Source organism: Rhipicephalus microplus, chromosome X (genome assembly GCF_043290135.1).
Source record: "Rhipicephalus microplus isolate Deutch F79 chromosome X, USDA_Rmic, whole genome shotgun sequence".
Classification (NCBI taxonomy): domain Eukaryota; kingdom Metazoa; phylum Arthropoda; class Arachnida; order Ixodida; family Ixodidae; genus Rhipicephalus; species Rhipicephalus microplus.
This window is the reverse complement of record NC_134710.1, coordinates 248,832,484-248,963,149: the sequence shown is the minus strand read 5'-3', so window position 1 is coordinate 248,963,149 and position 130,666 is coordinate 248,832,484. Positions and strand designations below refer to the sequence as shown.

At 43.6% G+C, this 130,666-nt stretch overlaps 2 protein-coding genes across 2 annotated transcripts; both read right to left on the bottom strand.

Moving 5' to 3' along the window:
- Positions 1-33,359: 33,359 nt before the first annotated feature.
- LOC119187404 (uncharacterized) lies at positions 33,360-77,862 on the bottom strand. Its single transcript, XM_037435549.2, has 5 exons — positions 77,762-77,862; positions 67,422-67,606; positions 66,145-66,312; positions 55,247-55,330; positions 33,360-33,574 (listed from the first exon to the last, which is right to left on the bottom strand). The coding sequence occupies exons 2-5, from the start codon at positions 67,485-67,487 to the stop codon at positions 33,506-33,508; spliced, it is 387 nt and encodes a 128-aa protein (XP_037291446.1). The 5' UTR covers positions 67,488-67,606; positions 77,762-77,862; the 3' UTR covers positions 33,360-33,505.
- Positions 77,863-96,480: 18,618 nt separating this feature from the next.
- On the bottom strand, positions 96,481-126,290 carry LOC142777137 (uncharacterized). Its single transcript, XM_075881469.1, has 5 exons — positions 126,201-126,290; positions 115,175-115,335; positions 113,890-114,057; positions 100,138-100,221; positions 96,481-96,723 (listed from the first exon to the last, which is right to left on the bottom strand). The coding sequence occupies exons 2-5, from the start codon at positions 115,238-115,240 to the stop codon at positions 96,658-96,660; spliced, it is 384 nt and encodes a 127-aa protein (XP_075737584.1). The 5' UTR covers positions 115,241-115,335; positions 126,201-126,290; the 3' UTR covers positions 96,481-96,657.
- Positions 126,291-130,666: the final 4,376 nt, after the last annotated feature.

Here is a 130,666-nt window from a genome sequence, read left to right as displayed (position 1 = left end):
TTAATGCTTTTAGGTAGTGTTGGAGGGCTTATTGTCAGCTACCTACACGTAAAAAGATCACGTGCTACGGGCCGTGCCGACTAACACTCCGAGGTTTACGTGCTCGGAAACACTCGATAACGTAGACAAGAGGACAGCAGCTACTTTAGCTCAATTGATAAGAGCATCGAATCCATTATCCGAAGGTTGTACGTTCAGCCTTTGCCAGTGGAAAGTTGTGTCTTTGTCCACCCTAATTTCTTAAATTTTTTATCGTAATTGCTGTACTACAGTCAAAAAAGTACTAATAACATCTCCTATATTTTTCAAGGGCTGATTGTCTGTTCTCATTGAAGGACTGTATATACATCTGTACTGCTTTGTTATAAATTTCAGTTGGAAGAAGGTGCTGCACCTTTCCATCTTTGGTCCCTTCTCTTGCATTGGCTTGGAGCAACCTTCGCAGGTGAGTTAACTTATGGGATAGATGTGTGGGGACACGCTTGTTGTCTACAAAACATCAACAAATCATATATGCTGGAACATGCTTAAAATGAACTGTACAGTGCTTGTCATACCATTATAGGAAGGACACCCATTTGATTTCCGTCTAAACAACCTACTACCTTCTACGTCATAAGTTTGTGTTAGCTTCGACAACCCTTGCAAGTGCTTTGCTTGCAGACTTCTTCAAATGAAGGAGGGGCAGACTTGCATGGAAGCACGAAGGCTGATGTCATTGCTTTGGCTGTGCATTTTTATGGGTCATGCATATTTACACTGCAGAGGCAATTATTGTGGCACCCAGGAAGCCTTTATTGAAGAAAGTTGACTGTGCGGTAACCACGTGCAAGCAGTTTTGTGTTCATGTAGCCAGCTATGTTTGGATGAAAACCGCTTTAAATTCACCTCACTTGGCGCTCTCTAAAACCGAAGTCGTGACTGAGCACAGTAAAACATTTTTTAAGTAACTGACCATTCCATTCACTACCAGTGTGTCCTGGATAGTGAGTGAGTCGTGGATGAGTGTGTCGTGGATAGAAATGGGCCGAAAGTTTATTTTTCACACAAAGTTCTTACTCCCTAATTTTGTCCTTTATGCACCGGCACATTTGCCTGCACATCGTGGGTCCTGCAAGTGTGAGGCTAGGTTTTCCAGGGTATCCGTCCTTGAAAGAGTAATGCTACCTTGGCACGTAAAATTAGGAAGCATACTACATTAAAAAGAATAGAGATACACATGTTAGTGATACATCTGTTGCTCTGAGTGGTAGAAAATTGATTTTTTTAGAATCTTTGTGCATTTAGTGGCTTTTGTCATCATTCTTTTGTTGTCAATCTTATCGCGTGTTTTTTTACTAGCACTTGAGGCAATGTACGCGCGCATTGTTGCTACGCTTATATATTTTGCTGGTTTTCCGAGAATAAAGTTAGTTGCGAGTGACGCCCTTTCTGTTCTGTCCTCAATTTTCTTCTTCGATGGTATGCATCTTTTTAGAATTAAGTAAGCGTGCACCAACTAGCCCAACAAAATAATTTATCAAGGTGGCGGTCCCACTCTGGCTGCACCAGCGCTGCATTTTAGTCATTGTTTGCTGACATTTTACACTCAGCCTATTGATGTGAAATGCATTGCATTAGAAAGCTTACATTCTCCACTTTCTAACGACTGCTAGTATTATCACCTAGTCTGAAGCAGTATTGCATAGCAATCAAAACAGTGTGAGCAAAGACCAGTGCTTTTGCTGTATAAGCCTCCGTTGCGCTGGCAGTGTGGCAAAACTGTTCAACATAACCAAATAATTTTTTTAGCCTCTTCGTGAAGCATTATGCAAGCTTTCTATGAAAAAATATAGCCGGTAAAGCAATCAGAAAGTCATGCAGGCTTGGATTAAAAAGGGCAGAACAATGTAATTTTATGAGTGAATAACTTTTTTCTTTTTTGTGTAGAACAGCAATATTTCCGGTTTCCAGGCTACAATGTACCTAATGTCTATGCGAAGTTTTGCGTTCTGAAGACTAGTTCATGAATTATAACAACTTGGGTTCACAAATTTACGGATCCACTTGTTCAGGCACTACCGACGAGGTGAAAAAACTGTCCAAGATGAAAATATGAAATTTTCTACGAAGAGAGCCTTTCTACGAAGAGAAAATTGTCGTAAGGTAATTAGAAGAATGCATGACAGCAGTGAATTTAGCTCATTCTTCCTTTTCGTCAGGTTTGTGCAAATTCATTATGTTTCTTTTATTGCTAATTTCCAACATTTCATGCACATTAGCAGGACCGTCTGTGAAAAGAACCATGGAGTTGTCTCGTGTCAGTTCCCACGTTTGTCAAAGGTGACGCCGCTAAACATGACTATGCCGCAGAAACACTTATGGGTTATTTCTCCAGATTCCAGACTTCAGCGTCTAGCCCTGTGGGTAAATCTAGTCGCTACGTCTTCAATACAAAACGCAACCCGAAGAGGCAGCTAAAAAAAAGAAAGAAAAGAAGAGAGGAAGTGAGAGAAGGAAAGAAGGAAAGAAAGCGTGCCACAATGCTGACCAGGTGGTTTGGCAATTGTACCTAGGATTCCAGGACCTGCTTGGTTGCTTGCCTTTGTAGCAAGGGGACTAAAAAAGAGTTTCTGAAGTACACAAAGAACTTGACTTTGCCTTCTCCTATTTTCGAGAGTCGTAGGGCATTACATATGGTGGTCTTTCCTTCGCGGTGAGGTGAGGAATGTTTGGCAGTGTGAGTTCGGCGTGACACTGGTAGAAGTGTAGTGTAACATTGGACCTTTTGTACATGTTTATTTTTTGCCGCGCCGCGGTGGTCTAGTGGCTACGGTACTCGGCTGCTGACCCGCAGGGCGTGGGTTTGAATCCCGGCTGTGGCGGCTGCATTTCCGATGGAGGCGGAAATGTTGTAGGCCCGTGTGCTCAGATTTGGGTGCACGTTAAAGAACCCCAGGTGGTCTAAATTTCCGGAGCCCTCCACTACGGCGTCTCTCATAATCATATAGTGGTTTTGGGACGTTAAACCCCACATATCAATGAATCAATCACATGTTTATTTATTTATTTATTTATTTATTTAGTGTACCTCAAAGGCCCCAGTCGGGGTATTACATGAGGGATGCGCATAGTTAGCAACATATTAGCGATTCAATCACGGTCTTGAATACATGTGGGTTTGAGTGGTGCATGGCGAAGGCAGGCAAGTTGTTCCAGTCCCGGGTGGTTGCAACAAAAAAGGAGCGAAGGAGGGCAGTAGTTTGTGCTGACGGTGGATAAACGGCTAGGGGATGGTTTGTACGTCTGGATAATCGATGAGCAGGCAAGATGACTGGAACGTTGAAAGGAGCGTGATAAAATTTGTGAAAAAGACAGAGCCGAGATATATGACGACGTGATTCTAGGTTGTTGAGGGGGCCACGAGTTTTAAGTTCGGAAACGCTGGAATGATAAGAGTACACGGAGTAGATGAAACGGGCTGCGCGATTTTGTACAGATTCGAGAAGGTTAGATAGATTAGATTGATGAGGGTCCCAAACCGAGCATGCGTACTCCAATTTAGGGTGAACAAATGTGGTGTAAGCTAACAACTTCACTGATGAGGGAGCAAGTTTTAAATTCCTACGAAGAAAACCCAGCGCACGATTAGCGGAGGATGCTACGTTGTTAACGTGAGGGGACCAGGTGAGGTTGCTTGAGAATGTTACGCCGAGGTATTTATAGGATTCTGCTGTTAAAATTGTAGAGCCCGAAATGGTGTAAGTTGCTTGCTGATAATGTTGCTTATGGTGAAATGATATTAGCGATGTCTTATTTACGTTTAAAGACATTAGCCAGTCGTTACACCAGGATTCAATAAGGTTAAGGTCGTTTTGAAGTATAGCAATATCGGTAGGGTTTTTTATTGGATGGTACACGACGCAATCATCTGCAAACAGGCGAATATTTGATGAAATGTTAGCTGGGAGGTCATTTATATAAATTAGGAAAAGTAGGGGTCCGAGTACTGTGCCCTGTGGGACGCCAGAGATTACGGGAAGATGGTTAGATGAATGGTTGTTAGCGTACACAAATTGTTGCCGATTAGTCAGAAAACTACGAATCCAGTTGAACGATGTATTAATGTTTAAGCAAGAAAGCTTGAGGAGTAGCCGTTGATGCGGAACTTTGTCAAATGCTTTTTCAAAGTCTAAAAAGAGGGCATCGGTGGGTATATTTAGGTCAACGCTAGAACTGATGTCATTGTAGAATGAAGCAAGTTGTGTGTCGCAGGATAATCCTGAGCGAAATCTATGTTGACTATGATGAAAGAAGTTGTGGTGGTTTAAGAACTTGACGGTGTTAGAGTAGATCACATGTTCCATTAGTTTAGAGCAAATGCTAGTGAGAAAGATGGGACGATAGCTGCTAGGCTGGGATGGAGGGCCCTTTTTAGGGACTGGTACAATCTTACCCACTTTCCAGTCTTCCGACACCACTCCTGAAGACCGTGATTGCTGAAAAATATGGCATAATATCACACTGACAATGGGTTTTGTGTTTTTTAACATTTTAGCGTTGATGCCATCGGCGCCACAAGAAGATGTAAGCTTTAATCAGTCGATTAATTTAGCAATGCCCTGTTGAGAAAACGTGATGTCCGGCATCATGTCGTAATCACGAGGATGGAATGAAGGTAAGTTGCCGTTAGGTTCGATAGTGAACATGGAAGAGAAAAAATGATTAAGTTGTTCGGCGGCTTCATTGTCGGGGATGGGAAGGTTATGATTATCAAACAGTGCCAGTGGTTGGTAATTTTGAGGGTTTGATAACACTCCAAAATTTCTTCGGGTTATTGGTCAGCATGGCCGGCAAAGTCTGTGAGTAAAAAGAACGTTTTTCTTTCATAGCATGCGTGCTGAATGCTTTTTCTGCAGCGTAGTAGTTGTTCCTTGCAGAAATGTTACTAGATCGATTTGCTGATCTAAAAAGTCTTTTCTTTTTATTATTGAGTCGTTTTAGTGTAGCTGCGAACCATGGGGACGTCTTTTTTTCGGTGACGGTAATGGTGGGCATGTATTTTATGAACAGGTCATGGATTCTATTTTTGAAGAGCAACCAATTAGTCTCGACAGAGCGCTGCGAAAAATCGGCTAGCAGGCAAGTAGCGAATTCTGCAAATTCATTGTTTAGGGCGGAATAGTTTCCTGTGTTATACAATGTTATCGTTTTTGTTATTTTAGACGAGCGGGTTAGTTGGCAGAGGTAGGTACCATGAATCACTGAATGGTCACTTAAGCCAGGCAAGAACGTCATCTTGGAAACCTTGTCAGGCTCAGAAGTGAGGATAAGATCTAGAGTGTTGGAGGAGGTAGAACTTTGACGTGTGGGTTCAGTGTCGAGTTGAGTTAGTCCAAACGTTAGGCATGAGTTCACGAAATCGCTTTCAGGACCGTGTTTGGCGGCTGTGCTTGTCAGATTATTCCACAAAATTGCTGGAAAATTAAAATCACCGAAGAGAAGTATCGGATAATGACGGAAAGTTTTAGTTACAGAGTGAATAGCCACGTGGAAATTCGGTACAAAAAGGGGGTCAAGACCGGGAGGGCGGTAACAAACTCCAATTATCGTGGGGGGATAAGAAGCATTGCAGAGGATGAACGTGATTTCTAAGCATTTCTAACATGTGAAGGGGTAGCGACATGACGCGCATAATGTGGTGTTTTTTTTTGTTGGGAGGGGAGGGGGGAGGGTCACAAAGCTAAGCAGCTTCTATAAACGCTGCACAGGGCGGTTAAAGGTGCTGAGAGGTTATTCATTTGTCCGCAAATCATTTCTACAAAATACCAAGCCCCCGAAATTTTTTTACCGGTACGTGGCGGATAACTTCAGAGGCCACGGACCACCAGTTATGATTATGGTAACCTCCATTGAGGCGCTTTTTAGACTTTAAAAAAGGACTATTGACAAGTTTGTGGATTGTTTGCGGGCAAGTTTGTGGAAAACAACTTGCATATGTGCAGTAACTATATTGTGAACTGTGAGTTAATGAGCCATATTTACCTGTATGCAGCAAAAAAAGTGTGGATGCCTGCGTGAGCTCTACAGCGTCCCTAGCCACGTGCAGCAAAACAAACATCAAGTCTCTCGACGCCTTCTGAAGTTTGGAAACAATGCCCCACCGCGGTGGTCTAGTGGCTAAGGTACTCGGCTGCTGACCCGCAGGTCACGGTTTTGAGTCCCAGCTGTGGCGACTGCGTTTCCAATGGAGGCGGAAATGTTGTAGGTCTGTGTGCTCACATTTCGTTGCACGTTAAAGAACCCCAGGTGGTCGAAATTTCCGGAGCCCTCCACTACGGTGTCTCTCATAATCACATGGTGGTTTTAGGACGTTAAACCCACTAATAAATCAATCAACCACACCTAAACATGGACACCGGGTTGGTATTGCGCGAAGTGTCGTTGAAGATTGTAACGGCGGCTGTCGATCATTTGTTGGTTCTTCATGCAGAGGCGGCCAATTTGTCGTGCTTCTTCAGCGCACTGAAAGTACAAAGTCACGTGGATGTTTTTTTTGTCAGAGACCTTGGGGAGCATGGCGTCAAGCGTCATGGGCGGATTTCCTGCGTAGATGAACTTGTATGGCGACATCTGCATCTTCTCCTGCACCGCGGTGTTGTATGCTAAGGTAACGTACGGAAAGATGGCACCCCACGTCTTGTATTAAACGTCGCCGTACAGACTAGTATGTCGGCGATTGTCTTGTTTAGCCGCTTGGTGAGTTCATTGTTCTGTGGGTGGTGTGCAGTCACCTGGTAATGGCTTGTTTGGTTGTGTGCCGAGATTGCTTGAGTTATTTCCGCAAAGAAGGCCATACTTATGTCGGTAATGAGGACTTCTGTGGCAGCATGACGCAGGACGATGTTCTCGGCGAAGAATTTCGTGGTCTCAGTGGCACTGCCTTTTTACAGTGCCTTTGTCTTGGCGTAGCAGGTGAGGCAGAAAGTAGCTATGACGATTAATTTGTTTCCAGAATTCGACGTGGAGAGTGGTCCAAGTAGGTCCTTGCCGATTTGCTGGAACGGCCGGCGAGGTGGCTCGATTGACTGCAGAAGTCGATGGGCTTAGTTGGCGGCTTCTTCCGTTGCTGACAATTTCAGCAGGTTTTTACGTATTATGTGACGTCGGCAGTGAGGTGGGATCAGTAATACTTTTTCTGTATCCTCGCAAGCGTGTGAGGAAATTGAAGGTGAACAGCCTTTGGGTTGTCATGCAGAACATCTATAACTTCTGGGCATAACGCCGAATGTACTACGAGTAGTTAGTTGGACAGATGTAGCGAGAAATTTTCCTGGATGAGGATACCATTACAAAGGAAAAGCGACACTAGTCTTCACTTGAATACCTTTGAACACATGGCAGCATTGCCCTCAAGTACTCCACGAGGCCTTTGATTTTTGGGTTGGCTCATTGTCGTTCTGAAAAACCATCGACGCCTAAAGTTCCAAAGAAGCAGTCGCCATTATCTTTGTTCTGCGGCGGTGGTCAATGGGGGCGTGGGACAGGCAGTGGGTGTCAGAGTGTCTTCGCCCCGACTTGTAAATGACGCTGATGTCGAATTTCTGAAGACGCAGACTCCACCATGCGAGGCCACCTGAAGGATCTTTCAAGTTAGCTAGGCAACAGAGGGCGTGGTGGTCACTCACAAGTTTGAAATGTCTGCCGTGAAGGTAGAGGCGAAATGTGAAGGTAGCCCAGATGATAGCAAGACACTCATTTTCTGTTGTGGAATAGTTTGCTTCTGTCTTAGAAAACAGCCGGCTGGCATAACTGATGACCTTTTCAAGACCGTCGATCTTCTGCACCGGGACGGCTCCGATCTCTCCACTGCTTGCGGTGTAGAATTCAGTGCTGGAGTTTTCGTCAAAATGCGCAAGTATGGGCGGTGCCTGTAGGCATCGTTCTAGTTCTTGAAATGGTTCCCCCTGCAGCGTTTCCCACTTGAATTCAAGAAGGCCAGTCTTTGTAATGTTAGTGAGTGGTTCGGTGATGCGGGAAAATGTTTTGACAAAGCACGTGTAGTGGGCGCACAGGCCGAGAAATCAACGCACGGCCTTCTTGTCGGCGGGTGGGTGGAATGAAGCGATGGCGGTTGTCTTCTGCGGATCGGGGCGTACTTCAGACTTGCTTATCACGTGCCCCAAGAACAAGAGTTTCCGTATGCCAAGTGGCACTTTTCTGGATTCAGAGTGAATCTTGAGTTCTTGGCTGCTTGAAATAAAGCTTCAAGGCGCCGGAGCTGTTTGTAGAAGCTTGAGCAAAATACGATGACATTGCCTAAGTACACGAAGAACGTCTGCCACTTCAATCCAGCCATCACGGTGTCTATAACATGCTCGAATGTCGCAGGCGCTGAGCTAAAACCAAAGGGAATGACCTTGAACTCGAAGAGGCCGTCTGATGAAAGAAGCATTTTCTCGGTCACGCTCGTCTACTTCCTATTGCCAATAGCCTGTCTTGAGTTCCATCGATAAAAAGTATTTCGCGTTGTGGAGTCAAAGGGCGTGTTCTATTAGGGGAAGAGGACATACGTCCGTCTTCGTGATCTTGTACAGGCGCCAATAGTCAGCGCACAAGCATAGTGTTCCATCCTTTTTCTTTACTAACACCACCGGTGGCGCCCATGGACTCATTGAAGGCCGGATAATGTCGTCGCGTAGAATGTCATTGGCTTAATTTTTATGTCATCCTGTTTTCGCACCTAAAGTCTGTTTCGCACCTAAGCTCAGTGGCTAGGTTACTTGGCTTCTGACCCGTAGGTCGTGGAATCAAATCCCGGTTGTATTTCTGGTGGAAGCGGAAATGTTGTAGGTCCGTGTGCTCAGATTGGGGTACACGGTAAAGAATCGCATAGGGCTAAAATTTCCGGAGTCCTCGACTATGGCGTCTCTCATAATTATATGGTGGTTTTGGGACGTTAAACCTTACATATTAATCAACAGGTCTGTAGAATTCTTGTCGACGACGAAACGAAGTTCTTGTATTTCGGGAACATGTTTCTGAGCTGTTCATGCTTATGGGCCGGAAGGCTTGAATTAACGTCGAAAGCTGGTTTAAGGGTTTGAGTCATCGGAGTAGCTCCGGTAGAAACGGTGAGGGCGACAGCGTTGCTGGCTTCCAGTATTTGTTCGATGAAGGGAACCGTTGTGTGTTTGCTAATGTGCTTGTACTCACTGCTGAAGTTGATTGATTGATATGTAGGGTTTAACATCTCAAAACCACCATATGATTATGAGAGACGCCGTAGTGGAGGCCTCCGGAAATTTCGACCACCAGGGATTCCTTAACGTAGACTCAAATATGAGCACACGGGCCTACAACATCTACGCCTCCATCGGAAATGCAGCCGCCGCAGCCAGGATTGCTGAAGTTTGTGAGCCCCCGTGTTGCTTCTCGTCTACGCAGCTTGGTGATTCTTCTGACGACGCAAATATCGCAGTTCACCAACAGGTGCTGATTGCCTTCTACGACGTCTTCGAAGTCTTCTGGTTTCGGAGTACCGACGAAAATGATGACGCTTGAGCAAAGCGAAATGGTGACTTGTTTTTCTAGCACATTCAAGGCTTGGCTTGCAGGCAGCGTGTGCGGTGGTAGTGAATTTTTAGTGGATAGTGTTATCGACTTTCTGCTCTGGTCGATGACGGCACCATGAAGGCTTAAGGAGTTATACGAAGGATGACATCTGTAGAGCAATGCTGCACTACGACAAAGCTTGCTGGGTAAATCTGGCTGTTAATGGCGACTCCGGTTGTGCAGATTCCTGCTGGCGTAGCTACGTGACCTCCAGCAGTACAGATTTTAGGGCCTTTCGAGACCAAAAAATAACTTTCTTCAACTTGGCGGCGAACGTTCCACTGATGACGGAATAGTCGGCTTCGGTGTCGATGAGAGCTGTGACGCTGTGGCTCTTTGATGAGGACTTCGTGATCGCTAGTTTGTCGCCTAGCGTTGCAGTTGCGTCGTGGCATCGGATTACTGCTACGACGGTATGTACCGCTGCTTCGACGTCACGTCGACGGGTCTTCTGGTGGCCGCAAAGTATCAGTGTCGGAGCAGCGGTCGGGGTGCGGAAGGTCCTTGAGGCTTCATCGCATCGTCGTCGTTGGTGGCGGCGGAGGATCTTCTGTAGTTTGTCATACTGCAAGCACACCTCCATTGGTTGCTGCCCTTAGTTTTCCTGATATGAACTAGGTGACCAGCTCCGGTTGGGTCCAATGCGCTTTCGACGATGTGGTGACGTGTTGCGGTCGGGTGAGGGTGAACAAGAAAATTCCCGGGGTGTCCTCTGCACTCCGGCGAGATAGTCGCCGTTGTCACTTGGTTTTTCACAGCCCTCTGTGGACGCAGCGCATCGATGGCTAAATTGCGTAGTCTCCTCTGGCAGTATACTGGCAGCTCTGGTACGCGTGCCCGGCTTCACCACAGTGGTAGCATCAAAGTCCTTCAATAGCTTTACTGGTCATGAAGCTTCGGTGAAGGTTTCATATAGAGACATGATATGTGGGGTTTAGCGTCCAAAACCACCATATGATTATGAGAGACGACGGCTTCGGAAAATTCGTCCACCTGGGGTTCTTTAACGTGCAGCTAAATCTGAGCACACGGGCCTACAATATTTCCGCCTCCATCGGAAATGCAGCCGCCGCAGCTGGGATACGAACCCGCGACCCGCGGGTCAGCAGCCCAGTACTTTAGCCACTAGACCACCGCCGCGGAGCTTGATATAGAGACAGGAGCAATCGCAAGCGGCGCCGGGCGAAGCATCGGAGCGGCCACGGCACTGCGATTTCATGGCACGCGCCACAGCTGTGAAATGTTGATGATGGTATGTGGTGTTTAATGGTGCAAGGGCCATGTGATGGCCAAAGAGCGCCATGAACTATGATGAGCAAAAGACAATGATCTGTTATAGAAGTGATGTGAACAGAATATGATCCATAATTATGTTGCACGGCTGTAAAGGGGCCTAAGGGACAAGCAAAGAAGCAAGCAGGATCTCGAACAGGCTATTCAACAATCGACCACATTCATACCATCAATCAGGTAATATAGAAATGCTCAAAATATAACCAACCACTATACGTAGCCTTCATAGACTACTACAAGGCGTTTGATTCATTAGAAATATCAGCCGTCATGCAGACACTGCGAAACCAGGGCGTCGATGAAATATATATAAACATTCTGGAAGAAATCTACAGGGGCTCAACTGCTACCATAGTGCTTCATAAAGAAAGCAACAGAATGCAAATCAAGAAGGGTGTAAGGCAGGGGGACACAATCTGCCCAATGCTATTTACCGCGTGCTTACAGGATGTTTTCAGAAGCCTAGAATGGGAACAGTTAGGGATAAGAGTTAATGGAGAGTACCTTAGTAACCTGCGCTTCGCCGGTGACATTACATTGCCGAGTAACTTAGGCGACGAATTGCAACTCGTGATTGCGAAGTGGACAAGGGGAGCAGACAGGTGGGTCTTTCCTGAGCCGGGCTCACACTCACAAAAATTTTCTTCATACGGATACACTCAGACTGAAACTTACCCAATTTTTACTCACCCAGATTCTCCTAGACGCACACTCACGGTTGGATTTAAGTCTGAGTGAATCAAACGCAGTGAATCAACCGCAGTTCATCTGCAGAAAACGAAAGTAATGTACAAAAATCTCGGAAAAGAGCAGCGCTTCGAGATAGGTAATAGTTCCCTTCAAGTTGTAAAAGACTATGTCTGCTTAGGGCAGCTAATAGCCGCGGAGCCGAACCACGAGATTGAAGTAACTAGAAGAATAAGAATGGGGTGGAGCACGTTTGGCAAGCACTCTCAAATTATGACAGGTAGATTGCCACTATCCCTCAAGAGGAAGGTATATAGCAGCTGTATCATGCCGGTACTTACCTACGGAGCAGAAACGTTGAGGCTTACAAAGAGAGTTCAGCTTAAATTGAGGACGAAAAGGCTAGCAATGGAAAGAAAAATGGTAGCTGTAACCTTAAAAGACAAGAAGAGAGCAGAGTGGATTAGGGAACAAACTGGGGTTAAGAATATCATATTTGAAATCAAGAAGAGGAAATGGACATAGACCGGGCATGTAGCGCGTAGACAGAATAATCGCTGGTCATTAAGGGTACCTTACTGGATTCCCAGAGAAGGCAAGCGGGTTAGGGGGAGACAGAAGGTTAGGTGGGTAGATGAGATTAAGAAGTTTGCGGGTATAAAATGGCAGCAGCAAGCACAGGGCCGGGTTAACTGCCGGAACATGGGAGAGGGTTTTGTCCTGCAGTGGACGTAGCCAGGCTGATGAAGAAGATGATGAAAAAGGCCTGAAATTCTGCGCCAGGAGGTGGGCTAAAGCAAAAAAATATAAAATGAGCGGTGAAACGTTATTAAACGTAGTTCCGAAGGTTGAGAACGTCTTCAAAGTGATGTTACTTGAAGGAAGTTTGGTAGAGCTCAAATATAGTAAAATTTGGTGTCGATAGAAGCCTTGAAGCTAGAAATTGGACGGAATACTGATTGCACTGTATGATATGCTATCGCTACAAGAGCATGCTTATTTTTTTCTCCTAGGAATCTAGTGGACTTTGTGTACGATCCAGAGTTCTTCAACGACTCTGGTCGTTCCTAACGCGTCGCGGAAGTGCAGTGGCTGCTACTTTTGACAGCGCATATCCAAACTTCGAGGCTATATATACATTCGGTCTTTTTATATGCGAAGATATGTATTTTACAATTGTCTCGCACTTATTAAACCAACCGCCAAATTGAATGTATCAGTGCTTTTAATTTAGCAAGTGATGAGGAACAAGAAATACTTGGTATGACCTTTGCCTCGTTTTAATGCTTTGTTTTGCCTTAATTTATCACTGCGGTGCCGTGGCGCGTTTATGTTTGGTTGGCCATGCAAGGTAATTTCTTGGTCCTTTGTTTTTTTGTGTAGCTTACTCATGCTGTGTTTTCTCGCCTTTCTTTATTGTTTTTACTGCAAAGCCTAAAGCCCTAAATGCGTCCACAGATGTGAAAAGTCAGCGACTGTGTTTCGCTCTGGAGGCATCAACACGTGACGCTAATTGTGATTTTGTCGTGCTCATGACGCATTGACATCGAAAATAATTTTTTCACGCTTTTTCAGTTTGCGCAAGTTTTGTAGAGCATTGTGGTCAATCCTCCCTTGCGCCGTCACCCTAGCAAACTTCTATTGGAAGCACTGAAGCCTATGCTGCATGCAACAAATGTGTGGTTTGATTTTTCCAAGCTGTGAGAAGCTGCATGTAGCTCCACCTGTTCAATATATCACCTCTAGGCTTTTGGTCCTCTCAGCGCCTGTATAAAGAAAAACGGTGAGTATTTTACTCATCGGGCTTCCGAGTTACTTACTGGCATGGAACGATGAAGAGGCAGCTGGTGTGCTCACCTTCATTAAGTGGGTCGTTGTGCATTTGCGCCATGTCAAGAAGGCTCATGCACAGTCCAATGCAGCCTCAACAGTATCCAGCTCGCTGACGGTTCCCTTCGACGCTTGTAGCCGGGCGAGATCTGCATTTTTTTACACTGTACCAATATGCCGTGAGACAATGAAAAATTCGCGGCACAGTATCAGCAAAAGTTTCAGAACGTCGCGTGGTGCCTTCACAACACCACCTCCGATTAGGCACTGGTCCATTTGAAGAATCTCACTCTCATCGAAGTGCTTTTCACACATGCGTACATTTCGGGAAAAATGTGAAACCACCAGTTTCTTGTCACGGCATGGCACGCTTATACTTCTGCTGATTACTGTAGGCAGAGAGAATTCGGAGACTTTTACGTCATGTATTTTGTAACCAGATCGACAACCACGTACCCAGCAGGTATACGGTATCATTCCCGATCTTCAGGCACAATACACTAGGCACAATAGTAATCACATGGTGAAAAACTACGCGATGGCACACCACGATATTATGCATTGACACCATAGTGGCATCAGAAGCCAGCTCCCCACCAGTTTTCCCCATGCCCCACGCGGTGATGCAGCATCACTCCGCGGCATTCGCTCACAGCGCTCAATGCTCTCCCATAGAGTTACGGCGAAGCTTCACTACCACTAAAAGTATTAAAGGACTCTGGTAACTCTGTGGGCGCTGGTCAGGAGCGCGCCAGACGTCAGTATTCAGCGCTGGCCAGCAGGTGGGTGGTATGGCGTCGGTGGTGGAAGCGGTGGTGCCTGGAGGTTGAACTGTGGTGGTGCAGTGTTCTGGTGCGGGCATGGATGAGTGTTGCGGTGCTCTGCAGTGGCGTAGTTCATACCTTCCGGTTCCGGCTGTGGTGCTTCGCATCTTCGCTGTGTCTTATAGGCAGAAGTAGGCGCGCCGTAATTTTCCATCAGGGGCTCAGTAGTTTAAGATGGCGGCTCGGTGGTATATCTCGATCCAGCTTTCCGGGTCTTCGACTGACGATCCACGGAACGTTGGCGACTCTTTAGGATGCCGGAGAACGATTGCGGCAGGCAGGATGGGTGCTGTCCTCGTTTATGCTGTCGATGTCGGGATCTGAGGCTGTTTTGTTGTTTCAGCAAAGGGCCCGTAGTATCTCTGGTTGCAGTCCCCTCTGCATGCGGCTTGTACGCTTCTCGGCGTTGGCTTTGGTGCCTTTGCCACTTGGGCAGGGTTCGTGGCTTGACGGGGTAGTCCGGAACATGAAAGAAGCAACTCCTCCACCAGGTGTCACGGGGTCGTGACGTGGACGAAGGGAGCCCACTCGATGTTCATATGAAAACTGTTTATTCGGTCGAACTTGGGGTCAGGAAACTGAAAGTCAGATTACAGCAACACATGGGCACTGATAGCGGCGTACAAAGAGTCGATCAGCCGGTGAAAATCCGACAAGTGGTGAAGCGTGGTGACATTTATACATGTGTCATTGAATATACCAGCCTTATCACTAGTCTTCGCGCAAGCTCTAGAATAATCTCGAGTATTCGCATCTAGCGGACGCTCTCAACAGACCGGTCTACAATAATCGCGAACGTTCTTGAATCATAATGCGAAGTTTTCGTGGAGCATTCATGACCCAGGCTTTGTAGACGAACACCAAATCAAACAAAAGTGAAAATAAGAAACGCACGTAGCAATATCTACCCCTTACCGCTGGAAATGGTGATCTAGAAGGAACTATCGCGTTTTCAGCATAACCAGTCAAGTGGTGAGATGAGCGCAAGTGGCCAGATCGTCGCGACGTGGCGAAGCGCGTTGATGCGTTTATCTTCCACGCGTACTTTGCTCCACAGAGAGGAGGGGGGAGAAGATTGACGCTCACGCGTGCGCACGCTTATTTCGCGGTGGGTGGAATCGTAGCCTTGGGCTTTCAGCGAAACGTTTCTGTTGTAGTTGACGAGTGCACAAACGTCACTGTACTCGCTGCACAGTCTCCGTTTGCGAAAAGGGCGCACTTTTCAGACACAGCGAAGTATCATCTGAGACACTTATTCACGTTCATCTGTACTTGTGAGTAAGCTTCATGCGTCATTTGTAAGTGAGCAACGTGGGGCACGTTTCGATATAATTGCCGCTCTTTGCGTGACATTTCATATTGTTGGTATCGCATTCATTGATCCGCCTTTGGAGGAAAGCTGTGACTTTCGTAGGGTATACACGGGATGAACGTGAAATGACACAGTTGTTACTTTGCTTTGCTTGAAAAGTGTGCTGCTTTCGCGAGCCAGTGAAGTGATCTTTGTGCACTATGCAATCACAACTGTGGAGGTGCTGACACCTCCTGTAAAGCCGTTCGCGCCGCGTTGCGCACGTGTCTGGTGCATAGGCCGCATTTCGGGTACACAGCTACCAAGCGGTAGGTGGCGTGGTTCTCGCGAGCGTTTATCACCACCATCATCATCATGGTGTATGCAAGCGCCGGCAGTGATGCCTGGCGGCGGACCTGGGTGGCGGTGGCCGAGATGTGAGCGGTCCCCTTTGGCGGGTGGTGGTTGGCGCGAATGGTTGTCTCTCGTGTGGGTCCCCGGTGCACGGCATCACGGGTTACACGCCAAGGGGCCTCTTAGTAAGTCAGGCGTTGGTGAAGCCGCCTTGTGTATGTTGTTCTGTTAGTTGTTTTAGTATATTATGTAAAGTTGTTTAGCGTGTTCATCACAATTTCTGTGTATGAACTCAGCTGGTGATATCGTCGTTCTAAAAGTAATTTATAAAGGTGTGTTGTTGGTTTGTTTCGACTGCGTCCGCTGTGTACGTTCACTCCGACAGCGTGGCGCTATCTACATCGAGACCCCCCATTGGCTGCCCAATGTGGAGCTTTTGGAGCATCAGACGTCAGCACTCACGGTTCAGTATAACATTTTGTTTGAGTCGAGGTAGAGTCAGCCTGTGAGGGACCTTCAGTAATAGTGTCAGCGGTGTGCTTTGTTGAGAGCGAGGAGATCAGATTTTATGACCTGTTTGAACTTGTTGGCCCGTTGAGTTTTTTTCTGCTAGCCAGCGTTTTTATTATTGTTGGTTGGTTTTCAAAAACGTTGTTAGTTAGGACGAGAGCCATGCGGTCTGCATCCTGGGATGAGCAAAGCTTAGAGCACGTGGATTGCAGGTCAAGCCCGAAGCGAGTGAGTATAAAAGCCTCGTGGGTGGTCAGATTTTTTGTAAATAGCTTCTTCTATCTCTTTTGAACTGAGGAGTCGGGCGTCGTTGCTATCTTGTCTTGCGGCTCGATGTCGTGGTGTCTTCACACCGTCCGCGACACTGGGCGCCGATCGCTCGGTAAGCTTCTATGTGCGGCGAGCAAGTACGGCCACCTTACAGAGTGGATGTCTCCTAACGGATGCCTCTGCTGCGCCTAGGCTGGGTGCTGGGTGGATACCGGTTGTTGTCAAGCGACTCATTAGGCCTAGGGCTCTGCGAAGCTGCCTGTCGCACGTGGCGAAACTATGTGGATCGTGGCGTAGAGGTGTTGCACTCTCCTTCCCTTACTTTGTTTTATCTTGCGATGCACGAGTTGAAAAAAGCGACATTTGTTTTATTTTAGCTGGGCGTCTCAGTCCGCTCTGATGTATTAGCTAGCAGTACTTACCATCGTAGCACGTGCACGAGGAACCCAAAGCTCTATTCCTTTTGCCATAATGCATTGTTCTTTCGAGTGTTTTGAATGTATGCAGCGGGAGTGATGTAACCCACGGCTGGCTGTTTTCTGCACATCGTCCGTGCCACTGGCCAGGAATGTGGTTGAGGAGGTGGGTGATCGACATGCCTGGGACTTGCGAAACTGCCGGCAGTCCGGCGCCCTCGTGAGTGCTGGTCGCAACCAGAAGACGTGTCGGTCCGAGTGACGGTTCCTGGCGCCGACGGCAACGTTGCCATCATAGAACTGGCTTTGAGGTGAATTTGTAGAGCCGGACATTGCAGCAGTGTCGACAGGTGGCGGTGTTGGGGTGCGCGGACGTTCTTTAGGGACATTTGTTATCCTTCGTTTGGCATTGAGTAGATGATTGTTTTTTCGTGTTTTTATTTTACGGATATTGTTTGAATTCAGGTTGGAATGATGTGGTAGTGCTGACACACCCGGTGAAGTTGTTTGTGCCGCGTTGAATTTGTGTCTCGCACGTAGGCCGCACTTCAGGCTCACAGATACCGAGCGGTAGGTAACGTAGTGCTCGCGAGCGTTTATCACCACCACCATCATCATGTTTAGTGCGTCCCACCGGCAGTGACGCCTGGCGTAGGCCAGGGTGACGGCGCCCGAAATATGACCGGTACTCTTTGGCGGCTGGTGGTTGGGACGAATGGTTGTCACTCGCGTGAGTCCCCAGTGCGCGGCATTGAGGGTTGCGCGCCAGGGGCCCTCGTGGTATGTCAGGCGTTGGCGATGCCGCCTTGTGTGTGTTCATGTATTTGTAATGTCTTTGAATGTTGTGTAATATTGTGTAGGTTGTTTAGTGTCTTGATCACAATTTGGGTATATTAATTTGGCTTGTCATATCGTCGTTCTGAAAGTAACTAAATGAAGATGTGTTGTTGGCTCGTTCGAACCGCGTCTTCTGTGTCCGTTCACTCCAAGAGCGTGGCGCTTTCCACATCGACACCCCGCGCGACGCTATTGTTCCGGTGAAAGCCCAAGACGTATGACTCTTCCTCATCGCGACTCTTCCACATTGAACGTGGCGGCATGCCATACATCGGAGAAATGCAAATAGCCTTTAGGATTTGTTTCAATTATCACAGAGCCCGCGCAAGAGCAGCCCCCAATCTACCTCTATCATAACACTCTAAACTTCCCGGCCCCTCATTCGACAAATAGTCAGTCGCACTTTTAGAAACAGAATTTAAATAAAACTTGCAACGTGAAGAACGTGAGTCATACGCATACACCGATTTAACACCCTCGAAAAAGGCATAATATATATATATATATATATATATATATATATATATATATATATTTATATATATATATGTGTGTGTGTGTGTGTATAAATAAAATCATGACATTCCAAGATTTCGCGCCACTGTGACGCTGACGAGGACTCAACAATTGCAAATAAGTTTTCGTATTTCAGTATAGCTACCCGTATTAATGTACTACAGTCGTACATTTATATCTCTCCTACTATAACCACTCAGTGGTGGTACACCCGACATGTCGAACAGCCACCTCATACACAATTTCATATCCAGCTTTTCTGGACACATAACAGCCAACGCCCCTAGCAGTCCCAGCTCGAAGCTAGTGCGTTTTCCACGGAATTAGTGAGGTTTCTCGAATAATTAATTGTAGAGGGTGAATTTTGAGAAACGCTGACAACAGAGGGCGTCTGGGAACATAAACCAACGAGAAGGCTGCAGTGATCATGTTAGGGTAACCTTAAATTTTGATCCCAGAGCACTTAAAGATCATACAATGAGAGTCCATGGGAACGCCAAAAAGTGGCCTCTTTTTCGAGACAAAAATGTTCACTGCAGTAAAACTAAGCTGGTTCTATTAATGCTCAGTGCACTGTATATAGTCCTGACACTGAGATTTTGATTGAAAATCTCTCAACGTGCCGCTATTTGCCTAGCATTGTTCCCTAGTGCATTTTTTGCGACTCACTCCTTCAAATGCTTGTGGCATATCGATAAACTTTTGCTTATCGCAAGCGGCTCAGTGGCATTCGTGGCCAAGTGTGTTAATCGCGCAGTTGCGTGGCGCAACGTCAGTGCGCCGTCGTAGGTTGGATGCCACGCGTCGGAGCATTTTTTTTTTCGGCCCGTAAGTTAATTTCACAGAATCCCAAAAGATGTCACCACCAAAACAAACCACCATGTTTCTGTTTCAGTTTCGATTTGTCACTGTGATCTTGAGGAATCTTGTTTTTCTTCATTTTCATTACTTTTTAGTGCATTTTTAAATATTTGACGCCTATCACAGTCCTAAGATGTAGATGTCTAAGTCTTACTTTAGTCTTTTACACATCCTAAGAAAAACAACGCTCGATCAAGTTAGGTCAACAAAGCTCCTTCTTTTTTTAATACGCTTATTGTAATGTACAAGTTAGGTGAACAAAGCTACTTCGTTTTTTCGTACGCGTATTATAATGTAAACTTCCTTTCCATTTTCATGATTTTATTATGTTCTTGTAAGGTCCCTACAATTCACCGATGCAAAGAACACGAACTATGAGTAGAGAAGCAAGGCATAGTATATGTGAAATTATATGTTTTGTCGTTGCTTTTTAAATGCGAAGCGCTTCTTTGCGTAGTATCTATCTATCTATCTATCTATCTATCTATCTATCTATCTATCTATCTATCTATCTATCTATCTATCTATCTATCTATCTATCTATCTATCTATCTATCTATCTATCTATCTATCTATCTATCTATCTATCTATCTATCTATCTATCTATCTATCTATCTATCTATCTATCTATCTATCTATCTATCTATCTATCTATCTATCTATCTATCTATCTATCTATCTATCTATCTATCTATCTATCTATCTATCTATCTATCTATCTATCTATCTATCTTTCTATCTATCTATCTATCTATCTATCTATCTATCTATCTATCTATCTATCTATCTATCTATCTATCTATCTATCTATCTATCTATCTATCTATCGATACAGCCATCCACGTGTGTATATATCACTATGTATCCCATACTAATATTTTCTGCTAGGTTAAGAGGCGATATAAGGAGTATATATCGCCGTATATCATGTAGGGCATTATATACTACGTGTATCACCTTCATATCTTGGGTTAAAGCAGCATTTGTATTCAGGGGTAACAAAGCTTCTCGAATAAGTTTGATGGGTGAAGACATTACTAACTTGCAAATCCCGTTGCGTACGTACGTCGAGAAATTGTTTCCTCCACACATTTGTGGCACATGCCCACATGTTCCATGTGGTGGTATGCTGGTATACGACATAGGGGACTGACAGTTTATTGACTCTGGAGCGGTGGGAACAGACATTTGTAATTTAAGTATAATAGTGCCAAGAAAAACTGAAACGAGGAGAGCCGATAAATGCTAAAGTTAAATTTTAGGGTACCAGCAGGAATTTAAACCTAGAATTCTGCTTGGCAATGAAGTACAGTACCACAGCGGTATGTTAGGTCTCAAAAATGCTTTGGAAAAACGCCATATTGCTTTGATTGATTGATTGATTGATATGTGGAAGCTTAACGTCCCAAAACCACCATAAGAATATGAGAGACGCCGTAGTGTAGGGCTCTGGAAATGTTTGCCACCTGGGGTTCTTTAACGTGCACCCAAATCTGAGCCCATGGGCCTACAGCGCTTTCGCCTATAACGAAAATGCAGCCGCCGCCGCCGGGATTCGATCCCTCATGTAGCAGGTCAGCAGCAGAGTACTTCAGCCTCTAGACCACCGTGGTGGGGCAACGTCACATTGCTGGCGAAACGGCAATTGTGGTTGTGTCGCTGGCCAATAAAATGTAAAAACATCACATATGTGCTCCTGTGACACAGGATTCACGTTGGCTCAGCGTCAGTTATACACTTTACCGACATCCGCTGAATTTGGTCTACGCACCACTAACCAGAGTTACCATCCTCGCAAGCACAAGCGCTACTTATCTGCTTACCTCTTCTGTGTTGGTAACAACCATGTTACTGTTGGCATTGTTGCACAACTGTAAACATCTGGTTATGTGAAGTATATACACGACTGTTCAACAAAAGTCTGAGCGGATTAAGAAATTTGCAGGTCTAAAGTGGCAGCAGCAAGCACAGGACCGAGTGTTGACTGGCGGAACACGGGAGATTCCTTTATGCTGCAGTGGACGTAGTCAGGCGATTAATGATGATCATGATAACTTGATTGTAACGCAGAATGCTTAGGACTTGTTACTGCTAAGGCCCTGATATTTATTCTTCGAATTTTTTGGATCAGTCCTGCCGACGTGAGTTTTTCTTAACGCCATCTCGTTTAAATATTCCAATGTCTGTTCTCGCCGTTCCTGGTTACATACAAACTGTCAATCACCTGTAGCTGATGCCCGCATACCACAGCCCGTATATATACGTTCATGTGCCACACGTGTCTGGAGGAAAGAGCATGGTACATATGCGACAGGATTTTAAAGTTATTCATATGATAACCAGCCATATATATCGTCACACCCTCTTACCATATCAATTTTTGTGTAGACAAAGTTAAGAAGAAGATCACAAAAACACCAAGACGTATACACGGCTAGATAGATTTGTTTGAATAGAATAGAACGCAGGCCTTTGCGTGGCGAGCAGGTGCTCCACCAGAAAGCCACGCTGCGGCTTGAAAATGCTCCCGAAAAAAAATTGCGCAGCTTTCGCTTGTGGCGTAAGGCTGAAACCATCAGTGGAAGTAGTTTTCGACGGGACAAAGCTTGGCTTGATACAGATCAGGAGTTTTTACTATAGACGGTGTCGAAGTTGTAATTGCCGTACTCCAAAAGACTTCCGGTCACCTCATTTACCAGCTCCTAACAAGGAAACGGAAATCACGTCTTCAAGTTCATTTCGAAGATTAGCAAAGTCTTTCTTTTGTTTGTTTTTTACATAGAAGCAACGTGCGTGAAGCACAAGAGATTGTTTCTTTATTTTTATGTAGCTCAAAAGGACATTTATTTGAATATATTCTGGCAATTAAGGGAAGAAGGCTAGAAAATAAGCTAGCTATTTTTTGAAGCTCCTGTTGTCCACCGATGCTATCAAGGCACATCAGTTAACAAATTCGGAAGTCATCGAGCGCCCGTGTTTGCAAACCTTCATAGGGTCTCTAGCAGTACTAAGTATGACTAGACTTCGCTAGACATGTCACGGGACTACCGGTAACGTGGTGTTGTAATTTTAGTTGCGGGACTAGCTGTCACATGGTTTATAGAGCAAATTTGTCACGCGAGTAGCTGTTACGCAATTTCTTATGAGAACAAATTACGTGGTGAGCTATTTGGCAATATTGTGTGATTATATTAAGGTGACTCAATGTTATGTGGTTGTTCGTCACGTGACTAGATGTGGCCGGACATTACAGTTTTGTCGGACATTACAGACTCCCATGACTGGATGTTGCCGGACATTACATAACACGTGATACTTAGCAACGTAAAATTTACACGATTTTAATCACATGACTAGTTGTTACGTTATGTTTCGTCTTTACGTATACGTGAATAGCCGTAATATATTGTTACGTCATTTGTACAGCGTAAGCTGCAATAAGATCACTACAAGGGTCGCGCGCACTGTAGTTGTCCGCCTCCGCCGGTGCCCGTAACCACAATCGCATGCAATAAGAAAATAAACTTAGTGAATAAAATACGCCTAGTACAGAATGAAATTTGAACCCGGGTCTCTTGCGTGCCAGCCCAGCAGTCTACCAATGAGCCACGCTCGTGATTCAAGCTGCGTTGCAAAGTGGACTTAGGCAGGCTTGATGTAGGGAAAGGAATTGCGGTAATATAAGTAATGAAGGGTTTTAGAACGACAAAGGCCCAACTGGGCGTTACACAATGTGAATAGCGTTATGAGAGGGTGCTCGAATGCTCGAACCCTTTACAAAAGCTTAAGGCATAATTCTTCATAATCGTCATCCAACTTGAGCATAAAAAAATGCAAAATATTCCTTGCAAGTGTGTAGCGGGTATCACGCTTCTCCAAAGAATGATGAAGGATGGCCTAGTGTATTCCCCCCTACAGCACAAAAATTACAATTTATGGGGTAGTGGGTACCCTGCAAGTGTTCTTGAAGCAGTTACCCGAAGAATGTTTAGAAAGGCTCTGAAAGGTCACTCTTTCAGCTTTCGCTGTGACTGCCCTGCACGTTCCGCGCATGCAGGTCTGGCGGGTTTTTAGTTCAATGCCTCGTTGTTACGCGATGTTACGTAATTTGTAGTCACGTAACACACTCACCAGAGAAAATAGCAGTGGAAATAGCAGAGGAAATATCAAAGGAAATAGCAGTAGATGAATTCGCTGGAGTAGTGGAATATATATGAAGATTATTACGGCCATTTCAAGAATAAAATCTTGCATCAAGAAGTTAAGAGTCACTGAGCATGATGGACAACCATCTAAGGAAATAACAAGAACAGAAGCAACAGTGTCCAAAAACCAGAATACTGAGTGTTATGCGAAACTGCCAAAAATAGACATGTTCAGGTTGGACGGCAACAAGCTTACGTGGCAAACATTTTGGACGCAGTTTTAAAGCGCGATACATCTTCGACAGAACTTATCAGAAAGTCAGAAGTTTCTACTACCTTACATCTGTCCTTGACGGGAAAACAGCAGATTTTATTGAAGGAGAGCAATACTGCGATAAAAATTACGAGATAGCTGTTAAGCTTTTGAAGGAGGAGTTTGGCAATGAAGAACATTTGAAAGAAATTCACATTAATGCATTGACTAAGTTAGAACCAGTTAGACATCCAAAAGATGTCAAAGGTTTACGCGAATTTTGCCAGACAGTGCAAGTGCACACGAACACATTGGAAGCACCTGGAGTTGCAGTGGGTTCTACACTACTATGCTTATGTCGATCTTAAAGCGTTCTACACCACAAGAACTCTTCTCTGAACACCAATTTTACGAGGAGGCAAACTACGCAAAAGAGAACGGAAACTTCGGAAGGAGAAAGCAACATCGGTATTAGTAAAGATACACTAAAGGGATTGATAACATTTTTGCAAGAACAAGTAATGTGCAGAGAGTCACTAGAAAGTTTCGAAGACGAGGAAGACAGACGTCGAAAAAAATGGACTAACAGATCAAGCTTAACAAGCAAGACTTCCGCATTTAAGCTGCACCACAAAAAGATGTTACTTCTATAAGTTAACCAATCACAGCTCTGAAGACAGTAGGAGGTCACTAAAGTATGGCGACAAAAAGGAAAAGCTTAGAGGAGAAAACAGGTGCTTTAGGCGCACGAGACCAAATCAAAACGCAAGAGTTTGTAAAGCCATGGTTGTTTGTAAACGTTGCAGAGCAAGACACGCAACTTTCATGTGCAGGACAGAGGGAAATGAAGGCAGCAAGCGTAATAACAAAAGTGAGGAACGAAACGACGATATGGCTGCTAACAAATCGTGCAATCGGCTAGCATTGTCTAAACTGCAAGAAAAGCGCCATCTTGTTCTATTGCAGACGGCCATAACGTGGACAGAAGGTGAATATAAATCAGAGTTCGCAAGACTTTTATTCGACAGCGAAAGCCAAATATGATTCATACAAACCTGTCTATCACAAAGAATTGGTTGCAAGGTACTCTACAAAAAAAACTGACAGTTGGATGATTTGGAGAAAAAGAAAGTTAAAGTTTTATGAAAGTTGTCGAAGTTGCACTGAAAGAAAATCCAAGTGGGGAATCAGTAATAATGAAGGCTATTGAAATAGACTTAGTATCAAGGACGAGGCTTCCTAGCCCAAACGACCACTCAAAGTCCTATATGAAGAAAATAGGATTGAAAATAGATGATGACAAGCATAGAAAACGTACAACTCAGGAAACTAGTTTACTCATAGGGCCTGATTTCTACTGGGAGGCAATAACTGGACGCGTGAAAAGACTAAATGAAGACACGATGCTAGTAGAAAGCATTCTAGGTTGGATTGTAAATGAACCATGTGGTGTTGAATAATACGTCACTAAAGCAAAATCCATCATGGTTCTACACGCTGCAGAAAGAAAGGATGAGATAATGAATGCAATTCAAAGATTTTGGGAGCTAGAAACAACTGGAACAACGGAAACGAAAAACAGGCTGCATAGAGTTGACCACCTTTTTGCATTTTGAAAAGACGGTGGTGAGGGATGGAGATAGATACGAAGTAAGACTATCATTAAAGAAACAGTGAACATGAAAGATAACAAAGAAGTAGCAATTAGAAGATAGATGCAAGTATCTAGAAGACTTCAAAAGACTCGGCGCTAAGAGAAAAATAAAACAGCACTATGAAAGAATAATTTACGTCGGCAGTGGAAGAGCTAACAACTGGGGATCAATATGAGCACGTTACATACTACATGCTACATCAAGAAGTCATCAGAGAAGATCGACTGAGAATAAAGGTAAGGATAGTGTTTGACGCTTCCTCGTCAATGACACCAGGAATGTTGTTGAACGAAAACCTAGAAGCTGGAGGAAACTTGAATCTGGACATGCTGACACTGATAATTAACTTTCACAAACACTTGTTGCAATGACGGCAGACATAGAAAAGGCATTCCTGCTGATCAGTATTCACGAAGAAGGTTGAGACGCCCTTCGTTTTTTGGGGCGACAGATTGAGCACTGCGACTTTACTAAAGAAAGCATTGTTGCATAGAGGATGACGAGGGTGCGTTTGGTACAACGCCAAGCAGTTTCTTGCTGGCAGCAACAATACAACATCACCTGAATCAGGAACAGGAAAACTTTCCTGAAACGATGACTAAACTTCGAAATTCAATTTGCGTCGATGATGTCATGATTGGAGCAATGCACTGGAGTCAAGCGAAACGTTTATACTGGGACGCAAAGTAAATTTTTTGGAGAGCAGGAATGAATCTAAGCAAATGGTCATCGAACAGTGAAAAGGAGAGGAAACATTTTTCCGAGAATCAAGATGCCGCTCCTACATCATCAAGTGAAACCAATGTTCTCGAAATGACATGGAGTACGGATGACAATACTTTGTGCTATCCTGTAGAAAAATGGGTGACAGCAAAAGTGAGTGGAAAGCTGACCAAGCGAACAGTGCTTCAAGAAAGTGCTAAGATATTCGATGCATTAGAATTTTTAACGCCTGTCACAATAAGATTAAAGAAAGCGATACAAAGGCTCTGGATATCTGGAATTTTTTGGGACGATCATTTAGCAGAGCAAGATGAGAAGATATGGAGAAACTGGTAGGAGAAAATTTAATCAATCGAAAGTATAAAAGTACCATGGCAGTTCGTGTCAAATAAGAAGTGGCATTTGAACAGCGAATCACACATTTTCTCCGATGAAAGCCCTGCGGCATATGGATGTGCAGCCTACATGGTACTGTCCTACAAAAACGAAGTCAAAGAGACAGTGATTACTATCGCAAAAAGTAAAGTGTCTCCAATGAAGACAATTGGCCTTCCAAATCAGAACTTCTAGGAGCAACACTATCTGTGAGAATTTGGAATCACAATAAAAGTAACCCGAAACGAAAAATTGACCTGGTGAAGTTTTGGATGGATCCTACAATCGTGTTAAACTGTATAAGAAAAGAAAGAAGGCATGAAGCATTTGTTGAACATAGACAACAAAAAAATAAGAAAATTGTGAGCATAGACTCTGTGGGCATACGTGAGCAGTAATGAAAATCCAGCGGAGCTTCTAACCAGAGTGGTGAACGCAGAACAATTTTCATAAGCAGAAATTTGGTTGAAAGAATGGGAGTGGTTACAGAACAAAGCCTATCCAAGATACAAAGAGCCAGGTGGTAATGAAGAAACAAGGGAGATTGAAATACTTGTTGCATATAAGATGGTACAAGACGCAGAATGAGAAATTGGAGTTTAAAAGCTTGGCACTTACTCGAAGATGTTGAGGGTAAGAGCTTGGATCTTTTGCTTCTACAGCAATGTTCAACGCGACAAACTATATGCTCTTCTAACAGCTGAAGAGAACTATCGGTGCGGAGAGCCATATTATTTGGCAAAAACAAAATGTAGAACTTACCAAAAAACTGAATAAAGTCGGAGCACATGAGACAATATGAGGATGTCAAGTATTCACAGACAAACAAGGCATACTGAGACTAAAAGAACGTGTTCAAGAGACAAGTATGACATTTAACAAAACGAATCCGATAGTGATACCTGGAAACAAATCATTTTACAAGGGTATTGATTAGACATGTGCATGAAGAAACATTTCACGGCGGAGTGCGAGACACGCTAGCCCGTTTAAGAACCAAGTTTTGGATACTCAGTGGACGACAGGAAGTATAAGATGTCATTAGAACATGCATTATATGCAGAAGGTATATATACAGACCATTGCGACAAGAAATACCTCCTCTGCCTGCCAACTGAGTAACAATAACTGCACCTTTTAAAATAGTTGGAATAGACTCCACAGGCCCTATGCAAGGAGCTAAAACGAAGGAGAGATAATAAAGGTTTACATAATAATCTTTACATGCACAGTTACGAAAGCTATGCACTTGGAAACAGTTAAAGGCACTTCAGCTGAAAGTTTTCTGCAAGCTTTTCGACGCTTTATTTCAAGAAGAGGAATGTGCTCAGTCATTTACAGCGATAATGCGAAGGCTTTCAAGAAAGCTAAGAAAAAATTGAACATAATTTCGACGTTACAACGTGAGTCAACAAGAAATTTATCGCCAATCATCGTATCAAGCGGAAATTCATTCCCGAAAACGCACCATGGTGGAGTGGATTTTATGAACGCCTAATACGCCGCTTCAAGTCATGTATGCGAAAAGTGATTGGTCGATGTTTACTACATATAAATGAGATGCATAGCTTACTCTATGAAGTTGAAGGCTTCATGAACAACCGACCACTTACGTACATTTATGAGGATCCGGACGAGTCCACTCCTTTGACCCCATAAGATCTGGTTGGCGGAAAGCGAAAGCTTGGAGCAGACGTAAATAAAAAATGGGACCACAACCTCCAACAGGTGTGGAGATTTCGCGAAGAAGGTACTGAAGTATGGTGGCAACGATGAAACTCTGAGTAAATGGAAGAAATGAAGAGTGCATTATTGAAACCCGCAATGAGAATTAATAACGAGAAACAAAAGAATCGCAGCATATCCACGGAGCAAAGATGATGAGTGGGGCGAAGCGTCCGTCAGCCTGTCCACGCTTCCGTCCGTCATCCGTTCGTTTTTGCTTCTGTCCATCCGCGCAACCATCCGTTGAGGCCCCGGGGAGATGTAAAAACAGGAAGATAAAAGAGAAAATGACGAACAGTTAGAAGAGAAAAAAAGACATATCATCATTTTGTTCACATTCAAATAATCTAAATAAACAGTTCTTACCGTCGTGGCTCTTCGGTCTGTTTGTTCACAATAGTGAAGAAGTGAAGAACTACGTTAATTGACTCGAGAACAGTGCTAATCATTGTAGCCTTTTGCATCGCTTCATTACCGCTAACTCTTACGTAATCTCTTGCGTCATAGACATCTTTTCACTCTCGTGCAAATGTCTTCATCAATCTTGGCAACGAATAATTGAGTTGCCGTAATTAGTCTAACTTGCCCTCACAGCGACACAGCGAGAATTTTCGAGGTGACATGTGTAATTTCCACACTCTGTTGCCTAACAGTAGTATGAAGGCTGAAAGAAACATTGAAACGTTTAAACGGAATTGATGCATATCATTTTTTCTGGCTTTGTATCTAGCGAAATGTGAGACTATAAGCTGCATCTTTTTCGTTTGCGTTAGTGGTTTCACCAATCTTGCATCATGCCGGTGCCGGAATTCCCAACTATTGGCTTGTTTTCGGTGCATTTTCTGTTAGAGCTGTTTCAGTGGTGCAATGCTTTGCATCGTGGTAAGGATGCATGATCCATGCCAGCCTTTCCAAAACTTCACGCACAGAGGGATCTATCCCTCAAAACAGGCAATACAATACAGAGAACGTCCAAATGACGCACCACTGCTTGCGTGCATGACCGGCATGGGCATGTCATGTGAATGTAACGTTGTGTGCGCCTGACCTGCTTATGCGTCTGCGTCACGAGATCTTCTGGCTCCAAGTTGCGCCAATACCAACGATGACAGGGACGTAATTTGGCTGGTGAAATGTACACCGAACAAAAGCCAAAGGTTTCTAGCCTACCTCCTCTTGCTTTTGTGGCTTGTAATGAAGCAATGAAAATTCTAGTGATGCGAAGCTTCTCATTAGATATGGAACAACTTCCAGTATCTGGTTAAAATTTTTCATGCGACCCAATAAAGCGCCCTGTAATAAGTGTGTTACAAACAAAACTTATTTTTAATCTACAGTCTACTTTTCCCGCACGACACTCCACAGTTTTGCATTCGTTCTTCGTCGCCCAGCAGCTGCACCGAAGCACCTGAGTTTTATGCATGCGAAAAGACTTCGGAGAGATGCCGAGCAGACGATGTGACACGGATCAACGCATGTGTAGACGGTAATCAGCCTTTGTGTTGGCTAAGAGGCCTTGTAGCTTTGACAGAGCGGAAAGGAACTTATAAGGTGGAGTATAGGTAGCACCCCAGTGAGTTTAGCAAGCTAAATTCCTCCCGGTAGCATGAATACTGGTCTTACTCTCCACTTGAATGCAACATTTGAGGTAAATGGCATTGATATAGGCACTGATTTGGAAAATTAGAATTTTGAGGCACTTATGGAAATTTAGGCACTAACATGAAAATAGGCATTTATAGACACTGTAAAACACTGTGAAAGCCTTTCTTCACCTCTACATCATACTAATATATTGAAGTGGCATGACAGGGACGTAAGAAACACAATGGGCATTTTCCTATGATCCGGTTTCTAGTTATTATATTCCACGCCGGGTATAACGGCACTTGTATTGTGGGAGTGAAGGAGAAGTCGAAGAGGACAAAGCGAACGCGAACGAATTTATGATGATAATAATACTTGCTTGAAACGAGAAGCTGAATGTTACGTTATTGTTGTTCATGCTCTTAAAAATACCTCCGCTAAAAGACTTCGGAGAGATGCCGAGCAGACGATGTGACACGGATCAACGCATGTGTAGACGGTAATCAGCCTTTGTGTTGGCTAAGAGGCCTTGTAGCTTTGACAGAGCTGAAAGGAACTTATAAGGTGGAGTACAGGTAGCACCCCAGTGAGTTTAGCAAGCTAAATTCCTCCCGGTAACATGAATATCGGTCTTACTCTCCACTTGAATGCAAAATTTGAGGTAAATGGCATTGATATAGGCACTGATTTGGAAAATTAGAATTTTGAGGCATTTATGGAAATTTAGGCACTAACATAAAAATAGGCATTTATAGACACTGTAAAACACTGTAAAAGCCTTTTTTCACCTCTACATCATACTAATATATTGAAGTGGCATGACAGGGAGGTAAGAAACACAATGGGCATTTTCCTATGATCCGGTTTCTAGTTATTATATTCCACGTCGGGTATAACGGCACTTGTATTGTGGGAGTGAAGCAGAAGTCGAAGAGGACAAAGCGAACGCGTACGAATTTATGATGATGATAATACTTGCTTGAAACGAGAAGCTGAATGTTACGTTATTGTTGTCATGCTCTTAAAGATACCTCTATTCTCAAAAACATGTGCAGATGTCATGCAGCGAATAGTATCCCTAACTAATGTGACATTGCCCGGCAGAAAAGTAAATTGCTCCACGCGTGAAAATAAGTAGGATTGCCTGACGAGTGGGTGGTTCATAGAGCCACACATCACACTGAGCTCAGACATAAATGACCACGAGTGCTCCTTTCCTTGCAGTGCTGTCCATGTGCCCACCAAAATCGAAGCCAGGGCAGCGTTTGAGATGATGATGTACGTGGTGCCTTATTGCGCTATCGCATTCCATACTCTTGAAGGTGAAGCTCAAGCGTCCTCCAAGTTTTCAAAAAGTATTCGCTGAGAAATCCTGTACACGTGTAATCTTGTTATTGCTGCACTCGTTTATCCCACTACGCCGTACGTTCCTATGCGCACTCTTGCAAACTGGTTGCAGCAGGATGGAAGCTATAGTATAAAAGGTGTAGGCAAGCGATATGCTTGCGCATGCGAGATATGGTTGTAAGTTCATTGTGACTTACGAGGCAAATACAATTGTTTTTACGTAATTAGCACATGCTGCTTATCACAGTACTATTTTATTAGATTTTACAGATTTGTTCAGCGAAAAACTATGACCAATATACGCCCAGTATACCGCAAATTTTATGTGTAATTGTAATCTTAACGGTATACCATGAACTGTTAACCAATAGAGGCGCACTTGTGCCACATAAACCTATTTATCCTTCAAAAACATGAATGAAGTGGTCGCATTGCATTCACCCCTCTCCCCTTATGGCCTCAACGGACGTTATGGGCTCTTGCTGCAAGTCACAGTGCAGTCACTTTGCACCTACCTTTACGATACCCTTTCATCATTATTCTTTCATACCCTTAAGTGTTCTTTCTCGTTTGCACTATTGCTTGTTTGTAGTTACTGTTAAATGATCTTGTATTTCTCCTCCAGGCCCTCAATTTAGTCACCATTGAAAATTGGCTGCCACATTTCGCTTTTATCATTATTCTACAAAGTTATCCACACCAGCATGATGCCATCTGTTCACCTTAATCTAGCTCATCGAATTTCAAGTAGACTACATTGCTGGTTGCTACATCTGTTCAGCTTAATATAGCTCATCGAACTTTTATCAGACTATTGTTAGTTTCTATTTACTGTCAAATTATTTTTGTATTTCTCCTTTACGCCTTCAATAAGGTCACCACCGAAAATATGCCACCGCATTTCTCTTTTAACGTTATTCCACAAAGTTATCCACACTAGCATGACGCCAGCTGTTCAGCGTAATCTATCTCATCAAACTTCGAGCAGACTACATAACAGCTTTAGTTTATCCCGAATGTGCGGCGGTACTAACGCTTTCAACAAATGGGCTCTTCCACGAGCTTTCGTTTGTGGAATGATTTACCAGATGGCCTTGCGTCCGAGCAAGACCACACAAAGTTCTGATTTGATATGTGGGGTTTAACGTCCCAAAACCAGCATATGATTATGAGAGATGCCGTAGTGGAGAGCTCCGAAAATTTCGACCACCTGGGGTTCTTTAACGTGCACCCAAATCTGAGCACACGGGCCTACAACATTTCCGCCTCCATCGGAAATGCAGCACACAAAGTTCTGTCATACCCTTAAAAAGTACTTGTGCACAGATTAATAGATTTTATTGATATGTGGGATTTAACGTCCCAAAACCACCCTATGATTATGAGAGACGCCGTAGTGGAGGGCTCCGGAAATTTTGACCACCTTGGGTACTTCAACGTGCACCCAAATCTGAGCACAGGGGCCTACAACATTTCCGGCTCCATCGGAAATGCAGCCGCCGCAGCCGGGATTTGATCCCGCGACCTGTGGGTCAGCAGCTGAGTACCTTAGCCACTAAACCACCGCGGTGGGGCGTCGCATATTGTAACCTACCTTTCTTGTATGTATTGTGCGGATATTTTCATTAGTTAAATTGTATTTCCTATAATAATAAATATTTACTTATATATATATAATGTTCTCGCTTATCATCTGTATCGCCCCCCTTACACAATGCTCGCGAGGGCTCCATAAGGTACTGTAAATAAAAAATCTACTTTTCATGTACATGTTCCCTAGTTAAACAGCTTTTCAGTTGCTGATAGTCATACGAGTGGAAATTATGTACATAAGCATTTTCTTACGTCATGACGTACAAATTTTCAATTTTACTGTTTCCAGAACTAGGGATTTCTGTGCATTAGATCCGTTAGGTAACAGAGGTGTTTCTCAAACATTTGGGATTGATTAAATAAGGAGGTACGGCTGTTCGAATGCCCTTTGGGCCGTGTGTGAAAGCAATGCATTATGTGAAAAGCATGCAAGCAAACTAAAAAATAAAAAAAACATAGGTCCCTAATTATTTAGCCCGACTAATGCACCGAATCCCTGCTTAGGTTTCCATCTTTGCATAAACCGCCAGAATGAAAAAAATACGTATTTTTACACATACGCAAAGCAGTGATACCTGTAAGAACCACAGTGTTCAATGGTATGTAAAATGCATTGCAATGACTGAACGAAAGCAGAAAATGATCATAGGCCACCATTTGTGTAATATTTTTCGGCTGCGCCTCAAAGCATGTAGAAAATTTTGTGATCGCTGCGTTAGGCCCCTGCTTGGTATGTGCCCAGTTTGATTTTGTCGTAACTCCGGTAGCATAACATCACAGAAGGCCTCATCTTGCGCAGGCGACCAGCTTTCCACCTGTCACCAGTTCTTGATCAGCGAGTAGATGAATTGAGCCAAATGTAGTACTCCGCAGACTATCGCGACAATCTGCGAGAACAGAAAAGGAAGAGATCAGTTAAAAGTGCGACATTTTGATCGTGCAGTGCCAAACGGGGACCTACAGTTCCCAAACAGAGAGCTACTATTTATACAAATGCGCCAAATTTCAGTGCACCTGTGGTCACTTTTTAGTTTTAATAATTTCGCAATACTATTGTCAATTCAGAAAGCAATGGTACGGGTAAGGTAAGGAATTAAATGGTAAAAAGCGTAACCACAAGCTCAGAGAGCACAAAAGCATTGATAATGTAATTGGGGGGAGGGGGGTTACAGGCCAAAACTGCGTGATGAAGCCAACCCTGCTAGGGACTACGGATTATTTTGAGCCCGTTTGCTATGTGCCTCTAAATCTAAGTACCCAAGCTGTTTTCTTTCTTATGTTTTTTGCATTTTGCCATTATCGAAAGGTATTACTTTGGCCTGGAACTGAACCAGTTGTGTTCCCGCTTAGCAGTGCAGTGCCATAGCCATCAAGCCACCATGGTGGCAAACTTTAAATGCAGTGCATTTTTAAGTCGCACGATGTCGCGCTTTGGCGTCGGTGGTGGCACCGTCCGCACGAACACTGCGCATGCTCGCGTCTCGCTGCTTGCGCCACGTGCTAGCGCCTCGTGCCGAAACCCGCATGTTGGCGATCATGTCTATTTCACCTCTCTTGCCTCACAAAGCTGATGCAGACAGCGTCTGCTAGTAAAAAAAACGACTTCTTGCGCTGCACAACCATTCACTGGCCATTCCGTATATGTAGGAAAAACAAAATCGCGCGTCCAGAATTCAGACAAGGGGGCCTTTACTTGGCTTACGCTTGACATTGAAGGCAATCGCTTCTCTTTCAATAGATAAATAGGAATAATAAAGACAAAATAACAATTCAGAATTCCCAATTTTTACCCAACTACACTCTAAACCACTCTACATAGCCTTCATAGATTACGAGAAGGCGTTTGATTGAGTAGAAATATTAGCCGCCATGCAGACACTGCAGAATCAGCGCGTCGATAAAGTATATATAAACATTCTGTAAGAAATCTACAGGGGATCAACTGCTACCATAGTGCTTCATAAAGAAAGCAACAGAATACCAATCGAGAAGGGTGTAAGGCTGGGGAACACAATCTCCCAATGCTGTTTTCCACGTGCTTAAAGGAGGTTTTCAGAAGCCTAGAATGGGAACAGTTAGGGATGAGTTAATGGAGAGTACCTTAGTAACCTGCGCTTCGCCGATGACATTTCATTACTGAGTAACTCAGGGGAAGAATTGCAACTCATGATTATGGAGTTAGACAAGGAGAGCAGAAAAGTAGGTTTTAAATTTATTCTGCAGAAAACGAACGTAATGTACAACAGCCTTGGAAGAGAGCAGCGCTTCGAGAAAGGTAATAGTGCACTTCAAGTTGTGAAAAACTATGTCTACTGATGACAGGTAATAACCGTGGAGCCGAACCACAAGACTGAAGTAACTAGAAGAATAAGAATGGGGTGGAGCACATTTGGCAAGCACTCTCAAATTATGACAGGTAGATTACAACTATACCTCAAGATGAAGGCATATAACAGCTGTATTTTGCCAGTACTTAGCTACGGAGCAGAAACCTGGAGACTTACAAACAGGGTTCAGCTTAAATTGAGGACGACAAGTTGAGAAATGAAAAGAAAAACGGTAGGTGTAACTTTAAGAGACAAGAAGAGAGAAGAGTGGATTAGGGAACAAACGGGGGTTAAGGATATCATAGTTGAAATCAAGAAGAGAAAATGGACGTGGGCCGGGCATGTAGCGCGCAGATAGGATAACCGCTGGTCATTAAGGGTAACTAACTGGATTCCCAGAGAAGGCAAGCGAGTTAGGGGGAGACAGAAGGTTAGGTGGGCAGATGAGATTAAGAAGTTTGCGGGTATAAATTGGCAGCAGCACTCATAGGACTGGGTTAACTGGCGGAACATGGGAGAGGTCTTTGTTCTGCAGTGGACGTAGTGAGGCTGATGATGATGATGACACTCTAAACAACAACAAAAAAAGAACCCAAATGGTACTTTTTGGCTTGTCCTCTTGATCACTCCCATCTGTACATGTTTTTACGTCCTCGAAATGGGAGTAAAGAAAAGCGCCCTTGTGGTAGGGCATATAAAGGGCGTACATTGGGCAAAAACTTTACTCCTTTTGTGGCTCAGTGAAAACGAATTCGAAGTTTTATGGTTCTTACTTTGAAGTATTTTCGGCGTAGTTAGGGCATTATTTTACCCCCTTGTTGGCGTTTGCAAGAGGCAGAGCGGGAGCATTTGAGTAACGTGACCACGCTGTTTTTGTCTTCTTTTTATTCTATTTCAGTGTAAATAGGTAGAATCTAGGGCGTTTTAGCTCGCCTCTCTTGGGAGTACTTTTGGTATTGAATGGGAGTAACCACTGGAGTCGGAATTCCCTCTGAGCAAGAATTCTTGCAAGGCTGCAGGCTGCATTCTAAAAAAAATTAGACGCGAAAAAAGAAAAGCCTATTTACAGCCTAAACATCAAAGCAAAATACGGATTATTTCAGAGTTCATGTTTATGCCCTACGAGAGCACATAGGCTGAAGACTTGTACATTTATTATTATGGAGGTTAAATTACACACAAAGTACAACTATTCTGTTCATTTTCCAGGAGTAAGCATGATTATTGATCACAGAATTTGTACAACATGAGCACAACAATTACCACCACATAAAGCACTAAAGTACAAACACTACAAATACAAAATGTTCACATATTTGTAGTATAAAGTAGAAAAGTAAAAAAAAATAATGAAATACAGATATTCAAATTTTGCCAATCATATTACAGCATCTGACTAGAAATCTGCAAAACTTCGATTAGAAGACCACCTGATGTAGTAAAAAGTGCATTTCTGGAGCTCTGGTGCTGTAGATGAATATGCCCAAGAACATATATGTAGAACTTAATTACAATGTGTCAAAAAATGAACTTGCAGCACTTGTTTGAATTAAATTATATACCAGTGACTAAAGTTTCCTTAGAGATTTCTGGACATTTTTTTGGTAGCACACATCTAACATATAGAATAAATGGGCAATACTCAAATGCATTAAATGGATGCACCTATATTCTTGTCTAAGAAAATGAAAAAACCTCAAGGCACTACTGGATCAGCTTTCAAGTATCAGCAAAGCCAATTTCACCAGACTATGTCAAATTAGCTTCAACTCACAACAGTACAAGAGAGGTTGAAACGTGTACTACAATAACTTTGTTGCTTTGGTACTGTTGGCGACCATATCGATCAAGCTCAAAGATAGCATCCATGAACATATAAAACAACGCACATGCCACAGAAATGGGTAATGCATTAAAAGTACTAACACAACATACATTAGATAACTGGACAGAACAAGCAAACAGCTTTTTCTGTCTCATTTTTTTTATGTATGTTCAGCTAATGCTTTCTAATGAATACACTAAAAATTTTCTAAGCTTCAACTTCTCTAGCGTATTCCATTTAAATAGACAATGGTGCGAAGCGGCACACACCCAACAAAATTTAAAAAATGCAGGATTACAACACCAGATCTTACACTACACACTAATAAATCCTCACTGACGTCACCTAGCACGCTTGCGCGCTGTTGGGTCATTTCAAATCATCCAGCGTGTTTCCGACCACCACAACTATAGCAGAAATAATTTTCACGTGTTTTTTGAAGTTCGAAAGTTGTCCTGCTCGTTTGTTTTCGTTGCCAAAAACTTTCCTGCGTATTTATAAGGATATGTAGTTTTTCGCTGACTGAGTCGGAGGGCGTTAAAACATTTTTTTCCAAAGATGGTTTTGGAATATACCTAATAAAAATGGTATTTACGGCAACGTAGTAAATTGATGCAACTGTAAAAATAATGACTCATTTATGTATGTATATTTTTGAGGGCTTTTGACACGAGAAAAATGCATGAATTTGTTGAAGGATATTTTTTCCAGGATCGTGGCTAACTGAAAGCGCACACATAGAATATGTGCAATCAGCCTGATTGACATGCTACAAACTAAAAGGAATTTAGGTGCTCAAGGTGCAGCAGATCATCTGAAAAAAATCAAATTTCTCTTTTTTTAAAAAAACTCTGTTACAGCAGCAAAAAACCTACCTTGATATAGTACTAAAAATATGCACGGTAGCTCCCTTGAAAGTGTTATAAATGAGCTAAAAATAGATGACGTTACTAGACAGTTACTTGTTAACTTGAGAAATATTTTTTTTTGAAATCAAGTATTCCTTACAGCATCTTTCCTATGCAACCCACGCAGCATGACCCTTTCACAAAGGCAATCCTCAAGTCAAGGCGACTGGCGTAGGATGCAGACGGCAAAAGTCGTGCTATCTACAAGGGAATGGATTTATAATCTGCATTCTATTGCTAACAGAAATGCATAACAGTGAATGTGGTGAATGAACCATCCAGCATTAGAGATTTACAGTCACAAATGGTACTTTCCTCTGAACTACTGCAAATGCAGAATGTGTATTTTACACACTTAATAAATAAAGTTTATTCATAATCACTACGTAAGTACCATTCACGAAATACACTGATTAACGCTGTCTTAATACAAATTCTTAATTTTTTTCTAGCTTTCAGGAAACTACCTTGCTCCTTGAGACCAAAAACCTGTCATATGACTACACACAAATGAAGAGCTTTATAGTAAGAACTCAAAGGCTAGCCTACTCTATTCTCTCGCTTATGTTGGTGGGTAATGTAGTGTTATTGCGTATTGTATACTTTTTAGCAGCTTGATGTCTCATCTCTGAGTCATCACTGGAAAAGGAGAGAGAGAGCTGCACCCCCCTTCCTTTGCTGTTCGTTCAGATATTTTCAAGTTTCAGTTATTCATAAGCATATATACCTGTAGAGATACAAATGCACACCCGAATGTACATAAAGTGTGGCTGACATCACTTTGCCTTCACACAAACCCACCCAAAATATTTCTTTTGCTATGCTACTTGTGACCACACTCTAGCCACATTTCTTGTAGTGCACCTCTGTTCCGATTCCTTTACGGTTGCTTTATAGATGGCACTAAGATTGCTACCTACATTTCTATAAGTGGGTTTGGGCTGAAGATTGCCTTTGCAGATGTAATATGCTGCAGAGTTACGTAGGTCAAAAGCTATAAAAGAAACACTAACTTTAATAAAATATTTCTTAGTATAAAAATAATACTCCCTCGTAACTGCACCTACGTTCAGCTAATACATACCGTTTTCAAGTGAGATATGCATACTTTTTTGCCCAAGCACCATGGTGACTTTTGACGCTGAATACAAAGCTTTCCCCCCCCCCCCCCCAAAACGGGCAAATAGGAATTTTTTCCTCAGACACTGTGCTATTCTTTCAGCACCTAAATTATTTTTATTTTTAGCCTGTTAAACAGGCCAGCTACAAATAATCTATTTGTGCTTTTTGAGCTTGCCATGTTTCCTGAAAAAAATACCGAATTTGGCAACCATTCAGTTTTACTGGTGTGAGAACCCCTCAAAGAATTGATATGCATAATTGGTCATTATTTTTACAGTTACGTTGCTTCATTACCTTGCAACAAATACCATTGTATTGAGTTAATCACAAAACATTTTATGAAAAAATATTGTTTTTTGATGCCCTCTAGCTCAATCGGCACAGAACTACAGAATTACAATAAGCACGAAAAGTTATGGCAACCAAAATAAACAACCAGGACGAGTTCTTTGAGAAATATGAAATTGTTTCGGCCATATTTGTGATGATCTGAAAAAGGCTGGTTGGCTCGGCATGTCATGACCAAGTTATAACGGGCTAGCTGAATGCAAATTAACAAAAAAGGATCGTTTTCGATCAGCTTATTTTTTTTGTTAGACACGGCAACAGTAATTCAATCAGCAATTAGGCCAGGAAAAAACATTGTGAAAAATAACTATAGTGTATTAATTATGGTGTCAATTACAGAGGTCATGGCAGGTGAAAAATCAATGCTGCACTGAATGTAACACCAACCAACCCGTTACATTTAGCAAAATATTGCATTGAGCTTCCTTGTGCTGTTTTGCAAGGCACAATATACTAAACATGTATGCATTGGTCAATGACCTATCTGTGCCCAGTGACAAAGCCAGTAGAGTATTCAGGAACCATGACTCCATAAAAATAACATTAAGTCAGCATTCATACAACACATATGTGGTGGTTTAAATACCCTGGCACCACTCTTAAGGCAAAGGTAGTGTCAATGAAAATGTTACCATTAACAGCAATAAAACTTATCAGGATAGTACCAGCAGAGAAGCACGTTTGAGAAAAAAAAAGAGCAGCAGTGCAAAATATTAACCACTAATTTTTTAATTGATGTCAAGAGCATCAAAATAAAGCTGTTGGTATAAAAGTTAAACAAGGAACGCTCTGTGAACAATTCTCTGTGAGCTTTTTATGTCTATTTCACATCAGGCGTAAGAAGGTAGGCTATTCCAGAAAATGGTGATTACACTTGAAAAACGATTTGTCCATCATAGTGAAGCGCAAAGACAACATGTTTTTCTGTCCCAGATAAGGCCGGAAGAGCGCTCGTACCTACGATAGAAGACAGAAAGCAACACTTTAAAAAAAGTTGGTTATTGGACTACTTCGTGTTTAGACATAAAAGCCATTGCGAATAGCACAAGTAGTTAGGACTGATATCAGATAGGAAGTATCTAGCACAGGTGCAACACTATTGCAACACTAAACAAAATTGAGCAAAGTTATGGCATACAGTGTCGATGCTGTTGAACCAATAGAAAAATATACTTTACCCACGCATGATCTGTTCAATTTAGTAAGGTTGACAAGGCATGTTTCACAACCATGTCTTATTTTGGTGGTTTCACGGACAATTATCTCTGTGTTGCATGAACAACATGTTAAGTGCTTGGTGAACCGAAATTGCATAGAATGGGGCACACCAGAATTTTAAAAGAACCGGCATTTGAAAGAGGGATTGTATTCTGAAAAAGTTTTTTCGAGTGGTTCATTAATGACTTTTGCGCTAATTCAAATGACTGTGATGATGTAAGGTAAGGTAAAAGGCTAGTTTCGAAAACGAAAAGAAGCTTTTTAAAAAACTTGAAGCTTCTAGCCAAAGCGCCCAACCAAAAAGGTGGAAGTATTGCCTTACCATAACGTCGCAGAATTTGAAAATAGGGTAGACAGAGGTGAATGGACTCGCTGTTTTCTCAACTCCTCCTAATATTTATGCCTTAACTTGGTGGGTGAAGCCTGAGTGCCCTTGAGAATATTTATGATAGACTTTTGTTTCGTGCAAAGTGCTCACCATCAATGAACCCCTTCATAGTATGTAATGAATGAAAAAGTGGGGAATGTTGAGCTCATTTTCCAACGTTAACAAAATGTTAATAATAAAAAAAACCAATGAAATTATAGGGGGTGTTATTTCAAGTAATTATAGTGTAATTGTGAGAAAGGTGCACGAAAAGATAGGTTTTCTTTGGCAGAAATTAAACCTGCCAACTTAGAATACGTCCGCTGCTCCACCAACTTGTATATAGTTCTAACGTACCTAAAGCAGGTGCACAAGCCCTTATTCTGTTCATTCGTAGTAAGGCTTTCATTCTGTCAGACTGGATTCCCTCAGGTAGTATGTAAAGATTATTAGTCAGCTTCAAACTCGTGAAATATTACGTACTTTACGATTCCAGCAAGTAGGAAAAGTGTTTCATACTCGCAGTTACGGTTACTAGCAGTGTTAACACTTCTAGGACATACATAGGTCGTGCAGCCATATATTTCTTGCAACCTGTACTTCTGTGTGTCTGTGTATTCTTTCCCTGAAAATTCGAGCTTACCTTGATAAGCCTTTTCTATATGAAAAGGCTCTAGAAAAACAAATTTATTCAAGACGCTGCTTAGTCATTCGAAAGCCTTAGAAGTTTTGAACACCGACACAGTTTTGCCAATGGCTGCTTCAGTACTAAAATGCATCCTTGTAGACGAATTCCGATAGGTTTTTAAACGACCCTTAACATCAAATTTGGAAACTCGAAATGCTTGTGTTGTCTGACAGTCCAGCATACGGATGCACTTATGACCAATTATTATTGAAGAGCGCTGCCTGTACAATATTTTAATTTGGTTTTAAAGTAAGGGTGAGTGCTTATCCAAGTTATTAGCACCAATAGTCTTCTCTGATTTGATGCAAACAGGGAAGTATTGTCAACAACAGAGAACATTTGTGGGGTGCGCACTATACCCCAACTGGAACCCGGTGGGGAGTACCATCTCACCCCTCTCCCCTTTCACTCTGTTGCCAGGCTGCTCTCACAGTGGTTCAGGCTGCTTACGGCACTAGTTGTCCTCTTTCTATCTCAGTGGAATACGATAAGGCCTCACATTGTTTATTCGTTCTTCGCCACCAACAGGTCTCCCGATTTTTGAGACTGAATGCGCTGAAGCATCCACCTCTTGACCGATGCTTCAGCGAATGCACTCTCAGGCAATTTCACGCTGTGTGGTGCTTGTCGCTTAGGATACTTAGGCGGGTGTTTTTAATCGACAAAATATCGGAATTATTCCCCTAGTATTGATTATAGAAAGCTTTAGAGCAGTTATGTTTTAATGTTGGTATTACCACAAAGCTACAAATTTTTGTAAAAAAGCTGCAAACAAATCTTTCGCTGTCAGGATTCCTTAAATTGCATTCGCACAAGTTTCTCTAAAGAAGCATGGTGGTGTACATTGCAAGTACATTTCACTTTGAGGAACAGGAAAAAGTCTGCTGGTGCTAAGTAAGTGCAGTAAGGGAATCGAGGAATCGTTGAGAGTTCATTTAGGTCAGGTGGTCTTGTAATGGAAGGAAAACTCAAATGTTGATGAGCAGTTCAATTGGCTGCTGTATTATGCATTTGCACAGTTCCTCAGCACGAGCCACTAAAGCTGGATATAGCCTGACAAAATACTGAAATGACTGACATTTCGCACGTCAGGGAGGGTACATCTGCCACCACAGTGCGTGCGCGTTGCAAGTGTGCCTGCGATGTAATCATGCCAGAAAAAAGTTGTTTCTTATACTTTTTATACACACATACACACTCTGTCTATATATATATTTATAATTGTCTGTCACAAACCAGATCTTTTTTATAGAGAAGTCTTGAGTGCAAACCAGGCAGAGCCCCGAAAAATAAAAAAAAGACCAGCACTGGCCCTAACAACTTTGTTCTTTTTTCAACATGTACAGTCGCCCACCATTTCTTCAGACAGTGAAAATTCGAACATGCCCTTTTATTGGGACTTCTCAGTGGCACCACCACTTATCCTATTGAAGCGTTGAAAACTCAGGACCGAGAATTTGGATGCCTCTTGGTGCACCATTCACATTGTCCGCACTCCGACTGGCTGATCGAGTGCGGCATCAAATGCCATGACCAGCTGCCCGCATTGTTTTTACAACAACTAGGTTGTCTGCACTAAAAAGTTGGAGTGGCCATGGCTGGAGATTGTGTCAGGGTAAAAGTCATTGCAGAAATTACAATTGTTAATTTCGAAGGCCGTGCGTTTTTGGGCGGCACGTAATGGCCGTTTTTGGTCGTGTATTCATTGAATGAGTATCACAACCACACTGCAGGCCCAGCCAAGCCATACTCAGAATCGGCTTGGTTATCGCTCAAATTGGCCACACGTACGCAGCAAACAAAGAAACACGAGTGCTGCAGCATGAACTAGCTTTATGCAACTTAGTTTCTTTTGTCATTTGAGAGCTTGCTTGTCAATTATTTCTGTGGTCAAGCGTGTTTTGTGTCTGGCTCTCTTGTTTGCTGCAAGACCTGCTAAAAAGGCTCCAACGCTACCAATTCCATTTGTGTTGTTGGCACCCACAAGAGCATTCAGAATTTACAAGACACAGATGGCGGTGAAAGAAGCTGTAATATTTTGCAAGACCAAATTAGGGGGACTTCAATCTGATGCTGCTTAGGAGTTTGAGTCGGGCAACAATAGATGAATAGTGCTTCATGATGACTCCCCTGAAGTGCCACCCACACCAATGCTATACAGATTTAGCACATGCCTTAACAGTGCTATGACCTACAGTTATGGCGAAACGCTAGCCAAAAAGCCAGGCCGACTTAGTTGCCTGTAATTGTGCTTGTGTGCAGACATGTACTACTTTTTATAGTTACTGGACCAATAAAGGTGCTGTTTTTCTGGCGAGTCCTTTCTTTCGGACTCACGATTATTCAGATTTTTCAACGGTTCTTGCCTAATGTGAATAAACAGTCGGCAACTTATAAACGCCATTGCTACATAACATTGAATATGCAGCATACACATTGCATACCAACACACGGATAGTTAACAATGAAGTGAATGCACGAATTGAAAATTAACAGGGTTACAAATAAAATACAGATGTATCAATGATGCAAATCTTTCCCATTTTTTTATTTGGGGAGCTTAAGTGCAAGCAACATATTTACATATTTACTCTTGCTTCTGCCGAAAATTAGAGTCTCACATAATCATGAGGCACAGCTGCAGCAGTACAGTTCATATGAGCAACAAGATGTTTTCCTTTTGCAATATCATTTACGCATTGTGCATATTCCTTAAGTCGCTCAATTATTCAATGCCCAGTTTTCCCGATGCAGGTCTTGCTATTTCAATGAGGTATGCTGTGTATCAAAGGTGCTGCGCGGGATATAGCAGACTGAATGCTTGACTAGTGTCTGCTATCCTCCCCCTTCCTCAATATACAGAAGCACTGCTTAACAAGCTTGCTTCATACAGAAAAAGCCATAGAGATATCGTCAATGCTAACCACTCTCTTAGGTTGACGTGTAACAGCATCAAAGTGAGGCGCCACAACTAGCCCGACAGCCCACAGCCACACATAACCCTCTTGATTTTTTTTTAAATCACGGCTTTGGTAACGGCCGTAAGGAGTAGCAATATAACTTGCAGCCAGAACATAATGTAATACGCGACTGTTAAAGCTGTACTGTATTTTACACTAACACAAGCTTTTGAAAGCAGATTTCATACCTAACGACACAATTTCTCTTTCAATAACTTTCGAATGGGCTGGCTTAAATCGCACAAGCTTTTGGCATAGGTTGACTACTGGCCTTCTTGATGTTCAGTGCATACTTAATAAAATAAAATGGAAGAAGTGGAAGGACGACACCTTGAACTCGGCACACACACAAGTGCCTGTGTGCCCCCCCTTCGTCTTGCCCTGTAGTGATAAGTCTGCACTAAACATCAGTAAAGCTGAAAGCTTATGTCTGTGTCATTTAGGTCAGCCCATTGGAAATTAGTGAAAAGAGGAATTGTGTCATGTATGAAATATGCTTTCAAAGTTCATGTGAGCATAAGATGCAGAGCTTTGGCATTTAAGTGGTACACCACATTTAGGCTGCAGGCAGCAATATGATGCTACATACAGATGTTCCTGAAGCCTTGATTCAAAAAGGAAAAACCAGTAAAAAGGCGACATGTGAACGAGAACCATTCAGGTCACGTGTAGTGCCTTGACGTTATCAGGTGGCAAATTAGCTCTCGAGAGTTGCTAGAAGGCACAATATCTCCCTTGACGCTTTTTTACAACGAACAGGCTTGCTCAGGTGTGGTGTCACACAAGCGGTGGTAACAGGCAAGGATGCCAAATCTAGCAAGGTGTCACCTATGTTTCATGCAGCAAATGTGTAGTAAATGCCATGCTGCTGTCCTGTGGCAAGACTTCAAGTGGGCACAGCATCAATAAAAGACGTAGGGAACAATGCACAGGAAATAAACATTTTTTACAAAAAGGCACACTTCTTTGCTCACCCTAATAACTGCTGCAGCTGTGCACTGCAGTTCTTGGAGACGTGGATTTGACTCCTTATTCCTACTGGAAAAACATGCAGCTCGGCCCTTCCGGAAGAAGACATTTTTGCATTTGAAGATAAATTGGGGACATCTTTTGGTAGTACAGCAGCACATAAAATGAAAACGTAAACATGAACTCGTATGCAGCTGTTCATGTCAGGTCCCTGTTGGGCTATTTGACACTATATATCCATATTAACTACTCTGTTCACAATGCTGTCGTGGCACAAAATTTTACATTTTGAAGGTTTTAACACCACAAAGCAATTTAAAAAGGCGCTTGAAAGCTCCGCGTGCAGATTATCTACTCTGTTCTGAATGCACTGCCAAGAAATTTTTCACTTCAAGAAACTTCATTAGGGCAGCAATCTTACAGCAGCAAAGGTAACTCCTGTTCACTTTCTTTGACAGCGATTAACAAAACAGCAGGTTGCCCTTTGTATCCCTCATTTACACTGCATCGCCCTAACACATCCAGTCTGTCTCCTGCATAGTTTCTTACAACAACCCAAGTTCAACTTTGCTTTGCCCACACTTCTAGGTATATTTGGCCTAGAAGAGCGAAGACTTGGAAGAAAAAAAAAGACTATTTAGAAGATGTTCAACTTGCAGCCACGTTTATTTTGAAAAGTATCTCAGTGCGAAAACAAACGCACAGGCCGTCACACCTGATTTTCACTGAACCAACAACAAATATCTGGTTAGAAAAACACGTTAACACTCTATGATACCACGAATGGGGCATGCCTAATTAGTTTTAAGACTAAACTGCGTTCAAGGTAGTTCATTTTCTTCATTGTCCGATGCACTGATGATGCACTAATGAATGCGTCTGCGGCAATTTTAATCTTTTCCGGGCTGTAAGATTTTGCGCTCACACCTGCCCTTAGCCCGGCCATTGAGATTCGCCTTTTCCAAAAGTGCAATGCAGCCACATGTACTGCAATACGCGGGAAGGTGCACCACATTCTTCCGAGCATTCACCGTAGTTACGTGCCCTCCGAGTCCATTGATAGGGCATCGACCTGTTTGGCCGATGTACGCTTTGCCACAACTGACTAGTATCTTATATACCACTTCCGTAGCACAGGGGACAAATGGCTTCTTGCGTTTCTTTCAACAGACTTCTTTGTTCTGTCACGTGCAAGAGTGCATAAATAGAAAAGCTTTAAGGGTGCTGAGAAGACGAGGTCTTCGTTATGCTTTGAACATTCTGAGCACTGACATCAAATGTGCTCATACCAAGATTTTTGCACCAGCGAGTTGCTATGAACCCCGTAGCAGCGATTCGTGACCTAAAAGGCAACTGAGAGATAGATAACTATTACTTTTATTGATTTATATCGCTGGTATCTAGCCCTATTCAAAGCGGCCGGCAATCCCACCATTTTTTCCGCTGGGAGCACCAGCAGTGGCGCTACCTCGCGGTCACTTCCAGAGAACGCCTCAGCTGACCACTTTTCCACAGAAAAGGGTGACGTCCGGCTCAGCTGCTGCGCAAACATTTCGTCTGCTAGGCGGACACATTCAGTCATGCCTTGTCACCTGCATTGCTGTCGTCACCGTTCAAAGTGTCGACTCGGGTTCAATACGATAGTCTGGAGCTTGCCATCCCCGCGATTCGCGACGTCGCAAATTACTTTTGCTTTGATTGACCTTTTTCAGAATAGTCATTCTGAAATAGACGCCCTTCCAAGCAGCACTGCAGAGGTGCCCGAGAATGCACACTTCAGCCATGATCGCTCGTGTGTCTCAGCTATATTGGTGTGCTTGGGCGCGCGAAGAATTCAGGTATACGCAGAGGGGTCAATGCAATATAGCTATCGCGAATGAGCATCAGCGGAGAAATGGAATACGTTTACTGCTTGCTAGGTTCTTTTTCGCGCCTCCAGATGGCCCCCTATATCCAGACTCCTGCGGTTAACATCGTATTGTCACTTGTACGTAACGCAAAGTCTAAAAAGAACTACAATTCAACAATACCTGCGTGTTACTTGTTAGCAATGAGATCTGACTATACGCTGTTTCACTTTTAATAGCTTGTGGTCATGTTGATGTGTAACACATACGTGATATGAAAAGACACCCTCATGGCGCTTTTTCCGTGCTTCGATCTATACGATTGCATCTTACCTGCAACTCACAACGATTCCCCGATATGCTGACCGACAAGCACACTTTTAATCATGCTTTTTTCTTTCGTCGTTCTTTTGAAGGTGGTTTTTTTCTTGACAATTTCATGTAATAATTCAAACCAGTGCGACGAAGATCAGACGCGACGAGCGAGTGCGTTTCTGTCCTTCGGCGCTAGTCGGCGCCATAATAAGAACACTCAGATCGTACACGTCATCGCTACTAGGGCATCATGACTCAGGATGGTGTTTGTGGAATGTATCACACCGAACACCGACGGATGCTGTTCAAATTTGGCCAAGAAGACCTATGCATACCAAGCGATCGAACGATAGGCACATCTAGATCTTGAAATTTGATGTCAGTGCTCCTTTAAGGTTGTGTGAAAGCATGTGAATCTAAGGAATTACAACAAACTTGTTGGACCTCTGTTTTGCTGGCACGCTCAATGAAGTCACAATCTGCTTGAGAAGGGTGGAGAGAAGGGTGGATGCTATGACAACGAGCCATGTGGAAGAAAAACTCGAAGTTAGAAGGTGCAAAATCTGGCAGTCAAAGCTAAAGCTGTCCTTACGATATCATGCCTTGGTCAGAGTCGCGTTGAGGCATGAAGAAGCGATCCCTCTTTTCACCAGTATAGTATGGAAAGAGTCGTATGGGAGGATAGCTTTTTTTGACCGTGGCTAATACTCCCAGCAAATGTAGTCGTCACAATTGAAAAACAATGATAAAAACTGGATCGTATTGTTGTTGGTTGGACACTGCTTTAAGCAGGGTTCACCCTCATTATCCTTTACAATGAACCTTTCCGACCATGATGAGATCCATAAAACATGTGACGACCACATTGCCTGGGAGTATAAGCTACAGTAAAAAAACCTATCCTCCCATTTGACTCTTTTTATACTGTAATGGTGAAAAGGGAAATTGCTTCTTCGTGCCTCAACTCGGCTCTTACCGAGTCATCCTCTCTTAAAGTCAACCTCAGCTTTGGCCACCCGATTTTGTGCCTTCGAACTTTGGGGTTTCTTTCCACATTGCTCGTTGCCATAGCATCCTCCCTTCTGAAGCAGATGGCGGCTTCACCCAGCATGCCAACACGGCAGAGGTCCAACAAGTTGAACAAGTTTGTTGCAATTCCCTACAGTTACATGACTTCACGCAACCGTAAAAGGATAGCTTCAAAGCAGGGTATAGACCTCGTTTTTATGGCATCCTGAAAGCTTTTCGTTTTGTGCACTTCTTGCAAGTGAAAGAACAGAGAAAGAAGTATGTCAAAAAAGCATAAGAAGCCATTTGTTCGTTCTGCTGTGGAAGTGGTATATATGATACCATTCAGCTAAGGTAAAGCGTACATCACCCAAACAGGCCATTGTCCTAACGATAGACTCGGAGAGCACGCAACTACGATGAATGCTCAGAACAATGGGGCGCACGTTCCTGCGCATTGCAGTACATTTGGCTGCAATGGACTTTTCGTGGAGGCGAATGTCAAGGGCAGGGCTGAGGACAAGTGTCAGCGCAAAATATTACAGGCGGGAAAGATTGAAATTGCCGTAGATGCATGCATTAGTGCATCATCGCTGCATCTGACAATGAAAGAAATAAACTTTCTAGAATGCAGTTAGATGAAAAAACTGATTAGGCATGCCCCTTTTATGGTATAGTACATTGTTAACACATTTTTTTTTACCCAGATATGTGTTGTTGGTTCAGTGAAAATCAGATGTGACTGTACCTGTGCATTTGTGTTTGCGCCGATATAATTTTCAAAATACACTTGGTGGCAAGTTGAGCGTCTTATAAGTAGTCTTCCTTTCATTCCAAGCTTTCGCTCCTCTAGGTCAATTGTAAACTAACTAGCCCAACAATTCACAATGTTGAAGCATACTTCCATATAATGGCTGCTGTGGCCACGTGTCCACCTTAATTTAAGAATCGCGATACTTCTCAGTAAGAGTCACCCCATAATCTTTTTTTTTTTTGCTGATGCGACTGCACAGTTGTTTGAACTGTATTCATATTTTTCTGGTGGTTCTATTAAAAGGACTGCATGCATTTAGTCTTCATTTATCCCTGTGCGGCACATGTTTTGTTGATGAACATAGCTAGCATGAGTACCTTTTGTCACAGCAATTTTCTGGCACTTGGGCCTTGCGACGGCTGTATCAGTTCCGTTTCTTGGCCTATTCACTTTGAACTTCTTGCTTCAGTGCCTTGGGGGGGGGGGGGGCACAGCACTTTTGGCAATGCTTCTTTTTTTCACTGCATTCAAGCACTTCTCCGGGTTTCCGACTTTTATTTCAGCAGTTTGTAATGATGTCTATCTCTCGTCAAAAGCAGACGATTTGAAACGTGAGTTGAATCCAAGCTACCATGATCAACCGCCAGAACAGTAACATTTCCGGGTTGGGTCCTTCACATCTACTACAAGTCTTCGTCACTTGCATTGTGAAGCTGAAATTTATGACTTAATTTAGACCTTCCTACATATATAGACATTTTCGAGCAGCAGTGAATTTGAACAGTTTCTCTTACTTTCACGAGGAGCTTTTCTCCTGCCAATGACATAAATAATTTCTTGTGAATTTCATATGCTTCAGGGCCAATTATTGGTAAAAATAGGCACAACTTCTAATCAGTTATGTCATTTGCCATGAAGCTCCAAACGCCCAACATGGGATTGAAAGCTCTCAACTTCAAAGAGTTCTATTCACCTGATCTGCTGACAGGAGCATCACTTGGCTGAAGAAACAAAAACGCCACTTGCCGAACTTTCGGATTCTTAGCTGGCCTTGTGGTTAGGGCACATGCGATGTCCGTATGAAGCCACCACATCCTTGTGGATATTGTCTAGAAGGCCCTGTGACACAGGTCCCACCATGATTGCCAGTATAATTGTTGCACACTAGCAGCAACGGCTCTGCAGAGAAAAGGCAAATTATTTATTGACCAGAAATGTTTCTCCTTTTATAGGTAATATTGTGACACATAGTACCATGCGCTGCTCTCAACATCCCTATACTGCTTGGCAATAAAACGTCATACAAAAGCTTGCACCACGACGCTAACATCGATTTCACTTTGCCTTTAATTAATTGCTATTCCTCTTTTGCTTATTCTTGCTAAATTGGATTCAGTTATGCTTCATTAGGCGAATGGGTTAGCTCATTCGGTGGATTTTTATTAGGTTTCTTTCATAGACACATTGACACAAATGTATGGGAGACTCGGGTACAGAAAATCTGATTCACAGTTGCAAGGCTGCGTGAAGTCTTCAATGGCTTTTGGGAGGCGGACATACAGTATCCATACAGCAGACCCATTAGATGTCAACAACTCTTTTAACATGCACTTTTAGCGAAATCTGGTTGAAATATTTTTTCACTATACAGATATTTTAAGAATTTTGTTCAAGCTATGTCTTGAGGGAGCAGACAATTTTGGAATGCCACTGATAAAATTGAGAAAATTTAAGTTTTTCAGAATATCAAATAGTTTGACTTCATTAATTGCTATGCATTACATAGGTGCAAAAACCTATACTTAATACACAAATTAAGTGCAAAAGACGTTAATATACGAATGCTTTTTTCGCATAAAAAATTTTGAATATGTCCTAATGCCTTAATTGTCTTAATTTGTCCATTGAGCTCCATTCAAAATGGACCCAAACTAGGTCTACCTCTCAGCTGAACACGTGTTGCTAAGTGCTGAAGCCCTTGAAAGAAGAATGTCGAATAGCAGTTGAGGCAGTAAATTTAATCCTATGAAGGTTCACAGGTACTGAAACAACACACAAGAGATATGTAATGATCAAATCATAGCATAATCGAAGTGCAACAAAGTTGAGAACGTCAAGCCAGAGGTAGCAACACAGGAGGTACTACGGCAGAGAATAATTTACCGACTCTTCAGCTGCTTCCCCCCCCTGGTACAATGAATTCAAATTGCCTGTAAGGTCTATACTGTGCCTACAATATTTATTTCAAAAAGAAGAGCCACGAGGAACCCAATAAAAGCCCTTGCAATGTCGACTTCGTAGCTGAATGCCTTTTACTCATGCAATACTATCTTGAGCCAAGCGCACAACCACAATAATACAGTGACGGCGGAAACATTGTGCAGTATTGCTTGGCAAGATTTTCACCGAGCTTTTTTGATTGCTAGTGCTTACCCCTATGTGCATGAGCTGTGCTCAAAATTTTATTTGCGTACTTTATCGTCACACAGTATGATTGACTAACTTACACACAAAGCCTGCTGAGTTCCCACAGTTTTCTTATGACTGCTGCACGCATGAAAAAGCAGTCCCATCGACACATGATGGCCGCAGCTTGATAGAAATGAAAAGAAATATTAGTAGGCACATGACAATATAGCTTACTTTACCACAAAAAGAAAGAGCCATAGGTCAAGTGATATCTGGCTATGAGTCTGAATCTTCTTTTTGACAGGTGTCAGAGTTCAGCGTCAATTATATTTTGTTACAGGAATTCAGTGGCATGCCAGCTAGTAATAAATGAACGTGACTTTGAAAAAATTATCATTTATGATTGTAACAAACCAAGAACATGCAGCATTCAGCTGCAAGTTCTTATTGCACAGCTTAGGCTGCTATGATGAGCTCACAAGTTTATAGAGACGTTATTGAATGTAGTACCAGCCTAGTACAGCTTGCAACGTGTCTCAAACGTACAGGCGTAAGCAAAAGTGTGCAGACCACGGGGTTGCGTCAAAGAACGCATCGACGTGCCATCTCTGCACACTGCCTTCTGCAGTGTGCATGCCTGTCCAGTCGTAATCAGGTGGCCTCTCACAGCACTTTGTTTGACTAAGTTAGGGCAATAGCTAAAAGGACAACTGAGTGTTGATTTCTTTGCTTCATCAAAATTATGCCACTCTGTCACGCAGCAGCTTAGGTAGCGCCAATTTAAGTGCCGAGCGCGTAGCGTTTTTTCACCAGTTAGCCTAACTAAGCATAGCTAGCACCATATAACCCACTGTAGCCAAGTATAAAAAATTAAATTTCTTCAGCCCAGCTTGCTCTGTCACATTAAGCCAATTTTAACTTGCCTTGTTTTGCCAAACTGTAGTAAAAACTAATCAAGCATAACATAACCTGTAAAAGCCAAGCATAAGCTGAATAAATTAAGCTAATTTTAATAAGGCATTCTCGTTTGCTGTATTCATGTTGATCCATGTAACTCTTATATAAGCCGAGGGGAGTCACGTATATCCTAATCTAATTAGGCATAATTGATAGTGATATCACTTCACTTAACCGAGCATAATTAGCCCCAATAAGGCAAACCCAATGGCAGTCGAATAATTCAAGTCGAGTTCCTCATGAGCCGGAGAAGAAAAGCCAAGGAAGAGGCTGACTACTCTTTACTGACTGGATACTAAATAAGCTTATTTAGCTCTCACATCCGTTGACTGTTCACACCCATGGTTCACATGTGTTGAGGAAAAACAGATGAAGCGACGTCTCAACCTTTCGGCCGCTATGCTCCTACAACATATGTTTCAAATCATAGATAAAAATCAGCCTCTCTTATATATCCCGTCTAGAAAAAAAAACAAAAGAACTAAACTTGAACTTGCGAAAAACATATTGCTTATGGTTGATTTCAACGAGATGAATATTAAAATAACGAATGCATTCTGAGTGACCGCAACTCAATTAAGTTCGCTCTGCATGGAACTTTCTGCCCGAATGCTACACGCCGTAGCTCGAAAAACCAAGCGTTATCAGCACCAAATAAAAGTAAACCAAAGCAATGCGAGGTTTTTGATAATCTCAAGTGGCGTTACTACTACCCCGTGGTGGCCTTGGCAATAGAACTGCACATTTACGTCACACTCTTTGCATGTATGGCCATTCCTAATTTTCCTTCCCCTCGAGTGACGCTATTAAGAGTACGGGCTTCCAACACACATGCCACATTAACACATGAGAAATAGGTGCCTAGCCAGCATTTTTTCTCGCGGGGCGGGGAGGGGAAAGGTGCCTTTTCTAAAATCGCTGATTTCTGCTCTATATGCCAATGAACAAAAATTTGAGAGAGGGGGGCACGATGTGCCACCTCCTGGCTACGCAACTGTTGAGAAGTGAAACGAAAGCACCAGAGCGGTCGGAAAACCACGCGCGCACGCATCGGAAACGTTCACATTTATTTTGTGCCCGGGGAGTGATGCGGCCGCCGCTGCTTTCGCGAAATAATTCGAGTTGACCTGCTTTGTTTGGGGAGATACACGCCAGCAAAAACGGCACGAGCGAATGCACCGGCAGCGGCAGCGCCGAATTCAGCCGGCTGTGCGCAAAAACGAGACACGTTTGGCCATGCTGACTCGCTGCAGCTGCACCATGGCTGCACAGTCTACTTCAGTGTTCTCGGAGATCGTAATGCAAACCAGGATCTCGATGAACGCGTCCTCGTTCAGGCCGTCAAGCTTCGTCGAGCTGCACGAGTAGTTTGCAATTATAGCCGTTACGAACCACCGCCGACGCTTTTACCGCCATGTTGCATCTGCAGCCGGCTCTTCAGATTGCATAGTTTTTAGCTAGTTGGCCGTGGATCGGAAAGAGGGTCCGCTTGTGCGTGACGGGGAAATCGGACCGATTTCTTCGTTCCGGCTTTGCGGCGTAGGTTTCCGGCGGCTTAGGCGGTAAAGCGAGTGAATTCCTGGTGAGTTTAGCCGCTTTCACTCCGGAGAGAACAAATGTCAAACTTGAACCCAGCGCGAGCCTTCTAAGAACTGATTGGGTTGCCATAGCGCACACACATAAGGCCAAATAACGCACTCGGAAGTTCATTCGGATTTACTTACCATATGTCCTCAGCTTGAAAATGAGACAACACCGACGACTTCGCCACGGCAACCGCTGGCTGCCTCGATGAACAGAAGGTATAGTTCAGAAGCGACGCACTTTCTTCCCGCGCTCCGAAGTACACAAGATGGCATAGTCCGGACCACTTTCTCCGCCGGGCGAGCGTGTCGTTCTTGATGCGCCGGATCGTAGGTGCGGTTTATGAACTTTTTGAAGAGCGTCGACGCGGCGCGGGCTATTTCAAACTTGCCTACTGAAATAATTTTTGCGATGTTGACGCTGAGGCTTAGAACCATCCTTATCCCTTGTTGTTTCTTGTCTACATAGACATCCTTCTGATCCGCGCCATTCTTTGTTTTATTTTTAAGTCACTCTCATTTCAGACTGGTTTTTAACTCCCATACTTTCCAATTTTTTATGATCACGGTAAAATAATGGTTTCAGCCCATTTTATCCCCTTTCAAGGGAGTTCATATTTCGGGATGGGTGGAAAAAGCACACATAACCTGCTTAAAACGCCCTTTTGGGCTTATTTTTGTTTACAGTGTACGGAACATTCACGCGACACCCCCCTCTCCTCAGCAACGCCGTTGCTCGAGTTCCCCTCGTCAGAAGATGCGGGCGGCATTTTTCTAATGAACTGCGAACATGCAACCAGTCACTATTAGGTAAAATGCTGAAACTTAACCTCCTATTTTAATTTGTCAAAATATCAGTGACGTCAAGTAACTATTGTTCTTGCCATTAACATGTTATCTCATAGGACAGCCTCCACAAGTGAGCCATGAAATGCCGAGTTTTTGGTAACTTACCCCGTCGATTATGGATGAGTTGCCAATAGCCGCGACTCCCCCTGAAATGTAGCACACCGCGGCCACCAGATGGAAAAGGGTGTACTGGAAGGTAATATATAAGGTACGTTTACGCTGAAGCAAGTCAATAAAAACATTCACTGATGAGCAACTATGAAAAGTTGTAGCAGGAAAGCACTAAATATAATAATCTAAACTGCACTTTTGCTCATTCATCAATCCTTGACTAATTCGGGACACTGAATAGACGAGATGAAATGATTGATTGATATGTGGGGTTTAACGTCCTAAAACCACCATATTATTATGAGAGACGCCGTAGTGGAGGGATCCGAAAATTTTCACCATCTGGGGTTCTTTAACGTGCACCCAAATCTGAGCACACGGGCCTACAACATTCCCACCTCCATCGGAAATGCAGCCTCCGCTGGCAGGATTCGATCCCGCGACCTGCGGGTGAGCAGCCGAGTACCTTAGCCACTAGACCACCGCGGGGGGGGGGGGGGGCGACAAGATGAAATAGCCTTCTGCAAGCGTATGAACAATTTTACAGCGCGGTGCGAAAAATTCGCTACATTAGCGTTCCTTTATCAATGACGTTTTCAGTAGGAACGAGAAGAATTATTGACATGGTCACGGATGTTAGTAATGGTTCATTGCGAGAACATGAAGTTCTATAGACATCGTTCGTGTGACGAGTAATGGCGTACAAGACATAAAAGTGAAGGGGCCGAGCGGCTCTTTCGAAAGTGCGTATTTTCGTTCTTTGGTGTGCCACGCAGATTTTTCAACCACGAGATCGCAGTTCAGATTTTTCCTCGTGGGTGCACTTGCGAGGTCGTACGTTCTTTGCAGCGCTCACGCGGCACAGCTTAGTCGAACTTCTTTGAGCGAACGTTCTTGTCCTAAACATGTTCGCCGTCATCATTCTCTTTGAGGGCACCAAATTGGAACAGCTGCACAAAGTATAGCCGTTCAGAAAAAAAAAAAGACTGGAGGCTGCTATGTTGGTTGTTTTCGACATGAGATGTTCCAGTTATGTAGGTGTATCTGGATCGCTTAGCTTTCAACCACTTCGGGATTTGACCTTCTATTTTCCCCGAAACTAACTATTTTGGTAGGCGTTAAAATTGATGGTTGACCCCTGTTAAAGAACATTTTTTCGCTTTAATTCGTTCCCTCTCGCTACTCTTTGTGGTAACAACCTGACGCGCCTCACGTTGCCGCCTAATTTTGCCCACTTTAGGCTAATAGTATCGATACCTGACGACATCATTCTGTTCTTTCCTTTCGCCTACTTTCACTGCTCTGCAGCTCAGAGGAAGCGAGGTGAATCGCGCGTCTCCGGACTTTCGAATCACAAGACCGTTCAAAGGCTCGCCACGGTAAGCAACATTGTCGTCTAGAAAAGCAAACAAGATATGGTGTGGCATTGCATTTTTTATCCGCAAGAGTGGCCAGTACCTAAAGTTCCTGGCCCGCAACACAGGTCCCTTCATCGTTTTCTCGCGCCTTAGCGATATTATGTACGTTTCAGCACGGGTAACATTACTGGCCGTCGCTCCGCAAGTATTAACGTCTTGCATGTTGTCCGCCTGATGTGACATCATGCGCGACACATGACTGACTCTAGTGTGCACATCGCCTGCAACTGGGGAACCGATACAGAACTTTCAGCAAGTGTAAAAGAGAAAACGGGCGTCGTGGTGGATTCGAGGCCTACCTTTCCGTGACCATCTGTCACCCACCCTGTAAAATGAACAGCTCTTGCAGTAACAATACAGATCCGGTTCCTTTGAACAAAGCTCTTCGAGGACACTTGACGTTCACCTTCAAAAGCGGAACGTGGTAGCGGCACCAGTCAACGTTCGCATCGTCTTCTCAATCGCTTGCCAAGCTTCCCTTCTCAGTGAAACCCTCCCCGCGACAACACGAACGTTTGTGGACGTAATATTGGCCACTTGAGAATCTTCCAAAATGAATGCCTGCTGCAGATGCAGTTTTGATGTGCTCCCTAAGCCATTATTCATCAAATTTTGAATCACCAAAGGGTTCATTACGCAACCGTAGGGCACTACAGGCAGCTGCGCTCTTTGTTTAATAATAATAATAATAATAATAATAATAATAATAATAATAATAATAATAATAATAATAATAATAATAATAATAATAATAATAATAATAATAATAATAATAATAATAATAATAACTTTAAGCAAGACGTACCTCATGAATCATCCTGTTTTACGCTGCATCATTCATTCTATACTAATTAAGTGTTTAAATGAGCTCTATCCTTTTTCCTACAACGGTGCCTACCACACTTTTTCAGCATATTTAGAAAACGCTGCCGATCGGTAGGTGAGGCTTCTGAGAATTGACGCTCAACGCAACACCAAACTGGGATAGTTGGTGACAAATCATTGTGATAGTAGCATGACAAAAATGGACAGATTGGAAGCCGCACAACACCTGCTCTGTGTGGTCCTCCTCTCTTCTGTCTACGTTTGTCGCGCTACGGCCTCGTTGCTTCTGACAGCATGCGAGCAAATCACTGTATAGCAGCACGAGGCCTGGAATATACGTCTAACTTTCGAAGAATGCTAGAAATCATTCTTGTTTTTTGAAAATTATGCTATATACTCCAATGATAAGGCCATACACACAAGTTTTGCGTAATTAGCTGATTTCAGCATCGTGAGCCACATAGTCACGGTGACCGCTGCGGTAGACCACCATAAGCCCACGCTAGCGATTTCATTGAAAGTAAGCCGCATTCGATGAAAAAAAAAAAGGCAGATCCCACGTATAGTGGTATTTGAGCATATGTGAAGCACGAATGAAGAAGGTTGATATGTCCCTCTGAAATCAGCATAACTTTACGAGGTGGGTGTAAATTACGCATTGATAACTTCTATGCCATGATTATCAAGTTTGCACCTGACATTTGTGTTCACCGTTCATTTACTTCAGGTAACACCAAATTTGGTATTGTGAAGCTAGCAAAACAACCCCGAGCACAATATGAGCTTAGCATGCAGTCATGCTTTACATGACACGCACGTTACGATTATAATGTTTGAACGTGTCATTTACGCTCGTAATCGAATCGTCACGTAATACCAAATTTGCTATATTTGAAGCAAAAGAAACGGTCGCGAGTACATCATGAGCGTGGTATGTAGACATTTCCTAACATTACACTAATGGCATGATTATCATGTTTGCACCAATAATATATCTCCGTCCTCCATTCACCTCACGCAGCACTAAATTTGGTATATGTGAAGCTAACGAAACGGCTATATACGACCGCACCATGAGCGTAGCATGTAGTCATGTTTTACGCGACATGCATACCATAACTATGTTTGGCCGTGTCATTTACCTTCGTCATCCACACAAAATTATGTATATGTGAAGCTAGAAAAACGGCCGCGAGTGCACCACGCGCGTATAGCATGTCATGTTTTACGTGACATGAATGTCGCGGTCATCATTTTTGGACGTGTCATTTACCTTCGTGGTCTATTCTTGTCACGTAATGCGGCATATGTGAAGATAGTGAAAACGCCTCGTGTGTACTATGAACATAGCATGTAGTCATGTTTTACATGACACGCATATTATGATTATCATGTTTGCACGTGTCAATTACTTTTGTCATCCATTCGCGCCACGTAACAACAAAGTTGGTATATGTGAAGCTAGCGAAATGGCCGCGAGCGCACTATGAGCATAGCTTGTAGTCATGATTCGCATGACACGAATGTCACGATTATGGTGTTTGCACCAGTCATATGCCTTCGTCATTCATTCACGTCTCGTAATACCAAATTTAATATATCTGAAGCTAGCGAAAAGACCACGAGCATGCCTCTGGCGTAGAGTGTAGTATGGACTCACATGACATGCATGTCATGATTTTCACGTTAGGCATGTCACTTATATGCGCCATGCAGTCATGTCATGCCATGACTGTTTTGCAATATGTCATGTGTACCAAACCACCGCAGGAATAGCTAGACCATCACATGTCAGTCATAACATTCACGATATACATGCCATGACTTTCATGTTATCACTAGTCACCTATGCTCGCCATGCAGTCTTTTTATGCCATAGTAATTTTGTTATGAATACCATTATTTAAACGGCCAGGAGAGCTAAAAGTCGTAGGCGCCTAGATAGATAGATAGATCGATGGATAGATAGACAGATAGATAGATAGAAAGATAGATAGATAGATAGATAGATACGGTGAGTAGGTGGCTAGATAGATAGATAGAGATAGATAGATAGATAGATAGATAGATATATAGATAGATAGATAGATAGATAGATAGATAGATAGATAGATAGATAGATAGATAGATAGATAGATAGATACGGGCAAAGTCGCCACAATTCACTAAGAAACGCTTCGCACATCTACAGTGGCAATCGCTCAATTGCGAAGCAAAAATGAGGAAGGTTGATATGTAACATTAAAATCAGCAACACGTTACGAGGCGGAAAAATTATGCCGTATATTCCTTCGATGTCATAATTTTCTTGTTTGCGCCTGTCATTCGTGTTCGCCATCTATTCCGTCACGGTATACAAAATATGGTATGTCTGAATCTAGCGAAACAGCCGCAAGCACACCATGAGCGTAGCATGTAGTCTTGTTTTTCATGACACGCATGTCATGATTATCACGTTTTGACGTTTTCTTTACCTTCGTCATCTGTTCACGTCAGGTAATAACAAATTAGGTATATGTGAATCTAGGCAAACGGCCGCGAGCTAATCATGAGCGTGGTGTCTAGACATGTTTTTACACGACACGCATGTCATCATGGTAATATTCGCACCAGTCATATACCTTAGTCATCAATTCATGTCACGTAACACTAAAGTTGGCATATCGGAAGCTTGGGAAATGGCTGCGAGTTTACTGTCAGCGTGGCATGTGGTCATGTATTACATGACACGCATGCCATCATAATCATGTTTGGACGTGTCATTTACCTTCGTCGTCCTATGCGTCACGTAGTACCAAATTTGGTATGCGTAAAGCTAGCGTAACGGCCACGTGCGCATTATGAGCGTGGCATGTAGTCATGTTCTTGAATGACATGCATCTGATGATAATCATGTTTGCACCAGTCATATATATTTTATGACGCATTGATTGATATACGAGGTTTAACGTCCTAAAACCACCGTATGATTATGAGAGACGCTGTAGTGAAGGGCTCCGGAAATTTCGGCCACCTGGGGCGCTTTAACGTGCGATCAAATCTGAGCACACGGGCCTACAGCATTTTCGCCTCGATCAAAAATGCAGCCGCCACAGCCGGGATTCGATCCCGCGACCTGTGGGTCAGCAGCCGAGTTGCCATCACGCACTCACGTCACGCATTACCAGATTTGATATAAGTGAAGCTAGCGAAACGACCACAAGTGCATCACGAGTGTGGCATATAGTCATGATTTATGTCATGCATGTCATTATTTCCACGTGAGGGCCAGCCATTTATGCTTGGCATGCAGTCTTGTCATAAGATCCCATTTTTAAAATGTATAATGTGAAAGAAACCACCACAGCAGCAGCAAGACTATGACACGCAAATAATGACATACATGTCATGATTTTCATGTTATGACTAGTCACTCATGTTCGCGATGGAGTTATGTTATCCTATATAATGTTTAGTATAGATCCCATCCTCCAAACGGCCAGGAGTGCTAAATGTCGTAAAGGCTAGATAGATAGATAGATACGCTCAAAGTCGCCAAAGTTATCTAAAAATGGTTCGCATATAAAAAAGGACTTAAGTACATGACACGCTATTAACATATCTTCATTTCACTTTGACACCCCTCCCTGTTTAGCTCGTTGCGACGAAGGAAGAGAGAAAGCAATTACAGAGTGCGACAAGTCCCTGTAACTTCGTTCCTACTTGACAAAATAAATTTTTGTTTCTAGAGGCATTTAACTTTTTAAAGATGACGCCATTCAAAATTTTCTTAGAAAAGCGTGACAGGGCCCTTTTCTTGCTCACTGTGATGTTTTCCTTCGGTCTGTGGAATGCCATTTATCATCTGGTGTTGTATTACTACCCCTCTACTCCTCACTTCGGTTAGCCTTAGTTATTGTTTTATGAATTGGTGAATCAAGAGACAAGACCACGAACTAGGATTGAGCTTTCGTTGAAAATCGAAACGTGATAAAGATATCAGGTCCTATTCACTCCGGGGAAACTTTAGCTGCGCGAGAGACGGCACGCGGAAATAGAATAATGCAGGACGAATGCAGACTATCCACTAAATTGAGCAGTTGACAATCTGCGTTCGTACTGTGTCCTTGTATTCGGTTGTTCCATATCTAGCACAGTTCAAGCTTTAGAAATGTCTATCCAACTAGCCCGCCAATGTACGCTTCCATATTTGCATAACTTCCTTATGCGCTTTCAATGCTTCGCGTTTCGGTAGACACCTCAGCCGTGCCTAGAAAAACGTGGCTGAGCACGACATTGGCCGTACTAGTATCTCTTAGAGCGCAATCTGCAAGTACCATTGCACTGTGCCCACTGCATCAACATTCACTATTTTGTGAGGTAGTGAAGTACCTACTACGCGTCTGTAAAGGAATACGCACGTACGTATGGCTGCACATTTTCTTGGTTATGTGGCTGATAGGGTTGATGTTAATAAGTTATGGCTAAGCTATAGACAAGAGGGGCAGGTTTATACTACCCGCTTGTTACACAGCTCACAGGTGTGGCGACTGGTCAGATTTTATGCTTCAGCCTCACAATATTAGTCTTTCAATGTGACTTCTCACCATTCGATATGTCGCGCGTCAAGGGTCTTTTTCCCGAAGCAGTATGAAGCACTGCCATGTCAGTATAGTCGAATACATGACTGCCACGTAAAGCGCCTGGGTTGGATTTCGGCACGAACCGGTTGGTTCGCATTGGCAATGGTTTGAATACAGATATTTTGTACGCGTACTATAGGTCACAAATCATGACGCTGTATTTTCTGCAATGCAGGCTATTTGACGATATTGCATTAAAATAAATTCGCATATTCGTCGCAAGGGCGACGCAATGAATGCGATAGCAATAACTTGGAATGTAACGCGGAGAACGGCTAGCAGATCGAAACGTGCAGCGCGCTGCTCACGCACTAATGACAGACGAAAACAACACACACGTGACGAGAGATAACAAACAACGTTTACAACTAGACGCTTAACACGCTGTTCAAACAAAAAGTCACCGCTTTGCCACAAAGGCAAAGCAATAAACGCCATAGCGAAAAATTGGAAGGTCACGCACCGAATGGCAAGCATATCGAAACATGTCCCGCGTTTTTTAAACACAAATGACGCACGAAATGCACTCACAAGTACAGATGAACCCGAATAAGCGTCTCAGTTGTTACTTCACTGTGTCGGAAAAGCGCGCCCTTCTCGCAAACGGAGAGTATGCAACAATTGCAGGGAGTTTTGTGTGCCCGGTAACTACACCAGAAACGTTCTAGTGAGAATTCCACCCCAACCAAAACGTATGATCGTCCGCCCCCCTCCCCCCCCTAAGCGCGAGATAAGGGTGCGCGAGCCTGCTCCCAACTTTTCCACTCTGAGAAGCAAAGTACGCGTGAGAGATGAGAACGCACGCCACCGCGCGCTCATTGCGCCATCTTGCTGGTAATGATGAAAACTCGATAGTTTCCCTCTCCATACCGCTTTATGCACTATCTTGCGGGTAATCCTAAAAACACGATAATACCCCCCTCCCTTCGAGATGCCCATCATCAGCGGTAAGTGGTAGATATAAAAAATTGGCCTCGTATGTATTCTGCAAATGTCGTCGAAAGACGATAGTCTTGCTTGTGGAGAGAGTGAACAAAACATTTATTTGATGTTCTGCGCAAGAAAATCGGTGAATGGTATTCTGGAGGCACTGCGTTAGAGTGCCTCGAGCGGGCAGCGGAGGCTCACGAGTGCATCAAGTCACGTCACACGTTAAATTTACTATATATGCTACCTTTAGGTAGCAGAGTTGCGCCAAGGTACACCATCTTGGGTTCAAATGTCTTGCGGGAAAGCCACACCCCACCCGCGTAGGAGCAACGCTCGCGCTTGAGTGCTACATAGTAGAAGAACGGCTATCTGGGCTAGTTGATTAGAATCCATGGTGATAAGGGCTGCAGCGCGAGCACGAAGGTGCTCGAAGAAACGTGAAAACGAGAGGCGAGGCAAGGAAAGCAAAGAGGACAGCGCTCGTGTTGCAGCGCTCCTGTTGTTCTCTTTGCTTTCCTTGAGTGCTACATAGTCTCTCAATATTGAGTGATTATGGTACTAGCGTTGTTTTAGTTATTTTTTCGCTTTCTTTAAATTTTTTTAAAGCAAGAGTGAAACTCGGTTGCTCCAGTCACACTTGGAAGCCTTGATTTGTTGCTTATGTTCTTGGTATGTAATAATAAAACAAAGGGCGTAGCTCGTTGAACCAGTGAGATACATATTTATGATTGGTTACACTAGCTTCGCCTTTTCCGCTGTTTTTTCCATTTACAAATATGAAATTATTTTTGGACTTTTGAACGCAATTGAACCAGTTAGAGATGATTTTTTTTCATCATGTTGGACTCATTCCTTAACTGTGTGAGGGAGCCATGTGTAGTATCACCTTCTACTGAATCAAGCTGTACAGTGATCGAGAGTGCCCATGTGACGCTCATATTACACACGGCTCTCTATAGCGCTCGTATTACAATCGCGGCTCACGACAGCTGAAGTGAAACAACAGCCGATGTCAACCACGCTTGATCTGCCCGGAATCATCGTAGCGTTGGCTTCTCCGCAGTGCATTTGAACCACTTATGACCAAGTGATCGCGCTCGGCGAATAGGGGTGCTGAAGTCCTGTAGACGGAGCGAGCGGCGCCCGGAAAACAGTGGCGCAACTCTACTACCTAATGGTAGCATATACAGTGACTCTATCAAACGTGAGCCATGAGCCCCATCTGGCAGTTTCTTTTGGAAAACAAAGCGCGTGGCCGTGTTCGCCCGTCTCAGAGGTGATAAGGTGTAGAACGTGAGGCGACAGGTAGGTGCCACCACCATCTCGTCTTAGCAAAGCGTTGGAAACACAACCCGTTCCGTGCAAGCGTGGCATGGTAAGCGCAGCGTGAAAAGCGCTACGGCCCTTAAAATTACTTAGATATGCGTTTGCTAGTAAAAGATGCATATGCAGAATATATGCGTGTTGTTATGGTGCTCCAGACATGCGCAATGATTGCTTTTAATTCACAATTGCACAAGCATGAACGCTCAACCTTCAGCAACATTGGTGGTCGCTGCGGATGGGGTCAGTCGTTTGAAGTACCCGATGCCGGTAAGAATGGACAGACAGACAGACAGACAGACAGACAGACAGACAGACCAAAATTTTTGCGTCGAAGGTCGAAAGAGCGCGAAACTGCTTCAAGGTTTCGGCCCGCAGAGCAAAAGCCGGCTGCTCAAGCATTCTGCACAGACGTGGCCGCTGCTATACGTTTCATGCGTCATTACGCAGATTTAGTTGCGCGTTCACCGCCGATGTACGGACGCAGCCTCCCATTGCAAATGGCTTCCAGGCTGCGTCCATACGGCTGCTGCAGACGCGCAACTAAATCTGTCTATTTGTGCGTGAGAAACGTGGGGCACGTTTGGATCAGCTTTCCATTGTGCGCATGATTTTGAACGCGTGCTATCGCGTTCATTGCTTCTCTTTGCAGAACAGCTGTGACTTTTTTTTCCTTCTTGAGTTTTATTTTATACAGATACGTATACATATACAGTGCAGTACGGCAGCAGCGCAAACGGTAAAAACCAGCCAAGGCTGTTTATATAATTTATACCGCAATAATAGAGTTCTAGAACAGCGAACGCAAAACTTCGTTTCCTAGGCACATGCGTCGTGCGCCAACATCCTGCGCGCTCCCGTTAAAAAACGCCTGCAACGCTACGACAGCAATACCTGCACGATCTGCGTATAGTATCCTAGGACTAATTAAGGTTTGAGATTCAGACCTCAGTTTTAATGGTACGTACATTGTTTCATTCTTACTGATGACCGATAAGTTTGCTCATTTGGTAAACCATGTGATTTCAGATAGCTTTGCACTATCCACACAGCTTGAACTTAGAAGTAACCAAGCTCTTTTTTGTCATATTACGTCGAGCTTCGCAATTTGAACCCAGAAATCATCGCAGAAAGAGAGAGAGAGAGAAAAAAACTGCAGCTTTAAGCATTTGTATTACAGCTTTAGCACCTGCAGCTTTGTAATTTACAATCTTCGATAGCCCACCAGTCTTTTTCGTTCCTGAAAAATTTGTTTCCTAATATTAGAGATACGCAATATTTTGAAGTAGGCACATGTCTGCCAGAATCAGCGGTTGTTTGTCCCAACAAGTCCTTCATGCGAGAGGACAGCCTGCAGCAGATGCTGAATGGGACTCTACCATAAGTTAACTCGTGCAGAATTTCTCGTGATTACCACGACAAGTGAACTATGTTTGCTATTATGTATACTTGAGGTAAATCAGCGTAGAGTCAATCGCTAATATAAAAAAGGGTCTGTGAGTTAGTAAGCCAGTCAGAGATCTAATTAGCTTTCAGGAAACTGAGTGAAATATAGTTGTGCAGAAGTCTGCTCATATTCATCGATAAGGCCCCTAACGCTCCGTACTGCGAGGACAAGTTTTAAAGAAGTGGAGATTTTAGCAGTTGACAATTGGATCAGTAAAAAACAATTCAACTTTAAAAATGGTGGTCTATAGCACTATGCGGAATAGTGTAGTTCTGCAAGGTGTGTGTTCACAGGTTTGGATGCATCGCCATGACAGAGCTCACTCACGTAGAACTGTCTGGGAAGCATGAGGGCCGTCGTGACGCTCATTATCGATGACACGAGGAAGAAGAGTCCGTTTGTCGCGAAGATGCCCGCGCAGGTGCAGAGGAACTCCTCGCTCGGCGTGATTGTGCCAAAGGTGCCGTACAGGATCCGGAGGATCGCGCCGAGCAACTGCATCGCACCGCACAGTCCCGATGTCATCAAACGCGGCTGCGCTTTATATGGATCCGCACATTTACGCGCACTCATCCATTCTCAATTGATTAGAACTCATTCCGCAAAGCTACTTTTATATTGTCACTTTAAAATAATGCCGCTTATTTATCGCTGTCCCATGTACAGAGTATGATTTCTTTTCGCCTGCAGATCTTTAAACAACGTTGCATTGTAATATATTGCATGCATGCGTCAGCAATTCTACACTTTAGGAAACGTTGACGACAATATGGAGAAGTCGAGGCAAGCGCAATAGTACCAAGCGCATTAGGCAACTTCCTCTGCACCACTGAAAAATAAAAATATAGACTAACTTCTGCGCTCAATTTCCGTTTGTTTCCACTGCGTCGGCGCACACCGCCGAACTCGGTTCAATTTTCCCCGTATTTTTTATCGGCTTGATAAGCCGCATATGACGTCTTTATAACTGTTTCCGGTCGTTCTACTGGGATTATCTCAAAAGAATCACTTGTGTGCCTTACGCAAATTGTCGTGTATTCTTTGTTTTTATGCACAGATGCTTTAAAATTTCTGAATATTCTGAGATTCCCGACTATTCTCGTACAATGTCTGGCTTTTCCAGGTTTGGTTTAGAGATCCAGTAGTACGGTGCATACTTGAAACTTGATGGTACTTAAACTCTGGTAGCAAGCAAGAGGGTATATAACCACAAGTGGTAATGTCAATGTGGCGGTGGCATTTGCTCGGTCATTGGAGAGCAAATAGAGCTGTTACGTTGTGTATACACAAAGTCACAGCTGCATATGACATCCCGCGTGGTTTGGTGTATCTTAGAATCGCTCTGCTTGCTAGGTTTATGTAAACATTTTATGCAACAGCGATATTTTATACGAATTCTTTTCGGTGAAAGGACGTACAATACACGAAAGGTTCTAGCATTAGATGGGAACAAGCGTGGAGGTGAGTATAGAGTAACGTGCCCGTCACTCTCGAGTTAGCTCCTGTACGCACTAGTGGTCTGCTGTGATCGAACAGTATACACAGGGTGATGAATCAGTCCGTGTGCCACAGAAACCACAGAAATGTATTGAGCGCCAACTCACCATCTCGATGATGTTGAGCCGTCCATTGGTAGTCTTTGTGTATTCGCGTACGTAGAACTGCACCATGGCACTCGCCTTGCTTGCCTTCTTTCACGTGTTCGCTGTCAATAAATCTTGGCTGTCAACACGTCTTGACTGTCAACGCCTTGCTTGGGCAGGGCGCACCACTGCACAGCTGCTGCTGTCTACACGATAATAAAAATAATACGAACACTTCGTGGCGTCAAATTAAAAAGTGAAAAAAAAAACACGTGATGTCAGTGTTCATGCGGTTGTCATCATGATAATTTTCAGTCTAGATAGAGCAGGGCAGACTAAGACACCTCAGTACGATTTGAACCAAATTAGAGTGAGCTGGTTCCACTTTACACCACGGAACTTCCTACATGTCGTCGGTCCATCTGAACCCTGCCGTCTTCCCTCAGCTACGTTTGCTGTTTATTGGTGCTCATTCCGTTCTTCGAACTGACTACTGGTTGTGCGTCCTTCATATTACGTGTACGGCCCACGCCTATTTTATCTTCCTAATGTCTGCCAAAGTATCATTTATTTTCTATTGTTCTTCAATCCACTCTGCTCTATTCCTGTCGCTCAATGTTACGCCTATCATTTTGTGCTCGATTGCACGTCGCGTAGTTCTTAGCTGCTTCACCCAGTTTTTTTGTAATCCTCCAAGTTTTTCGCCAATATAATTGATTAATTGATATCTGGGGTTTAACGTCCCAAGACCACCACATAATTATGAGAGACGCCGTAATGGAGGGCTCCGGAAATTTCGAACACCTGGGGTTCTTTACCGTGCACCAAATCTGAGCACACGAGCCTACAACATTTCTGCCTCCATCGAAAATTTTTGGCCAATATGTCAGTACTGAATGTATATAGAGAAAGGGGGAAACTCTTTTTTATTATCTAGGAATGTCTGCAGTAGGCGCTCTTGCCAATTTTTATTCGTATCTAAATTTTCTCTTCGTGAGAAGGCTGCCCTGTCAGACATATACCAAGGTATCCACAGAGAGATCACAGGCTGGTGGCAACCATGAACTGTTTCGCTTTTGCCAGTATATTGAGAATCACCTTTAGCTTTCCCATATCCATAGTAAGCCTTTTTTAAATATTTTCTCGTTACTCCTTGATCATATCACGCAATTCCTCGCCAACATTACTGAACTGCATCGCGCCGTTTACACAGCGTATACGTTTGTAAGGTATTCCCCATTATGTTTTTCCCGATTCCAACCAAATCGACCTTTTTGAACAATTTTACGAAGCATGCATTAGAAGATCACATGTTTGTCGGAGCCATTACTCTACTGCTGTTGTACAGCTAGTCTTGTGGAGAAGCAGAGTATCTATGGAGTGTTTATAGATGTTAGCTAACGTATTTTCATTTGTTCCAAGTACTCCTTGGTGTCATAGTTCTTCAAAGAGAGCTGGTGGTTCTACTAAGTCAACTTCCTTTTGGTAATACATCAATCTATGGGAAGGGGCTTGTTGCTGTCCACATATTTCTGAATAAGCTGGGTGACAGCTTTCCTCAGATTCATTGTAGAATACACCTCCTTCATTCCGGATTGCTACCTAGGTTGGTTAAAGTAAAATGTTTTTTTTTTATCTTGTGTGAAGTTACCTCCGTGAACATTTTGCATCGTACTGAAAGTGACATAATGAGCCTATATATCAAATATCTCTTGCGTATAATGCCAATATGCAATTCTTTCAGCTGACTAAAACTTTCATGTCTTGAGGCATTGTACGCCCTTGGGGTACAGAGGTTACTGTGATCGGCTGCTGATCCAAAAGTCACGGGTTATCCGAGCCGTGGCAGTCACGTTTAGAAGGAGGCAAAATCCTAAAATCCCGTGCATTGTGCGATGTCAGTGCACGTTACATAACAAGATATGTCAAAATTTCTAGAGCCCTTCATTATGGCATGCCTCAAAGTCTTGCGGTTTCGGTACGTAAGACCCGTGTTTAGGTTTTAGGTATTGAGTTCAAGGTGCCGGACAATTGTTCTATGTGAAATTTCTTCCATCTCATTGAATCGGCTGCTACTCCGCTTTATCCGATGACGATTCCACGGGGAATATCAATTATGGCCACTCCAACCTCATAGTTAAACATATAGAACTTCATGTCTTTCTCGGCATTGAATTGCCCGGAAGACAGATGACCTATTTGAAAAGTGCTGTACTAGTTTGCCATCTCTACCATAGCGTTGAAATTGCGGATACTATAGCTATGCTCATTGTTCAGTACATGCATTTTAGACCTTCTTATAAACAGTTTACTTCCAGCTGTATTGATTCCAATTTTTTCACTGCTACCTCTACACCTTTGACGTTGTAGTTCCTTATGTCGCTTTTTTCTGGTTGATCAGCTTTGTTATGTGAGTGAAATCGAGTCTTATAGGTCAATTATTTTATAATAGTATTCCTTTATATTTCTTAATTATTGCTTTATTGCTTCTTTACCAAACCTCGGCTCCAGCACACAAACCTATTTACGAATTTTTTTATCGCAAGCTTCCATCTTCGCCTTCCTGCCTTTTTTGTTCCCAATTAAAGTATTTGTTGTTTTGGAAAGTTAACTTCGGTAATCGGTCTGGAACTTCATTTGCTACTTTAGAAATTCGTCTAGTTGCGGTTTCATGAAGCAAAACTTTATAAGTGTATTTGTCATCAGTGACAAAGCTAAATTTCACTTTTTATCGGATTTCATCAAGGTTGCCTTGTTTTTAGTGGTCAATATTGCTCTGGTTGTTCTATGATGGACGGCTACCCTCAGCGTGACTTACGTGTGATCCGTATATTTCACCTCACCTACTACTTCGATGCTCAGGGTCGCCGAATATATACGATATATTTCGGTCTTTGATTCTCCGGTAGTGCTTATCCACTTGCTATTTATATCTTTTCGGTAGAAGGTGGTCATTACGAGGAGTCAATTTTCTTTTGCGAATTACAATAACTGATCTTCTTTATTATTCCTCTAGTCAACACTCCAGTAACTGGTAGCTTTTAACACCTTTTCTTTTCTCTCTACTTTCCCATTGAAGCCTCCTGTGACTATGATGTACTCGGTACGCGCCTTTTTCATTGCTCATTCGATATCATCGAAGTGTTGTTCCACTCTGGCTTAGCATTGTAGCGTAATTGTGTATTACAATGAGTTTTGATATTTTGCTCAGCTTTACCACAGATCATGCTACGCTATCACTGATGGTGTAGAATTTGTAAGTGTTGCCCGCAACTTCTTTGCGAATCAGAAAATACACGCCTCCCACTTTCTTGTCGAGAATACCTGTGAGGGGGGCATGCCCGTTAGCATACCATTTGTGCTTACCCCGTTTACTTAACATGTTTTCAATACTCGAGTGACTCTTGCCCTCTATACCTTCGATTGAGGTGCGGTCAAATATTCTGACTTTTGGAACCAAGTGCAGCGTGGAATGTGTTTGCATTTGATCATTGAGCCTGATGGTGAGAATAAGCTCATATTAAAAGTTAGTGCGAGGAGGCTACTGCTTCATGGGTGGTTTGAACATATGCGTCTTTATTGTGTTTCACGCTGCCGCATGCTTGACGTAAGTTTGAGCCCATTGTTCTGCTTTAATTATCGCTTAGGGCAATTAATCACCGCGTTCTTTGTCTTCATGTCCTGCGGGCACAGGCTGCAAGGTATTTAATGGAAAACCTGACAAATATTTCTCACATACATATAAAGAAACAAATATCTCAAAGCTTCTCTGACAAAGGGTCGTAAAAATATTGTTACAGCGTATTATATTCACAAGAAAAATAAATACCTTAATTGCTTTTCTCTTCGTCATACACTTGTAGTATTAAAGTGGAGGAAAAAGCTGCAAATATGGCGAGTGCACGGCAAAACCTAAATTTTTAATATTCTTGCTTTTTTTCTCCACCAGACCTAGCGAAGTAATGGTCTTCACTACAAACACTAAAATTACGCATTATCACGTCCCAAAGAAAAGGCAAAATAATTGATAGTACAAACTTTTTGAAACAATGGCTCTCGACCTGAAGATTTCCTAATTTTATAATCATGAACTATGGGCGTTGCACCAATCGAAGTTCACCGCGATACACTAGTGCAACGGGCCACAATACCGCAATGTGAGGGGACTGCCGTTTTGTAACATGCGTGTTTGTAGCTCTATTTATTTTATTTGCGGCAATATATAACTCTCCGAGAGATAAAGAGAATGCATGTAATCATGAGGTCACACACAAAATGATGCCCTAATGCAGGAGGAAAGAATAATATTTGGGGTATTACAGGCCAAAACCACGACATCTTTATGAGCTATATCATAATGTTGACCTCTAAAAATTGTGACCTTGGGAGTTTTTCAAAGGGTACTGTAACCATTTTACGAACGCGAGTTGGCTCTGCTGTACAAATCTACTGCCTGCGGAGATGGCTATATGCAAGTGCGATGATATGAGGAGTTTAACGTCCCAAAATATACGCAAGTGTGAAGCTCAGCAATTTCGCTTACAATATTTTATTTTGACATTAAAGTCAATTTTCCCATTGTGCTCCTACTGACATCGACCTTATCTCTACTTCAGTGCTGATAATGGTGACTTCACGTAGCAGTCTGACTGGTTGGTATGCCAGGTGCCCAAACTTCCGACATGGCCACTTGTGCGTCACTGACGGAGCCACAGAGTAGCTGTGGAAACGTCCCCATAATTTATGCTAGCACATGACGAGATAATACCATGTTGAGACGTGCAGGACACACCGAAAATAGCTTTTACTAATATAATTCAAATATTTTTTGAAGGTGTGTTAATGCTTGGCCGTTCAGAGCTCGGAGCTTTATTTGCTCTTCCCCCCCCCCCCCCACACACACACAAAGGGAACGACAACTAATAACTTTCGCGTCAGTACTTGCACGGTCATCTAGCATTTCACTTCATCGAAATACGACAGCCACGACCGGATCGAACCCGCCCCTTTAGGATCAGCAGCCAAGCAACATCACTACTGTACTACGGCGACGGCTAACAGAGCCGTCGCCGTAGTACAGTAGTGATGTTGAGCAATGATGATGTTGCTCGAATAAAGAGCAGAAAAGTTAAAAGATCCGCCTCAGTGGATACGTGGACAGGGTGGTCGGCTGCTGGATTGAAGGTCCCGGGCTTGATTACGGCCGTGGTGGTCTCATTTCGATGGAGGCGAGAGGGTAGAGGCCCTTGTACTATGGATAGCAGTGCTCCTTGAAGAACACCAGATGATCGAAATTTCTGGAGCCCTCCACTACAGCGTCTCTCACAATCATCTCGTGACTTGTTGACGCAAAGCGCAACATATTCTTATTAGCAGAAAACTTAAGACTATGTGTCTCAAATAATTAGGTTCTATAAATGAGGATTGTGGCCTTACTAATAAGGAAGTGGTACACAAAGTTTGCGGTGATCGTGACGCTTCAACCGCTGCGCGCCTGACTGCTCTCCTACTTTATACTCCAACTCGACCCCAGGGGGTCGAAAATTTCAGGGCTCTCTACTACGGCGTCGCTCATAATCATATGGTGGTTTCAGGACGTTAAATTTCACAAATCAATCAATTATACTCCAAAGGCACTTGTTTTTGGGTGAGTTGGTGCCCACTTAGTGCAGATGACTGAGGCGTAAAAAGCATTTCCTAAAACGGGAAGAGCGGAAGAAAAGAGAGAAAAGCACCAACTTCCAACTATTTAATGACAGCATAATAAACGCACAGGAAAAAAAAAAGACGATTCCACGCATGCGTGCACAGTAACCAACGTCGTACAGCGTCATAGTCAAGGCAATAATCTATCGAAAAAAAAAACACATTTCTGTGGAATACAACATCTTAGATGTAGCATTGATAAAAGTAGGCCTTTTCTTTCCGATTTTATGAAAAGATTCCTAAATTTTTCTATATTTTTGTTTGCTACTTTTACCAAGAATCTCTGTCTGCTCAAAGCAAGGCACATATCCGCAGGCTTTACAGTGTGCAGAAAGCTGCGCATGAACACTTTTGTCTAAAGTATTAGCATGCTCCCCCAATCGGTCATTGATGCAACGTCCCATTTCACCAATGTAGGGCTTGCGCAACTTAGAGGTGTCTCATATACCACCCCTTGTGGGCAGAGCCTGAAAAGTTTGGTGTGCTGTTTCTGGCAGCCCCTTGGCTCATCGCATATGATACACGGGCTCAATTGAGCTAGCTTGTTGGGAGCTGAAAAAACGACTGAGGTGCCGTAACTGGTAGCCCTATATTTGAGGTTATGACTCACATGGTGCACATAAGAGATCACCTCCTGATTTCTCTCCTTCGGGTGCACGTTTGCATTGGCAGCACTACCTTTCAACTTCTGCAGCAGGGATTCCACCACGAATGGACTGACTGAGGGTAGCCGGCCTTGGAAAACCTTTGAAGCTCAATTAAAAAGCTAGCCTGAATAACATTCTCACATGATCTGCGTAAAGAAAACTCCAAGCAAAGCAATGCGATGCCGTGCTTCACAATCTTTGAATGCGCTGTGTTGTACATTACCAAATCTCGTTTAATACGTGGAAAGTACACACAGTATACGTGATAACTCATTTTCACCAGGTTAAGGTCCAAAAAACTGAAAAGTGCTATATTTCGAAAGTTATTTATGAGCGTTAGCCCCATAGCGTTCGCTCTAAAAACATTCAAGATCAGCTCAGTCATCGCAGGGCATAGAAAATGTCACCTATTGTCAATAACAACTAAAAATTATCAACATATCTAAACAATTTAAGAAAATTTGGATGAGATGAAGTAAAAACACTTCGTAGTGCGTGGTCAAAGGAAGATTAAAAGATCGTCCCATAAAATGGGTGCTACTCGTGACTCAATCCAAATTCCCTTCCTCTGTAAAAACTTGCCATGTTCTAAAGAAACGAAGGTGTAGTTGAGATAGGCTGCTAAGAGGCCAACAAAGTTGGCAGACGACATCTGCATTTTAGTCACAAAGGTGGCCTGTGCACTTTGTTAGATACACTTCTTAACCACTCGAAGTAGCTCCGGATGTGGAACTGAGTAAAAAAGGTCCATTAGATCAGCACAAAAAGGGCAGCCTATTTCATGGCTTCCGCGGAAAAACTCAAATACTTCATCGGAATTTTCGTCAAGAAAGGGTCATGAAGTTCATGAAGTTTGAGCGCTTTAGCGAAAAACAGCTAACCTGATATTGCCAAGTGCCACGCTGACTATTGATTGTGCGGAAAGGTACGTCACTTTTATGTGTCTTAGCACTGAAGAAAGCAGCAAGGCAATCTTTTTCGCACCTGCTTATCTGTTTAGCAAAACTTCCACACCCAATTTCTTCACACAAAGAGACCACAGTTCTCTTACCTTTTAATAGGCTCTCTTTTACAGGCTTGAAGTTCTCGTTGATTGCTTCTTTTCCTCTTTGATAGAAAGGAGTGTCTAGACAAAGCCACTATCCACCTTCTTTATCAGATTGCATTAGACAAAACAACGTGTAGCGTCATATTTGAAAGACAATTAACTAATGAACTTCCGAAAGATAGCACTTTGCAGTTTTTGGACCTTGACCTGACGTTATTTGGTGATCATGTATGCTGTGCGTACCTCCCACGTAGTAAGAAGAGATTTGATACTGTATTACCCAGTGCATTCGAAGACTGTATAGCGCGGAGTCGCATTGCTATGCTTGGAGTTGGCTTTACGCAGATAACGTGAGCATGTTATGTAGGCTACCTTTTCGGTACAGCTTCAAAGGCTTTCTAAGGCCGGCTACCCTGTCTGTTGTTAGTTCATGGTAGAATTCCTGCTGCAGAAGTTCAAAGGAAGTGCTGCCAATAGAAATGCGCGCCCGCAGGAATAGGAGCGGGTAAAGGCAGAGGTGGCTCGAGAAGGTGGCTACTCGTTGCGACATCCCAGTCGTTTTTTCAGCTCCGAACAAGCTGGCTCAATCGAACCCGCGTATCCCATGCGATGAGCCAAGGGGTTGCCAGAAACATCAGACTAAACTTTTTAGGCGCTGCGCACAAAGGGTGGAATATAAAACGCCCCTAAGCGGCGGCATTTCTCATACTGGTCAAACTGAACGCTCCATGTTCTATCGTGCTGTTCGTTTAGTTTCAGATTCTGTTTCAATTTTATGTGGTACCTAATGTGACAGTGTAAAAATCAGTTGGTGACGGGACGTGGTTAGTGGCGGACGTGTTTCTTTTTCTTTGCAATGTCCGCGTTTACCACATACGAGACAAGCTCGGTTCCAAGCCGGACACTGAACAAAGTTCGCTAAGTGGCGAACTGATCTACAACACTTCGTGTAACCACCAAACAAACACGGTCACTGTTTTAAGTACGGCTGGTAGCCCTAATACGTCTTAGCCTACCGTTGTCGCAACAGTATTATACATAAATGTTGTTGAAACACTGCTCCTGTAGTGCAACATCGAATACATCTGTTGTGATGGTGATGGGCAGCTTCTCATTGAAAATACTGACAACTGGCTTCGAGGCCAGGATTGACGTGATTCTAATGAAGCTCAGTTCAGCGCTTCAGCTGACCAGGCAAAAAGCTGTCCTTCCCGAAGTATCATGCACACTGGTTCAACCGTATCTTCATAATGTGACACAAACTTTGCCTTGTAACCAATAAGACAAAAAATGACTGCAACATTTTGGCATTAGTAGGTCATGGTGTATTCACAATGGCCAAAACGTTTGAATCAACAGGTGTTGAGCCACGGGAACTGAGCATTTGGCGCGAAAATTGCAATTCACTCTTTTTTCTTTACAACAACGAGTGAAGACGCCCAGTTGGAAGCGGATACATTTTCGATGATTCATCTGGGTTGTAGACAGAAGCGTTCTGCAGAAACTTACTCACGAAGCAGAAGTGGAACGAGTTGAAGTTTAGCAGGAACCGGATACAATGTAGGTTGACGCACCACTTTATGTATGAATCTGCGCACACAACCCAGTTCACGGGTGAACTGCTGACAAAATTTACTGGGCACGTTGGCCGGAAGATCTGGTTTCACGTCGACTTGAGAGCAAGTCACGGAAGCACCGAAAATGTTTATGGATAACGCCTGTATAGCATCACGACCCAGAGAGAAGCTGCCATTTGCAGTGACGTAGAAAGCGATAGAAGCAGTACGACTGCAATACCTGGCTTGTGCTGTGAAAGACCCCAAATTGTCAATTGTTTCTTTGAAATACGTCTGCAGAACGATGTGCGAAGTAGAAAGCCTAATGTTTGCAAAACGTCGATAAAAGGCACAAGCGCCAATTAACGAGATGGATGCACCACTTTCTACGCGAAATGTTAAGGACAACATCGCCCACTTTTGCGACAAAGGTATAGGCGCAGACGGTGTGTCGTGGCAAGCTGCCACAGGCATTTTCGGCGTTTTGCGGCTCTCTTCTTAGTCGGCGTCGTGGCCAGCCAACGCCGACACAAGATTTATTCAATGACAAATTGAGGGAGCATGCCAATAGTTTAGACAAAAGTAATCATGTGCAGCTTCCTGCGAATAAAGCCAGAGGATGTGTGTCTTGCTTTACGCAAAAAGTGGTGAATCTTGGTAGGAATACAAAAAAAAAAAAAAAACAGCTGGAGAGCTCTTGGAAGCTTTTTAGAAAATAAAAAGTCCCCCTATAACACCGCAATGAAACTTGGTAGTGATGGTGGGATCTTATTACTATTTCAGCAGAGCAGACCAACGCTAAACGATCAGGCTACAATGGCACGCATATTAGGGTTGTGGCTTGTGGAAGTTGGTTGGTGCTTATATAAATGAAAAAAAATTGCGCAAAATGCAGAGAGGAGACCAAATGAAGGCACGGAAACAGCGCGAAAAACTGCACCTTTTAGGATGTTTTTCTCTCTTATAAGGCATGCATACTTCCCTTGTTCGATAGACTCGCTCTTTGAAATGCTTAGCACAGGCGTCCCGGGTCAGTTTCTCGCAAGCCTGCTCTCGCAAAAGCTAGCGCATAGATGTGCTACATATATTACAGACTGCATTGCTTGCGAGACAGGCGCATATTGAAGAACGTTATACCCCCAAAGTGGATGAAATCCACATATAACGCTGTCGCGATGAGAAGGTACCGGGTGGTAGGTGCCCGCAGCTTAGAACTGATCATTGGGGTTCCTTTAACGCACACATATGTCCATAAATGTACAGGCGTTGTAATTCGCTTCCGTCTAAATGCGACTGCCATGGCCCCAAATCAAGCCTGTCACCTATGATGGTGAAGCGCCGTATCCCATCAGCCAGCGCACAGGGTGAACACAGCTAGTGCCGGCATAAGATAAAAACACTAACCTGAATTTTTCGCATCCACGTTCAGGACGTCGCGTGGAAGGACCGAACAAGAGCCAGGATGATTCCCCCCGCCCGAAGAGACGTGATTTTCCTCTTCTTTGTCGCGTGACAGCGGCTGCTCGAGCTCTGACGCTGCAGTTAGGAAATAATTTTTGGACCGATACCCGCTACAGTGGACAAGCGGTGTACACAGTAAAGAGGCTGATACGTTTGTTTGTTTTTCCTTTCAAACTTACACTACGTACTCTCTCTGGCGTATTGGACAAGAATGAGTAGTTGGAAATTTGTAAGGGCATTGGAAGAATATTATAAGATTTTAATTAACAATAAAAACAAGAAATCACAATAATACGTAATACATTAGCTTAAAACTACAAGGAATATGCTGTAGAGCTCGTATTCCTTACTGCCGTATTAACCTGAACAAAACAACTTTTACGAATTAGTAAGATTTTTGCGCCTCGAGCATTGTTTGCAGTGCACGTGGCCCACAAAAGCATGAGCTGATTCGATTTCTGTTTCCCTGAGGCAACCAGCACTTAGGCAGCGCCGGTTTGAGCATCATGTCTTAGCATAGAGGTGGGCAGAATAATCAGTATGACAACGTGTACGAAAATTGTGAAGCCACACCTTTAGAGTGGGGATTTATTCATTTCCTCTTTTGTTCATTTCACCACAATGTAAAGTGAACTATATAGCTACGTTCAGAAAAATTTGCTCTTGTCTGAACATGAAAAGTCTAGAAGACTGTGTGCTATACTTCGTATATATTAACTATAAGTTTCTAACCGTGACACTAACACCGATGACAACAATAAGCATTGTTTGTTTGTCGTTTTTGTGCTCACGATTATGAGTACCCCATATGCTATTCAGTATAGTTATTTGTTTATTACATAGTTTCAAAGTCTGCAGACAGTGCAGAGGAGAGTGGTTGGTATATGTAGGGCCCACAAAAAACAATACGCATGATTTCATTCTGGTGAGACCGACTAGGGAAGCTTGGTTTAAACCAGTAGGGAAGTGTGGTGCTGCGTTCTGCCATTCTAACGTAACCAGTCACAAGTTTCCTCCAAACATTGCGCCTGGATAGACGTGCCTTTAAAAAAACAACGTTTATTGTGAAAGCAAATATATGGACACTCTCAGTTGGATGTCACCGTCGGCGCCGGCGTCAGCATCGATGTCATGCACCGTATACGTATACGTATCTATGTATACTAAAACGCAAGAAATAAAACAAAATCCCAGAAAAAAAAAAAGACTCCGGCAAGCGGAATTGAACGTGGGACCTCCGCGCCGTGAATGCGGGGCGTTACCTACTAAGCCACCGAGAGTTCTTTTTTTGTGGCCTTGCATATCAAGATTGTTCAAATTTACTGTGGTGAAGCCTTCGAACAGTGGGTTGTCCTCTCCAGCGCCTTCTAGTGGGTTGCCCTTTTTAGCAAGAAGAAGAGCAGCTCGTGCAGAGAGTCGGTACCCGCATTGACTGTCACTGTCAAGCATCGTCGACAACCGTCCGCCAATAAACGTCTCAACAATTTGGTGGAGGTGCGGGTCAAAATATTTTACATGTTGGTCAAAATATGAGTGCGTCATAAAATACACCCACAGAATTTATTGATGTACTGTCAGCTCTTAGATGACTATTGATCAATACTTCGGCATTCTTAACAATTGCTCAATGCGCCCAATACAGTCCGGTACATCCTCTTGGCCCTTCAGCACTCCAAGAAAATGGCACACAGATTCGCAAAAATATTGGCGCACACACAGCGCTTCAAAGTCCGCGTTTTCAAAGGCACATTGGGTTTTCCATATACTGTGCAGGCCCAGAAGCATGATTAGATCATAAGGTGCACCTGCCTCGTTTTTAACCGAAAGACAACGGATGCCATGTGGACTTAACGGTAATTCTTTTTTCAAGGTTTTTCGCAATATGTCCTAGAAAAAGACCCCGCTCCAGCAATCATAAACACGTGTTAAATTGTTTCCGGTGTACTACACAAGTGGCAATATGTGCTCCATGGCACGAATATTCCCATATTCTGCAACCACGTTTTAACTGGTAAGGTACCAGTATGTAATTTAAAGAAAAAAGTTTTGACCCCTGGTGCTACAAGCATTATTTTAACACGTTTCAGAACGTCCTGTCCTGGGCCTGCACAATATAGCTGATGGTTCAATGGTACAGTCAGTAAAACATCGACAAGGTCTTTATACAATTTTTACGTGGTACTTCGGCCAGATACTCTAACGAAAATCTAAGCCACCGAGAGGTACCTCCTTCAACGTTCAAATAGCAAGCTATTCATGTATACCACTTACCGCTGTTGGCGGCATCTCAAGGGGGGGAGGGGACTATCGTGTTTGCAGCATTATAAGCAAGATGGCGCAGTGAGCGGGCGGCGACTCTTATCTCTCGCGCGTACTTTGGCCAACGTAGAGAATAAAGGGGTGTACGCTCGATCGTGCGCCCTTATCTTGCAGTGAGAAAATTATACGTCTTGGCTCGCCTTTGAGCTTTGTCGGAACGATTCTGTTTTAGTTACCGGGCGCACAAAGGTCACTGCATTTATTGCACAGCCTCCGTTTGCGAAAAGGGCGCGCTTTTCAGACAGGGCAAAGTATAAACTGAGACACTTATTTGCGTTCATTTGTATCTGTGAGTAGGTTTTGTGTGTCCATTGTGCGTGAAAAACATGGGGCACGTTTCAATCTGCTTGCCATTCTGCACATGACCTTCCAATTTGCTGCTATCGCGTTCATTGCTGTATACATGTGAAGCTAGCAAAACGGCCGCGAACGCATCATGAGCGCGGTATGTAGTCATGTTCTTACATGGCACGCATCTTAAGGTTGTCATGTTTCCGCCAGTCATATGCCATCGTGATTGATTAACGTCCCGGCGTAAGTTCAGCAGATTCTACAAAAGGGCCTATCGCTATCGAAACATTACTCTAGATCAGAATTGATTGCGATTGCACTGTGAGCCAGCTGGCTTTATTGAACCACGCAATTGAATGAGCATGCTGCAAGGTGTGGCTTACCGTGACATGAATGTCACTTTTAGGTTTGAATGAAAATACAAGCGTCCAGCGTTTGATAGGCAGCATGGAACTTAACAGGCGCTGGAAGGAGAGGGATCAGTGTTCGAAGCGGTTCCTCTCTTCACCTGTAGCTTGAAAACTCGAATGTTGGCAGGGTTGGTCCTTGCAGGCGGGAAAATTGCCTTTCGTACACTCTAGTGTTAACCCATTTATATCTTATTTCACATAAAACAACATCCCCTGCACTCTCCTTTGCATTACTGTCTGTCTATTTAATATTGTGTCTAACAAAAAAAAAATGAGCCCTTGAAATATCCCTTCTTCCCTTCATGGGATGAACAAGCGATAGTGGCTATAGAGTTATTCTGGTGACATAACTGTATGCAAGAAACCCCATCAGCCAAATTTGTGAGTCGGAAGAAAAACGACGGCGCACATACTTTGACGTCATAACGGCAACTTCCCACACGTGTTTTCATACCGCTACGTAGTAATTTAAAGCAGACATAAGTGAACCGTTCGCGCATTCATTTGTTGTCATGAACAAGGCTCGTTCACGGAGATTAAAACATCCTGCTTTGATGTGAACATTCGCATTCCGTGTTTATCTTCACCCCATGTGCTTGAACTAACAACAGTAATAACAACAACATATAGGTAATAGAATGACATCATGTTTTTGCAGAGCAGGGTAGGAGTAAAAGTTGGGTGATTCCACGAGAGATCAACACGGGTCCTAAAGTTGATATTTTAGATTTCATTGAGTATTTTATATTTCGTGCACCTCTCACCAGGTAGCCCGAAAGTCAACTTTGTTTCATGATTAACAGCATAACTTACGAGAAAAAAATATCAAACTTCACCAACACGGAGGCACCAATTTCGTCACCTGTCATTTTCGAAAATTGCAGATGCTATAAAGAGACAAATATTTTTGTTTCACGGAAGATATTTTTTACCTGAAATGCATGTATAATGAAGAATGAATTCATATGGTTTCAAGTTTGTAGACCTTAAGAAAATTGATTTTAAAAATCTCTAATTTTGCGACAGTTTAAAGTAGGGTACGTCTTCCCCATTTTTTTTTTCCGAAAGTTATGCAAGCAGCGTTTTCAAACTTGACACGTTTTAAGGATATAGTGTGTTCATTAGGTACATAAACTATTGCTGACGTAGGCCAAATGTAAATCTTTATATATTGCCTCAAAGTTCTCATATTGGCAAAAGTGTACTGCACTGAAATTCGAATAATGAAAAAAAAACCATCTTCGATTTTTCTTCCAATCTCGTAAATAGACAACCGAAGGCCATCATACAGTAATATAGAAAAATATGTTGCATTATTTTGTTTTTAGCGACAATATTCGTGGTACAAATCAGAGCTTTTCGAGAATGCGCTGATAAGTTGAGAAATCTAGAAATCGGAACGGAAAAGCGGCAATAAGCTTCAAACGCGAGTAAACGTGACCGCATTTGGTGAACCGCATTTGGTGATACTTGCGCGCAAGTATCCACAGTGCAAATGCAAAACTGAAGTATAGTACGTTAAAACGAATTTCACAATGTTTTTGTCGATAAAATTACGGGAGGCGTAATCTTTGTCCATACTTAACCATATGATCTAAAGCATTGCCTCCGAGATGCGGCGCACAGCAATTCATTTGTAGAGCAGACGACGGATGACAACTTGCCCTAAAGCGTTTTCTTCAGTATAATGCGGCAGTATTCGTGTCCCAAATGATAAAAATTTGTTATGAATCGTTTATGAACTCATTAAACATTCAATTCTCTTACCCAACGTGTTGCAAACACATGGCCGTAACAGCAGCTCCATCTGTGTGTCAGTAATGAAGAGGCACCACATATTAGAAGTCTGAGTGTTCTACGTATAAGAGTGAATTCAGATACTGTAGAATAGCGTGTTCAAAATAATTACTCCTATCTGCTAAAACAGCCTTTCTTCACCAAATGCGGTCACGTTTTTTCGCGTTTGAAGCTTATTGCCGCTTTTCCGTTCCAATTTCCAGATTTCTCAACTTATCAGCGCATTCTCGAATAGCTCTGATTTGTACCACGAACATTGTTGCTGAAAACAAAATAATGCAACATGTTTTTCTATATTACTGTATGATGGCCTTCGGTTGTCTATTTACGAGATTTTAAGAAAAATCGAAGATGGGGTTTTTTTATTATTCAAATTTCAGTGGAGTACACTTTTGCCAATATGAGAAATTTGAGGAAATACATAAAAATTTACAATTACCCTACGGCAGCAATAATTTATGTACCTAATAAACACACTACATCCTTAAAACGTGTCAAGTTTGAAAACGCTGCTTGCATTACTTTCGGAGGAAAAAAATGGGGAATACGTAACTTATTTTAACCTGTCGCAAAATTAGACATTTTTAAAAGCAATTTTCTTAAAGTCTACAAACTTGAAACCGTATGAATTCATTTTTCATTACACATGCATTTCAGGTAAAAAATATCTTCCTTGAAACAAAAATATTTGTCTTTTTATAGCATCTGCAATTTTCGAAAATGACAGGTGACGAAATTGGTGCCTCCGTGTTGGTGAAGTTTGATATTTTTTTTCTCGTAAGTTATGCCGTTAATCATAAAACGAAGTTGACTTTCGGGCTACCTGGTGAGAGGTGCACGAATTATAACATACTCAATGAAATCTAAAATATCAACTTTTCGACCCATGTCGATGTCTCGTAGTTGTATCTACGAGACATCGTTGTATCTGCGAGAATCACCCAGTTGTATCTCACGACTGGTTCTTTGGCGTACGTATAGTGCGCTGTCTCGAGGAGAAGAAAAGTGCCCTGCTGCCGGGAACTTTCAACCTGCTTTTCCGGATCGCGTTGCCGCCGGTGGTCCGCAGAGATAAAGTGAGGGCAGAAAAATGCTGTTAAAGAGAATACGCCGCGAAATACTTGCTAAAAACAATGCGTTCAACTGTCCGTTTCCCATCATAATAAGCGAGAGGAGATTGCGTAATTCAGCCCAGCAAGTCCGAAAGATTACACCGCCCACGTCTTCAGTGTGGGACGCACGTCTAATATTGAGAAGCAGTGCTTGCTTGAATATATGAATGCCCTGCTGCCAATCCAATAATCTGCGTCATACTTGAAACAACAGTTCCTATAATCGTTCACGCTGCATTCCTATGAGCTTGAAGACTTAGATTATTCACTTAACGTTTTCCTTGTTTACTGGACGCGCTTGCACCACACGAGATTGATGCTTGACAGAGGTATCACGGGGAACGATGAACCCCTACCAGCATGAAAACTAATTCTTAAACGTGCTGTCAGCCCATGCTTGCAATGTAACGCAAGTGATGATCTGCTATTGTACATGTATACTTTTACATTTCGTGAAAATTGCACGAGAATCATGGCAACATCTGGGGCAAGTATTAGAAACGAAGTCATTCCTTGAAGTGGTTAGGGACAGAAACATGCCCCCCTCACAGACAGACTGCTGTTTGCGGTGCCACTCGTATATATGCTCGAGTCTTTCGCACGAAAAACCTCTTAGCGCACTCTGGGCCTCACATTGAACCGACGGTGTCTCTTCAGAACACGGCCATAGGACACAGCCGACGCGTAAGGTACACTGCAGTTATACCGTCGCCTTCGCAATTATACCAGCCGACGCTTAGCGCGAAGCTCGCATCTATTCACTCACAGTAGCTTGCTGAATAGATAGTCGGTTACCCCGCTGGTTTTTATTGCAACATCATTCATCCCACGCATCGTACAAGTTCTCTCGAAGGGTTTGTTATTGAGAATGTAGGATGTTCTGCTGCTTCCACGTTCCTTCTCAATTTTGCTGCTGTAGGTATCACACCTGTGAACTGATACTGCCGCCGGCCGGCGCACACTATAGAATCTTGAGCTCCCGGTGCGCCGTCTTTGAATCTCTTTGAATGCACAGCGCCGGTGTGTGCGCCCCTGTCGTCTATCCGTGACTGTCCAAAAAGGGATGAGTTCAATGGCATGAACTTAAAAATTTCATGTGATGGTGCACAGGCAGCAATGTTTCCCAACGCACTGCCGAGAAAGCGGCGCTGAATTCCGACTGCCATATAAGTTGTTGGTTATTGCCCTTGTTTATCATCCAATCGCGCCCCGCCACGGTGGTCTATAGGGGCTAAGGTACTTGGCTGCTGACCCGCAGATCGCGGGATTGAATCCTGGCTGCGGCGGCTGCATTTCCGATGAAGGCTGAAGTGTTGTAGGCCCGTGTGCTCAGATTTGAGTGTACGTTAAAGAACCCCAGGTGGTCTAAATTTCCGAAGCCCTCCACTACGGCGTCTCTCATAATCATATTGTGGTTTTGGGAGTGAAACCCCACATATCAATCAATCATCTAATCGCCTGCCATATTATGGTTCCTCAGCGTACTTGTTCTAACAATTAGCGTTACTTCTTATAGATGATTACAGGTTAAGCTCAGCATTCAATAATTGTTGGACATTAAAGGGGCCATAAAACTGAACTTTCATTTAGAGTCTGTGCTATGTGGAGTAATTATAGGATGTTCACAAACAAGCTGCTGATATTCCAGTGGACTTGGTCGAGCCCTCAATTTAGGCTGGCAATTTTATTAAACATGTGAGCAGCCCAATATTTTAACAACACTGGATTTCTCGCAAGCTGCAACATAATAAGCTGCTTGCTTGTGAGTGCCTGTATTCCGGCAGACAATAATGTTTCGTGGTCAGCTGCGAGTACGGTATAGTTATTTAGGCTTTTTTCACTTTAGCATTAAAAGCTGAACTATATGCAGAGGCTGACAGGTAGCCAGACGATGACGGCTCCCCTCCATGAAGTACTACGGATGATTTGGAGGGGGGGTCAAAAGTTTCCAGGCCACGCTCCCGTAGGAATACATAGGATAGTCTCGGGAAAGTGTTACCCCTACCCCTCTCCTTTACATGACGTCATACACACCATGGCGCCTGTCGCCAGTAGTGGGTGTAGTTTACAGACGGTGACTTCTAGGGATCATTTCCCAATGAAAAACTTTTATACGGTTAATTTTTTATATATGTACAGGATCGATAGACCCTCTACTTTTACTTTTGGCTGAAAATTGTAATTCTTTGGTGACCGTATTATGGCCCCTTAAACGTCCCAAAACCACATTACACCGTGGGTAGTGGGGTTGGAAAAGTACTGCTGGCCAACAGTGCTGGGCCCTATCCAAAATCCATGCATCTTAGATACTATCCTAGGTAATCATCGGATACATTTTATTTGTTGCGAGATAAGTCTCGCAAGATGAGTATCGATACGGGTATTTTCGATGAATTCGATAATATATACTATGTGCCAACGAACAAACGCGGCTTCAGAAATGCCACCGTGTGAAACAATGAACGGCGGCGGAACTCCGCTTCTCGAACTGTTGTAGATGTCACTAAACTACCTGACCAATACTAACGACCGTGACAATCTTTTATTGTTCTGCCAGAGTGCTCCATCGAGCATAGGTGATTGCGTCTGCACGGTCCTATCGGTGGAGCAGTCCCGTCGTGATGCTCGAGCCATCTCGACAAAGTCGATTCGTGCGAACGTCTACGCATCAGCGACCTTTTGTTTCTTCGATGCTTTCTTTCTTTTAAGCGCAGAACACTTTGTTGGCTCGGGAAGTCGTATGCTGTTATCGCTTGACGTGAAGCACGCGAGAATGTGTATAGCGTAGCGGTCGTTGTTGTTGTTGTTGTTGTTGTTGTTGTTGTTTTCCTGTGCACATGGCTTGTACCCAAAGAAGGGGATTGGCCGATTAGAAGGTGAATTTGCCCTAAACTTTCAGCATTGCGTCATTCCTACAAATTTTTTTTGTAACTTAATTTTGATTTGAAATACCGATATCAAGTTTGCAGAAAAAAAGAAGAAAAATAGTGAGACAGCAATTTAGCAAGAAAATCGTTTAGTCGCAGTGATGTATTCTTGAACGGCGAATAAAACATCCCTGTGGCTGAAACCCAGTGTAGGGGCTCGAAATGAAAAAAAGATCAGGTTGTGATAGTTGCAAGCCCAGTCTTTGAAGAGGTGGTGCTAGTATGCTTTGCCGGTCTGTCTAGCGCATCGAGCGCGCGCTCAGTCTTCATTCTCTTGTATTTCTCATGTGTTCTTGTGTAATCGAAGACTTCATTTTTTTGTAATTCGAGTACCTTGATGATGATATGAAGTGACGAGTACAACGGGGTCCAGGCTGTTGAATGGTCCGGCTGCCTGGCGTAACGCAATCAAAACCACGTATAAAAAAGAGGAAGCGAAAAGAAAGCGACAGAGAGAGAGAGAGAGAGAGAGAGAGTAAAAATAAAGAGAAATAAAGAGAAAAAAGCAAAAAAAACTGTAGAAAATAAAAAAAGGAATAAAGAGCGAAGGAACGAAAGAGAGAACTGAAGAGAAACAAAGAAGGCTTTGCATACTTTTTTAGGTTCAGAACCACCAGAGGGCGAAGATGACTTAATTTTTATAGTTGCGTTGGTTCCTTGACACCTGTTTGCAGCCACGGTACTGTGTGGCGTATATTCATATAAGCGCGGCGTGGTTCGCGCTTATAAGTATGCCGCTATAGGGCCGTTATGTAAGTTGTTCTTTCGCGGTGCTACGTTGCAAAGTTTCAAGAATGCAAATGTAAAGTTGTTTTGCGTCTCACAGCTTTCATACCCAAGTGATTTTGAAAGGTCTCGTGAATACAAGTATGAATTGCGTACGACGAGTTTGACCTACATGTGTTTCTGATCCCCGTCGTACCACCGGTGCTCACGCTAGGTCCATGAGAACGAGCAGTTATGCAAGAGATATTTTGGCGTACTGCATCTTTGATCTTACTGATAAAGGAATTGAAGAAGCTTTTCTAATGATAATTTCAATGCTAGCACCAGGGTTTTATTTGATGTTAGGTTTGTACTCAATAGGTTACCTATAGGCTTCGTTATAGTTTGCGGTGCCACGTCTTTTGTAACTTGCTCCTAAGTACCTTTTCGCCTTTATTCTTATTTTTGAACTATATGCATCATTACTAGTATTTAGATATTTACAGTCTATGTGAGCTTTCTGATATGCGAATGCGATGCAGAAGAAAAAAAAATAAAAATCTGAGCGTCCAGAGTATATTTTATAAAATTCTGTCTGTTTTTCAGCAAAATAGCGAAATTATAAAATTAAAAAATATATAAGAAATAGAAAATTTGAGAAACACAATGTCAAGTACCCTGCATTACTTATCAGTGCCCCTGAGAGCCATTTTAGGCTATTTACATAGCTGCAAAGGTCAGAAATGATAATACTTGGTGGCTAAGTTGACAATACATCATGCTCTATTGTCATATATCATTTAGGGGCGCAGCCCGCATCCTGTTTATGCATGCAGGGTGCCTCACGTAACTGGAACCACATATTTATAAACAGATGTTTAACGAGAACTGAATAAAACTAATCACACGGCTTACAGTCTCGTGGCTATCGTTAGAGTGTGTTTATTATATTCTTAATTTGCGAAGAAACTAACATGAATAATGCAATTTTTTTATGTTCACTTCAGGGTCATGTGCGTTTTGTTACGTTGTAGAGGGCACCCCAGAACAATATGTCAAACAATTTAAGGAAAAGCACACGCGGTGAGGTGATGTGGCCTAGCACTGCCCATGCTACCCCGCGTTTGAATAAAACCGGATGAATAGGACGATGTTACTGCCCTCGTGCGTACTGCAGCACTCTCAAGCGCGCTTCGAAGAAACTAACCAGTGCGTGAACCATGCCGCAATTAGCGACTATTGGTCTAGACGTTGACTACATAGCGCGGCAACATGCCCAAAGCCACACACGGCAAAGAAACACTATCGTCTTCCGTGAGAAGCGATAACCTGACGGTCCGCGCTCCGGTTGTACCGCTCAAAGCACGCTTGAGAGCGCTGCAGTACAGTAGCACATGGGCACCGTCACCCGATTTTATTTATTATTTCTTGGGCTTTCTTTAAAACCAGAAATTAACACCACATAGATACGCAGCAAAAAAGTGCCTTGGTCATATTTAAGTGCACCCTACAACGTAACGAAGCGCCCTTGGCCGTAAAGTTAATATTGTCGCATTGCAACGCCCACAAAAGTCACAAAGTACTTGCGATAGTCAAAAGAGCGTGTTCAAAATCAGCTGTACATAAAAACTAGAGCCGTCGTTCTTTGAAAACGCACAGCCAGTTGCCATATGGCTTCATGCACTACATGCCCAAGTTCAGGCCTGCGCTGGTGACAGCTCGAGCAATAGCAACTGCTGGGGACGACCACGTGTGCGGATGTCACTCAGCTGTCAGGATACTCGATGTGATACAAAGCATCGTCAAGGGAGTTGCATGTCCATAGAGCCAATGGGGATGAAAATTGGGCGCGATGACAGCACCGTCTGAATTGGGGCGGCAGTTGTAAAAAGATTTAAAAATTGCTTTTTTTACTTAGAACTGAAAGACTTTTCATCATCTTCTACACTCAAATAGTTTTTTAAACAAATATCAACTAAGGGTATTGTTTGTATACTTTATTGCTGCGTTTAAAATGAAATAGGTTTGAAAAGCACCAGCGCGTTGGCTGGCCTGCCGCATAGCAGATGACACCGTCGTCGTTTGCTTCTGCATCATGGCTCACCCCGCTCGTTTCAGCAGCCCCAACTCTCAATTTCTTTCGTTTCCGTATAGCACAATGCCTTACACTGCTTACTAGAAGCTCACAAGTATCTTGCATACTCACTTTAGTTAGTGAGGATATGCCGCATACAGGCCGAGTGAAAGGACAACGCTGGTCACACGAACGTGCAGCAATAAATTGTTTCCTTGTGAGTCGATTGATGTTTGCAAAATATAAAGGTCACGTTAGAAACGTTTTAGTGTGTACAGCAGTAAACAATTTGCATGCACCAGCGTTAAATTGCAAACAAGGTACTTAGTACACATAGCCCAAACGCAGATATTCCCTGAGCACAGAAGCTGTAAAGCACTGGCTGATATACTATCCATCGCACTACACGAAAGCGAAATTACCAAGAACTTTCAACTCTCCAGTCGGGTCATTCTGCCACCTAGCCCTAAGCTAAGTCGGCCTCAAGCTCTCACTTTAAGGCTATTGCAAACGCAGTCGTACCAAGATCCACAAGTCGTCCCCGCCATATACTCGAACTCCAGAACTCTACGTTAATGTTATATGCTTCTGATGTAAACTCACCCTGGTTACATTTAGACACATGCTCTGGGAGTGCACTACAATGTACAACGATGTGACCCCCGATTCTACTTCAGCGAAATGGGCGGCTGCCTTACATAGCTCCAGCCTAGCCGACCAAAATTGGGCCGTCCAGCAAGCCAACAATACGTCCGTTAGGCTAGGCCTCTCAGTTCCAACGTGGAAGCCCTGAGCGTTCGTGGCCTTCTTGCGGGAATTTAATAAGTATTATTTCATCCATCCACATAACCTTCGCTGCAGTAAATGAAGGTATACCGCTAACGTTCCTGCACTTCTGTAGCTTAAGATGTCGTAACACCTTGTTGACAGTATTCGGCAAACTTTGTGTACCTAATGTCAGCGTATCCGCGTGCCTTTCACGAGAAGTGTGGCGCGACTGCTTTTTTTGGGGGGGTTCGTGCTGCCAGCTGAAGAGAGTCACTTTCCAATCTTCTACGCATTCGCACTATTCGTGCTTATAAGTGCCCAAAATTAAACTAGAAGCAGTTTTTTATGCGTACCACTCTTAAGTCTTACAAATATAATCGTGGAAAAAAAGGCCTAGATGCCGTTTTGCTTGCCAACGCCGGCGGTGCCCTATTGTCGTTTCGACACAACACGCCACTAACTTGGTATCACCTCAACAGTTTCTTGGACAGCCCACGTTTTCTTCTGGGTGTCCAAACCCACACTACATCATGGATTTAGTTGGTTACTATTCTACGGAGGGCATTGCAGCAGCCTGTGTATTAGCCTTGTTGCTGGCGGATCCGCAAGCATGCGAACTATACCTGGCTTCTTCCGCGAGTTCAGTAAATACGTACGTGAGCGCCTGTGTCAACGTCGTTAAATTCATGGGGTAACATCGCATCCAGCGTTGTCCGTGCCCCCTGTCCGTAAACGAGGCTGAATAGAGTCACGCGAGTCGTTTCTGGCTTAGGTTTACAGCATGCGAACGCGATATAGGGCAAGATTCCACCCCAACTTCAAATGCGAAGCATTTCTTAGCCAACATTGGTGACATTGTGCGCGCGCGCGTCCATCCGTCTGTTAGTCCAGCCGTCCGCGCTTCTTAGCTCTCCTGGCTGTTTCTCGACACAAAAATATGGCATAACAAGACTGCATGGCGAGCATATGTAAACATGAAAACCATGGCATGTATGTCATGTATGTCATGACTTACATTTCTTGGTCTTGTTGCTCTTGCGGTGGTTTCGTTCACATGAAATATTGTAAATGTTATGGTATGACATAAATGACAGACCCTAACGTGGAATTAGTGACATGTAATGCATGCAAGTCATGACTACAAGCCACGGTCATGGTGCACTCGCGGTAATTTCGCTGGCTTCACGTATACTAAAATCGGTATCACGTGACGTGAATAGACGACGAAGGTAAATGACCCGTCCAAACATAATAATTGTGATATGCGTGTCATGTAAAACATGACAACATGCTACGCTCGTAGTGTGCTCACTGCCATTTCGCTAACTCCACACGTATCAAACTTGGTATCACGTGATGTGAATAGACGACGAAGGTAAGTAAGGCTTCAAAAGGTTGCAGTAAAGCAGCTGGTTTTGTCGGAGGCCACTTGAGTCATTGGCAGTCTAGGCAAGTACGAATGTGGTGCTTCACGGCTGAAGCGAGTCTTGGCCAGTAGTTTTTCTGCTTAGCTCTCGGCAAAATACGAGCGTAGCCTAGCTGGCCAGACGTCACTGCATTGTAGCACGCTTGAAACACATTGGTACGGAGGGTTGCAGAAATGACGAGCAAGTAGAGATACTCGATCGACGAAATGATTTTGTAAATAACGTGGTTCCGTAAAGAAAACGATGACACTACTCCTGCAGAAACCCTGTAAGCATCCTGAGATTGTCTTTTCAAGTAATTATTCAAATCATGTGGCTCGGGTTCATCTCGTTTCTGATTGATAATGGTGATCGCGTCGAAGACAATAAGAAAGGCTGTTTCATCCTCATCAGGCAGAAAAGCCCGCCGTAGTGGGAATCGGGACAAGTACATGGCGACCACGTGTCGTTCCCGTGACTTGTCTATGACCATCATATCAAACTATTGCAGCCTCAGATTACAACGTTGTTATCGGCTGGTGAGATAATGAAGATTATTCAACCAACAAAGTGAATTATGGGCGCTAATTGCTAAGTGATAGTTACCGGAGCACTTTACAGCAGAAAATTATGTTGCTTGTGTTAAGCAGCCTATTACTACACTGCTACTGCTTCCCAACAACGCTTAAAAAGGTACGTGTCATTCATTTCGGGTGTAGTCCTGACTGGCCGCCTATGTAACTGTCTTCACACAGGCATGTTAACTCTATTGTGTGTCAGAAGACTCGTAGAAGAGGGTACAGTAACCCCCCGAAGAGAGTTGACGTACCTCTTCAATTATGGGAATATATGTGACAAGCCGGAACTATCAGAAAATAGTCAAAGGGTTTTTTCTTTCCTTAGAATGTGGCTGTTCACTGCAGCGCTTCACGTTTCAGTGACTCGGTTTCGAGTATCGTGGAATAAAATAGTAATAAGACTTGACACGAGTGAATCCATGTCAGATCTAACTGTGCAGATATTTAAGACACAATGCTCAAATAAAAAAAAGTTTCAAAAGAATAAGGTGTAAAAAACGATAAAGAAGCCAGGGCACACTCACATATATCTAGACCAGTTGACATATATGAACGCTACATTGTGTAAATATTTGTGCGTCATGCAGGGGAAGTAGCGCCATATAAATATGAAACAGGTGTGCACATTTTTTAGCAGCTTGTTTCGCTTCACATGAAAGTCTGATGTATTTGTGCAGCCCAACGGCAACCACAAAAAAATGAAAGAGAGTAAACGCAGGATTGTCAGCTTGAACATTTGAATAAATGAAAAACAATAAAAACACTTTCGTTGTTTATGTCAAATCACGACGCCAATACATGGGCTACTATTGTGATTGCTCAATCTCATCTTCGCGTATGTTGCGTTGTTTTTGTCGTGGTAATGTGAAGAGTTTAGACAAACGGCTAACTGTTCTATATATGTGCTGCAAGCATTGAAGTGTATGCCACGTGCTACAAAATTTGCGGTGGGTCGCTGAAAAAAAAACTCTAAATGTCGACATCCAGCTTAGGTAAAGTCACGTCAAGAAGCCCCGCAAACAATTCGACTCTCAGCCAGTTAGACAAAATCCGAAAAAAGTGCGCAGCTTTCACTAGTAGTGAGAGGGGCTTAAACCATCAGTGGAAGTAGTTTTCGATGTGGCTAAGTTTGATACAGAAGAGGAGTTTTTCTTATAGTAGTACGAAATATGACTAGACTTCGCTGGACATCTCATGCGCGTACCGGGGACGTCATGTTGCAATTTTAGTTACGGGACTAGCTGTAACATGGTTTTTGTAGCAAACTTGTCACGCGAGTAGCAGTTGCATAGTTTAGAAAGAGAACATGTCATGTGGCTAGCTGTTACGCAATTTTACGTGATTATATTAACGTAACAGAATCTTACGCGATTGTTAGTCACACGAGTAGATGTGGCTCGAGACTACAAGATTTTTATTCCCGCGAGCAGTTCCGTTATAACATGTGATAGTACCGTAAACTTTACGTGATTTTATTCCCATGACTAGTTGTTTCGTCTTTTCGTATACGTGGCTAGCTGGTATATGGTTACGTGATTTTCACAGCGAAAACTGTTATGAGATAACAAAAAGGGTTGTGTGTGCCGTAGTTGTCCGCCGCAGCCACTGGTGTCCGTGACCACTATCCCATTAAATAAGAAAAAAAAACTTAGTGAATGAAATACACCAAGTACACAACGGAATTTGAACCCGGGTCCCCTGCATGCCAACCCAGCAGTCTACCACTGAGCCACGCCGTTGCTTGAAGCTGCTTTGCAAATTGGACTTATGCAGGCTTTATGTAGGGAAATGAATTGCGGTGATATAAGTAATTAAGTGCTTTAGAACAGCAAAGGACCAACTAGGAGCCACACAATGTGAATGGCGTTACGAGAGGGTGGTCGAATGCTCTAACCCTTTACAAAAGCTTAAGGCATCATTCTTCATTATCATCAGCCAGCCTGTGCATAAAAAATGGAAAATATTGCTTGCAAGTGTGTAGCGGATACCACGCTTTTCCAATTAAGGATGAAGAATGATGTTCTTCGTCAAATACAAAAATTATGATTTATGAGGTAGTGGGTACAAAAATTATAATTTATGGGGTTGTGGGTACCCCGAGTGTGTTTCTATCAGTTACGCAAAAAATGTATAAAAAGGCTCTGAAAGGCTGCTCTTTTTTCGCTGTGACAGTGCTGCACGTTCAGGCGTTCTGCGCATGCTGGCAACACATGTGTTGTGGGAGTGAAGCAGAAGACGAAAGGACGAAGCGAGTGCGTACCAGTTTACGATGATGATAATAAATGTTGCAAACGAAAAGCTGAATGTCACTTCATTCTTAGTCATGCTCTTAAAAATACGCCTACCCCCAAAAACCTGTGCAGATGTCATGTAGTGCAAGAGTCTAACTAATGTGATATTGCCTGGCAGAAGCGTAGGATTGCTCCGCGCGTGAAAAAAAGAGAGGATTGCATGACGAGTCGGTGGTACCTAGGGCCACCCATCGCACAGCGCTCAAGCATATTTGACTACGATCATAGTTAGCAATAGTAACAACGCTTTGTTGCTGGTGGACGTGTTGCCTTACGGGCACATTGTGGCAGTGGTAGGCTTTGTTTGTGGGTACCTTGCTAATTCGCAAAAAGTAAGAATAATGGCGTGGTATAGGCACTTCGCAATTGTACCAGCAGTATGGCGTTATAGGTTAGTTTGAAACAACCGATGATCGGGTGGAGGTGTTCCTTTCATTGCGGTGCTGTCCAGGTGTCCACTAAAATGTCATCCAGGCCAGCGATTCAGATGATGATGTACGCGGTGCTTTATTGCGATATATCGCATTAGTTACTCTTGAAAGTTAAACTCAAGCTTGCTCCAAGTTTTTGGAAAGTATTCGCTGAGAAGTCCTGTATACGAGTAATATTGTTATTGCTGCGCTCGTTCATCACGCTGCGCCATCCGATGCTATACGCTCTCTCGCAACCTGGCTGCAGCAGGGTGGATGCTATACCATACAGGGTGTAGGTAAGCGGTATGCTTGCATGTGCACACGAAATATGGTTCCAAGTGCGTTTTGACTGATGAGACAAATACAGTTGTTTTTGTGTACATAGGCAACGCTGGTTGTCACAGTACTATTTTAATAAATTTTAAGCATTTATGCAGCAACAGACTTTAGGCCTTTACACCAACTCTTACGCATAATTGTCATCTGAACAGAATGTCACGAGCTGTTCAACTATAGTGGCTCTTGCACCACATAAACCTATTTATCATTGAAAAATATGATTGTCGCGGTCGTATTGGATTCCCCCCCCCCCCCCCCGCCCCCCGCCTTCGCTCCTTTACGTCCTCCACGAACGTTATGGGCTCTTCGTGCAAGTCAGAGTGCAGTCACTGTACGCCCAATTGTATGATACCCTTTCATCTAATTTTCACCTACTTGTTTCCCAGTTCAAGAGCCTTTTAATTGTGGGCTGTTTTCCATGTATCAAATTATGTACAGTCGCGGCCAAGTGTGTGTGGAGCGCTCAAGCAGCCAGTTTTTGCTCGGCTGGCCGAAACCTTGAGGCAGTTTCGGGCTGTGAAGTTGTGTTAGGAAGATGCACGGCCTAGTTGTCAGGCTGACCACATCAGAGCCTGATCCTGCCCCGAGGTCTCGCACCACAGAGCAAAAACTGGCTGTTCGCGTGCTCTACACAGATGTGGCCGCGGCTGTACACCACCATTTCCTTACCGGACGTCAAACAACTTCTCGATCTTACTTTTTACAAATTAAGGAATATCTGTGCATTATAATGCACATATATTTCTTGTGCACATGCAAGCATACCACTTACCTACACCCTGTATGCTATAGCAACCACCCTTGATGCAGCCAGGTTGCGAGAGTGCGTATAGCTTCGTATGACGCAGTGGAGTAAACGAGTGCAGCATAACAGATCTATAGATCCGTTATGCGACTGACGTTTCTCTCAAACATTTGGAAACGAATAAATAAGAAAATATGGCTATTCGAGTACCCTCTGGGCCATGTGCTTCGAAAGCAATGCATTATGTAAAAATCAAGCAAACAAACAGACTAGCAAAGGAACAAACAAAATAAGTACATCTCACTGGTAATATAGCTCGACTTGTGCATCTAATCTCTGATTACGTTCCAATATCTTTATAAGTCGCCAAAATGAACAAATACGAATTTTCACACAGAGACGCAAATCACAGATACCTGAAACAACCACGGTGTGCAATGATATGTTGAAATGCATTGCAATGACTGTAAACGAAAAGAGAAAAAGATTATAGGCCGCCGTTGCTGTTATATTCGTCGATTGCGCCTCGAAGCATGTAGAAAAACTCGTGGTCTTGACATTAGGCCCCCGCATGAGGTGTGTCTGATTTCGTTTTGTCATAGCTCAGGTAATACAAGGTCAAAAAGGCCTAATCTTGCGCGGGTGACCACTTCTCCGTCTCTTTTTAGTTCTTGATCAGCGAGTAGAAAAATTGAGCCAAATGTATTACTCCGATGACTATGGCGATGATCTGCGAGAGCAAAAAAAGAAAGAGATCAGTTAAAAGTGCGACATTTTGATCGTGGCGTGTAAAACGGGAACCTACAGTTCCCAAGCGGAGAGCGACTATCCATACAAATGCGCCAGATTTGAGTGCACCTACGGTAAGTTTTCAGAATGTTGCCCTCAATGCAGAACGCAATGGTACCGGTAAGGTAAAGAATTACGTGGCAAGAAGCTGAACCTCAAGTTTCGAGAGCGCCAATGCACTGATAATGTAATTGGGGGTTTTCCATGTCAGAACTGCAATATGAGGCCCGTCGTGCTAGGGACTACGGATTATATTGAACTCGTTCGCTATGTGCCTCTAAATTTAAGTACCCATGTTTTTTCTTTCTTCATTCTTTGCATTTTGCCATTATCAAAACGTATCGCTTCGGCCTGGAGTTGAACTCATTGTGTTCCCGCTTATCAGTGCAGTGCCATAGCCGTGAAGCCACCGTGGTAGGCGAATTTTAGTTGTGGTGCATTTCTTAGTCGCACGATGTCACGCTTCGTCGTCGGTGGTGACGCCATCAACACTAACACTGCGCATGCTCACGTCTCGAGGCTTGTGCCGCATGCTAGCTCTTTGTGCCGAGACGCGCATGCTGGCATCTAGTGCCGGCCCAGGATGATACCCGCATAACTGTCGCTCCCCTCCTCTCTTCCACCTCGCAAGGCCGACGCAGGCAGCATCTGCTAGTAATTAGAATCACAGTTTTTTCAAAAAGGTGGAGCCATAAATGCGAGAGCAACAATTTCGATATTTTACGAAGCAAGGCTAGCATCCTATCTCGCATTACGCTATAAAACGCTGGTTGATTGATATGTGGCGTTTAATGTCCCAAAATCACCATATGATTATGAGAGATGCCGTAGTGGAGGGCTCCGTAAATTTATATAAAACGCTGGTGTAAAGGCCCATTTACGCTAGAGCGACACGACACTGACATGACCCCGACGAAGACACGAGGTATACGCATACCATCGGCCGACGAGTCGCCCGCCGATAAAGTCGCCAGACCTCATGGCCACACTAGGCTGACGACGACGACGATGCCTCAAAAGAAAGCATGTTGTGGTAGTGTAACATAATTACAGACTGAAAACACCAGCAAAACGCATCGGCAGACCTGTCGTCGGCATGTCGTCGGGAGATCTGTGGCTGAGCGAAAATTTACCCACGTCCGCTTCAAGACATATTAATACTGTAATAAGCTCGTGCAATTACAAGCTATTTTATCTTAGACGAGCCCTCAAGCTTTCAACCCCCGCCGTTCGCCTTATTGCTTTTAATGCAATTGTTCAACCTTCTTTAGATTATGCTTCCATAATCTGGTACCCTCACACCAGAAAAAACATTAGCGAAATGGAAAAAATTCAAAAGAGAGCTGTTAGATTTATTTATAACAGTTTCGGTCGCACTTCAATAACACGTTTATTATCAAAAGCCAATCTTTCAACACCTACTCAAAGGAATAAAGTATTAAGATTGAAATTTTTCTTTCAGTTAGTTAAAGGTTATTATAAGTTAGACTTATCACACATACTTAATTTCTCCACGGGATATGCCACAAGACAGAGGCATTCCCTTACAATAACCCCATTCTCCACCCGTAATAACACGTTCAAATATTCATTTTTCCGAGGACAATCATCGAATGGAATAACCTTAGTAATGAAGTTGTTTCCCAGTCTTCCTTGAATCTTTTTGCTGCGCAGCTCCAGCAGTGAGTGTCTGATATGTGATCCTGCTTTTTATTTCTATCACTGTAGCAATTCCCCACTCGTGACCAACTTGAATATAGCGCTGATTTCATTATATGCCCTTATGACTGTTCATTGCAAACCATTGTCTTTTTGTGTACATACCTCACCTGTTTTATATTTACTTGTTTGCCGATTTGCTAATTTAGCAAATGTGTATCCACCCTGCTAAAACCCTATGTTAGGGTTGCAGTATTCATAAATAAATAAATAAATAAATAAAACGACCGCAAAGAGGGAAATCTTGGCGACATAACAATGCCCCCTCGGAGGCTTCCTGAGCGTTTGAATACGCATCCTGCGCATCTCACGGAAGTCTTTTTTTCCATTCCATTTAGTGTATCCCCACCCCCGTCCCTCGACACCGTAGATTATGGTGCCGGCTGCACCGCATAGCCAGAAAGGGACAATGGCAGAGCAGGGAGTATGGCTGAAAATGAGGTGCAGGTGTAAGTTTTGACGGTGTTGCTGCGTGTGCTTCCAGTGTGACTACATAGGTGGTCAACGAAAGGTTGTGAGCGTGATTAGGCCCGAACGGAAAGTTCCAGGAACAGTCGGGGACTATTTTTATAGTTGTAAAGTAAATATGACAACGACAAGACAAAAGACACCCCCAAAGACAGTCGGCAGACCAAAATAGGTGTCGAGTATTTCTACTGTAAACGTGCCTTAAGAGAACACGGCCGCTCCATGCACAATTTCAGCACCAAATTTTTGTGTTGAGAGCGCAGCCTGTAGAAGCTCCCGCATGCTGTGGTGGCATACGGCGCACGCTGATCGTTGTGGCGATCGTTACCCCCCCCCCCCCCCCCCTCCTGTTCGCTCACAAGATATGTGCGCATGCAGACGACCCCGGCCGGAAAGGTGATCTTCGCTCCACAGACAGAGAAGGCTAGCGCATCTTTCCCCGTATATATATTACATATACATATATGTGAATGACGGTAGTGGTGGCGGTGCCGGAAAAAAACCACCCGAGACTGTCCATATATTTGGTATCGCAATAAAACGACTGCTCGCGCTGGTGAACCGATCACTGGCCACCACGCATATGTAGGCACTAGATTGCGCATTCAGAAGTTAGTCAAGGGCGTCTTTACTAGGCTATCACTTGACATTGAAGGCAACGCTTCACACTCAATTGATCAATAAGAATGATAAAATTGAAATAACAAATAAGCATTTTCAAACCATACCCAAAGCAACCTTCGCGTAATGCCCAGCCCCCCGCTCTTCCAGCTCTGCGATGCATTTACTCAATTTCGCCTCGTGAGAAGATGCGGGCAGTATTTTTTTTAATGTACTGCGATCATGCAACCAGTCACTATTACATAAAATGCTGCAACTACAGCATCATTTTAATTAGTCAAAATATCACTGGCGTGAGGTAGCTATTGTTCTTGCTTAACGTGTTCGTTCGTAATAAAACCCGACAAAGGCGAAAATGCTGTAGGCCTGTGTGCCCATATTTGGGTGCACGTTAAGAAACCCAAGTGGTCAAAATTTCCGGAGCCCTCCGATACGGCACCTCTAAGAATCATATTGCGGTTTCGGGGCGTTAAACTTCACACATCAATCAATCATAAAAAAAAGCCTCTACAAGTGGGTTATAGAATCCCAAATTTTTGTAACTTACCCCGTCGATTATGGATGAGTTGCCAATAGTCGCTACACCCCCTGAAATGTAGCAGACCGCTGCCCCCAGATGGAAAAGAGTGTACTGGAAGGCAATAAATAAAGTACGTTTATGCTCGAGCACGCGAATAAAGAACATTCCCTGATAAGTAACCATGGAAAGGTGTATGCAACCACTAACTGTAAAAATTTGGGCAGCACTTTTGCTCATTGATTTATCTATGACTAATATGATACACTGAAAAGACGAGATGAAATAGCCTTATGCAAGCGTATGAACAATTTTGCAGCGCAGCGCTAAAAAATTCGCTACATTAGCGTTCCTTCATCTATAACGTTTTTAGTTGAAACGAGAAGAGTTATTGATATGGTCATGGGTTGGTAACGGTTCTTTACGGGAACATGAACTTATAGACATCTTTCGTGTGACGGGTAAGGGCGTACAAGACATAAAGATGAAGGTGCCAGTAGGCTCTCTGGAAAGTGCGTATCTTCGCTCTTTGGCACACAAAGTAGATTTTTCAATAATGAGAGCGCTGTTCAGATCTTTTAAAGAGCCCTAGGTGGTCGAAATTTCCGGTGCCCTCCCCTATGGCGTCTCTCTTTATCATACGGTGGCTTTGGGACGTAAAGCCCCCCATATTCATCAATAAATTGGCTTCACACTTACCAAATTTCACATTACGTGAAGTGAATGAATGACAAAGGTATACGACTGGTGCAAACACCATATTCACGATTTGCATGTCATGTAGAAACATGACTACATGCCACGCTCTATGCGTTCTTGGCCATTTCAATGTCTTCACATATACGAAATTTAGCATTACGTGACATGAATGGATCTTAAAGGTATATGACTGGTGCACACATGATAATCATGTTATGCGTGTTTTGTAGAAGCATAATACATGCTATGCTCATGATGCTCTCTCGGCCGTATCGTGGACTTCACATATACCAATGTTGGCAATACGTCACATGAATGGATGACAAAGGCATATGACTGGTGCAAATATGATAATCATGATATGCGTGTCATATGGAAAGCATGATTACACGCCAAACTAATAGTGCACACGCGGCTGTTTCGCTAGCTTCACATATAATAAATTTGGTATGACGTGACGCGAACGAACAATGAAAAAAATGAAACGTCCTACCATGATAATACTGACATGCGTGTCATATAAAACATGACTACATGTTAAGCTTATGATGTGCTCTTGGCCGTTTCGCTAGCTTCACTTGATACCAAATTCAGTATTACGTGACGTGAATGGACGACAAGGGTAAGTGACACATCCAAAAATGATAATCATGATATCTCTGTCATGTAAAACATGATTACATGCTACGCCTGTAGAGCGCTCGTGGCCGTTTTGCTATCTTCACATATACCAAATTTGGTATTACGCGGCGTGAATGAACGACGAATAAAAATTCCAGGTGCAAGCACAATAATCATGACAAGGAAGTCATGTACGGCCTAATATACACGCCTGCCACTGCTGGGGCTGATATTGCCAACGTGAGTGGTGCCGTCGTTACGTGACTATAAACAACACACTTGTATTTTATCCAAATACCTCAGTGCGCATAAAATTTCCACTTGTGTTTACTGTGTACTGCATTGATGCGTCTTGAAACGTTGTGGGGATTTAAAGTAACATATAAAACTCTCTCATTCGTACTTCGCATATCATCGATTTCAACCTGTGTGAAATCTGCCAATTTTTTTCCTCATGGGTGCACCTGCCAAAATTGGAACAATTACTGAAAATAGCGGTTCAGGAAAAAAAAGTTGAGTGGAGGCAGCTATGTTGGTTGTTTTTGACACGAGATCTTTACGTAATTTAAATGTATTTGTCTCGATTAGGTTCAAACTATTCCGGGATTCGACTTTTCATTTTTCTCTAAACTATTTCGGTAGGCGTTAGAATTAGTGGTTGAGTCATGTTAAAAATTTTTTTTGAATTTCTGTCTCTTTCCCACTTTACTGAAACAACATAATGCGTCTCACACTGCCACCTAATTTAGCCCACCTTAGGTTCATAGTATTCAGACTTTACGACTTCATTCTGCTCTTTCATTTTTCCCACTTTCACTGCTGTGCCGCTCAGAGGAAGCAAGGCACATCGCACGTCTCCGGACTTTCGCATCCGAAGAACGTTCAAAAGGTCGTCACGGTAAGCAACATCGTCGTCTCGTACAGCAAAGAAGATGTAGCGCGGCCTTGCATTTCTTATCCGCAAGTGTGGCCAATACTCTAAGTTTCTGGCCTGCAACACAGGTCCTTTCGTCGTAATGTCGCGCCTTAACAAAGTTACGTACGTTGCATCACGGGTAACATTACTGGCCGTCGCTCCGCAAGTATTAATGTCTTGCATGTCGTCCGCATGAAGCAACATCGTGCGCGACACTTGACTGACTCTACTGGTGTGCATCTTTTGCAACGGGGGAACTGATACACAACTTTCAACAAGTGTAAAAGAGGAAACGGGAGTCGTGTTGGATTCGGGGCCTAGCCTTCCGCGACCATCTATCACCCCACCCTGTAAAATAAACAGCTGTTGCAATAACAATAAAGATCAGGCTCGTTTGAACAAAGCGCTTCGAAGACACTTGACGTTCGCCTTCTGTAGCGGAACGTCGTAACGTCACCGGGCACCATTCGCATCGCCTTTTGAATAATTGAAGAAGTAGTCAACTAATTTTTGTCTGCCTTTGGGCGACACGGCGGAGTGCCTCGTAGGGTAGTGGGGGGGAGGGATCGAAAGAATAGTGAAAATATATAGATAAAAAGTATAACAAGGCAAGCGATAGAAAAAGGAGATATGAAAAATGGGAGGCGGTCGAAGAAGTCCCAGGATGGGGTGCCACTTTTCAAATGCTTGCCAAGCTTCCCTTCTCGGTGAAACCCTCGCTTCGACAACTCGAACGTTTGTGGGCGTACCATTGGCCACTTTAGAATGTCCCAGAATGTAAGCCTGCTGCTAATGTAGTTTCGATGCGCCCCCTGAGCCATTATTAATCAATTGGCGAATCACCCAAGGCTTCAATACGCAACAGTAAGGCAGTAGAGGCAGCTGCGCTCTTTGCCAAATAATAATAATAATAATAATAATAATAATAATAATAATAATAATAATAATAATAATAATAATAATAATAATAATAATAATAATAATAATAATAATAATAATAATAATAATAATAATAGCCTTATTACCATAATAATATAAAATTATTAATAACATTATTGTTACGAATAAGAGGTGACGCCGTATCGAGGAGGCTGTGGATGAGATGTACTTAAAACCAGCAGTAATGGCGTGACCAGTTCACCAGCGAACGAGCGGAGACCACCCTTCGTCCTCTTCGTCAGGCACACACGCGCATTGTCCCACAAAAAGTCAACATGCATGTAGCATAATCTCCGGCGGCAGAAGCGCCGTCTCGGCGCATCTAGATGTCAACATCCGCGGGAGAGTGGTAAGGATTCAAGCGTGCCACATGTACGATATCGGTGGTTTGTGAGGCAGCTGAAGGCGATGAGGCAGCGGGGGCAATTTCGTATGTCACAGGAGTAATTTCACGAAGGACTCAATATGAATCTGTGTAGACGACCCGTCAAGTCTGCTTGTCGGAAAAACTTTTTTTCCAAGAAGTTTTTCCGACAAGCCGACTTGACGGGTCGGGGACCACAGCTGCACCAATAAACCGGGTAGGAAGTGCAGGTCGCGGTGCCGTTTATCGTACAAACGCCGCTGGTTCTCTTGAGAGGCCAGAAAGCGAATGCGGGCGATTTCGCGTGCGTGGGCAGCCCGAGTGATAGCGTCAAGGGCATATTTGCTGGTCGGTGTCGCGGTAGACATAATGACTGTATCTAGGTGTAATATAGGTTCTCGGCCAAACAGCAGAAAAAAATGGAGAGTAACCAGCAGTGTCATGGCGCGAAGAATTATATGTGAAGTACAGCAACGCGAGATGCCAGTTGGTGTGGTTTGTAGAAACATACTTAGCGAGCATGTCTGTAAGAGTTCGATTTAGACGCTCCGTGAGTCCATTGGCTTGCGGGTGGTATGACGTAGTCAGCTTGTGTTTCGTTTGACAGGACTGCAAGATAGCAGCTATGACCTTCGAAAGAAAGGTGCGGCCATGGTCTGTAAGCAACTGCCGTGGGACTCCGTGTTGCAAAATCGCTTCCCTGAGGAGGAAGTCGGCGACATCTGTGGCGCAGCTTGTTGGAAGAGCTCGTGTGATGGCATAACGCATGGCGTAGTCGGTGGCCACGGCTATCCACTTGTTACCCTAGGAAGACAAGGGGAAAGAGCCAAGTAGGTCCAAGAAAACGCGCAAGACCGGTTCTGACGGAATGTCAAGTGGTTGAAGGCATCCGGCGGGAAGTGTCAATGGTGTTTTGCGGCGCTGGCATTTCTCACAAGCCGTAACGTATTTTCTGACTGAACGTACAACCTTGGCCAAAAGAAGCGTGGGCGTATTCAGTAGTAAGTGCGTGACACACCAAGGTGACCAGCCGTTGGGAGGTCATGAAGTTCATGTAGAAATTCCAAGTGAAGGTGTTTCGGAATAACAAGCAGCAGGGCTAATCCATCCGGCTTAAAACTTTGACGGTATAATACAGCATCATGGAGCACGAATGAGCGATGAGACTCATTGGAAGATGGTGATTCTAGGGGCTCAATTGTAGCACGCAAGGACGCATCATGGCACTGCTCGTCACCGATGCGATTCATTTGCGAAAGGGAAAAAGACACAAAGCTCGGTGTCGGTTTAAGGCATAGAGCTCGACTCAGCAACCGGGTAGCGGGACAGAGTCTGCGTCCTGATGTAGGCGTCCGGACTTGTACATCACCATGTAGGTATACTCTTGCAGTCGCAGAGCCCAGTGCCCGAGACGGCCAGTGGCATCTTTCAGTGACGAAAGCCAACATAGCGCATGGTGGTCCGTTATTACAGAGGAACTCGTGTCATATAAATATGGGCGGAACTTCGTGACTGCCCAAACAAGAGCAAGACATTCACGCAGTGTTATTGAATAGTTGCGCTCGGCAGCTGTGAGCAGGCGGCTAGCGTTGGTGGTGACTCGGTCATGTCCCCGCTGGCGTTGGGCTAGGACGGCTTCAATCCCGTGACCACTCGCATCGGTTCTTACTTCCGTCGGAGTGGACGGGTCAAAGGGGGGCCATATAGGTGGAGTCGTGAGGAGGGTGATGCGTGAGAAAAAGCGGCAGCTTGAGCAGAACCGCACGTAAAAGTCGCGTCTTTCTTCAGAAGGTCAGCGAGTGCTCGAGCAATCGTTGCAAAATCTCTCACGAACCTTCTAAAATAAGAACAAAGTCCCACAAAGCTCCGGACGGCCTTGACCGACTGGGTTACAGGAAAGCTCGTGACGGCACGAATTTTCTTTGGGTCAGGCTGCACACCTGAAAGGTCGACAAGGTGGCCCAACACCGTTATCAACTAGCTGCCGAAGTTACATTTGGACGAGTTAAGTTGAAGGCCAGCAGTGCTTAAGATGTCGAAAACCACTGACAAACACTGGAGGTGTGTCTCAAGTGTAGGCATATACAAGGACATCATCCAGGTAGCACAGGCATGTTGACCACTTGAACCTTGCAATAGCGAATTCATCATACGCTCAAACGTGGCTGGTGCGTTGCATAGCCCGAACGGCATCACCTTGAATTGGGATAGGCCGTCGGGAGTTACAAACGCTGTCTTTTCTTGGTCCTTCTCGTCCACCACAATATGCCAATAGCCAGAACGTAGGTCAATTGAAGAAAAGTATCGCGCGCCGCGAAAACAATCCAGGGCGTCATCAATTCGGGGCAAAGAATAAACGTCCCTTTTCGTGATTCTATTAAGATGGCAGTAATCAACGCAGAAGCGCCACGTGTCATCTTTCTTTTGAACGAGCACAACAGGAGATGCCCAAGGGCTCGTGGAGGGTTCAACAATTCCTTTAGCTAGCATCTTGTTGACTTCTTCTTGAATTACCTTGCCAGACACCCGGTATGGTCGGCGATGAATGGTAGGAGGATCAGCTGTGTTAATGCGGTGCTTCACGAGGGAAGTTTGACCAAGTGGACTGCTGTCGATGTCAAATATGTCGCGGTAGGAAGCCAGTAGGCGGAATAGGGCATCGGACTGGTCAGGGTTAAGCGTCGGGTCGATTATGGGGCGCAAGGCCGCATCGATGGATGTGGCATCCTGCAGGCGACGTGGAAGATCGGAGCATGCATCTGCCGTAAAAGCGGTGACGTGGGCGTCAATTAGGAGTCGAAGCGTGGTGAGTGAAATTCCGTGTGGTAGTACTTGCTGCGTGAAACCAAAATTGATAATTGGCAGACATGTTCGGTTAGAGGCTACGGCTACGACGGAGTGTGGCACAGTTATGTCGCGTGCCAGGAGAATATCAGGAATAGGCGTGACGACATAATCACCGTCAACAACGGATGAACTTGCGGCCAATTCAATGAATATGAGGGCTTATGGTGGTATCCGACTGAAGTCTGTGGTACGGAGGCTTTTCGACAGCTTGGGGCGAGAATCTGAAGAAGAGGAAGTTCTAAACAGAGAGTGCCGGCGGAACAGTCAATCAGGGCAGAATGCGTTTATAAGAAGTCCATCCCGAAGAGGAGGTCATGAGGGAAATTGTCGAGCACGGTAAATAAGACAGAAACTTGGCAGCCGGCAAGGCTAATAGGTATGGTACACATTCCAATGACGGCCACAGTTCTACCATCGGCGACACGGACGGCGTGTGTTGCGGCAGAAGTGAGTACTTTTTTGAGGCGACGACTGAGCCGAGCGCTCATTATAGACACCTCAGCTCCAGTGTCAACTAAAGCCGTCAAAAAACACCGTCCACTTGCACTGCAAGCAAGTTCTTATTAGCAGGGAGCGTCAATGGAGGATTTGGGTCCCTCCCACTTGATGCAGCACTACCTCCAGTAGCTTCATTATCTAGTTTTTCGTCCTGGAAGATCTATAGTTAGTCGGCGATGGATAGCGGTGGGGTTGGGGCGACGAAGAACGGCGGCATTGCGGTGACGGTGAACGAGTGGTAGAGTGGCTGTTAGGTGGGTCGGAAGCAGGATACTCACGGCTGGGGAATACCGACGTGTGTCCGTGAATGGCCGAGGAGAAAAAAAAATGGCTCCAACGGCGGGGCGTCCAAGTGCTGCGACTGTTGTGGGAGACATGGTCAACTCAGTGAAGCGGAAGCAGATTGGCTTCTCGTCTGCTGGTCTTCAATCCGTCGGAACGCGGGATCGCGGAAAATTATGAGTCATGGCGCGGTGCATTTATTGTCATCGGTCTGGAGGTGGCTTGGGAGGCAGAGCAGGTCACAGGAAAACCGAGCTCTGCAATTTCTTGCCTCACGACGGCTTGAATAACAGAGATTGCTGAAGGCACTTGTGAGGCGCCATGGTCCAGTGGAAGTGAAGGAAATAGCGCCGGAATTGACGCCTCAAGCTCCCGTTGAACCATACGTGTCACGTTCTCCTGCATAGGTGGGGCGGCACTGAGATCGCTGCAGGTAGATGTAACAGCCGTGTTTGGTATCCGCGTAAATTGAGGCAGGACACGGTGCCTTTTCGCCCTTTCAAAGCGGCGGCATTCTTTAATAATCACATCGACGGTGTTGACGTTAGTGTACACGAGCAAGTTAAAGGCGTCGTCCTCGATGTCCTTGAGTATGTGACCCACCTTGTCACTCTCTGTCATTTCCTCGTCCACTTTCCGGCACAACGCGAGCACGTCCTGTATGTACGAGACATACGACTCAGTTGAGGACGGCACACGAGTGGCGAGTTCTTTTTGCGCTTCCATTTGGCGACCGAACGGGTCCTCAAAGATGTCGCGTAGTCGCTCTTTGAATATATCTCAGCTGGTAATCTCAGTCTCATAAGCATCAAGCCAAACACGTGGGATACCGTCCAATTAAAGATTACGTTGGCGAGCATCATGGTAGGGTCCCATCGGTGTGTCTGGCTAACAGGATCATACATACGGAGCCAGTTGTTACGTCAAGCCAGGTTGTGTGGAGAATGTACCGGGATCACGCGGGTAGGGCATCGTCAGGTATGTAGTGGCTGGTGCTACTAATTGAGACGCTGACAGGTTGTTGCCATTGGTAGCCTAGGCCGGAGACTGAACTGTGCGGCCACTGCGAAGCTTCGTGGTGAGGACGGGGAACGTTCCACCAACACCAAATATGTTATGGATAAGAAGGCGACGCCTTATCGACGAGGCTGTGGATGAGATGTACTTAAAACCAGCAGTAATAGTGTGACCGGTTCACCCGCTAACGAGAGGAGACCACCCTTCGTCCTTTTCTTCAGGCGCACTCGCGCATCGTCCCACAAAATGTCAACATGCATGTAGCAATATTATCACTATTGTCATCATTTCACTGCCGACAAAATTGCGCTGACCTCTTATTTCTTTACAATCTAGTTCAGGGCATTATATCCTGCCTTTTGCTTCTGAGATGTGTACGATTTCAGATTCCGCTAAGTTAACCAGAGACATTCAACGATTTCATGTACCTGTCAACTTCTTTCAACACTTAACCGTTCACCAAATTTGAAGTCTATATATTGTTAACTTTCATGATCTTGATATTTGTCACAGTCCACTGCCATTGTTTTTATCTCAGCTTTGCACTTTTTTAAGATAGTTTTTCACAATGTTCAAATTCTCGCTTTTCCATTTTCAAATAGCTATTCACACAGTTGTGCCTATTCCCCTTTATTTTTCCTTGCCATTCCATAATTCTCGTCTTGTCTTTTATGTTTCCCTATTTTAGCTGATAGTTTTTTGCATTTTCGCTTACTAGTTTTTTAAATTTTTTTCTCTAGATTGTATTGAACTGTTTACTTTTATTGTTTTATGTTTAAGTGCGCCTGCACAATGACCTCATGGCTATCTAGGGCACGTTAAAAGGTGTTTATTATTATTATTATTATTATTATTATTATTATTATTATTATTATTATTATTATTATTATTATACAAGACGTACTTTACGGAACATCCTGTTTTACGCTGCATCATTTATTCTATACTATCGAAGTGTTCAAATGAGCTCTATTCTTTTTCTTACAAGGGCGCCTGCACCACTTCTTCAGCATGGTTAGAAAACGCTGCCGATCGGTAAGCGAAGCTTCTGAGAAATGATGCTAAACACAACACCGAATTAGGCTAGTTGGTGACAATTCATGGTGATAGTAGCATGACAAACATGGACAGATTGAAAGCCCCACAACACCTGCACTGTGTGGTCTTCCCTTCTGTCTACGTTGGTCACGCTACGGCCTTGTTTCTTCTAACAGTATGCGAGCGAATCACTATAGAACAGCACGAGGCCTTGAACTTAAACATAAATCTTGAAGTATGCTAGAAATTATTCTTTCCTTCTGAAATTGATGCTATATACTAAAATCATCAGGTCATGCAAACAAGTTTTGCGGCATTGGCTGATGTGAGCACCGTGAGCTAAATAGTTACGATGACCGCCTCGGTAGGCCGCCACGCGCCCACGCTTCCGAATTCATTGAAAAGAAACCACGTTCGATGAAAAAAAAAGGACTCGGGTTATGATATGCTCTTCACATATCTTCATTCCACCGTGACAACCTTCCCTGCTTAGCTCGTCGGGACGATGGTAGAGAGAAAAGAATTATGGCTAGTGATAAATTGCTGTAACTTTCTCCTTATTGATGGATAAAAAATTTTCTTTGCAGTGGTCGTTTCGAATCACAATAAACATTTTTAAAATGAAGCCATTCGACGTTTTCTTGGAAACGTGTCACAGGGCCTTTTCAGCTCACTGTGATCTTTCCCAGTGGTCAGTGTGATACCATTCAACTATCAGGTGCTCTATTGCTACCCCTTTACTCCTCACTTTGTTTAGCCGTAGTTACTGTTTTATGAATTGGTGAATCGCGAGACAGGACCATGAACTAGGAGTAAGCTTAAGCTTACGTTTAGAAGCGAAACGGGATAGAGTAATCAGACCCTATTCACATCTGGAAAGGTTCAACTGTGCGAGGTACGGGACAACAGAATAGAAGAATAGAGGACGAATGCAGACTATCAACTAAATTGAGCAGTTAATAGTGTGCATTCCTCCTGTATGCTTGTCTTATGTTGTCCTGTATCTAGCGCAGTTGAAGGTTTCCAATTGTTTTACCAACAAGCCCTCAAGCATACGCTTTTCTATTTGCATCATTTCTTTATCCGCTTTCAATGCTTCGCGTTTCGGTGGGCACCTCAGCCGTGCCTAGAAAAACGTGGGTGAGCATGACATTGGCCGTACTAGTATCTGTTAAAGCGCTATCTGCAAGTACCATTGCACAGTGTCCACTGCATCAACATACACCATTTTGTGAGGTAGTGAAGTACCTACTACGCATTTGTAAAGGAATACGCACGTACGTATGGCTGCACATTTTCTTGATTAAGTGGCCGATAGGGTTGATGGTAATGAGTTATGACTAAACTATAGAGAAGGACAGGTTCATATTACCCACTTGTCCGCTTCAGCCCCGCAATGTTATACGTCTTTTAATGTGACATCTCAAGCGTCAATGGTCTTCTTTCTAAGCAGCATCAAGCAGTGACATGTAGCTATAGTTGAATCCATGCTGTGCTCTCTCCCCGCAGCTCGAAGCTTATGTCGCTGATTTCACTCACGAGTCGACTAACTCAGACTCACTCGAACTTGGATCAAGCGATGAGTCGGAGTTTGAGTGAGCTAGGGGCAGAAATATTTTAATGAGTCTGAGTTCATGCGAGTCCGGTTCAAGGAAATTTACGTGGATGTGAGTCCGAGAGAGTTTCGCCAAGAAATATGTTGGAGAATTGGAGTCCGAGTAAGCCCAAAGCACCAGATATAGCTTCTTGAGTGAGTCTGAATGAGTTACACTTTCTTCTGCCGACCTCTATACTGCTTTTCAGCATCACCATGAGCCTTACTGGGGGTCACTTTTAGTGATACATGCTTAATTTATCGTTCATACAGCATTTCAGTATTTCTTTATCAGTGGCACGATTTAAATTGGTGGATGACTTGATATACCCCTTGCCAACTTTTCCAGGCAAGGTCTTGATAAATATATAAATATATCCGATGCTGTCAACTCTTCGAAGAAAAAATAACCTTAATATGTTGCGAATACTCATTACTTGTATTTGAAGGTACTACATCAAATGGCACAAAAAAGTGCACCGATTACGTCATATTCGTGTTAAAGAGCATTGATACCACGTGTAAAATTGCTAATTGAAGACTAACGGACTCATCAGCCGACTAAGTCCCAGTAATATCGAGCCGCAAATCTGAGTGAGTGAGCACGGGTGAGTAATGTTTTGGTGAACGTGAGTCCGAGTGAGTTCATCTCAGGAAAAATTTTAAGAGTGAGTTCGAGTGAGTGGAAAGCGCAAGTTATACTTTATGAGTGAGTCTGAGTGAGCCCCATAAGAACTGCCGACATACGGCTCAAAGTAATTGTGCTCTTTTCTGTCATATTACCTCAAGTTTTGCTATTCTCACCCGTACAACATCGCATAAAGAGAGAGAGAGAGAGAGAGAGAATGACTACAGCTTTAAACATTGGTAATACAGAGTTAGCACTTACAGTTTTGTAGTTTGCAAACTCTGATGGCCCACCCGTTGCTTTCGTTCCCGAAATATTTGTTTCCTAATATTAGGGATTCGCAATATTTTAAGGTAGGCATATATTTGCACGAATGAGCTTTTGTTTTTCCCAATATATGCTTCATGAGAGAGGACAGCCTGCAGCAAATGTTGGCTGGGACTGTACCGCAAGAGAACTCATGTATCACTTTTCGTGATTACCCCGACAAGTGAACTATGTTTGCTATTTTATATATTTGAGTTTTTTCAGCATACAGCCACTTGTTGTTAATAAAAAGGACTAGGTTACTAGGCCAGTCAGAAAACTAATTTAGTTTCAGTAAAGTTAGCGGAGTAAAACCCGTGGGATTCTTGCGCCGGAATCTGCATCATTCCCCATCTACCGTTCGGCAGCAGGCCTACCAAACGTTTGTACGTTCTCAGCTGGAATACGCTTCTTCGATCTGGTCTCCGCATCAACAATACCTAATAGATAAAATAGAATCCATCCAAAATCGCGCAGCCCGCTTCATTACTTCAATGTATAACCGCCACTCCAGCATCACCCAAATCAAACGCGATATTGCCCTTACTAACTTGGATTCCCGCCGCTCTGTCACCCGTCTATGCCTCCTCCATAAGTACTGCTACAACTCATGGACCAGTCGCCTATCACTTGACATTCCTTCGCGTACATCTAGTCGACTTCATAATCATCTCAGTTTCAGACGCATCTTCGGCAACACACAGTCATTCAATAATTCTGCACTGCCACGCGCCATCGCAGTTTGGAATAGCCTTCCGGATGGGATTGTTTCTTTGAGAGATCCGGCCAAATTTCGCGAGCTACTACAAATTTATATGTTCTCTTGATTTTGTATAAGGATGCTTTGTTTTTTTCATTTTGTATTTTGCTGCATTTGCTTATAGTGTTTGTTCTTCTCCCTTCCATTTTACATTTTTTTGTTTTCTTCGGTATATTTCTTTTTATGCTTTATGTATTGTGATTTTTCTGTAACCACCCCTACTCAATGCTCCTCCGGGGCCTGTAGGGTAACATGAATGAATAAATAAATAAATATCCGAAGCGAACTCTTATGAGATGCGAAGCAGCAACAGTGGGCACGGCGTTGCCCCTGTTGAAACGGGCGTCGAGACGCGGATGCTGGAAAAACGGTTTGAAGCGAAACTCGCGGTAGCGTTTACTATGTAAACGTTTGTTTAAAATGCAAATACACGGGAGGAGGGTCACACTGATGACGCTTGCGCTTGGCTTCTTGGGCTCGCGTCTTGTTGATGTTACCCGCGCCGTCCCTATTCTCGAACGCGATCAGCGTTTTTGACTCGCACCTCACCGGTGTCATTGGTCTTACACGACGAACACTTGCGTTCGGCTTCCAAGGCTGGCGCCTTGTCGGTGTTCCCGGCGCGACGTCATCATTCGCGAATGCGATCGGCTTCGCTGACCCGCAACGCAGGTGACGGCCGGGAAAGGTACGCGTACACTAGCGGGATGCATGCCCACTGCCCACGTTTCTGGCGCCGCGGGACCACGGCCGGGCTGGTTGACGACGCGCGAGCGCGTGCGGCATGTCTACCCGCGGCTTCTCGCCGACAGATAGAGACAGGTGGCGTGGGTGAACAGATGATGCTGACGTGAGGACTGGGCTCCAGCATTGCGAGCGGTGGAGAGGGTGAAGCGATTGAGATGACACGCGGCGAGCGGCGAGAGGCTAGGGAGAGAGTGACGTCTCGCGCGCGCACTGCGAGGGAAGGCGTGGCCTGTTTTTGCCGCCCCGGTGTGAAGGGACGGAGTTACCCAGGCTAGTGAAACAGCTGCTTCACATCTGATAGTAGTTGTGAAGAAGTCTGCATATACTGATTCTTACGACTCCTAACACTCTGCACTGACAGAATAAGTGGACAGAATAAAGTGGACGCTTTTGCCATTGACGATCGGATCATTATCAAATGCTTTTAATTGTAAAAATGTCAGTCTGAAGCACCATGTGAAGTATGTTAGTTGCTATAAATGTTTATCCACAGGTTTTGCGCATCGCTGGGAACGAGCTCACTCACGTAAAACAGTCTGGGGAGAGTGAGGGCGGTCGTAAGGCTCATTATCGATGACGTGAGGAAGAAGAGTCCATTTGTCACGAAGATGCTCGCGCAGGTGCAGAGAAACTCCTCGCTCGGCGTGGTTGTGCCAAAGGTGCCATACAAACTCCAGAGAATGGCGCCGAGCATCTGCATCGCACCGCACAGCCCCGATGTCATCAAATTTGGCTGCACTTCATATGAATTCGCCACTTTAGGTGCACTCATTGATTTTCATTTTATGTAGAATGCATTTCGCAATGCAGCATACGTTCGTAGCTACTTTTATATCATGACTCTAAAACAACGCCGCTTCATTCTCGCTGTCTCTTGTGCAGAGTACGATTTCTTTTCGCCTGCAGATCGTTGAACAATGTTGCACTGGACTAATATGCATGCATGCATCAGCGATTCCACACTGTGGGAAACGTTGACAACAATGTGGTGAAATCGAGGCAAGCGCAATATTTTCCAGTGCATCAAGCACCTTCTTCTGCACCGCTGAAAAAGAAAGACTGACTTCTCCACATGTGTTTCATTTGTTTGCACAGCGTGTGCGCACACCGCCTAACTTAGTTCATTTGCCCCTGTCTTTTTATTAGCTTGATGAGCTGCGTATTACATCTTTATACATTTTCCCGGTCGTTCTACCGAAGTTTTCTCAAATTTATAGCTTAAGTGCCTTACACAAATTGTCGTGTCTTCTTTCTTTTTATGCACCAATGCTTTAGAATCAGGGGATATTTTGCAATCATCGACTGCTCTAGCATCATGTCTGGCTTGTCCAGTTTTGATTTAGAGTTCCAGTATACTGTGTGGAGAATAATTGAAACTTTTTGGTGCTTGAACTGTGTAAGCATGCTATAATGTATAAAGCCACTCATGGTAATGTCATGGTGGTGGTAGTATTTGCTCTCTTATATCAAATACAGCGGTTACGTTGTGTAAAGACAACGTCGGAGCTGCCAATGACATGCTGAGTGGGTTGGTGTATCTTGGAATTGCTCGACATGTTAGATTTATGCCAACATTTATGCAACAGGGATATTTGATTGGAACCTTTTCAGATGAAAGGACGTACAATACATGTAAGGTTCTAGCATTCCACGGGAACAAGCACGGACGTGAATATAGCCTAACGCGTCTGACGCTCTGGAGTTGGCTCCTGTACGCAGCTGTGGTAAGCTCTGATATAATGGTGTACACAGGGTAACAAATCACTCTGTGTGCCGCAGAAACCACAGGAATATATTGAGCGCCAACTCACCACCTCGAGGACGTTGAGCCAGCCATCGGTAGTCATAGTGTATTCGCGAGCGTAGAACTGCACCATGGCACTGGCCTTGCTTGCCTTCTTTCACGTTTTCGCTGTCAATACGTCTTGGCTGTCAATACGGTGCTTGGGCTGGGTACACCATTGCAGACTTGCTGCGTTTTACGTGATAATAAAATAGTATGAACACTTCATAAGTTCAAGTTAAAATGCAACTAAACATGTTGTTCGAGTGTTTATGCGATTATCATGATTTTAATTTGAAGTTTATTTATGTATACAGCAGGGCGCACGAAGGCGCCTCAGAACCAATTAAGCCAATCTTGTGCTAGCTGGTTTTATTTTACGCCAGGGAACTGCGTCCACGTCGTCGCTCCATCTGACCCCTGCCATTCTCCCTCAGCTACATTTGTTGTTTCTTGATGTTTGTGTCCTTCACATTACGTGTACAGCCAAGGCCCATTTTATCTCCTTAAAGCCAGCCAAAATATCATTTATTTTTTGTTCTTCAATCCAATCTGCTCTATTCCTGTCGCCTAATGTTATGCCTATCATTTTGTGCTCGATTACACGTCGCGTAGTTCTTAGCTGCTTCGCCCAGTTTCTTTGTAATCCTTCAAGTTTTCGGCCCATTTGTCAGTACTGAATGTATATAGGGAAAATGGGAAACTCTTTTTCATTATTTGGGAATGTCTGCCGTAGCCAAATTTCCTCTTTAGGAGGAGGTTGCCCTGTCAGTAATTAACCAAGGTACACACACAGCTATCACAGGTTGGTGGTAATCATGAACTGTTTCGCTTTTGCCAGTACATATTCATAGTTAGCCTTACTTTCATTACCTTATGGTTGGCCGTTGGTCATAATATGCAATTCGTCGCCAACACTGCTAAACTTTATCATGCCGTCTACAAAGCCTATACGTTACTAAGGTATTCTCCATTATTCTTTGTCGCCATTTCACTCAATTGGAGCTCTTTGAATAAGTTTTCTAAGCATGCGGTGAACAATAAGAAGATCACATCTCTTTGTCGGAGCTATTTCTCTACCGCAATTCTACAGCTTGTATTGTGGAGAAAGAAATCAACTATGGATTGTTTGTAGATATTGGCCAACGTAGTTTTAATTGTTCCACGTATTCCTCGGTGTCATAGTACTTTCAAGAGTGCTGGTGTCACTACCTAGTCGACTTACTTTTCGTAGTACATGAAAACCACAGTAAGGGGCTTGTTGCACTCCGCATATTTTTCAATCAACGTGCTGATTGCATTTCTACGATTCATTGTAGCGTACACCTCTCTCATTCTGGCTTCCTGACTAGGTTAGTTAAAGTAATAAAATGTTTTTCTTATCCCGTTTAAAGCTACCTACGTAAACATTTTGTATCGTACTGAAAATGACATAATGGGTCTATAATTCAACTCTCTCTTTTGTGTAAAGCCATGTTAAAGTTCTTTCAGCTCACTAGAACTTTCATGTCTTGGGAATTGTCTATCCTTGAAGTACAGAGGTTATTGTGGTTGGCTGCTGATCTAAAAGTCACAGGTTATACGAGCCGTGGCAGTCGCTTTTAGAAGGAGGCAGAATGCTCAAATCCCGTGCACTGTGTGATGTCAGTGCACGTTACATAACAAAATATGTTGAAATATTGGGTGCTGTCCACTACGACATGTCTCCAAATCATGTTGTGGTTTTGTCACGTAAGACCCCTGTATAATATGTTCAGAGACATTTAGTGCAAGGTGCTGGACATTTGTTCTATGCGAAATCTTTTCCCTCTCATCAAATCGACTGCTACGCCGCCTTATCCAATCATGACAGGGCACATAAATTATGACCACTGTCACCTGACTCATACTTATAGATATAGAACTTCATATCTTTCTCAGCATTGAACTCCCCGGAGAACGGGTTACTTATTTGAAAAGTGCTGAGTTCAAAGTACTAGTTGTTTTCCATCCTCACCATAACGTTGAAGTTGCAGAAAATACTGATATACTCATTTTTCAGCACTCGCATTTTAGTCCTCCCTATAAACAGCTTCTTTCCAGCTGTATTGATGATTCCATTTATTTTCACTGCTGCCTCTACGCCTCTGACGTTGTTGTTCCTTATGTCGCTTTCTTCTTGTTGATCAGCTTTGTTATGTGAATGCGATATATTTTAATTCTTAGAGGTGATTTACTTTGAGATGTAATTTCTTTTTATTTCTTATTTATTTATTGCTTCTTTAATAAACCTCGGCTCCAGCAAACACCCCTGTGTACGAATTTTTTTATCGCAAAACAAACTTCCATCCTCGCCTTCCTGCCTTTTTTTGTTCCCTGTTGAAGTTTTTGTAGCTTTGTAAATTTTGCCTGGGTGACTAGTTTGCTATTTTAATTGGAACTTCAGAAATCCGTTTTGCTGTGGCTTTGTTAAGCATATTTTATAAGCATATTTGTTACCAGTGGCAAAGCTAAACTTCATTCTTGATCTGATTTATAACGGTTCTGTTTTTAGCGGTCGATTTTGCTCTGGTTGTGCTTTGACGGACGGCTACTTTCAGCCTGACTAACGTATAATCAGTACATCTTACCTCGCCTACTACTTCAATGCTCAGGGTCACCGGATAATATAAGATGTATTTCATTATTTGAGTCTCCTGTATATAGTGACTATCCACTTGCTATTTACTTGCCTTTGGTAGAAGCTGGTCACTACGAGGAGCAGATTTCCTTTTGTCTTACAATAACTGAATTACAATAACTCATCTCTTTTATAATTCCTCTAGTCAATACTCCAGTTACCGGTAGCTTTTAACACCTTTTGTTTTCTCTCTACTTTTCCATTGAAGCTACCTGTGACTACGATGTACTAGGTACGCGCCTTCTTCATCGCTCGTTCGACATCATCGAAGTGTTGTTGTACTCTGGCTTAGCATTGGAGCGTAAATGTGTATTACAATGAGTTTTGATGTTTCGCCTAGCTTTACCACAGGGCTTGCTACCCTCTAATTCATGCTGTAGAATTTGACACTGTTGCCAGCAACATCTTTGCGAATCAGAAAATTCACGCCTCCCACTTTCTTGCCGGGAATACCTGTGAGAGGGCGTGCCCGTTAGTATACCATTTGTGCTTACCCCGTTTACTTAAAATTTTCTAACTATACTTGAGTAACTTTTGCCCTCTATAGCTTCGACTGTGGTTCAGTCAAACATTCTACATTTTGGAACCCAATGTAGCATGGAATGTGTTTGCTTTTGCTTATTGAGCCGGACGGTGAAAAAAAGTTCACATTAAATGTGAGCGTGAGGAGGCTACTGCTCCATGGGTGGTTTGAACGTATGCGTATTTATTGTGTTTTACGCGGCCGCAATGCTTGAAATAAGCTTGGGCCCATTGTTTGCCGGTAACTATTGCTTAGGGCAATAACTTTCCCCCTTTTTTGTCTTCACGGTCTGCGTTCATAGGCTGCGAGGTAATTAATGGAACACCTAACAAAGATTGTACACATATATTTTAGGAAACAAATATCTCAAGGCTCCTGTGACAAAGGGTCGCATAAATATTGTTACAGCGTAATATATTCGTAATAAAAAATTACTTATAGTAAATTTTTTTGTCATGCACTTGTAGTAATAATGTGGAGAAAAAGCTGCAAAATGCCGAGTGCCTGGCAAAATATTTTTTTTTATTATTGTTGTTTTTTTCTCTCCATCAGGGGAAGCGAAACAATGGCCTTCACTACAAACATTAAAATGGCGCATTATTACATCCCAATGAAAGGGCAAAGTAATGGTCGCACAAGTTTTTCGAAACAATGGCTCTCGGCCTGAGGCTTGCTTCATTTCATACCCAGGAATTGTGGGCGTTGCACCAATCGAAGTTCACTGCGATACACTAGTCCAACGGGCGAGAACAATTCAGCAATGGTAGGGGACTGCCATTTTGTAACATGTGTGTTTGTGGCTTTTTGTATTTTATTTGCTGTAATATATAATATTTAGAGAGAGAACGAGTGTATGTAACGGTCAGGTCGCTTACAAAGTAATACCATAAAGCAGGAGGAAAGAATAATAATAGCTGGGGATTTACGGGCCAAAACTACGAAATCATTATGAAAGACACCATAATGTAGACCTCTAAAAACTGTAACCTAGGAAGTTTTTCAAAGGGTGCTGTAACCATTTAACGAACGCGTCTTGGCTCTGCTATACAAATCTAGTGCCTGCGGAGATGGCTATATGCAAGTGGGATGATATGGGGAGTTTAACGTCGCAACATATGCGCAAATGTGGAGTTCAGCAATTTATTTATTTATTTATTTATTTATTTATTTATGATAACTTACAAGCTCAATGAGAGCATTGAGTAAGGGGAGTACAAACTTCAAAGAGTAATAGGGCGGTCATCAATAACATGGAATACACAGAAAATAACACAACATCGTGACAAAGCGTGTCTAGTCACTGACACTCAAACAAATGTAATACGCGAATGTTTACCGATATGCAGAAAGCTTGAATAACAAGAAATTCAAGGTACATGAACGAAACACAATAAAGAAATTCGGAGGGCGTAGGTATAGAATTCAAGTGAGCAGCAACGGCGGCGCAACTGAGCAACAAAAACTGGGAGAATAACAAGAACTGGGAGAACAATGGCAATAACAAAAAAAATCAAAGAGAAATTGGAAGGCCGAGGTGTACAACGTACACACGCATTTTCCAAACACACATACTGCTAGCCGTACGAAGGCGTTTACCAATATAAATTGCAAGACAACGGTGGGTACAGCAAAAACTAAAGAGAACCAAAGAGAAGTGTGAAACTAGGTGAGTGGCACAGCTGCAGCTACAAACATTAGTGAAGTTAAAGCGATTAGTGCGATGAAAAATGATTACACACATGTTTGCGAAATGAATCTGGATCGGTGATGGAGGCGATGCAGTCGGGAAGATCGTTCCATAATGATATGGCCTTAGGAAGCGCTGATAAGTTGAATGCCTTCGTTTTGCCGTAAATGCGAGTGAAACTAACGTGATTGCGCCGGCGTCTGGACATGCGCAATGGTGCTGTTAGGGGTAGCGTAGAACGTCTTGTACTGTGAATATATTTATGCAGCAAACATAACAGTGCAACAGAGCGACGAACGTGCAATGGCGAAATAGAATGTTCTTGTTTTAATGTTGTTACGCTGCAATGAGTGCTATAATTGCGAGATATAAACCGGGCTTCTCTTTTTTGTATGGACTCTAGCATTGTGGTTAGGTAATCTTGGAAAGGGGAGCAGACTGAAGATGCAAATTCCAGCTGGAGGCGTACATAAGTGAAATAGGCCAGTTTACGGATGCTTGTTGGAGACTTTCGCAGATTACGACGGAGATAACCTAATGTTTTTGAGACTTTCGCGCAAATAACACTAATGTGTGCCGACCGTGAAAGATTGGGTGTTAGATTGACGCCTAAGTATTTGTAAGAAGAGCACTGCACTATTGTATCATTTTTAATAGAGTAGGAATAATTGGAGTTTTTGTGTTTACGACTTAAGGTCATAGCACGGCACTTGGAAGAGTTAAGAGACATCTGCCACATGTCACACCAGTCACTAATTAGGTTAAGGTCTGTTTGAAGGGTAAGGTGGTCGCCATCATTGTTAATAGCTCGATATATTATGCAATTATCAGCGAATAGTCTTATATTGAAAGATATATTATTTGGCAAATCATTTATGTAGATGAGAAATGATAGAGGTCCGAGAACTCTACTCTGTGGAACACCCGAGATGACATCAGAGGGAGTAGAGGCGTAGTTATTAACCGTAGTGAATTGTTTTTGAAAGGAAAGAAAATTGCGGATCCACGAAAAGGTTAAGGAATCCAGTCTAAGGGCAGATAATTTAGATATTAGGCGGCAATGGGCAACGTGGTCAAAGGCCTTTGAAAAATTGGTGAATACGCAATCAGTTTGTTTATTTTCATTCATATTGAAATGGAGATCGGTTGTTAATTCAAACAATTGGGTGTCACACGAGAAGCCTTTCCGAAAACCATGCTGATGAGGAAAAAAGAAATTATTTGATTCGAGGTGGCGGCGAACATGGGAAGCGATAATATGCTCCAGCAATTTGCAGCAGATTGACGTAAGCGAGATGGGTCTATAATTATCAGGTGAGTGTTTACCTCCACTTTTATAAACGGGAATCACTTTACCCATGTGACAATCATCTGGAAGTTGACCAGACATCAAGGACTGTTGAAAGATGAGAAGTAAGAATTTGCTCGATACGATTTTTGTGTTCCTTAGTATTTTTGTGTTAATGTTGTCGGGCCCCGATGAAGTAGATAGTTTAAGTTGGTCGATGAGGGAAGCAATACCTTCGACTGTAAGAGCTATTGGCTGCATAAACGCCCAGTCGTAATCAGCGATGAATGGTATGTTGGAAAGGTCTTCTCTTGCGTATACTGAAGAAAAGAACCTGTTATATGCGAATGAACAGTCACTATCTGAGAGGGGTTTGTCGTCATCACCACGTAACGAGATATGCTGGCGGTCGGTTCCTGGGGTTAACGACTGCCAAAACTTCCGAGGGTTTGATTTCAAAAGAGACAGGAGATCATGGGAAAAATATTTGACTTTCGCATCCTTAATTGCAGAGCAGTAGCTCGCCGCACACTCGTCGTACTTTTTCCATGCAGCTTCAGTTTGCCTATTTTTGGCGTTTTTGTACAACCGCTTTTTTTCTTTCTGAGCCAACGGAGTGACTTAGTGAACCACGGGTTCAACCTGTCATTCGTTATGGTAACTATAGGAACAAACTTATCGACCAGCCCGCAAACCTTGTCCCGGAAGATACACCAGTTTTCGTTGACGGTGCGAGTATCAAACAAGGGCATCATCCCTTCAACAAGGAATACTTCAAGGTCTGAGTTAATTGCTGCGTAATCGGCCTTGTTATAATCTCGTATAATCTTTCTATCTTTACCTGTGTGGCTAAATGGCACATTTATAGGAAAATAGAGTAACTTGTGGTCACTTAGACCGTCCCGATAAGTGATTGGCCCGATAGTTTCAGGCGCATTACTTAAAATTAGATCTAATAAATTAGATCCACGTGTAGGTGCGTCAACAGTTTGGAAGAAGTTAAAATCCAGAGTTAAATTTATAAATTCTACAGAAGCACGACTAGGTGAAGAAAGAGACGGCCAATCAACATCGGGAAAGTTAAAGTCACCGAGGAGGTAAACGTTTTCACACTGATAGCTTTGCACAGCGGCCGCTATACTCTTTCTCCTACAATGTTTTATTTTGACATCAATTCTGTTTCCATGAGACAGAAGAACGTGCACTGCATATTTTAGATAGAATGAACTCTGTCTAATGCCATTTGGTTAGGAAGGTAGGTTTTCGCCTTTGTCTAGACACTCCTTTATTGAAAGAGCAAGAGAGGCAATCAACAACATCTTCAAGCCTGTAAAAGAGAGCCTATTTAAAGTTAAAAGAACTGTGGTCTCTTTGTGTAAAAATTTGAATGTGAAACTTTAGCTAAACATATAAGCAGGTGCTAAAGATTCCCTGATGGCTTTTTTCGGTGCCAAGACGCATAAAGCCGACGTACCTTTCCGCACAATCAATAGTGAGCGTGACACTTGGCAATATAAGGTTAGCAGTCTTTTTCTAAAAACCCCTAAACTTCTTGAATTTGATGACCCTTTCTTGTATAAATATTCCACTGAAGTATAGCAGTTTTTTCCGTGGAATCCATGAAGAAGGCTACCTTTTTTCTGTTTATGTAATTGACCTTTTTTACTCAATTCGGCTTCCGGAGCTACTTTAAGCGGTTAAGCAGTCTATCGAAGAAAGTCGCGAAACCACTTATATGAATAAAACAGAGATGTGGTCGGCGAAGCTTGTCACCCTTTTAGAAGCGTATCTCAACCACACTTTCCTTTTTTTGAACACGGCATGTTTTTACAGAGGAAGGCCATTTGAATTGGTTCACAAGTAGCACCTATTTTATGGGACATCTTTTTATCGTCCTTTCACCACCTAGTAAAAAGTGTTTTTAATTTTATCTCTTGGTGGTTTTCGATACGTTAAACCCTGCGTATCAATAAATGTTTTTCTTTATCTCATGCGAACGTTCTTGAAGTGTTTGATATATTGATATGTTTTGGTTGGTATCGACAATAGGTGCCCTTTTCCTTGCCCTGTGATGATTGAGCTGATTTTAGATGTTTTTAGAGCAAACGCTAAAGGTCTAACGTTCACCATTAACATTCAAAATACAGCACTTTGCCATTATGGGGAAAATGTGATATTATTGGGTGATCATGTATGCTGTGCGTACCTCCCACATGGTAAAAATAGATTTGTAACTGTACGACGTAGCACATTCAAAGACTGTGAAGTGCGGAAGCGCACTCACACTGATTTGCTTAGAGTTTGCTTTACGCAGATCATGTGAGAACGTTATGCAGGTTAGCTTTTTTCATTCAGCTTCAAATGTATTCCAAGGCCGTCTGCCCTCAGTCTGTTGTAGTTCCATAGTGGGATGTCTGCTCGAGAAGTTGAAAGGCAGTGCTGCCAATGCAAATGCGTGCCTGAAGGAGAGGGAGTGGGTTAAGTCAGAGGTGGTCGCTTATGTTCATCGTGTGAGCCATAACCTCAAGAAATTGGCTACTATACGGTACTCCCATCGTTTTTTTTCAGCTCCCAATAAGCTGGCTCAATTGTGCTCGCGTACCACATGAGATGAGCGAAAGGGCTGCCAGAAGCAGCACAATAAATGTTTTAGGCGCTGTGCACAAGGGGAGATACATGAGACACCCCTTCGCTGCGGCAAATCCTACTTCGATCAAACGGGATGTTACATCATAGACAGATAAGCGAACATGCTCATAAGTGAGAAAAAAGTGATCATGCTCCTCCGCAAAGCCTGCACGTGTGTGCCTTGCTTTGAGCAAACGTTGATTCTTGGTAAGAGTAGCAAACAAACAGTTAAAGAGCTCTTAGAAGCTTTTTCGAAGATAAAAATAAACGGCCAAGTTTATCAGTTATACACGTATAAAGTTGCATTCACATAAATGCGTTTTTTTAAAGCGAAGCATTTTTTAGCGCTGTGACCTTGAGTGCATCTATCTTATCAATGCGAAGCATTTCATAGCAATTTCAGCGTGTTTGACCGCATCCGTCCATCCATCCGTCCGTTCAACTAGCTGCCTACGACTTCTGGCTCGGCCGTTCCGATAATGTTATCAATACCGAAATTGGTATGGCATAACATGGCTCTAGGATAAGCATAAGTTACTAATCATAACATCAAAATCCTCGTATGTAAGTCATGATTTGCATTACATGGTCTCGCTGATCTTGCGGTGGTTTAGTTCACATAACGTACTGCGATAATAGTATGGTATGACATAACTGCATGGCGAACTTAGATGACGGGTCCTCACGTGGAAATCATGACATCCGTGACATGTAAGAACATGTCTACATTCCACGCTCAAGATGCGCTCGCGGTCATTTCGATTGCTTCCCATACTTCAAACTTGGCGTTACGTGTTGTCAGTAGATGGCGAACGTATATGACTGGTGCAAACACTATATTCATAGCATGCATGTCATGTAAAACATGGCGACATACCACGCTCATGGTGCGCTCGTGGCCGTTTCGCTAGCTTAACATATTCCACATTTGGTAATACGGGATGAAAATGAACGACGAAAATAAATGATACTTCCAAACATGATAATAATCATATGCGTGTCACGTAAAACATGACTACATGCTACGTTCACAGCAAGGTGACAGCCGTTTGGCCAGCCCCACATATACCTAATTTAGTATCACGGGACGTAAATAAACGACGTAGATAAATGATACGTCTAGACTTTATAATCATAACATGGAAGTCATGTATGGCATAAGTTATGTCCGCCTCGTAACGTCGTGCTGATTTTAAAGAGACATAGTTACATTTCTCCTGCGTGCTTCGAATATCATCGATACCCACTGTATGTGGGATTTTTTATTTTTCTCGATAGATCACTGCCACTACCAAGACGCTGTACGACGCTGGTTGGCTGTGCATGCATGCGCGGAGTTGTCTTCTTTCCTATGCCTTTCTTAGACTGTCAAGACACAGCTGGTAGTTGGCACTGTTTTTACTTTTCTTCTGCTCTTCCCGTTTTACGACATGTTTTTTTTTGCGTCTCAGTCATCTGCATCATGTATATTACTCAGGGTGGCATTCATATGCGTTATTTGTCGTGAAAGCTTGTGATTACCAGCATACTGTTACGCACTATGGAAGGTTTACACACTCTCGATTTTTGTGTTTGATACTTCTGAAGTTAAGCCCATCTATAATACCGCAATGAGACTTTGTAGTGATAGTGGGATATTATTACTATTTAGGCCGAGAAGACCAACTCTCTAAAGATCAGGCTACAATGGCACGCATATTAGGGTTGTGGCTTGTGCAAGTTGGTTCGTGCCTAAATAACAGGGAAAAATAGCGCAAAATGCAGACAAGACACCAAATGAAGACACGACAACAACGCGGAAAACTGCGCCTTTTGGGATGTTTTTCTTTCTTATAAGGCATACATACTTCACTTGTTCGATAGACTCGCTCATTCAAAAGCTTAGCGCGGGCGTCCCGCGTCTGTTTTTGGCAAGCCTGCTCTCACTAAAGCTAGCGCATAGAGGTGTCATGCAAGACAGCACTGCTTCTGAGACAGTTGCATACTGAGGAAAGTAATACCCCTAAATTGGGTACCATTCACATATAACGCTGTCACATAATATTGTATATACCGGGTAGTAGGTGCCCGCAGCTTAAAACTGATCATTGGGGTTCCTTTAACGCACAGGAATCTCTATAAATGTACGGACGTTGTATTTTGTTTCCGTCTAAAGGCGAATGCCACGGCCCCGAATCAAGCCTGTCACCTATGATGGCGGAGCACCGTATCCCCTCATGCAGCACACAGGGGAACACAGCTAAAGCCGGCATAAGGTAGAAACACTAACCCGAATTTGTCGCATCCACGTTCAGGACGTCGGGTGGCAGGACCGAACATGAGTCAGCACGGTTGGCCCCGCCCGAAGAAAATGATGATGATGATTCCACAGCCATGGCTCGAACCCACTCGGGGGGATCGGTCAAGAACTGATTACTTAATTCAGTAAGATTTTTTTATTCTATATCGAAACCTCCCACCGGAGAAAAAAAAAAGAAAGAAAAAAGAAAGAGACACCCTAGGCAGAATGAAAGGAGTGCAATAGTTGCTTGTCGCTCCTTCAGATCAGACAATCATTCATTATCTTGAATAGGAATCGGCATGGTTAAACAAAGCTCCTTTGTATGTTGGAATATTTTTGCAAGTATAAAAATCACGCATTAAAAATTAAAAGCTTAATTCTTTTTCTTTCATTAAGGTACTTGCAAACTGCATAGAAAACGTTCCCGTAGCTGAAGCGCAGATGGAAAGCACCAAAGGAAAGTATATTGAAATGCCACGGATTCAGCTGACGCTTTATTCAAGCAACAGCGAAAATGGCGCCGATGATGAAGAGGAACGGGTGATGACTGATGATGGTTATTGACAGATGAGGATGACGTCCAATGAATTCTTACACTAATTTCCCCCATCGACGGAAGCGGCCTGCCTGGCCGTGAATGACGCTGGGGAATGCATACGCGATAGGGCTTGAGACGCGAAACGTGAACAATCTCTGTCGCGCGGCAGCGTTGGTCAGGTGTGGACATGAACAGGTGTGACAGGGTAGTTCACCGGTGAGATCTGTTCGATGACTTTGTAGGGGCCAAGATAGCGTGACTCAAGCTTCTCGCATAAGCCAGGCGTTCGCGCAGGAGTTTACAGAAGCCCATCGTCGCCAGGGTGGTAGAGAACGACACGGTGAGTAGCATCGTAACGATGTTTGCGATCTTCTAGGCTAGCTTCGGTGTTTACACGGGCAAGACGACGGCATCGAGCAATACGGGACAGAAACTGGTCGCAAACGAATGGTGAAGAGTTGACGGGGCCAGAAAAGAATAGAACTTCGAGTGGTGATGTCGGTTGGCGTCCGTATACTAGGAAAAATGGAGAATAGCCTGTGGTTCGTTGAACTGACGTATTATACGCATACGTTACAAAGGGAAGTATGGCATCCCAATTGCGATGGTCCGGTCGGATATACATGGACAGCATGTCACACAGCGTGCGATGAAATCTTTCCGTTAAGCCATTGGTTTGCGGGTGATAGCTAGATGTTGTTTTATGAACTGTTTTTGATGCTTGAAGAACTTCACTGAGCGTGCTCGAAAGAAATGCCTTGCCCTGGTCGCTCAAAAGAACACGAGGGGCTCCGTGACGTAGGTAAATAGAATGCAAGAAGAAAGCTGCTACTTCCGAAGCAGTTCCTGAAGTGATCGAGGCCGTCTCAGCGTACCGGGTCAAGTGATCAACCGCGGTGAAGATCCATCTCTTGCCGTCTGATGTAGTTGGGAGGGGCCCGAAGAGGTCAATTCCGACGACAGAGAACGGCTCTGATAGACAAGGAAGTGGTTGTAGGGTCGCGACTGGAGCAGTAGTGGGCCGCTTGCGGTGTTGGCAAAGTGCGCACAAGGCGATATATTTAGCTACCATCGTGGAAAGACCTGGCCAGAAGAATCGACTGCGGACGCGCTCGTATGTTTTGTAGTAACCCAAGTGTCCTGACGTTGGGTCGTTGTGGGAAGCGCGCAGAACTTCAGTGCGTAGTGTGCGTGGTACGACGGGAACCCATCGGTGGCCTTCCGGGTGGAAAATGTATCGATGTAGCACATCGTCCTCCAACTTGAATAGTCGAAGTTGTTTCCGGAGTCTGGCATTTGGAGAAGATAAGCCGACCAATGATGTCAGTGCAATAAGAATCGGCTCGCTGGTGAGTGGTAAGTACTGACGGACGGGTGGATGAAGGTAGAGAAGAAATCGATGATATCGACGAGGCGTCCTCCGTATAGCCAATTTGACAAGGGGATGTGACGTGCGCCGAAGACTGCGGCAAAGGGCATCGTGACAAAGCGTCGGCATCTTGGTGTTGTCTTCCAGTCTTGTAGATGACGTCGAAGTCATACGATTGTAACCAGAGAATCTAGCGGCCAAGTCGTCCCGACAAGTTTTTGATTGTGGACAACCAGCAAAGAGCATGGTGGTCTGTCACAACAGTAAAATGTCGACCATGTAGATACGGACGAAATTTTTGGATGGACCAGACAACAGCCGAGCACTCTTGTTCGGTTATCGAGTACCTCTTCTCTGCAGAGGTCAGAGTGCGGCTTGCATACGCGACAACGTTCTCGCGAAAGGCATGGTCGCACTGGAGGAGTACGGCGCCGATTCCTTGTCCACTAGCGTCAGTGTGTAATATCGTAGGTGCCTTGTCGTCGAAATAACAAAGCACTGGTGGGGATGTGAGTGCCTGCTTGAGCTCTTGAAACGAGGCTTCGCATTGATCATTCCAATCGAAGGAACCGGTACTAGCAAGGCGCTTGTGAAGAGGCGCGGCAATAGTGGCAAAGTTGCTAATAAAGCGGCGAAAGTACGATGCGAGTCCAAGGAAACTGCGTAGTTCTTTGGAACGAAAGGGTCGCGGAAAGTTGAGGACTGCGGAAATTTTGTCCGTATCGGGCTGGATGCCATCTTTACTAACGAGATGTCCCAGAACTCTTATAGCTGTGTTGCCGAAATGGCACTTCTTTGTGTTTAATTGAAGTCCAGCATTAGAGAGACATGTGAGCACTTGATCTAGGCGTTGCAGATGATCAGCAAAAGTGGAAGAAAACACGACAATATATTCGAGGTAGCATAGACAAGTTTTCCACTTGAGGCCACGAAGAACAGTGTCGATCATCCTTTCAAATGTGGTGGGAGCATTACATAGGCCGAATGGCATTACGTTAAACTCGTAAAGACCGTCCGGCGTAGAAAAGGCGGTCTTTTTTTGTCTGCTTCGTTCATTGGTATTTGCCAAACCCGGACCGAAGGTCAAGGGTGGAGAAGTATTGGACGCCTTGCAATGAGTCAAGTGCATCATCTATACGGGGCATCGGATATACATCCTTTCGGGTAATCTTGTTGAGTGCGCAGTAATCAACACAAAAACGTACCGATTCATCCTTCTTTTGTAGCAAGACAACGGGTGATGACCAAGAACTGATAGAGGGTCGTATGATGTTTCTTTTTAGCATATCGGTCACGTTCTCGTCGATGATTTTGCGCTCGGTCAAGGAGACTCGGTAGGGACGACGGCGTACAACAGTCTGACCTCCAGTGTCGATGCGATGATGCGCAACTGTGGTCTGTCCTAGTGCCGAAGCCTTGGCGTCAAAGGAGGCCTGGTGTTTTGTTAGCAAATTTAGCAACGCCTCACGTTGAGAAGCCGAAAAGTCAGGATTTATACCGGGAGCAAAGGAGGAGGAAGTAACAGACCGGGCCTGTTGTGGCTGAGCTGTCAAGGCGTCAAGAGAGACCAAAGATACTGGTTTGGTATCTACATAACACGACAGTGCAGAACCTTGAGGTAGGAGAACAGGCTCCGTGGTAGGGTTCAGGCCAAGGATTATCGCAGCACTGTCTTTGAACCGCACCAGGCTAGAAGGAACTACAACGCCACGAGCTAGACAGTGGCTGGAAGGAGTGATAAGGACGTCACCATTGGCAATATTGGGAGAAGGGATGGCGATGAGTTGCTCCTGACCCGGGAGCAGCATGGTATCGGAAGCTGTGAAAAATCGCAATGGTTTCTCGTCGACACGTTCGCTGCAGTGATCGGTCTCGGTCATCTCGACTACACGTTGATGGCAAGAAATTAATGCAGATGCTGATGAAAGAAAGTCCCCGCCTAAAATTAGTTCATGAGCACATGAAATTAAGACAGCGAAGGTGATGTGGTGACAAATACCATCAATGAAGACACGCGCTGTACATTGGGCCGATGGTCTAATTATTGCTCCATTGGCCCCAATCAAAGATGATCCAAGGTAGGGTGTCTTCACTTTCCGCGATCGAGAACACGAGTCGGCATGCATAACTGAAATAGTTGCTCCCGTGTCCACCGAAGCCAACACCCGTACACCTTGCACAGTTACCAATAACGTGTTTGATGGTCGTTCAGGAGGACTTGTGACATTTCGCCGCGATGCAGTTTTCCTTCCAAAAACTGCTCTGTTTAGTTTTCCGACCACTGGGCAGCCAGTTGAGAGACAAGTCGAAGGGGTGAAACAGAGCGTCGGCGTGGCGAAGGGAAGCGTGGTCGGGAGGCACGTGTATTGTTGGTCATGTTGTAAATGCGCATAGGAGACGGGGGTCGGTGGTTGGCAGGACTGTCGCCATAACGGTAGTAACCTCGTGCACATGTGTCGTCTCGTTCAAAAGCGGCATAACCACGACGTTCATCTTGCTGCCGACGTCGACAGACCCGGGAAATGTGTCCTCGAATTCCGCAGTAGT

Excerpts from the sequence above, each read along its gene's own strand:
- LOC119187404 (XM_037435549.2), bottom strand. The coding sequence starts at position 67,487 with ATGGTGCAGTTCTACGTACGCGAATACACAAAGACTACCAATGGACGG. Across the intron at positions 66,313-67,421 it reads GGCTCAACATCATCGAGATG|TTGCTCGGCGCGATCCTCCG; the intron begins GTGAGTTGGCGC and ends GGTGCGATGCAG. Across the intron at positions 55,331-66,144 it reads TGCTTCCCAGACAGTTCTAC|TACACCCTTTTCCATCTGGT; the intron begins GTGAGTGAGCTC and ends ATTACCTTCCAG.
- LOC142777137 (XM_075881469.1), bottom strand. The coding sequence starts at position 115,240 with ATGGTGCAGTTCTACGCTCGCGAATACACTATGACTACCGATGGCTGG. Across the intron at positions 114,058-115,174 it reads GGCTCAACGTCCTCGAGGTG|ATGCTCGGCGCCATTCTCTG; the intron begins GTGAGTTGGCGC and ends GGTGCGATGCAG. Across the intron at positions 100,222-113,889 it reads CTCTCCCCAGACTGTTTTAC|TACACTCTTTTCCATCTGGG; the intron begins GTGAGTGAGCTC and ends ATTGCCTTCCAG.